The following is a 142,841-nucleotide window of genomic DNA, read 5'->3' on the forward strand; positions in this document are numbered from 1 at the left end:
GGGTAGGCAAGTAAGGAGAGATTAAGGACAGCCACCTTTCTGAAGTCATGTATGTGCATTTGTCTGGAGTATCTTTTTTACTTCTTTTAGAAGAGATATATGAGGGCAGGTCTTCCATCTGCTTCCTGCTCACTGAAACACATAGCCAAAAAGCAGAATTGACTATAGAGATGGGATGATTTGATGTCCAAATTTGTCTTATCCTTTCACATCATTCAAGTTCCTTGAGGCCCCCTTTTTTCCCTTAAACTATTGATTTCTTGTATGTTTTTTTCTGGTATATAGATGCTGAAAAGTCTCTGCTGGCTTCTAATGTTCTGATTTCATTCAGTGAGGGTTTCATGTGTGTCACCTTATCTCAAGAAAGTATATTTCTATTTCTGCTCACTTGCAATGGGAAAACCTTTGGTTTGCAAAACATTTAAATCCATGAAAAAAGAATGGCAGCTTTTTCTACAGATGCTGTTACAAAGGACCTAAATTACACGTGTGTGCGTGTTTAAGATGATCTTTTTTAATTAAGTGTTTTGCCCTCCGAGCACTACTTAGCAAAGAAGAGGCCAGTTCTAGTCCTGAACTCATCCTTAAAGAGCTAAGCTTAATTACTTTATAATTGTGTGGGAAAACCCAAGCAGAGTTTATCGTTTCCTCTTGCAGAAACAGCAGGGTGATGCTAAGTCTCTGCAGGGTGCATTGCAGATCACAAATTTTCTTCAAATTGTTCAGCAAATTGTGGTAAGAGAAAGAGAGACAGACAACTATACTGTGCACTGGAGTTAAAAATGTTTTTATTTTACTTGTTTTTATACATATGCATTGTCTTCTTTTAAATTTTCTTGGGCATTTTAATAGAAATGTTAGAGCAATACAGCAAAAGACCTTAGGACTTTAGAGGTATTTGTCTCTGGGCAAAATCCCCAGGAGCTACAAGATATTGGCTTTCTCATGTAATTTGGATTTTAAAACATGGTTTATAGGGAAACTCACTAAGACAAAACATCTCATTAACAGGGCATCCAATGAGACTGAATTATGGTTTCCTATTATAGATATGAATACAGATTGATTCAATTGCCAATTTGAAGATTCATGGTATTATTATTTCTGCTGTTAAATTTAACTTGGCTCAATTAGGTCCCAAAAGTTGTATCCCAAAGAATATAAGTACAGTCAGCTATGAAACCCATATTTTTAATTCTATTTAGAAAAATATTTTATTTTTTTAATAATAAATTTATTTTTTATTGGTGTTCAATTTGCCAACATACAGAATAACACCCAGTGCTCATCCCGTCAAGTGCCCCCCTCAGTGCCCGTCACCCATTCACCCCTACTCCCCCCCTCCCCTTCCACCACCCCTAGTTCGTTTCCCAGAGTTAGGAGTCTTCATGTTCTGTCTCCCTTTCTGATATTTCCTACCCATTTCTTCTCCCTTCCCTTCTATTCCCTTTCACTATTATTTATATTCCCCAAATGAATGAGACCATATATTTTATAAAACTTTCCTATGTGCAGGAATCTGGATGTGTTCTATCAGTGGTACACATTATTTTCCCTTTCACTTATTTTAATTTATACCATCCATTACATCCCCTTGTTATCTACATCCACCTTCCATTTCTCAACCATTAATATTCAAGCAATATTTATTGAGTACATAATAAATACTAACATTTGAAGACATTCGTTTACTCACTTAATAATGACCAAGAAGCAACAAGTAATATTATCCTCATTTTATTTTATTTTTTAAAGATTAATTTATTTATTTTAGAGAGAGTGCATGGGGGGGATGAGACGGACAGAGGAAGAGGGAGAAAGAAACTCTAAGCAAACTCCATGCTGAGTGTGGAGCCCCACACAGGGCTTGATCTCACAACCCTGAGATCACAATCTGAGGCGAACCAAGAGTTGGATGCTTAACCGACTTCATCACCCTGGCGCCCTTATCCCTATTTTAAAAATGAGAACATGAGACTCAAACGCTTAAGAATATAGGATCCAAAGTAGGAAGAGGAGGGAGGCATTCTTTTTCCCAAAAATCTTCCGGTTGTCTCATATGCTCAGCTCCCTAACATTCCTCCTTAAATTGAACCATATATCTTTCTGACAAAGAATTCTTTCTCAGGTACCTTCTCCCAACACCTGAAATCTGGTTATTATTTTTAAAATTTGCCTTATCCTATCTCATTCTTTTTATATCCCTACCCATAAGGCAAAATTAAATCTATCATATTGATCCACTCAGGCACACTCTATTTTTTGTTTTTTTCTGAAGTGCATAACATTTGGGGTAGCTCTCATTAAGAAAATGTTTTATTCTTCCACAATATGTGCCATGGGGTTTACTGTGTGCATGTGTGTGTGTGTGTGTGTGCACGTGTATAATAAAGATTGCAATTTCTGTGGAAATAATATGTGGAACAGGTATATTTAATGTGAAAACAAGTTTATATTTTACATATCCCAGCAATTTCTTCTGTTGCTGTTTTCGTCTAGGTCTTCATAATACAGTACCCAGGTTACTGAAATAGTGTTCTGATTGATTCTATCACCTCCAGTGCTTCTCACTTCCAAGGCAGACCACTTGAGACTAGTTGATTAATTTTCCTGAAATACAACTCTAGTATCATACCTCTCCAGTTCAGATACTTTTTGAAGGCTCCAAACTGGTTACTGGATAAATTTCTAAATCAATATCTTGTCTTTCAATAACCTATACATTTAGGCTCCAACTTTCTTTTTAAGCCTCATTTTGTACCACTTTTCTTGATATACTATATGCTTCAATCACATTCATCTAGTTGATTTTTCCATAAGTGCAAAATAATAGTAAGCATGTTGGGGCATCTGGATGGCTCAGTCTCCTAAGCATCTACCTTTGGCTCAGGTCATGATTCCAGGGTTCTGGGATCGAGTGTCACTCACATCAGGCTCTCTCTTCTCCCTCTCCCCCTGCTTGTGAGGTTTCTCTCTCTCTCTCTCTTTCTCTCTCTCTCTCTTTCAAATAAATAAATGAAATCTTAAAAATAATATTAAAAATACTAAGTATGTTAATACCATCACATTTTAGAAATATCCTGAACACTCAGCCCTTGATAAATTTCTCACATCTTGACCACACTCATCCAGTTAAAGGAGTAAATTGTGGGTGAAGTCTACTATTCCTATCTAGAAAAGACCTTTCCCACCCTCAATATTCACAGCATGGTCTGCACCACTTATATAAAATTTGCAACTTTCTGTTCTGTGTTGTTGATATCTTATTTCCATATTACAAATAGAAGGAAAAATGCAGGTCTGAATTTTTTTTACTCCAAAGATTCTAGTAAAGTTCCATATTCTTTAATATCTATTTCCCTAAAAATTGCCATATGCAATAGGGCATTTGCCCCCTTAGATAAACAAAACAATACTGAAATTCCCAAATTATGAAATCTTTGAGGAAAGGAACTATAATCTTTTACATATACACATTCCTTGTGACAAATAATAGATGTTTGCATAACACTCTGATTCTTCTCTATACTATATCACTTATTACACTGTAATGTAATTAGTTTAATGTGTTTGTGTTTCTCCTTTTCGTTATCCCTATGAATTCTCAAAAGTAGAAACTATATATTATTTAGTTTTATATCTCCATATTCAAAAGAGAGACAGCTCCTATTTTCTGCTTAAATAAGCATTTGGATTAGAAAGTTAATAAAGAAATTATTAAAGGCACTTTGATCAAATGCAACTAGATATTCAGAAGTCATCATAAAACATTAAAACTAATTATTAATTAAAATCTCAGAGAAATTAGCTTAATCATAATGCTTAGCTTTATAAAATGTTCTCAAAAACACATCTGAAAATAACCAAAATATCAATTTTAACCTTTCCAGGCAAGTACTTATCCTAAAAATAAGATAGAGAATCAGTTTAGTGAAAAGTCATTATTTTACAGAATGCAGCAGGATATTTTCCCAGTAGAATAACCCCAATTATTACCAAAAGATTTCAAGAGCTGAAATCAGAATAGAATACTCTTGGAAAAGTGTGATACCATTTTAGGAACTAGAACAGGAGCCCTGAATTTAGAGCCAGGAGGTCTGGATTGGAGATTTCCTCTTGCAGTAGCAAGCTCTTTAGTCTTAAAAAGCCACTTCTCTTTTCTGAGACTGTTTTCTTGTCTATAAAATGAGGCAATTTACTTATGTCATATTTTTGAGTTATGCATTTCTATTATTTCAGATATCACTGTCACAATCTCTACTTTAGAAATTATATATTAACTTTCAAGTAGAGAGCTACTATAAGATGATTCTTGGAGCCAATTGACTTATTCATGAAATATCTCCTGAGGGTTAATAATTTATTCTGTTTTCTTTCATCGATTGACTATTTTTTCCCCACTCTCTATTCTGTTGGGTTTTGTGTGCTTTGTTATTTGTTTGGAATAAATATAAATGTGTATAAATAGAACAATGTAAAACTCCCTCCTGCATTTTGAGGCCCTAGTATACTTTGCATCTGAAACTATGAAAAATACATAGAAAGAAGGGAAGATTTTTGTTGCCAACCCAAGCTATTGAATTTCCTGTTTAGCAATAGCAGGTTTGATTTGTTTCTGAATAGGCAATAAACAGGTCTAACCCAATAGGCAGCTTTGGAGCAAAAAAATTGCCCATTATAAGAGTCAACTATTGAGCAAAAATTTCAAGCCCTAGTCCTCTCACTTGATTCAATCATTTACTGGGAACTCCCCAAAAGAATGTGTCCTTGACTTGAATGGTGACCATGGCTGTGGTTGAAAGCTCTACATTCAGAGGTTCAGACTCACAACTGACAACAAATTCTGTCTTTGGGGGAGATCTGGGCCATGAGCCACTAGCATTCCATAGCTGCCAAGTCAATAAGCAGAAAGGAAGGAAGCTCTCTACCCATCTGTGGGGCAAATTCAACTAGCAGAGAGAGCTCTAGCATTAGGCAAATCAGAGTACACATACTTCTAGCATACAGTTGCTGCATTATATCAGGTATGTTGCCTAGTATTTCTGAGTATTATTTTCCGTATATATAATGTGAAAATAATAGTAATTTCCTTATAATTATCTGTTAAATAAATGAGTAAGACTGTTGTATAGATTAAATGAGATAATGTCTGGAAAGGGCTTAATAGAGTGTTTTAGTATATAATGAACGTTCAGTAGACACATTGAAGTAACAAATTGCCCTAATTTTTGATTTGCAAGAGTTAAGAGACTCTAGTCTCTAGTTTTGATAGAATATCTTAAGGAATTCCTTTTTTCCTGGATATTTTATACACAAAAATGGGACCATAACAACACACATTACCCTTTCTATTTGGAAAAACTCAATTTCCTTCTTTGTAAGGAAATTGTAAGATCTATCCATTGTGATGTGTTAAATAACCAGCATAGTAAGTTGTGATGGAAAGTTCTGGCATCTTAATTCTAAGTGTACCCTTTGACCACAAGCCAATATCTTGATATTATTAGTATATCTGGAACCATTTGTATTTCTTTCTGAATAATTTCCTTGGTTAAGCGATTCTGCTGAAATCCTACTTGAATCGGCTCTCTTTTCTGGAAATTTGCCATCTAAGTACTCACTCACAATGTTTGGCAGACTCTCCTTTTTCACTGATTTACCGTTACAAAGCCATTTTGGTTCATTATTATAATTTTCATTTCAACTAAAATTGATCCTTTAGTTTAAAGCCATTAAATTCACTACAGCAATTATTTTTCATTCTTGGCACCTATTGTTCTATACTATTACTAATACTCAAAGCTATGATGATGATAATGATAACAAATTTATCATAGTTCTATATCATATATCCATATGATACTCCATATCACTTTAGTTTGGGACATATTCGTTGTTAATAACTAAGTGACTAAAGTAATCTTGAGATGTTCTTTATTTTGAATAACAAATATTTGTTGTTCTTTATTTTTTAATTATTTCTTTGGAAGTTATTCCCAGATTGAGAGTGCTGGGTCAGAAAATAACATATTCAAGGGATCCCTGGGTTGCTCAGCAGTTTAGCACCTGCCTTTGGCCCAGGGCGTGATCCTGGAGTCCCGGGATGGAGTCCCACATCAGGCTCCTTGTATGGAGCCTGCTTCTCTCTCTCTGTCTCTCATGAATAAATAAATAAAATCTTTAAAAATAAAGAAAACATATTCAAGACTGGGCATTTATTGCCAAATTAGTTTCCAAATATATTATTTTAACTGACAGTGCAAATAGCAATGAATACATGTATTTATTCCCCTGAAGTGCTGCCAATATTCTAAGGTATGGAAAGGTAAGCAGCAGCATAGCTACTGGCACCCATGTTTCTTGATTTTGTCATGTACTGTTTTCAGCACAGTGTAGCATATAAGCAAAAAGTATATATTAATAGAGTAGATACACCTGCATATTTTACCATGTGATCTAACTTCCAATAATCCTCACCCCCACACACATATATACATACAATTCGCTAGTACAAATTAGAAGTTGAATATTGATTTTCTCTTAATTTTCAGACATATATTTACATAAAATCAGTTTTGGTCCATGGTGGTTAACTGAGCATAGGCTCAGGACCTTACTCCCAGGTCTCCCATTTACTAGATGTGTGACAACACACAGATCATTTAATATCTCTCTGTGTTTCTGTTCTGAAAAAATGAAAATGACAATGATATCTACTTAATAGTATTATAAAATTTAAATGAGTTAATGTAAGAAAAATCATAGCTCCTAATATATAGTCAACTATCAACACATGTTAGCTCTATCTTTAAAGTTTAATACCTATTGTGCAGGTACATACTTAAGAGGGTTTGTCTAAAATGATTATGCCATTTATGTTTATTTTTAACAGATGTTTTACATTAGGAAGATCAGGGAAAGCAAATAGGTCTCATCAATGTGAATTGATTGGTAATAGCTTGCTGGAACATTGGGCTAAAAAGAATTTTGTGTCCATGCCTGTGACTAGATAGAAAGAGGGTCGTTCTTGATTAGTGGTGTCTGCCGAGGTACAGAAAAGACAACTGGAAGTGTTCATGTCAGATATTTGATGTATTTGCTACAGACAAAACATAAATAATCAAATATTTATATCTAAGTCATTTTATTGGTTCTGTGTAGACACAGAATGAAAATCATTTTATTGGCTCTGTATATACATAAACTATAATAATTTAGCATCTCTCAGTTATTAGAGAGAGGATCTGAAGCAGAAATTGAATTTACAGTGAAGGACCCCATCTTTCAATAAATCACTTTGATTACATAAGTTTTCTTTTAAGGAAAGGCATGTTTTCTACTATTTGCATTCAACTATAGAGAAGCAAAAAAAAAAAAGATATTCTAGTTCTCAAAGATTTAAGCTCAAAATAATGCATATGTGGCTTCTTAATAATAAATCTTTGTTTCCTACCTACTACACTATGTTATTATAGGAAGAGAAAACAGTTCCTACTGTGCTGCCATCTGTCTCCCCAGCTAGTCTAAGAGGAGTTCATACAGAAGAATCAAATCTTATTCATTTGTGTGTCTAATACTTGGTCTAGAGTCAATGTTCAGTCAATGTTTGTTGAATAAATGAGTATCTTCTAGGTCTCAGGCACATTGGTAGTAGGATTCAAGATGAATGAGAGGACCCCTGGGTGATGGCAGATGCTTCCATTGCCAGAACACAGTAGTACTCTCAGTGGTTATCATAGCTGATGGGAATTTCTCAAGCTCCACAAGCAGAAGGACATAGAAGCATAATGGTTAGACACTGCCTTAGCCCCTTTGCAAAAGTCATCTCTGGCACCTATAACCCGTGGCAAGAATTTTAAGGCAAGTTTTTTCAGAACTCATCAGTGAAATTCTTGAAATGTTCTTGCTAAGAGTTCCAAATTATTTTCAAATTTCTAATTCCAATAAGTGGTCTCTTTTCATTTATTTTTATACTCTGAGATATCCGACAGTAATCATCACTTCCTGTTATTGGAAATACTTTCTTTACTAGATTTCCATCACATCATGCTATCATAATTTTTTCTCTCTCTTTTTGCTTCTTTTCAATCTATTCCATTTATCTTTCAACTTGTTGCTATTCCCTGGGAGGTGTACTATTGGCTCTTTTCTCTTTTCCATGTATACTCTTATTTCAAATCACCTACTTATCTAAACTCAGCTATAATCTTTATGTTGGTTATTGTTTGAAGTGACATTTTATGCTCTAATTCTTGAAATTTGGACTTAAATTTGAACTCCCCTCTGGACATCTTTCTCTAGATTATCTCCAGGGCCCTCAACTTTAACCTATCTAAAACCATAATTACGATTTCCCCTGCCAAAAGTTTTCTTACCCACTTATTTCTTATGTAAAAAAAAATGATTATAAGTTTTGGTGAGTTACAAGTTCTATGAGAACGCCTATGACAAAGCTTTTCTCTTCCTCAGTCAACATATCTAATTATTTGTTAAGTTCTTTTGAGTCCAACTTTTCCAGTGTATTGTCAACCCTGTCCTTTCTATTCCCACTATCCTCGTCCTGGATGAAGTCTCCATTGTCCTCTATATTACTATAATAGCGCCCTTATTTATTTCCCTGAGTATAAAGTCTCCTCTCTATCTATACTGATACTAGAGTCGTGTGTCTTTAAAAATAAGTCAGTAACTATCATCCTCCATTCCATTTACTTTAGAGAAAAATCCACTGCCTTTGCATGGAATTTTCCAATCCCAATAATGTCTTTTGCAATATTCCAAATATATCAATGCTTTTATGGAGCAGAAATGGACTAAATGCTCCACTTAAAATAACAAAGACTGCCAAACTGAATGAAAATGCAAAACCTAGACACAAAAGGCACATCTAAAATGCAAAAATACAAAATGATTAAAAGTACAAGAAAGAAAAAGAAATACCAAACCAAACAAGACAGAACAAAAAACCAAAGAAGTTTATATTAGTGCCTGGTAAGTTGTATGAGCTCCATAAATATCGATTTTATTGAGAAACCTATCCAATGTTCTATAATGATGACAGGAACAGGATTATAACCCTGGCAACCCAAAGTCCATATGCTCTTAACTATTACACAGAGCAGCACAGGCACAGAATAAACGTTGTTAACAAGAAAGGGAATAGAAAAGAAATACAGCAAAATGCAAAATTCCTACCTATCAAAGGTACCATAAAGAAAATTAAAGGAAAGCTATACTTACAAAGAAATTATACTTTAATCTGATCTAGTCTCTAGATAGAACTATTAGTTTACAGGTATTATAAACTCAGAACATGTTCAGTGATGCCAGAGATGCAATCAGCAAAATACAAAGCTGTGGGTTTTTGGAATCCATCTCTGCCTTTACTGTAAGGCCATGATAGCCATGGGCTGTTCTCCATAAATTACTATGATAGACTTCTTCCTAGAGGAATTCTTTTATCTGTAGATTTTGTGCTAGGTATCCCCAAAAGACTTGAGGCTGATTGTCAGTCTAAGATGCTTCCACCCGATTTAGATCATGATCTAAAAGTTCTCAGTTTTCCTTCCTACTTATTTTCTCCCAATCCCCCAATTAAACACTGTTTTGGCATCTGCTTCTTGGAGGATACAGACTAACACATCTTACTTAGAAGGCCCTGTACAGCATGGCCTCTTCATCTCCACCTTGCACAACACCTCCTCCGATACTCTCTTCTTCAACACTAGTCTTCTCCTGAAATTAATTCTCTCCTATCTTTTCCTACTTAATCTACTGGTCCTTCAGCTCTCAGTTTAAGAATACCATTTGCAGGGGTGCTTTCAACATATTACATGTTATAAAAGCCTCTTGATGATAAAGCACTATTGCATTTCAAATTTTTAAAAATATTTTATTTATTTATTCATGAGAGACACACAGAGAGAGGCAGAGACACAGGCAGAGGGAGAAGCAGGCTCCATGCAGGGAGCCCAATCTGAGACTTGATCCCAGGACCCCGGGATCACATCCTGAGCCAAAGGCAGACGTTCAACCACTGAGCCACCCAGGCGCCCCTGCATTTCAAATTTTATATTTATTTTGTGACCATTATGTTCATTATTCTCTGCCTTGCAAGACTACAAGCTAAGTAAATAAATGGTTGCATGAGCAAACTATTCACTCATCACTGTATTCCCATCATATTGTAAAGTGCCTGGCATATAATAAGTGCTCAATAAATCTATGCCAAATAAAACAATGAAAATTAGCTGTATAGAAATCCCCCCTTTTATTGACAGCAAATCACACTAGAGTCCAGCAAAATATTTGGCTGCTTATATCTCGTCTTTTCCCTCACCTGCCTGGGGCTAACCTTATTTATTCTTCTGATCTCAGCACAGTTATCTTCTCCTCAGAAGAGCCTTCAATGAAGATTGCCACCACCAGATAGAAGACTCTACATTATATCCTCTAATGGTCCAGATAGTCTTCCTTCACATATTTTATCACATCTTTTAAATTTTTACATTAGTTTATATAGTTATTTAATTGCATAAAGATAAATTGATTAAATAATCTACCTTCAGTAGATTCTAAGTTCTATAAGGATATAAATATCCACAATATATATGGATATTACATATATTACATATGTACACATATTACATATACCCATATGTATTACATATATCCATATATATCCAGAAATATATGTAATATGTATATAATATATACATATTACAGTTAAATGAATTAAGAAGATTTCTCTTTGGTTAAGAAGGCAGCTTTAGGTGCTCGCTTCGGCAGCACATATACTAAAATTGGAATGATACAGAGAAGATTAGCATGGCCCCTGCGCAAGGATGACACGCAAATTCGTGAAGCGTTCCATATTTAAAAAAAAAAAAAAAGAAGGCAGCTTTAGGAAGGAATATTTGGACCAGTTTAGAATAAAGGGGACAACTGTTACCTAAGCAAATCATCTAAGCCAGTCCTGGGATAAAAATGGGGTGACAGATATGTTACACAGATCACTATTATATTCATAAAGATGAAAAGAAATAGGGACACCTAGGTGGCTCAGTCTGTTGTGTCTGTCTTTGGCTCAGGTCATGATCCCAGGGTCCTGGGATCAAGCCCCGGATCTGAGCTCCCTGCTCTATGGGGAGTCTGCTTCTTTCTCTCTCTCGCTCTGCACCTCCCCCTTGCTCATGCATTCTCTCTCTTTCTATCTCAATCAATCAATCAATCAATCAGTCAATCAATCACTTTAGAAAACAAGATGAAAAGAGAATAAAGCACATACAAAGAAATAAGTCTTGGCCAACTGATGTATAAAATGTTTGCCAGGGACACGTGGGTGGCTCAGCATTGAGCATCTACTTTTGACTCAGGTATGATCCCAGGTCCAGGGACTGAGTTCTGCATTGGGCTTCCTGTGGGGGGCCTGCTTTTCCCTCTGCCTATGTCTCTGCTTCTCTCTCTGTTTCTCTCTCTGTCTCTCATGAATAAATAAATAAAATATTTTAAAAGCAAATAAATAAAATATTTTCCAGAATTACAATGCAAATACTAGCCAAGCCCAGGAAAATAAATTTTTACATATTAGATCCATTTTATGTTAAACAGCCAGCAAAAACAAGTCCTGTTCCAGCATTTTATAGAAGACTGATTTTTGAGCATTAGAGTCTTAAGTGTGAGTTCACCTTGTTTATATATTTCTCTATTACAATATCTTAAGGAGTTATCATTTAAATTATTTACCCCAAATTATAAATAACATATACTGAATGAAACATTAATGCTGATAATAATCACCACCACTTATGGAGGACCTACCATATGTTGGAGTCCATAAAATAGGGAATTTGGATGTTCATTCACCCTTTCCCCCAAAGCTGGTACTTCCCTCACCTTTATCCAAAGGAGAGGGCCTTCATCACCTCCTGAGCTTGTGGGTATATACAGTTGCAGGGTGAGCACATAGCTTAAGTTGGAAGAAAACCAGACAAAGTCTCAGGACATAGTCAAGCATTGAATAAGTTCTGGGAGGTCTTTAGTCTAGATTCGAACTGCTAGTGAATACAAATCCACATAAAAAATTGACAGAGACAGCATCATAGACCCCGGATATAGTTTCAGCAAAGGTTGCATGGTCAGCTGTGGCAAGTTACAATTAAAGAGGGCATTTGTGATGAGCACCTGGTGTTGTATGTAAGTGATGAATCACTGAATTTTACTCCAGAAACCAATATTGCACTGTTAACTAACAAAATTTAAATTAAAAAAATAAATAAAATATTCAACAGCTATAAACTATTAGGAGCTGAAGCAATTCTGTTTCATTCCTTCTCTACCTCTATAACCATAAATATGAATCAAAATTTGTTCATTATATAGCATATAATGAAGTGCCTTACCAAAAATTATCATTAACATCTAATTTTCACCTATACCATAACACTGGAGATTATTATATAATGTATAATGCAATTTCTCTGTTTAGCAAGGCTTTATCTCACATATATCTATAAACTCTTATTCTTTGTTCACTTTAGTATGTTGTTTTTCTTCTGAACTATTATTTATAATGCTTTTCTTGTCCCTTATCATTTAAGAGGCTTTCATAGACTAAAAGCTGTACTTTGGGTACCCTTCTGAGTGAGCTGTATTGGCATTTTATAGAGGAGTACAATCCCAGAGTGAGAATACATAAAACAGATCAGAAGTCTTTGTTTATGATTCAAAGAATTAAATGATCCATCGGAGAAAGTATATAACACACACAAAAATAATTGATTGGATTTGATGGTATTTTTGTCACTTTTGCAAAATGGGACAATCTAGGTAGCCATGGGAGATATAGCTTACTACATATCCTAATGATTATTTATGGTTATTCTTGTAGAAAAAGACTGAAATTTAAGCAGAGAAAAACTGATTCAAATCCAAACTCTATCATATCTTTTTAAAGATTTTATATATTTATTTTAGAGAGACAGCAAGCATGAGTGAACATGAGCAGAGCGAGAGGCAAAGGGATAGAGAGGGAACCTCAAGCAGACTCCTCACTAAGCATGGAGCCCAATGCTGGGCTGGCCCATGACCCTGAGACCACAACCTGAGCCAAAATCATGAGTTGGGTCTCCACCAATTGATCTACCCGGGCACCTCTAAACTCTAACATTTTTAAATTTCTGAAATACATAAAATTTGGATTGACATTTTAGATATTTTTCTTCAATCATTTCTTTGGAGTATAAAATGGAATTGGAGTAAACTGGGATCCCTGGGTGGCGCAGTGGTTTGGCGCCTGCCTTTGGCCCAGGGCGCCATCCCGGAGACCCGGAATCGAGTCCCGCGTCGGGCTCCCGGTGCATGGAGCCTGCTTCTCTCTCTGCCTCTCTTCTTATCTCTTTGTGTGACTATAATAAATTAAAAAAAAAAAAAAAAGAAATTAAAACAAAGCAAAAAAAAGAATTGGAGTAAACTGCAGAAGCTTAAGTTCAGTTCAAAGAAGTAAACATTTCCCCAAAACTTGGGTATAATAAACTCTTGAATATTTCATAATTCCTCTTTAATTACCTACTGATTCCTACAACATATCACATCTCATAGTAAGTAATTATGCTGCTCTAAAGAAAGTCTGAAACAAAAAAGTTTGGGTTTTCTTTCTATAATACTATCAGATATCTGACATTTTTTGGTGGTAATTTTAAGCTTTTGATCATTGTTAACTAGTATAAGGTAAATTCCAGATGCATTTGGCCAGTCCTGGCATCCTGGCATATAATATCCTGCTTAAGTAATGCATGCCTTCACTTAATAACATCCAATAATCACATGCACAAATAAAAAAGTTTAAGCTGTGTAGATCATATTTAGCAAATAGAACAAAAATAAAATGCACTTTCAAAGAGAATAACATTTCATTCTATCTCATAATACCTCATATAAAGGGAGGCTGCCACTCATCCTCCATTCCTAAACTAAAACAGAATGCCCACTGACTCTAGATGATTGTCTCCTTGGATGAGTGAATGCATTAGTGAGAAGCCTTCCAACCAGCAGAACAAATGAGTAGAAGACTAGCCCAAGTAAATTCAAAATTCTCCAATCTATAATCACAAACTACTTCTTCCATTTTAGGCCTTCCCAGGATTAAGTTAAGGTTTCCAAAGCCATAAAAAGCTAAAAATACCATTTTTTTGTAGTCTGTATCAAAATGAATACAACAACTATAAACCACAGACTAAGAACCTTTCCACTATACAATTAATGAAATTAAAAAAAAACAATTAATGAAATTACCTGATTAGATTTCAAAATACTGGTTGCATTGGGAATGCAATCCATTAGTGAATAAGCCTTTAAATCTTTGAGAGGATGTTATTAGAAAAAAATTCAAAGTTCATTGTTGAGTCACCGATTTCTTCAACTAGTTCTTTCTGTATTGTAATTGATAATTGAAATTTATTTGATCTTTGTAGCAAAAGGACTAGTTTTCATGAATGGTTAAGCACAGAATTAAGTATGGCCGTTGAACAGTCAATAATGTACTTGCCTATCCTCAATCAAGTAAGCACTTGATCAGCAAGAGAAACTGTTATTCACCCAAGGGTAAGTATGGTGAAAACAAATTGCAGTACCTATTGGAATAGTCATCACTTAACTTATCTGGAAGAACATGTTTTTTTGTTTTGTTTTGTTTTGTTTTTTTTGTTTTTTTCATTTTGTAGACATTTGGGTGAGACTGCCTAGACTTTCTCCTTAATCACTCCACAAACTTAATAAATCACTAAGCCCTATATATTTTACCTTCTAGAATCTCTCAGAATCATACCTTTTTCTCCATCCCCACAGCCACAATCTCTGGGCCATTACCATCTATTACCAGAACTATTAAAACTGTCTTTCAACTATTTTTCTGCCAATTTCTCCTTGTCCCAGTGTATGTCTACAGTTTGTCCAAGTCTACTTTGACTATGTGACTTCTCTAATCAAAAGTCCCTATTTGTACACTGTAATCTGGATCAAGTTCAAACCTCTTTACGTGCCACACGGGGCTAAACATTATCTGGCCTCTGTCTTCTAATCTTACCTTCCTCCAATAACGAGAGGGGCAGAGATCTATGCCAATCAAAGGGTTTACTTTGCCCTGAGTATCTGTTTCATGGTGATTCTTCCTTCACAATACTCTCTCTATCCAGAATGTTCTCCCACCCCTGAAAATAGTACTCATTACTCTTTCTTGAGTCATCTCAGACAGAGATAACTTTTTTAAAAAAAGATTTTTTTTATTTATTCATGAGAGACACAGAGAGAGAGTCAAAGACATAGGCAGAGAGAGAAGCAGACTCCCTGAGGGGACCCCAATGTGGGACTCAATCCCAGGACCCCAGGATCACAACCTGAGCCAAAGGCAGACACTCAACCACTGAGTCACCCAGGCGTCCCCAGAGATAACTTCTTGAGGAAAAACTGTCCTGATGACTGCAGAAAGAACAGCTAATGAGAATATTTCCTATTATTGCCAGCATGTATAATTCATTTAGTAGCTATAATAACCCTAGGAAGGTCTATTGTTATTTTCGTTTTTCAGGTGAGAAAATGGAAATTCATAGGGATTAGAATTTTGCCCTATGTCACACAGGTAGGTAGTGAGTGTTAGTGCTAAGATAAAAACTCTGGCAGTCTGAATCCAAAACATCCACATACTTTATTGTCACACCATATCACTTTCTGATCTTCATCATAATACATAGAACAGCCTTGGAACACTACAGCTTATGAGTCTATCCCTACCAGACTCTGAATCCTTCAGGGCAGGCTAAATATCTATATTATCCTCCCTGAGCTCTCAACATCCAGTCCCCTCCCCCAAGACAGTAGATCCTTGAATAAATGAGAAAAAAAAAGACTCATGAATTGACTTTTTTCTTTTCCTCACTTTCTTTTTGTTCATTAATTGCCCTGTAAGTGTGGCCACCTAAAAGACAAGCTAAAGAATTGAATATATATGAGCTTCAATTCAGTGTTTCATGTTCTGTTAGATACAGTGTTGGGAAAAATGAAAATAACTGATTTAAGTGAAGTATCTGCATGTATTCTTGGAAGCCTCCTATTTTGTTATCAAGTATATATTTAAATTTGGCCTGTGTGTGTTTTGTCTTTCAAATTAGATCAGAAAATCCTGAGAGGAGAGACTGTGTCTATGTTCCTCTGTACCTCTTCCATTACTTAGTAATATATGCTGTGCACATGAAATGCTCAGTAAACATGTGTTGAATAAATGAGCCAATTATTTAATTACCTACAATTTGATAATACAGTGGCATGATTCTGTTAAGGTATTTATAGTATTTGAATCAGAAACTGTATTTGTGCAATTGAAATAATTGCAAGAGAAGGACTCTGGAGATATTTGTTCCTTAAATTTTAGAGATCACTCTGATGCTATAAGGGAAAAGATGATGCACCATCGACTTATCAACTTCTCTGAATTTGCTGACCTCAATTTCAACCCACTTGTGTTCCTCATTGAAAAAATCCTAGTGTCGGGGAAGGCCAGGGCACATTTACCATTGATGAACATCTCTTAATATCACCTCCAGAGACTCACACGATGGAGATCTGAAGCAATGAATGAACCACCCCACGAAAAGACCATGGAAGGGCATCAAGGCAAGGAGGAGAGCAAATATGTATACAATGGAATATTCCTCAGCCATTAGAAACGACAAATACCCACCATTTGCTTCAACGTGGATGGAACTGGAGGGTATTATGCTGAGTGAAATAAGTCAATCGGAGAAGGACAAACATTATATGGTCTCATTCATTTGGGGAATATAAAAAATAGTGAAAGGTAATAAAGGGGAAAGGAGAAAAAATAAGTGGGAAATATCAGAAAGGGAGACAGAACATGAAAGACTCCTAACTCTGGGAAGTGAACTAGGGGTGGTGGAAGGGGAGGTGGGCGGGGGGTGGGGGTGACTAGGTGGCGGGCACTGAGGTGGGCACTTGAGGGGATGAGCACTGGGTGTTATTCTGTATGTTAACAAATTGAACACCAATAAAAAATAAATTTATTTAAAAAAAAAACAAAGCTGAAAGGAAGTTGGAGTGTTTGCAGAGACTTTGGGCTGTATAGAGTCTGCATTTATTCTAAAAGCAAGGGAAAGTCCTTTGGGATTTTAAGCAAGGCAGAGATCTAATTAATAATTTTAAAATCTGGGGCACCTGGCTGGCTCAGGTGGCAGCAAATGTGATTCTTGATCTCAGAGTTTATGAGTTCAAGCCCCACTTGGGCATAGGGATTACTTTAAAAAATAAATAAATTATTAAAAAATCTTTCTACTTGTAGTGGATATGGCTATCAAACATTATTACAGATGAGAAATGAGATGGCTATCTTGCAGAAATGACCTAGTAGATATTTTTGCTTCATCCTCAACCTCCAAGTATAGTCCTGTTAACACCACTCGCGTCTGTTTTTTCAAAGCTACCTCCTTGTACTCAACCCTGCTGCCTTGTTTTCAAGTCCCGCTGGTTTGGTCCAGTGTCTCGGAATCTGTCTCATTGGTTATTCTAATAGGGTCCAAACTGGTTTACCTCCAGGGGTAAACCTATCGCTTCTTAAAGCCCTTCGTTGAATCTCTAATACTTAAAGTAACCACAAATCCGGGTTTGCCCATTCTCAGTTTATAACTTTTGTCTCAGGGTAATTAATAACACCTACTGTCACTCTCAAAAGTCTCCTAGTTTGAATAATAACTTACATAGTGACTCTAATACTTTTAGTTTTAAATCCACACTCTTGAATGGAGGGATTCATATGACCTACATTCCTCTACACTCTATCCTATATTTTCCTGCCAAGCCTAGAAATCTGCAGTATTTTTAAGCATAATGTGCTCTGCCCTCAGTGTCTCTGCCTGTGCCCTATGAACCTCTCCCACTTCTTCCCACAGCTAGCTTCTGCATGATCTTCAAATTTCAGAACATTTTCCATATCTTTCAAGAACGCTTTTTGAACTTGGCTGAGGTTATGTGCTTCTACCTATAACACCATAACTGTTTGTATTCCCAGCAACTACCACAAAGCCAGGAAATGCCTGTTGAAAGCAGCAAAAGACGAAACTAAGAGAGCAAACAGGCAGACAGGAAAGAAAGGAGAAAAAGAAAGAGGGAAGGAAAAAAAGATCACAGAAAGGAAAAATACCATGTCTCACACATCAGAAGTGTTTAATAACCTCTGGCTATCATCAACTTAAAAATTTTCCTCTAACCAAATTATCATTTCCATTATAAAAATGTTTATCAGTTTCTAGTCTAAAAAATATATTTTATGACTGCTATTTTGTCTTATTCTTAGAATCCTGTAATATAGATGAGATTGCTTCCATTAATTTTACAGATAAAGAAACTGAGACTCTCTCCCAAAGAGAGTCTAATTGCTTTTAGCAGCATTTTTTCATCATTACTGGATTAAAACCAAGGTGTACCTATAGTATGTAGCTATGGATTTATTTTTTTAATATGGATGGATGACAACTGATTACAAGCTATGGTTTCTCAATTTGCATGATCACAGATATTTCACTCATATGCTTTTAGTCGAATCTCATTTCCCAAGGATAGATTAATTTAATTCATCGGTTTGCACATTTCAAGTTAAAGGGTGGATATCTGATATTAGAGAAGAGCTACTGACTTGTAGTATGTCAAAGAGTAACTGAAATGAAAAATGGTCAAAATGAGGCTAAAGTTTTCTAGGACACTGCTGATTATTTTTCATTTCCCCTATGCTTCTCCAAGATTAATTCTCTGTCTTTCTCTGCCCTGCACTTTCCCTAGGAGGCAGACATAAATGGACTCCACCTAGTAGGCTCCACTGCCAAAAGTTTTCCAGTTGGATTTGGATACTGGAACAGAGGCAGGCGATCTGAAGGCAGGAAGACAAAAACTGCAGTATTTCTTCACTTCTTTTCTATTTCCTTGCCATGTTCCTGGTGTAGCTGTGACCCTCTGTGTCAATAAGTTTTACCACCAGGCCTTCCTCCATAGTTTTAGCTTTCAATGGGATGAGATAACTAAATTCATTTTCCTTGTCTATTCAATTTTAAGAATAACATTCAATTTTTAGAGTGATAATTGTCTATTTGATTTTCAGAGTGGTAATCATTTAATAGTGATAATTCAGAGTTATTGGGAATATAAACTGCTTCTGGTCTCTGGGTGCCATTTTTTATTTTTATTTTTTTAGCCCTATTCAGTATATGTTCACTCTTTTTGTTAAAGTCTCTTCATTTGTAACATTTGAGTTCATTTCTGTTTCCTGCTGGGACTCTGTCTGAAACAGACACAGTATCTTCATTCATGCTAATAATTAAAATTTAAAAATTGAGATTTATGAAATCTCTAACATAGAAAATATATTACACTGGATTCTATCTGACAACAAGGAATAAAACACTTGGTTTAAAAGGCTTAAATGAATTAGGGTTTATTATTTTCACGTAACAAGAAGTCTGGATGTAGATGGCTAGTGGTATTAATTCTGGACTCCACAATACAGGTTCTGACATCCTTGATTCACTTAGCTTTTATTTAAAGATCATATGAAGTCTATTGTAGCTCCATCTGTCACATATTTATTCAATTAGAAAAAAAAGGGAGAAGAGGAGAGGTAAGAGCAGCTATGTCCTTCTTAGGACTTAGTTTACTGGACACTTCTCTCAGTGGTCTTATGCTTAGCATTTGTTATGGGCCAAATTATATTCCTCAAAATTGATGTTGAAGTCCTAACCCCCAGTACTTCATAATGAGACTATATTGGAAATATAACCATTAAAGGGGCTATTAAGGTTAAATGAAATCATATAGATGGACCTAGTCTAATCCACATATGATTGGTGTCCCTATAAAGAGAGAAAGAAACACCAGGAATATGTATGCCGAGAGGAAAGACTACATGAGGACACAGTGATGTCCTTTTCACCACTCCTTTCAATATCAGTGGAAGTTCCTAGCTAATGAACTAGATAAGAAATGGAAAACTATGGGGATCCCTGGGTGGCTCAGCGGTTTAGCGCCTGCCTTCAGTCCAGGGTGTAATCCTGGAGTCCTGGGATCAAGTCCCACGTCAGGCTCCCTGCATGGAGCCTGCTTCTCCCTCTGCCTGTGTCTCTGCCTCTCTCTCTCATGAATGAATGAATAAATAAATAAATAAATAAATAAATAAATAAATAAATAAATAAAATATTTTTTAAAAGGAAACTAAAATTATACATATTGGAATGTAAGAATAAAAGTAGTTTTTTGCGGGGGGGGGGGTGTTGGTAGATTGTTTTGTTTGTTTTTGGCAAATGACATGGTGTCTATGTAGAAAATCTCAAAGAATCAACAACAAAAATCCTATAACTAATAAGCAATTATAATAAAGATGTAACATATAAGATTATATCAACAATGGAAAATTGGAATTTAAAACACAGTACAATGGCCAAAATCCAGACAACACCAAATGCTGGTGAGGATATGAAGCAAGAAGAACTCTTATTCATTACCAGTGGGAATGAAAAATGGTACAGCCACTCTGGAAGCAAACTGGTAGTTTCCTACACAACAAAACATACTCTAACAAATGACTCAGCAATCATGCTCCTTGATATTTTACCTAAGGAGTTGAAAACTTATGTTTACGTAAAAGACTGCACAAAGATGTTTATACTAGCTTGTTCATGACTGTCAAAATTAAAAGCAATGAAAATGTCCTTCAGAAAGAGAATAAATGAACTTTGATACAACCAATTAAATACTATTTGGTTCTAAAAAGAAATAAGCCATAAAAAAGCATGGAGTAAACTTAAACAAATATTATGAAGTAAAAAAAAAAAAGCCCATATGAAAAAGCTATACACAGTATGATTCCAACCATATGACATTCTCAAAAACACAAAACTTTGGAGACAGCAAAAATATCAGGGGTTGGTTGCCAGGTGTTGGTTGGTAGAGATGAATGGGCAGAGCACAGAGGATTTTTAGGGAAGTAAAACTACTCTACATGATAGTATAATAGTGGATACATGTCTTTGTGTAAACCTACAGCAGATACAACACCAGAGTGAAACTTAATGTAAACTATTGACTCTGGGTGATAATGATGTGTCAACATAGGTTCAACAACTGCAACAAATGTACCATTCTGCTACAGAATGTTGATAATGAGGAAGGTTCTGCATGTGTGAGGGTAGAGTGTATATGGGAAATCTCTGTACTTTCTGTTCAATTTTGCTGTGAACATCGAAATGCTCTAAAAAATGAATCCCATTTATATTAGCATCAAAATGAAGTACTTGGGAATGAATCTAATACATATAGGATCTATATGTGAAAGACCCAGAAGAGCCAACACAATACTGAAGTAGAAGAATAAAGTGGGAGAATTAGCACTACAGAACAGCAAGACTTACTATAAAGCCACAATGATCAAAACAGTGTGGTTTTGGTGAAAGAATAAACAAAGAGAGTGATAGAACAGCCTAAAGAGCCAGAAACAGACCCACAGAAACATAGCTAACTGATCTCTGAAAATGGAAAAAAGCTAATTAATGGATAAAGGATAGTCTTTTCAACAAATTGTGCTAGAACAAAGGGATACCCACATGCGAAAAAAAAAAATCTAAACACAATAATGAGTTTTGATGAAGCTAGAAAAAAACAATAAGTCTTTTTAATAGTGCACACAAATACTAACCTTGTGTATGAACATAGCTCCTATTTATATTATCATTATCAGCTTCAGAACTAAAGTAGATTCAGGTCTTAGAAAAATGATACGACGTACTGTAATGAAGTAGGGATTTGTGATATATTCATTGTCATTTATTAAATCTTTGGCACTGGAAAAATGATTGAATATCCCTGAGTAAGGTTTCCTTACCTATAAAATGGAAACAAAGATATTGCCTTCCCTTCCTAACATGGTTACAGAGATATTATTAAATAATGAAATAATTTAACAATATTGCAATAATGAAATAATCTCTGGAAGAGATCGTATTGGAGAGAAGCATCTTCCAGAGCTGAAAGTTAATCACAGGGTTATCAAGTCTTTATCAAACCACACCAAGTTCAAGTACCATGAGGAGAGGCAGCCACAGAGCAGCCACTTGAGAGTAAGATTGAGCATGAGAGAGAGAGAGAGAGAGAGAGAGAGAGAGAGACGAGGTCCAGAGTAACTGCTGGAAAGAATCTAATGGCAGCCACAGCTCACGTTACTATAGGCAGGTGTATATGGGTCCTGCCTGGCTTTCAGCATGGACTGGCCTTTAGCATGAAAGTATGTATATATCGACATGCTCCAAATCCATTTTATGTATTCTCTATAGATGACTCTGGCCTTGAGCCTATTTCAACCTTGATGCTGAAATGTCTCCACCCACTTTGTTTTAATTTGGGTTTCTTCTAATACACACACACACACACACACACACACACAACCATTTACTCTTACATCCTCTCTATTCCTGGGATAGTAGTCTGTGTAGTTCCTTCATAGAAGTATTTACAGCTTTGCACAAAAACTATTACATAGTTCTGAGCAAATGAGCCAGGGAAAACTAGGATTATTTTTAATATTCAAGAGCATGGAACTTTCCAAATATAGTATGAGGTTCCTAACCTCCTCTTACATTTACTTTTTACTAGTTCAATCCTTCACTGGAGTAGTTCACCAGCAAACCATTCACAGCTTCCAAAACTGTAGTTTGAACTTCCTAATTATGTTCTTTAAATTCAATGCTTTTGATAACTATTTCTATAATCTGCATACTAGTCTCCATCTTCTGATGACCTGTATATTATGAAATAAAATGTTTTCTATTTATTTTTCCATCTATCTCATTTCTGTTGTTTCAGACCCTTCTAGTTGAAAGGGAAAGAAGACTGAACCTGCAGTAAAAACATCTGAATATAGTAATTAGCTCTGCTATTATATATTTATGTGACCTTGGGAAATAACTTGAATGCTTCAATGCCTTCATTTCAGTCTCCTCGTCTCCAAAAATAAGAATATGAACATGCACCTAGCTCACAGAATTGTTGTGAAATTAAATTAGATAATATAAGTAAAAGTTCCGGGCATTGGGTACTCAATAAATATCTGTTACCACTCAGTTATGAGCTCTCATTGCCCTTGACGTTGCTTCCAAAATGTTTAGAGCCATTATGATGGTAAAATACTTACTCAGACAAGGCTGAACTAAGCTATAAATTCACTGAGGCGTTCATATTTTCTCAAGGAACAAATTCAAAACTCCTCTTCAAAACTGTAACTATCCATGTACCCATGATAACTGCTTAGGATAATGGTGAAAGTTAGACAAAATTCTTCCAAAGGACAAGTTTATTCTTACAAGGTAAAGGCAAAAGGAAAGCCCCCCCGCCCGAAAGTCATCCATCTCTCTGCTCTCTGTTCACACTTCTTCCCCATCATTCTCTCTCGTCCTCTTATCCTATTTTTTTCTATATCTGTAGCCCCTGAATTCCTATGTAGAACCCTATGAATTTTAGAATCCAACTTCTCAGCAAGTAGTACAGCATATCCTTTAGTCCCTTCCTACTCCAAGGTCCGCCCACCAATGACCAGCATTATGATCACGGTGAAGCTTGTTAGATGTGCTATCACAGACCTTACCTCAGATGTATGGAAACTTATTTGCATTTTAACAGGATTACCAGCTGATTCTTATACACCTTAAAGTTTGAGAAGCACTGGTGTAGCCAATAGTTCTCAACTCTGGCTGCACAGTAGAACTACTCGGAGAATGTTAAAAAATGTATGTGTCCAATCCCTGCCCTCAAAAAACATTCTGATATAGTTGGTGTGAGGTAGTGCCTGAGCATTACTATTTTTAAATTGTCCCAGATGATTCTAATGTATTGCCATGTTTGAGAGTCTTTTTCCTGTCTCAGTCAGGTTTTAGTACAATAATACTTTTAAAATCAGTATTTACAAACTTAAACAGCTTTAGCTACCCATTTAGCAACACTAAAAACCTATACAATGAGACATACTCAAAAACACTGTTATTAAAAAAAAAAACACTGTTATTTCTTGCAATATGATGAGAACATACAATGTCTTAAAAATTTAAACATTTAAATTAAAAAATTTTAAATAGACATACACATTTTGTTTTGTGGGCTTAACCTCAGTCCACATATCTCCTGCTGACACTTATAAAAAATAAATAAAGTTGCATTATAGGACACAGAGGATTCCAAGTGAAAAGTGAAAACTGCTCTTCTCCAATCAATCTATCTTCCCAAAGGTAGTAACTATTAGTATTTACTTTTATCATCTAGAAAAAAAAATTTAATACCACATAGATAGATAGATTTGCTTTTATTCTCACACACCAGAATCACACTATATGTTGTGCTCTTTATTGCCTTTTTTCATTTAATATATCTTAGAAATCCTTCCTTTTGTGTATACCTTATTCTTTTCAATAGCAAGTTTTTTAGTTCTCTGTTTTGATTGAAGCCCTGGTTGTATCCAGTTCTTTTTTGATGTCTTTTTATTTCTTTGTGGTTTGATTATTTTTCTATATCACAGCATTAAATGAATATCCTTATACTTGTATCCTGGCACAATCCGGTAAGGGTATCTATGAGATATATTTTAGTGGTATAATTCCTGGAACAAAAGGTACGGGCAGTTTTAATTTATATGTGTTACCAAATTGACACTAATGAGGTATATGTCTACTGTCTCTCAGCACCAGTATATGCTTCTGCATAATTTTATCCCCACCAGCTCAAGATATTATCAAATCTTATAATTTTTGTCAACATGATATATAAAAAATGAGATTTTATAGTTGTTTAATGTTGCATTTCTTTATATATGAAAAGGTCAAACATCTTCTCAGATGTTTACTGGTTGTCTTCTCTTTTTTCAACTATGTCTCTTTCTGACTTTTATATTCAGCCCGGACCAATTAAGTTCAGAAATCAGATGTTTAGGAGTGATACTTCTTTTCCTTTGCTGCTGTATTGGAAAAAAAACACTGAAAAGAACCAAAGCAGAGAAAGAGGCCATTACCTGGTATCATCCTAACATGTATGAGGAATATAGAGGATTCTATGGTTCACAAAGATAGTTCTTTTCAGCTTTCTGATAATTGGTTGATTACGAGTAGAGTCTGAAGCTGAAACTAGAGTAAGTCAGCTAGAGAAGGAAGACCCCCTTTGAACCATTGGTCTTTGATTTCCTACACCACACCAGATACCAGATAGCCTCCCATAGAAATAGGGGTCATCTTGCCTGAGAAAATGTCAAGCATGCCTAAGAAAAAGTTTGGGGGTAGAAAAGGCCTAGTTATAGGTTGAGATTCCCAAGGCAAAGCCAAAGAAATATGGCTAGCAGCAAAACTCACTTACATAGGTCTAGACTGGGAATCTTATTCATACTTCTTTATCAGTGGTTGGCAAATGGCTATCTTCATCTCTAAACAGCCTACCTGAGAAGACACATGGTGACTCTATGTGATGAACACTGGGTTTTATATGCAACTGATGAATAACTGAACTCTACATATGAACACTAATGGTGTACTGTATGCTGGTTAATTGAATTAACCTAAAAATTTTTAAAAATATTTCCATCCCATCCTCCATCCAGAACAATTACTGGATATTAGTAAGGACTCTTCAAAGAATTATAAGGACTTACTAAAGAAAAAGTAAGCAGGAAGTCTCAGTTTAAACTGAATACTATAGGGGATCCCTGGGTGGCGCAGCGGTTTGGCGCCTGCCTTTGGCTCAGGGCGTGATCCTAGAGACCTGGGATCGAATCCCACATCGGGCTCCCGGTGCATGGAGCCTGCTTCTCCCTCTGCCTGTGTCTCTGCCTCTCTCTCTCTCTCTCTCTCTCTCTCTCTCTCTCACTGTGTGCCTATCATAAATAAATAAAAATTTAAAAAATATAAAAAAATAAAAATAAACTGAATACTATACTTTATTAAAAGTATATATGCTCAGAGCAATAATTAGAAAGATAGAAAAAGCCAGGTGCAGGCAGGTTGGCTTAATAACAAAGCCATAGTCATTGAAGATATTTCAAATATAACATGTTGCCAATTCTAAATGTATTTTCTAGACCAGTTCCCACTGTACATACATCTAAATCCCATTAGAGAGCAAAAAACAAATGATGAAGGAGCTAGTTCATAAGAATCCCTGTAAAGGACTATGACATATATAGCACTATTTTATGGACCTGAAAATGTAATTTTAAGAAAGGAAAGAAAGCTTTGCTTCTGAAAAGAGAACTTCCTCGCTTACTTTTTTTTTTCTTGGCTGCAGAGTATCCAAAGCTGCTTCATCACCCAGACCTCACCACAGTAATAGAGGCCCCCAGGAAAGACCCATGGTGCAGAAGGCGGAAGAGGCACCTCCAGAAGAGGTGATATACAGTGGAAGTGACTTCATAGCCAGGAAAATGTAACCAAAAAAATAAGGTAGTACTCCTCCATCTGAGAGGAGGGAGATGATCTCCAGAGGAGAGTGAGACAAGGCAAAGTAGTATGGCTTAGTAAGCAGAGGCACTACCCCTAACCCCTGGAGTCGAGGTGAGCAAGGGAGTAAGGAAGATGCAATGTGACCAGACTTGGTCTAAGCACACCTGATATATATCCAGGAGGCTACAGAAATGATGAGGAAACAAAAAGAAAGTGGAATTATGCATTAGCAGGTGGATCATGAACCAGTGAAATAAAACCTATTACTTATTACTGTATTACCTGGGTGTGCTAAGGAAATACATGTACAGGTATTTATTTATGTATAACCAGAAAGGGTAACAATATTTTTAAAAATATGGCTCGTATGATAAAATACCATGCAGCCATTTTAAATGCTCTGCATCACTGGCCATCAGGGAAATACAAATCAAAACCACAATGAGATACCACCTCACACCAGAAAGAATCGGGAAAATTAACAGGAACCACAAATGTTGGAGAGGATGCGGAGAAAGGGGAACCCTCCTGCACTGTTGGTGGGAATGTGAACTGGTGCAGCCACTCTGGAAAACTCTGTGGAGGTTCCTCAAAGAGTTAAAAATAGACCTGCCCTATGACCCAGCAACTGCACTGCTGGGGATTTACCCCAAAGATACAGATGCAGTGAAACGCCGGGACACCTGCACCCCGATGTTTCTAGCAGCAATGGCCACAATAGCCAAACTGTGGAAGGAGCCTCGGTGTCCATCGAAAGATAAATGGATAAAGAAGATGTGGTCTATGTATACAATGGAATATTCCTCAGCCATTAGAAACGACAAATACCCACCATTTGCTTAGACGTGGATGGAACTGGAGGGTATTATGCTGAGTGAAGTAAGTCAATCGGAGAAGGACAAACATTATATGGTCTCATTCATTTGGGGAATATAAAAATTAGTGAAAGGAAATAAAGGGAAAGGAGAGAAAATGAGTGAAAATATCAGTGAGGGTGACAAAACATGAGAGACACCTAACTCTGGGAAATGAACAAGGGGTAGTGGAAGGGGAAATGGGTGGGGGGATGAGGTGACTGGGTGATGGGCACTGAGGGGGCACTTGGCGGAATGAGCACTGGGTGTTATGCTATATGTTGGCAAATTGAACTCCAATAAAAAAATAAAATATAAATAAATAAATAAAAAATAATAAATAAATAAATGTTTTAAAATAAATATTTAAAGAGTTACGGGTAAAGTTATACCATAAGAAGGAAAAAAAAGAAAATTAAATTGTATATATAATATGACCCAAATATTTATTAAAGAAAAACATAGGTAGAGATTAGAAAAAAATATCAAAATATCAATGCTTACTATTTTATCATAGTAGAATTATGTTGTTTTCTATCATGTTTATCATTTTTAAATAGTATAGTGAAACTAAAAGCCTACATGTAGAAGTCTAGACAGGTAGGCGTAAACAGTGCTGTGATTAATATCTCACACATTCCTTGTTGCTCATTGGTTCATAATTACTTTATGTAAAATGATACAAAGTTAAAGCAAAAAACAGCGGCAGAGCTATATGATACATACTTTAAAAGCGACTTGAATTTTATTAAGAAAGGTGCTAATATTTTTTTAAGATTTTATTTATTTATTTGAGATAGAGAGAGAGAAGACCAGCATGGGGAGGGGGCAGAGGGAGAAGAAGAATGAGAAGCGACTCCCCATTGAGCAGGGAACCTGACTCAATCCCAAGACCCTGAGATCATAACCTGAGCCAAAGACAGATGTTTAACCAACTGAGCTACCCAGGCATCCCTCAGAAAGCTGTTAATTAAGCTTATCTCCAGATGAAAGTATTACAGGAAATTAAAAATTTTCTCTAATTTTTCTTTTCTTCTTTCTTTCTCTTCCTCTTCTTCCTTCTCCATTTTCCCTTCCTCCTCCACCTCTTCCTTCTCCTCTTTTTTCTCTTCCTCCCTTTTCTCTAATTAATCAGGAAAATACATGTTATTAATCTCTTCAAATGTATCGTTTACTTCATGGATTTTTCTGCCTGCTGTCTTTCTTTGGTATTTTGGAAAGCAAAAATACCATATTTTTGAAAGCAAATTTGAATCTTATGCGTTCCATAAAGTGTCCCAGGTGACTACTCTTTCCTCCACCTCACACAAGACCCTGGGAAGGATTTCATATGTAGAACATGTTGTGTAGTATCCTACACTGACACTAGCACATTAGCCCTGAGAAGGCAAAGTTCTTCACTCAATGTCCTCAATTTATGGAATATAATAGCTGTCTTCTATTAGATAGGCAATTAATATTATTGGATGCTTAATAGCTTTGGTAACCCCAGGTTAACCATTTTAATACCAGATTAATTAATTAAGAGACAATCATACATTTTCCTCCCATTGATTCAAGCTTAGTATTTTTTGAAACTTATCACATTATTTTTCAATTAGAAAATATTAAGAAGACAATAAACAAGACTTGTGCCTATCAAATTCCAAGGACTCCTTCTCCAAATCCCACATGCTTACAGCTCATATTAAATCTGCAAGTTGACTCTGAGTAAATAAATGCACACAAAATCAATACTTGATCTACAGAAATACTTCACTGCCAAATGTTTGAATAAAATATCCATTCCCTGTAAGCATGCAGGATTTGGAAAGAAAACTAAGGTGGATGTGACTGATGTTCTTGGAATCCAGAAATACTTCCCTCTCCTCCGAGGCACAAACATGGCAAGAACCATGGAGAAGGGGTCCTTGGAATTTGATATGCACAAGTCCATGGTTCTCATTGTTGTTAGCCCAAATTGTCATAAAAGTTTGTCAGATCTCAATTACATTACTACATCTTTGACTAAATGTCATAATGTGATCAGGATGGCAAAAGGGTTTTCAAATATGCAAATCTGTTCTCTTCACTTTGATCCTCTAAAATTCTTCAGTACTTTGTTCACAGAGTAAAACTTAAACTTATTTTACCAAATAAGACTTTCTCTTTTTCCCAAAATTGTATTTAAATTCTGGTTAGTTAACATATAGTGCAATATTGGTTTCAGGAGGAGAATTCAGTGATTCATCACGTACATACAACACCCAGTGCTCATCATAACAAGTACCCATACCCCATCTAGCCCATCTCTCATCCACCTCCCTCTATCACCCCTCAATTTGTTCTCGATCCCTAAGAGTCTCTTATGGTTTGTTTCCCTCTCTACTTTTTTCCTCCTTTTTCCTCCCTTCCCATGTGTTCATCTGTTTTGTTTCTTAAATTCCACATATGAGTGAAGTCATATGGTATTTGTATTTTTCTGACTTATTTTGCTTAGCATTATATATTGTAGCTCCAACTCTGTCATTGCAAAAGACATCTTTTGATGGCTGAGTAATATTCCAGTGTGTGTGTGTGTGTGTGTGTGTGTGTGTGTGTGTATCACCTCTTTTTTATGCATTCATCAGTTGATGGGCATTTGGACTTTTTCCATAGTTTAACTATTATTGATAATTCTGCTATAAACATCAAGGTGCATATACCCCTTCAAATCTATATTTTGGTATCCTTTGGGTAAATACCTAGTAGTGCAATTGCTGGGTTGTAGGGTAGTTCCATTTTTAACTTTTTTGAGGAACTTCCATACTGTTTTCCACATTGGCTGCACCAGGTTGCATTCTCACCAACAGCACAAGAGGGTTTCCCTTTCCCCATATCCTTGCCAACACTTATTTTCCTGTGTTAATTTTAGCTATTCTGAGAGGTATGAGGTGGTATCTATCATGGTTTTGATTTGTTTTTGTATTTAATTTGTATTTTCCTGATGATGAATGATTTTTCCATGTTCTGTTAGCCATCTGAATGTCTTCCTTGGAAAAGTGTCTATTCATGCCCTCTGCCCATTTCTTAACTGGATTATTTTTTTTTTGGGGTGTTGAGTTTGAGAATTTTTTTGTAGGTTTTGGATACTAACCCTTCATCAGATATGTCATTTGCAAATATCTTCTCCCTTTCTTTTTTTTTTTTTAATTTTTATTTATTTATGATAGTCACACAGAGAGAGAGAGAGGCAGAGACACAGGCAGAGGGAGAAGCAGGCTCCATGCACTGGGAGCCTGATGTGGGATTCGATCCCGGGTCTCCAGAATCGCGCCCTGGGCCAAAGGCGGGCGCCAAACCGCTGTGCCACCCAGGGATCCCATCTTCTCCCTTTCTATATGCAGCCTTTGAGTTTTGTTGATTGTATCCTCTGCTGTACAGAAGCTTTTTATCTTGATGAAGTCCCAATAGTTCTTTTTTGCTTTTATTTACCTTGCCTCTGGTGATATGTACAGTAAGAAGTTGCAGCCAAGGTCAAAGAGGTTGCTACCTGGGTTCTCCTCTAGGATTTTGGTTTCCTGTTTCATGTTGAGGTCTTTCATCCATTTTGAATTTACTTTTGTGTATGTGTAAGAAAATGATCCAGTTTCATTCTTCTGCATGTTGCTGTCCAGTTTTCCCAATACCATTGTTAAAGAGACTATTTTCCATTGAATACTCTTTCCTACTTTGTCAAAGATTAGTTGACCATATAGTTGTGGGTCCATTTCTGGGTTTTCTATTTTGTTCCATTGGTCTGTGTCTATTTTTGTGTCAGTACCATATGATTTTGATGACTACAGCTTTGTAATATAGCTTAAAGTCTGGAATTGTGATGTCTCCAGCTTTGCTTTTCTTTTTCAGGTTTGTTTTGGGTATTCAAGGTATTCTGTGGTTACACACAAATTTTAGGATTGTTTGTTCTAGCTCTGTGAAAAACACTGGTGGTATTTTGATAGAGATTACTTTAAATGTGTAGATTTCTTTGGGTAGTATAGACATTTTAACAATATTTGTTCTTCCAATCCATGAGCATGGAATGTCTTTCCATTTCTTTGAGTCCTCTTCAATCTTTTTCATGAGTGTTCTATGGTTAGGAACAAGACAGAATGTCCACTCTCACCACTACTATCTGCTATTTAACATAGTACTGGAGGTCTTAGCCTCAGAAATCAGATGACAGAAAAAAAAATAAAGGGCATCCAAATAGGCAATGAAGAAGTCAAACTTTCCCTATTTGCAGATGACATGATACTTTATGTAGAAAACCCAAAAGACTCCACAAAAATATTGGTAGAACTAATATATGAATTGAGCAAAGTTGCAGGATTTAAAATCAAGATACAGAAATCTGTTACTGATAATGAATCAAGAGAAGAAGAAATCAAGGAATTGAACCCATTTACAATTGCACCAAAACCACAGGATATCTAGGAATAAACCTAGCCAAAGAGATAAAAGATCTGTACTGAAAACTACAAAGAAGACTTTTACAATCTTTCCCTTTCCACCTTTTGCATCCTTTCACATGACTGTTCCTCTGGGTATACTTAATTACTCTATATGGTATTCATTTAATATATCCAGAAATATTTAAAGTGATATATTTAAGTACTTTTGGTTGTCCCAGTTTCATGACCTTGAACCTTTTTACTTGCTCACTTCTGATTAAAATATGCTCTTACAGACGTTCCCAAGTTAATGTAGCTATATAGTCATTTTTTACAACTTAGCCTAAGCATAATTTGCTATAAGAAGTTCTTTACTTCAATTTGAGTTAAAGCTCCCAATTCCTACTGTCACCTTCTACCTGTGCATGTCTCTATCTTAAGGCCCTCTATTGTATTTTCCTCATTGCTTGTGCATCTCTACAATTCAAATGCAAGTAAATTAAAGACAATTACAATTGTTTGATTCATCCTTTTATTGCCAACAGGAATTACTTAGTGGATTATCCTTAGTAGGGTCTTTAAAAAGGATTTACTGAATTAACACACACGTAACCAATATCGAAGTATTAAAAAAAAAACCTCATTGCTAGATGTTCTAATAAAATGTCCATTTTCTATAGTTCATACAGGAGAAAGGAAAACTGAAGTGATGCCATACTCTTAAAATCCAGAGCCTTATCACTATAGCCTGGCACATCAGGTGACAAAAACTATGGACTACCTATTCTTAGACTTCGATTTGTATCAGAACCATCTAGTTTCTCCCTAAGAAAGTCTGATTCATTAGGGTTAGCATCTAGTTTGAGCACCTGCATTTTAAAAGATGATCCTGATTCACATAGAAATCTGAGAACTAGAGATATGGAGGGTGCCTTGAATATTTTCTATTTGTTTTACAATGTTTAAGAGGTCTTAAAGAAAAATAAAATGCTCCATTTTTACTAGGACATTTATTCTATCCTTTGGGACTATCATCTTGTCTACTTTATTTGTCTTTGAAATCAATAAATTCTTGCTTGATGCTCTTAAAAATCTCCCGCCTTAATATCTTCCTCCATCCATCTTAATTAAAGCACAGATCCATAGCTGGGGGCATCACAATGCCAGATTTCAGGTTGTACTACAAAGCTGTGGTCATCAAGACAGTGTGGTACTGGCACAAAAACAGACACATAGATCAATGGAACAGAATAGAGAATCCAGAAGTGGACCCTCAACTTTATGGCCAACTAATATTCAACAAAGGAGGAAAGATTATCCACTGGAAGAAAGACAGTCTCTTCGATAAATGGTGCTGGGAAAATTGGACATCCACGTGCAGAAGAATGAAACTAGACCACTCTCTTGCACCAGACACAAAGATAAACTCAAAATGGATGAAAGATCTAAATGTGAGACAAGATTCCATCAAAATCCTAGAGGAGAACACAGGCAACACCCTTTTTGAATTCGGCCACAGTAACTTCTTGCAAGATACATCCACGAAGGCAAAAGAAACAAAAGCAAAAATGAATTATTGGGACTTCATCAAGATAAGGAGCTTTTGCACAGCAAAGGATACAGTCAACAAAACTCAAAGACAACCTACAGAATGGGAGAAGATATTTGCAAATGACGTATCAGATAAACGGCTAGTTTCCAAGATCTATAAAGAACTTATTAAACTCAACACCAAAGAAACAAACAATCCAATCATGAAATGGGCAGAAGACATGAAGAGAAATCTCACAGAGGAAGACATAGACATGGCCAACAAGCACATGAGAAGATGCTCCACATCACTTGCCATCAGGGAAATACAAATCAAAACCACAATGAGATACCACCTCACACCAGTGAGAATGGGGAAAATTAACAAGGGAGGAAACCACAAATGTTGGAGAGGATGCGGAGAAAAGGGAACCCTCTTGCACTGTTGGTGGGAATGTGAACTGGTGCAGCCACTCTGGAAAACTCTGTGGAGGTTCCTCAAAGAGTTAAAAACAGACCTGCCCTACGACCCAGCAATTGCACTGCTGGGGATTTACCCCAAAGATACAGATGCAATGAAACGCCGGGACACCTGCACCCCGATGTTTCTAGCAGCAATGGCCACAATAACCAAACTGTGGAAGGAGCCTCGGTGTCCATCGAAAGATGAATGGATAAAGAAGATGTGGTCTATACATACAATGGAATATTCCTCAGCCATTAGAAATGACAAATACTCACCATTTGCTTTGACATGGATGGAACTGGAGGGTATTATGCTGAGTGAAATAAGTCAATTGGAGAAGGACAAACATTATATGGTCTCATTCATTTGGGGAATATAAATAATAGTGAAAGGGAATAGCGGGGAAGGGAGAAGAAATGGGTAGGAAATATCAGAAAGGGAGACAGAACATGAAGACTCCTAACTCTGGAAAATGAACTAAGGGTGGTGGAAGGGGAGGAGGGCGGGGGGTGGGAGTGACTGGGTGGCGGGCACTGAGGGGGCACTTGACGGGATGAGCACTGGGTGTTATTCTGTATGTTGACAAATTGAACACCAATAAAAAATAAATTTATTATTAAAAAAATAAAAATAAAGCACAGATCCTAGGTCTTTGAAGACTGCTCATGTCTTATATTAGACTGAGCCATCCCTGCAGTGACATCAGCTATGGATCAAAACATCTCTCAGTTACCCTCTGGGGCTCTGCTGTTTACTCGCAGAGACAACAGCATATATGGCATTCTTCAAGCAGCTTTCAAAATAACTTGAGGGTTTAAAGAATTTAAATGGAAAATAACCTATGAATTTTGGAGGTTTTCTGTCCAATATACAATATATTAAATGGCATGTTTCCCCCCAAGCAAGATCTTCATTAAGTTATAAAATTCACACACTGTAATAAAAAGGAGTTCTTGGTCTGATACAACAACATAGTGCCCTAAGGGTAAGTACTACAGAAATAAAAATCAACAGTATTATAATTTGACTATCTTTGTAGACTTAAAAGATGATTAAAAGAAACTTCAATAGGTTTTTGTAGTTTAACTTTTGTGACAGTGAATGATTTGGAATTTTACTAACACTCTTATTACAGTCCTTCAGAATACTTACAAATCTGTTATGCAGAAAAGTAGTTCTCATGTTTCACTCAGAAGCAGTGATGCTTTTTCTTTACCACAGGAGGGAAAAAATGGATGGGGAAAAAGGAATGAAAAGTTAACTACTCTTATCGTCAAGAAACATTCAAATGAGATCCATATTTTGCTATGAATTTGTGCACTGTGTGTTTGTTAATATACAAATGCCAAGTATTAGTACCAATTATTAACCATAATACAGATGGTTTCTTAAAGCCAATAATAGTTCATATCATATTTGCATTAACATGAACTTCAGATTGAAGTCTACATGATACTTTATAAGAAAAAGGAAACCTGTAATCCAGCCTGAACAAGATTAAGAAGACTGTCTGCTTTCTGATAATTCTGTGATAAATGAGAAAAGATTTGTGTTTGAAAAACATCATTCCCTTGATGAGAACAGTAGATACCTTTTCTCCTCAGATAGCTACCTAGTATCCTTCAGTATTCTGTTATTTTATTTAGATGAACCACTGAAGGGGAGCAATAGGAACTGTTGTGAAAATCTGATACAATAATATGTGTAAAAGATAAATTATAGTTCCTGTACACAGAAGGTATTTGGTAAATTCCACTGTATGCCACACTAATGCTTCGTTATTTAACTATAGAGAAAAAGCTAAAACTGATGGTTAACAGAGGGGAAGTGGGGGGAGATAAGGAAATAGAGGATGGAGAATAAAGAGTACACATAATGAAAAAGATAAAATGAAATGAAAAAAAATTACAAAAAAAAGGAGGGGGTACAACATATACCAGCCCTGCGACAGATGCTGGGGATATATCTGAAAACAAAAGTAACACAGTTCTTCCACTCTCGGAGCTCACATTCTACTGGAGAGGAGAGATAATAGGCAATTAAGTAAGTGTTTATAAAATATCAAATTGTAAGATATTCTATTTAAAAATAGAGCTAATAGGGAACCATAAAAGTGAAAAAAAAAAAAAAACATTCTAGCCTCTTGGAATCCCTTCCCTCTCTTAGATTTAGCCCTTTCCCCAATCTGTCGCTTTAGACCAGGACCTTTACCTATACCTCTGCTCCTTCTCCTCAAGCTGTCTCTCTCTGTCTCCTAAAAGCTTCCAAAAACATGCCTTATATTAATTCACTCAGTTGATTTTAATAGAATTGAAGTCATTTTCAAGAAATTAAACACTATCATCTTGGCAACAATTCACAAAAGACAGGAATTTGATTTGTGAAACATCGCGGTACAATCACTGGACCTCCAAGCTTGTAATGCTCTAAAAATTCACATGCACAATTCCATCTGGATAGAGAACCATCAGCCAAACAGGGCCAGATTCACACACTCTTTTTAGAACTGATACTGAAGAAGTCATTTCAAACATTTAAACTTAGCATTACTTTTTAAAACTTGAAGAAGTGGGCAAGTATAATTGAAGTGCACTAATGACTCTAGTGTAGTTTTAACCTACATTAATCAGAAGTGTTCTCATTGTTTGCAGATGGACTTTATAGAAATGGCTTTGCAAGGTTTTGCTTACCCATTCTGGCAGTTGGAAGCAGCATAATTTATTTGCAAAGCATCCTTTATGCAAACTATATCCATTCCCCAAATGTTCCCCTGAATTAAATAAGGCAAGAGTGTAGACAGAATAAATTAAAGAAAATCATAGCATGCAAATATTATAGAAGGAATTAATTAAAACCCACATGGCGTTTGGCCAGAAAAAAAAGAGGAGAAACTAATAAGTATATTCAAGTACAGGAAAATAACTTTAGATGATATTTGGAGGAAATGGAATGTTGAAAGTGATAGAGAAAAGCTGACACTGGCATTATTATAAAGAGTGCAAGAGACTCTTTTACCAAAACAGGAATAAACAGAATTTCAAATTATATGTGACTTCAATATTAGATAAGTCTACAATTAAATATAGGAAGAGGATTTTCTTCTAAGAAACTACTACAAATTGCATTCAACTAAGATGCAGTTGTATTATATCTTCCAGGAATAATTTTAATAAAGTATGTTTTAGTTATCCTATGATATATTCAATTTCATTTCAGAAGTGTAATCACAATAATGAAATAAGAAAATTAAAAAAAAATAATTCGCTGTATTTACTTGAAGAATTCTACCTCAACATTTCTGGATAAAGTCAAATGGTTATGTATTCTTCTAAAATAATGTCACAATTTCTACTGCTAGGATAACTAACGAATTGGGTCTATGGAATTATTAGATCTTCTGGTTAACCAGGTTTGAGATAATCCTTTACACATCAAGCCTATGTCAAAATTCCTTTTGAATGTAAGTACCAAATAAATTCATGATCTGGTGGTGGAGATGTTCAAATAAATAGCTAATTATAGTACAATGTGATAAGACATACAAAAGAGTTTTGCAAGTTGTTGGAGAGCAGAGGAGGAATTACCAACCTAGGCTGGGAGGAATCAGGGAAGATTGCACAGCTGGTATGATACTTGCAATGGGTCTTAAAACCAAGAATATAAAGTTGACAAGTACATTTTAGACCTAAGTAAAGAGAGAGCATGTCCAAAGACACAGAGGTGTGAAGGTCTCTGCCCAACTGTTTCCCAATACTTGGCAATGTCTGTGGTGAATTGCGGAAAGAGCAAAAATGAAACTGGAAGGTGTGTAGTGGCCAGATGTGGAGTGGCGTTGGTTCAGGGAGACAGGACAAGTTCTATGGGCCAATCAAGAGCTTAGGGTGAAGCAGGCTGGGTGGGGTCTATGGTAAACTGGATAGCATGGATTCTTTCCCAAAGGAGGCATCCCCTAACTAGCTCCAGATGTATACTGCTTTGTGTGAATAATATTTTGTATAAAATATTGCTGTGTTTAAATGAGGAAGTTAATTTGAACTTATAGAAATTAGAGTATAGGTCAAAACAAACACTTCCATGGACAAATTCCAGTGGAGTAGGCTTCCACTTTATAGCCACTGCTATAATATATATAAGCATAATATATACATTTAATTAATCCTAAACCATATTGTATACAATCTTCTAGATCTAGAAGCTGGACTGTAATTCTATATACATGTTATCAATATATTGTCTTAGAATTTCTCTTTTCTTAAAGAAATGTTTGGGTTATATGAGAGTTCTAATTAATCATTGTAACTATTTTTTTTAAATTGTATCCTATAGGACAAGGCTACCCACATTTATATATCTACAGACTATGGTACAATGTGACCACAAAGTGATGTGATTACAAACTAATCAGAATCTTGCAAAATGTTAAACATTTAGATTGCTGGCACTGACTCAAACCAATAATATCAGAATCCCAGGACCCAGGAATCCGCCTTTCAGGAAGCAATCTAGATGTTTCTGATATAATGGCCTCATGACCACACATGGACAATCCCTATGTAGAGAATGCTCAGTGCAAGTAAAAAGATCCATTCTTATTCCACTGCAAATATGGAACATGACCTGAAGCAGAAGTTAATCAAAGTCTAGGAAGCTGAGATCATCAGACTAAAATGATAACCTACTTGATGGAGGACCTAATTCTGTCTCACTGAGTCTCCTTCTTTAGACTGGAAGTCACTCACTGAGAGGAAACTGATAAGCAAAAGGGCCGCAGAGCTTCCCTCAGAGCCTGGTAAACTTACAGAACCAGGAGATTGGTCCTTGATGTTTTTGTCCCTTTAGAAAAAAAAAAAAACAGCTTTATTGAGATATAACTGATATACAAGAGACTGTACATATTCAAAGTATACAACTTGATGGGCTTTGACATACATATATATCCATGGAACTATCACCACAATCCAGACAACAACTATATCTGTCACCTCCAAAGGTTTCATCCCTTTCAGTACCAAAAATTTAAATTTGTAAGTGTGCCAAGGGTTACCTGTTAAGGACTGGTTCATAACAACCAAATTCTCAAGAGATAGATGGTAAAGCAGACACTAACAGATTTGTTAATTTATTATAGAAGTCTAAATGCTTCCAACAAACTGAGAGTGCACTTTCTCCAGTATGAGGAACAAGATATATTCGTAGTTTGGAAACAGTACGTCATCAGAAGTTTGTTCAGTAACAAAGAATGAGAGCAAAGGAATTAGATGCTCTTGAGGGATATTTCTACAAAGATATAAAAAAGCGAATGGTCTCTCTCTGTTCCCCAATTCTCTTCACTTTTCTACTGGTCAGACTCTGTGCCTTTTAGGTTAAAGTGTTTCTATTTCTGACAAAAGTTCGCCTTTTCTAGACTCAAGCAGATAAAACCTCTCCTTTGTCTATAGGGATGTGCATACTGCAGATGATTCAGTGACAACTTTCTTTTGTTGCAGCTTTGTCACTAAGACACTGTCCATAATACAGCCATTTATCTTTGCACTTGTTTGTAAACTCAATGGTTATGTCTGCATAGGATTAAACTCCAGGATATTGTGTGCTGAGCCCTATGAGATATGCTCACAGAGGATGATTTTATCAACCTATGCACATTGAAGTCATCTTGCCATGGCTCCTATGGAAATGGCAACACCAATACTTACTGGGCCACTAAGACGCTAAAACATTTTCATTTTACACTGCAACAGGACTAGCAACCTTGATCTGTGATATGACTTCATAGTGAATGCTGCAGTCATTTCTCAAGGATATGTGATGTTATGGGTAGCCTTCTCTTCACTTTTGGTAGATGATTTACAGAAATATTTAAATGTGTTTCAGCAGTTAAACATGTCAGCACATGTCAAAACACTTAAATTATAATGAGAATCTATGACCTTACCACAAACATGATGTCAATATCAAAAGACCTCTTGCTGTAATGAATGTCCTCCATGAATTGAGTCTCTTTGAAATGACTTTTTACCAAGCTCTTAAGTTAACTACTGCACATATTTCCTAATTGAAATATTCCTAGTATGAATTTTTATGGAAACAAAAAATTTTAAAGGCTAGAAACTACTTGATCATTTTCATAGTGGGAAGAATTTTGTTTCTAATAAGAACTTAATGAAAAGATCTCTTTGTCTCTTTTAACAGATAACTAAATAGAGAATTTAATTTTTCTATCAACATGGTAAGAAAAATTATTATTTTTGAATACTGAATCAGTTCAGAGAAGAAAGTTGCATCATAAGTCTGGATATTTGGTACATAGTAGTAACTCAAGTAATAGTAACTGAGAGCTTTAACATCATGTGTAAAGTTTTGATTATAAAATAATTTTTATGGTTTTTGACTTGAGATTACTTTTTGGACATTTACCCTTCAATTTCAAACTAATAAATGGTTATTAAGCACTGTTTAAGGAAGTAAACACCATGCATTAATCAGGAGCACTGTAGTAGGCATCATGTTAAACTAATAAGAAGTGAGAGTGACAGCGCATTTCAAACTATTCCAGAATATACAATCTTCCACACTTGTTGATTTACAAATTTGAAAATTTAATTTGATTTGATTTTGTAGACCATACTTCAATTATGTTTGTCAATTTCTAAATTATTTACTCTTGAAAATAATAAAATAAATAATAAAAAATATCTGGTCTTGTGGTCTCCTGTGACTTGCCTAAAGATAATTTGTCAAATAAATTGTTGATCTTTTAAACAGTATTTAACAGAACCTCCAATTCCAAAACTATTGGGTTAACTGTGTTTAGTCAGTTTTGTCATATAGTCAGTGAATGTGTATTTATGCTGCACTCAATGCTGAGAACAGTATAAGCAAAACAAAAGAGCTGCCATTTTGATTCTGTGTGATTCCTCCAAGGCTTGGGTTCTATCTTGTATTAGTATGTGGACCTCCATTTTTGGCTGGGTCCTACTACGAGAGCCCCTATTACTATTTTTAGGGATAGAATTTGCCTAGCATTTCTCCACCCAGCTCTTCCTTTGTGTCCTCTTACGACATGGGTGTCACACTAACTCTATTGACAGAACGCCTAAAATATATGGTGTTCTCTGCAGAAGCATAATTGATCTGGCATACAAATTGGGAAGAATTTTTCTGCAGAAATAGGATTCTATTTCATGAATAAATTATATAATTATAATCAGGAATACATTGTTTCATATATTAAAAAGATATTCAATAAAGCAAAATTGAGAGCTTTAAAAATAGGCTTAAGCCAGTGAAGGAAGAGTTAAGTGTTTAAATAATGTTATTTGAGAATGCTGATGAATTGGAGAATTAATGAGTATATTAAGGTTAATAGAGGACATTTAAGAGTTGTCCTTTATTTGAGAAGAGGACACTAATCATGATAATCACACTCAGCAGATATGAGGTGTTCTCCAGGTGTTCTGGCCACACTTACTTGCTTGACCCAAAAACATGACCAACAGAATGGTCAAAGAGGATTTAAAAAAGAGACGGTGGCAAGAGTACAATTTCCCCCACAAGCTGGCATGACATCCCCATCAACCACATGCAGAGTTTCTGACACTTGTCCTGGATTTGGCACTGGTCTAACTATGGCTACTTAGGTTGTTTTTCACACTGCTATAATACACATATGTGTGTTCAAGTTGTTGAGTTCAATTATAAGGGATGATTCTTTTGAAGACAGAGGTCATGCCTTATCCAGCTCAAAGCTCTGTGTGCTCAAAACTGAGTCTTCACATGGAAAGTATTCTTCAAAAATTTGTTGAATGTATGAATGAACAAAATGTTTTTCTAACTATACATAATGTAAATAATGCATTTTGTGAAGACAAATCTAATTCAACACCAAAAGTCCAGTTACAATACAACCATGGTTAGACTCGGGTGCTCACTAGAGCAAAGTCACTCACTAACATCCTGCTTTGTTTTGTTTTGTTTAAAGATTTTATTCATTTATTTGAGAGAGAGAAAGAGCAAAGCAGGGGAAGCAGCAGGCAGAGGGAGAAGCAGACTCTCCACTGAGCAGGATGCAGGGCTGGATCCCAGGACCCTGGGATCATGACCTGAGCAAAGGCAGACACGCAATGGACTGAGCCACCCAGGGACCCTCACATCCTGTTATTGAGTGTTCTTCCTCATGGTCAGTTTGCCTGCTATAGGCCACATAATAGGCCACATAATAGGCCTTAATGGGCTTCACCTTGAAGAGCAAACAAATACAGAATAGCATTACACATCTCCTATGAAGTAAGCAAAGGTCTTAGAATATCTGCTATAGAAACTTGGCTATTACAACTTAAAGAGGTACTGTGTTGTCATTTTTTATTTAAAACATGAAATATGGGAATGGCTGGGTGGCTCAGTGGTTGAACGCCTGCCTTTGGTCCAGTGCATGATCCTGGAGACCTGGGATCGAGTCTCACATCAGGTTCCCTGCATGGAGCCTGCTTCTCTCTCTGCCTGTTTCTCTGCCTCTCTCTCTCTCTCTCTGTCTCTCATGAGTAAATAAATACAATCTTTTAAAAAAAACATGAAATATGAGTGCTAATATTTTGATAAATTACAAGCTTCTCCTATTTTTTCCTACTTCCATGCTCTCCTATTTTTCACTGATTCACATTTGCCAGTCATGTATGAGATCAAAGCTCAACATCACTGTGTGAAAAAATAATAATGAAGAAGAGAGGACAGAAGAAAGGAAGAAGGGGAACAGGAAATTTATCATTGCTTTGTAGCAATCTAAAAATAGATACTATGGTACATTTTATACATTCTATAGAGGGGTCATGTAGGCCATCTCATGAAATTTAACAGCCCCCTCCTTCAAAGTAAATCAACCAGAAAATACCTATAACATCCTCTTGGGAAATAGTTTTAAACTCTTCTGTTGTTAACTGAATTGCGTTCCCTAAATATTCATGTGTTGAAGTCCTAACCTCCTGGTCCTCAGAATGGGACCTTATTTGGAAATAGGGTCATTACAGATGTAATTAGTTAAGATAAGGTCATACAGGAGCAGGGTGCGTCCCTAATGCAATATGACTGATGTCCTTATAAAAAGGGAAAATCTGATGGGATTCACCTGCAGCAGAAATAGATTGGAATGTCCAGAATGCATTTGCTCAAATGTCTGGTTCTTTCCACTCGGAGGCTCCAGCAGAACAGTCAGACCTCTTCCATAGTGGTTAAGGGCTCCAACAGCAAGTTTCCAAGAGCAGGGAAGTGGAAGCTGATATGTTTTTTAAAGGCCTGGGCTCAAAAACTGGCATAGTACCACATCTTTAATATTTTATCAGTCAGAGCAAGCACATAACCTGCCCAGAACTCAAAGGGAAACAATGCTTCGACGAGAGAAGTGTCTAAGAATCTTCAGCCTAACTTAATATACTACATGCCTCTTATCAGATATCATTTCCAGGGACACCTGGGTGGCTCAGTCAGTTAAGCATCTGCCTTCAGCTCAGGTCACAATCCTAGGGTCCTGAGATTGAGCCCTGCATAGGGCTCCTTGCTCACCAGAGCATCTGTTTCTTCCCCTCCCCCCCCACCGCCCCTTCCCAACTCGTGCTTGCTCGTTCTCTCTCAAATATATAAAAGTCTTTTAAAAAATCATTTCCATATGTACTTTGAAAGATCATTGCATTAATTACAATTAACTAATCATTTTGATTTTTCAAAATCTTTTTTTTCCAGGCAAGGATTCATTACTTAAGAAATTCAACATCTTTCAGGGCCCTTGCCTTGTCCCCTTCAGTGAGCATTTTTGTGTCCCTTTATATCCAATGTGTGTATTTATTTTTTATGATTATATTCATAAATGAATTCATAATGCCTCAAAAATCCTTAAAGCACCTTGTCTTCTACATCTTTTATAATTTCTCTCAGAGAGGAAAAAAAAAGGGAAAACTTGGATACAGAAATGGACACAGGAAGGAGGCCATGCTAAAATCAAGGCAGAGATTGAGGTGATGCTTCTACAGGCCAAGGAATGTCAAAGATTGCCACAAACCATCAGAAGGTAGGTAAGAGATTCTCTTACAGCCCTCACAAGGAATCAAGCCTGCCAATACCTCAGTCTTAGCCTTGCAGCCTCCAGAACTGTGAGATAATACATTTCTGTTGTTTAAGCCACCCAGTTTGTGATACTTTGTTATAGCAGCCCTAGCAAACATCCTCTTTAAAGTCATTGATTAGAAACAATAGTGTCTGTCTTGTCAAGACAGGCCATTACCACACTCCCACCCTCAATGAAACCATACTCTATAGGACAGTAGAACCTTGTGTGCTACTTTGGCTGAAGCTTGAAAAATCACTTAACTTTGAAACCAACACTGTATCTTGCTCCCTTGTGGTTACACAAAGCAAAAGCAGGAGTAGCAGTAGAGCACAGGTGCTCCTCATAGAGCTTTCCTATTGTTTACCCTAAGCAATGGTGAGGCAAGAGAGCTGTTGACTGATACACTACATAGATTAATGTAAGAGATATTAATGAGTTCAAGGGCGGGAATGAATCGTTTTCCTTATTTCTATTCCCCATAGCCTCTAGCTCAATGCTGAGCACAGAACTATTATTTAGTACTTAATCTTTGATAAATGATACTATCAACTCTCCTCAACAGTTTATTTTTATTTTGAAACCTTATGAATAAAAAATATAAGTAAAACAACTTGTTTTCACTGCATGTAGATATCAATAAGTACAAAAAATAGTGAATTTGTTTTGTTTTGGAGAGATTTTCAGTAGGGTGGTCTCAAAGACAGACAAGCTAGTCTCTGTCGCCATCTAGGGAAAATAGAGGATAATAACATAAAGAGCTGAAATTTAAACTTCCTTCTGAAAGAATAGTTAAAACTATACTTGAAGATTTTGTTTTTCAGCCCTCTGATAGGCCAAACATGTCAGATGGATTTATAAATATGCTATGATAGGCTCAGAATGAATCATTTATTGGCTGCCTCCTCATTTGTGACAACTCAAGTGCTATGCTTTTAGGAACTGCTTTTTTTTCTTGCAGATTTTTTTCTTCCCCAGTGGTTTCATGTTAGTATTTTTTTCTATTCCAATACTTGTCTAAAATAATCATAATCTACTAATATTTATAAGTAAGCAACACAAATCAAACTATTTTATACCTTAAAGACTTATATGAATCTTTAAATTCAAGGAAATGGACATAATCTGCACATGTTAACCTTTTCAAAATCAGTTTTATATATCAAGGTAAATTATAGTAAGACAAGCATAAGGGTTTCACTTATTTGAACAATGAAGTGAAAGTAGTTACTCCTACACATCAATTATTAGTAGACAATTATTGTGGACAAAATGTTCTATCTCTATTGCTTTACATGCTTGTCACATCCCAAAATGTTATACTCTAAGGCCTTACATTGCTTCTTGATTATAGAATTCAACCCCTTGGGTAATATACAATGGTTTGCCTAGAATATCAAGATAAACAAGGTGATTCTTCCTGGATATTGATTTACAGAATAATAAATATTATTTTATGCTAAACAACAACAACAACAAAACTATACTTGAAGAAATGCTGGAATATAGAGTTCACACATAGAGCTGCTTCCTGCATCTATGTTGGGTAGGCTAGTGTATACTTTCACTCTTTGTTACTTTGTGCCAGTTTGCAGGAATATGCACCTCTGTGATTAACTCTTTCTTCATTTAACAAATCTCTATATAGACTATTATAGTATATAATATTATATATAATAGTCTATTATAGACTATTATATTCTAATATTATAGACTATTACATATAATAGTCTATTATAGACTATTATATTCCAAGCACTGTAATGATAATCAAAAGTGGTATAGAACACCTTACTCACAAAATAGTCCATCATGTGATATAAGGGAGTCTGACCTAAATTTCTGTTTCAATTAATCCATTTTGCCCTTGCTATGCTATCCAAAATTCTAAAAATCCCACCTATTTGTGGTTACTCTGTTGACTCATAGTCCTCTCTCTCCCTCCATTCAGATCCATTATTGCTTGCTTTCATCACCCTGGGCTTCCTAACCACTTGGCTTTGCCCCCATGTTCCTGGTTCAGGCTGAAAGCTACCTTTTGCTTGAGGATTTTTTTTTTTTGCCTCATTTTTTTTACTTTGCTCCTCAGAAATTTTTATTTTTTCTTTAATATTTTAGTTACTGATTTAAAGAGAGAGAGAGAAAGATAAAAGGAGTGCATAAGTAGGGTGAGGGGCAGAGGGAGAAGGAGAGAGAGAATCTTAAGCAGACTCCATGCCGAGCAGGGAGCTCAATCTCACAACCCTAAGATCATGACCTCAGCCAAAATCAAGAATCAGATACTTAACTGACTGAGCCACCAGGTGCCCCTCAGAGATTTTACTTAAATATTATTTTTTTTAATTCTAGCTTCTATGCCAGCCTTAGAGAATCTTACTGAACCAAAAATTATACTGGGAAGCAAAAATGGCACCCATCAAAAGCCTTGGGCCTTGAGGACATTATCTACATTACATAGATTAATGCCTTCTTTACTCTTGGTTTAGGAAATGCAGTACAAACCAATGTGCACCCAGCTGTTAACAGTGACCCCTATACCTGCCTGAAGTATCTACTTTGCTGGAGTCCCACTTCAAGAAAGGTGCCAGACAGCTATCAGGTAGGTGTGCTCCCTGACACCAAAAAAGAAAACTCACCACTACTTGGAGCAGATCAGTATGGATTTTGGTGGGCAGTTTACTTCAAAGGACCCCAGATATTCCCTGAATCCATGCACAAGCTTTAATAGGCCCTGAATATATTCCTGAAGAATTGTAAAATTGCCAGGTGCCAAGCAACCATTCATTTTGTTATGGACTGAATTATGCCTTCCCAAATTGTTAGGCTGATGTCCTAACCTCCAGTACCTCAGAATGGGACCATATTTGGAGATAGGGTTTTTTTTTAAAAAGTTTTTATTTATTTATTTATGAGAGACACACAGAGAGAGGCAGAGACACAGGCAGAGAGAGAAGCAGGCTTCCTGCATGGAGCCCAATGCAGGACTAGATACCGAGACTGGGATCACACCCTGAGCTGAAGGCAGATGCTCAATCACTGAGCCACCCTGGTGTCCCATGGAGATAGGATTCTTAAAGAGATAATCAAATTAAAGTGAGTTCATTAAGGTGAGCTCTGATCCAGTATAACTACTGTCCTTATAAAGAGAAGAAGTTTGGACACACAGAGAGACACTGGACATGTGCATTCAGAGAGTCAACCACATGAACACACACAAGGGAAAGGAAAGCCATCTGCAAACCAAGGAGAAAGGCCTCAGGGGAGGCCTCCTCAGGGTAGAAACCAATTCTACCAACACCTTGATCTTGGACTTGCAGTCTCTGGCACTGGGAAAGAGTAAATTTCTGTTGGTTAAGCCACCAGGTCTTGTGATATTTTGTTATGGAAGCATACCAAATTAATTCATTCTCCTATGCAATAACCCCAATCTTGGTTCACTGCTCTCTCCTCTCCAGAAAATTTGGCTCCATAGAGCCTTCAACTTGAGTAACTGCTCTACTCTTAGAAGATGAGGTTATCTTTCCCTTGATCTTAACCCTTCTTTGGGGAGGCATAAAGATTTTTCAGTCAGACTTAGGTCCAGTCAGGAATAAATGATTGCTTTCTTTAGGAAAGATCAGTAAAGTATCAAAGAAATTCCCTCAGCCCCAAATATTTGTCACATCATAATTTAACCATGCACACAGGTCCTCCTGAGATCACAGAAAGAGGCTAACCAGTCCTCCCAGTGCCCTTTATTAACACATCTTTCTTGTTGCTCCAGGAACTTTTAGAATAAGTCAAAATAAGACTTTTATTAAGCACCTGTAAGGACACATTACGACCTCAGCTGAGAGCTCATGTTACCCTTCTCTCAATTTTCTCAAATTATGTTCAACTATGATGTTCTAACTCCCTGAATCAAGATATTCTGTAAAGTGAACACCAGATGATGTTATATTTCAGGACTCAAACTTGTCTCACTCATTTTCATTGTCAGACCTTTAGTTTATTTCAGCTTTGTTTCAAATTCCTTCTCCCCAATATCACCAAAGTGATTTTTTTAAATTAAAGACATATTCTCTATTTTTAATTTATTTTTATTTTTTAAAGGTTTTTTATTTATTCATGAGAGACACAGAGAGAGAGAGAGAGAGAGAGGCAGAGATATAGACAGAGGGAGAAGCAGTCTCCCTGTGGGGAGCCTAATGTGGGACTCAATCCCAGGACCCCGAGATCGAGACCTTAGCGAAAGGCAGATGTTCAACCACTGAGCCACCCAGGAGCCCTAAAGACATATTCTTATTGCTTTTCTCCCAGTAAAAAAAATCTTTCTGCAGTACCTAAAACATGGACTATGAAGCTCCTAAATTAGTATGGACTACCTCTTGTGACAATTCCAATTTTATCCCCCGCAACTCCTTTTGCATTTAATGATCAAATCACACCAATTTACTTACCTTTTCCTGAAGGCAAAATGACATTGTACAAGTCCAAGTTCAAATATATGTCATTCTCCTTGCCTGGAAGGCCTTTCTCTCACAAATGCATCTGGCCACCCGTAATAAGCATCCAAATTCAGCTCTAGTATCAACTCTTCCAGTAAGTCCTTTGTAAACCATTCCCAGACCACAGCAAAGGTTACTCACTCACTCCTATACCTCACAATTACTCTATCCTTATATTCCATTTCCCTAATTAGACTGAGGAGATGCTAAGAGAAGGACTTAGTCCTTTATGATCTTCTGATCATCAGCACCTAACACAGTAATTAAAAATCGGTGTTAATTACATGATTTATTCAAGATCAAAACAGAGCAGGAGAAAAGCATGCTCTATAGGTGTTTGCTTGTTTGCTTGCTTGTTTTTTGAGGGGGAGGGTAGTTAGATATGGGAGTAATAAAAATACTGTTTTTGCAATACCTGGATCATCTAGGTAGCAGGAGCTTCTCAGTCCATACTCTCGCATCCAAGTGTTGGGGAGGATGCAGAGAAGTTGGAACCCTTGTACACTATTGGTGAGAATGTAAAATGGTGCAGCCATTAAGGAAAATATTATGAAGATTCCTCAAAAATTAAAATAGAACTATGATATGATCCAGCAATCCCACTGCTGGGTATAGATCTAAAAGAATTTAAAGCAGGATCTCAAAGCAATATCTGAATATTCATGTTTCACACAGCACTATTCACAACAGCCAGGAGAAGGAAACAACCCAAATATTCATCAACTGAAAGTATAAAGGACAGTGGTATATACATACAAGGGAATATTATACAGCATTAAAAGAAAAGGAATTTCTGTCACATGCCACAACATTAATGAACCTCAAGGATATTATGCTAAGTGAAATAAGCCAGTCACAAAAAAGACAAATACTGTATGATTTTCATTTATATGAAGAAGGCAAAATCATAAAAATAGAACATAGTTGGTTGCTAAGGGGTGGTGGTGGTAAGGGGGATTAGTGTATAATCAGTACAGAGTTCCAGTTTTACAAAATGAAAAAGTTCCAAGGATCTAGTACATGATAATGTGAATATACATAACACAACTGAACTATAGCTTAAAATGGTCAAGATGATAAATTTAACCAATTTTTTCCATGATTAAAAATAAAAAGATGATCTACATCAATCCTCTCCACCTAGAGACAAGAAAAAAAAAGAGGCTGAATATGGGGGATATATCTGAGGCAAAACAGCAGTATAAAATCAGTTAAAAGATTGAATGTTCTCCTGAGATCAAGATCAAGGTAAGAATGTCCACTACCATCACTTCCATATAACATTGTATTGGGTGTCATGGGCAGTGTAACGAGGCAAGAAAAATAAATAAAAGACCTTATAAATAGGAAGAAGGAAACTGCCTTTATTCAGAGATTGTGTATGTAAACAGCTACAAAAAAAAAAAATCCAAGGAATCCACAAACTAACCAATAAAATACTATGAGAATTTACCTAAGCTATCAGAATGTGTCAGATTACACAAACTAGTTGCATTTCTATTTACTAATAATTAACAGCTGGAAAATACATTTTAAACATAATCTGTAATAGATTAAAAATAAAAATAACAGAAAATTAATAGAAGATGTATAAGACTTTTACACTGAAAGCTACAAAGCACTGAGAAACAGATTAAGGAAGACCTATTATAGAGATACTTTTGTCATGAATTAAAAGAGTCAATATTCAGTTACCAGCTCTACCCAAATTGATTTATGGATTAATGCCATTCTATTCAAAATTTAGGCAGAGATTTTAGAGAAATTGTCAAGATGATTCTAAAACTGATATGGAAGTGAAAAGACCTAGAATAGCTCAAATTTTTAAAAGAATAAAGTTGGAAGATTATACTACCTTCTTATTAAATCTATAATAATCAAGTCACTTGGTATTGACATAAAGTAAGACAAATCAATGGAACAGGACAGAGGTCTACAGAAAGAAACCCACATATACATGATCAACGGATTTTCAACAAAGTTGCTGAGATAATTCAATGGAGGAAAGAATAGTTTTTCCACAAATAATGCTCCACATCTCACACCATATACAATAATGGATTTGAAATAGATCATAGACCTAAAGATAAACATTCAGTCTATAAAACTGCCCAAGAGACACAGAATATCATTTTTACCACGGAGAAGGAAAAGGTTTATTAGATAGAATCCAAAAATATCACCATCTAAAAGAAACATTCAAACTCTTCTTTGATTATGTTTGATGTTAGCTGAAGTCTTCTACAGATGTCCTTTATTATGTTTTGAAAGTACCCTATTATTGTTGTTGTTAGGTGCTATTTTTAATTTTTTCCCAGCTTTATATAGGTACAATTGACAAGTAAAATGTATGTATTTATGGTGTACAATGTAATGTTTTGAAATGCATATACATTGTGAAATGATTACCACAATCATGCTAATTAACATATCCAACACCTCATTTAGTTACTTTCTGGGTACCTATGCAGAGTGAACATTTAAGATCAACTCTCTTAGCCAATTTCAAGTATAAAATATGGTATTATTAACTATCCTCACCATACTGTACATTAGATCTCTAGAACTTACTCTAGAGATAACTATTTATCTGAATATCTGAAACTGCATAACTGGAACTTTGAACCATTTGGCCAACATTTCCTTATCTTCTCTAACCTGGAGCCCCTGCTTGGCACTATTCCATTCTATGATTCCATGAATTCAACTTTTTTAGATTCCACATATAAGTGAGACAATCTAGTATTTGACTTTCTGTGCCTGGCTTATTTCACTTTCACTTAGTATAATGTCCTTGAGATTCCCCCTAATTGTAGCACTTGACAAGGTTTCTTTTTCTTTTAAAGCTGAATAATGTTCAATTGTATGAATATACCATAATTTCTTTATCTATTCATCTGTTGATAGACACTTAGGTGGATTACATATCTTTACTATTTTCAATAATGCTATAAATAACATGGGAGTGGAGCTATCTCTTTGAGATACTGATTTTATTTCCTTTGGATATATATCCAGGAGTGGGATTGCTGGATCATAAGGTGGTACTATTTTTAGTTTTTTGAGGAACCTCCATACTATTTTCCATAATGGCTGTATTAATTTGCATTCCCACTAACAGTGCCTAGCATTCTTTTTCTGCACATCCTCACCAATACTTATCTTTTATCTTTTTTTATAATAGCCATTCTAACAGATAAAGGTGATAGCTTAATGTAGGTTTCTAAAAGTTTTTATTTAGGGGTGCCTGGATGACTCAGCTGGTTAAGCATCTGCCTTCAGCTCAGATCATGATCCCAGGGTCCTGGGATTGAGACCCACACAGGGCTCGCTGCTCAGTGGGAAGTCTGCTTCTCCCTCTTCCTCTGCTTTCCTCCCCTGCTTGTGCTTGTGCATGCTCATGCACTCTCTCTTTATGTCAAATAAATAAATAAAATCTTTGTTAAAAATAAAGTAAAAGTTTTTAGTTAAATTCCAGTTATTTAACATATGTTGTAATATTAGTTTCAGTTGTACAATTTAGTGATCCAACACTTCCATACAATACCTGGTGCTCATCACTACAAGTGCATTCCTTAATCCCCATCACTTATTTAACTTACCCCCACCACTTGCCTCCCCTCTGGTAGCCGTAAGTTTGTTCTCTATAATAACGGTATACATTTGTGAGCATTTTGTCATATACATGTTGGCTATTTGTATGTCTTCCTTGGAAAATATGTTTATTCGGTCCTTTGCCCATTTTTAAAATTGGGTATTTGTTTCCTGAGTTGTTGTAGTCCCTAGTATATTTTGAAAATTAACTCCTTGTTATTTGTATGGTTTGCAAATATTTTCTCCCATTCCATAGGTTGACTCTTCACTCTCTTGATCGTTCTTTACTATGCAGAAACTTTTAGTTTGATGCAATCCTATTTTTCCATTTTGCTTTTGTTGCTGGTGCTTTCGGAGTCATAATCAAAAGACCAATCTTAAAAAGCTTTCTCCCTATGTTTCCTACAAATAGTTTTACCATTTCAAGTCTTTTATTTAAGTCTTTAATCCCTTTTGAGGTGATTTAAGTATACAGTCTGAGGTACGAGTCCAATTGCATTCTTCTACATATGGAGATCCAATTTTCTGAACACCTTTTATTGAAGAGACTATCCCTTCCCCATTGTATAATCTTGGCACCTTTTTAAAGATCAATTAACTCTAAGTGCATGAATTTCTGGTTTCTCTATTCTGTTCCCAGTGAGCTATAGGTCTGCTTTTATGCCAGTACTATGCTGTTTTAATTGCTACAGCTTTGTAGTATATTTTGAATTTAGGAAATGTGATGCTTCCAGCTTTGTTCTTTCTCAAGATTGGTTTGGCTATTTAAGATCGTTGTGGTTCCATAGAAATTATAGGATTTTTTTTTCTATTTTTGTGAAAATGCCATTGGAATTTTAATAGGGATTTCATTGAATCTGTAGATTGCTTTGGGTGGTATGGACATTTTAACGATATTAATTCTTCCAATCCATGAGTGTGGGTATCTTTCCATTTATTTGCATCTTTTTCAATTTCTCTAATCAATCTCTTTAATTTTTAGTGTACATATATTTCACCTCCTTGGTTAAATTTGTTACTAAGTATTTTATTATTTTTAATGCTATTACAAATGGGATTGTTTTCTTAATATCTCTTTCTGATTAGTTTATTGTTATGTATAGAAATGCAACAGATTTTTGTACATTGATTTTATATCCTGCAACTTTACTGAATGTGTTTATTAGTTCTGTTTTTTGGTGGAGTCTTAAGGGTTTTCTATATATGAGAAGATGTCATCTGCAAGCACAGACAATTTTCATTCTTCCTTTCCAGATGCCTTTTTCTTATCTAATTGGTCTTGCTATGACCTGCAGTACTATACTGAATAGAAATGGCAGGAGTGGGCACCTTTGTCTTGTTCCTGGTCAGAGAGGAAAAGCTTTTAGCTTTTCACTATTGAATATGAAGTTAGCTGTGACTTGTCACATATGGCCTTTATTGTATTGACGTACATTCTTTATAATTTATTGAGATTTTTATCATGAACAGTGTTGAATTTTATCACATATTTTTTCTGCATCTATTGTGATAATCAGCAGGGCTGCAGCTGCCTGCCTGACACTGGGGTAGACATGGAAGGGAGGTCCAAAGGGCAGGCATCCTGCCTGGGGCCTCGGGTCTTGACCTAGCACAATGGTGGCCAGGACTCTTGTTCTGGGGGAGTGAGCTTGGAGCCTGAGAACACAAGTGCCAGCCTGGGTGCCCAGATTCACTGGTGTGGGCCCTGTGCTGGTGTTCACAGTAAAGTTGGATACTGCTTCACCCTTCCTCTTCCTAGGTATATTGATGCATTTCACTGCTCAGGCTTGAGGAAAGGATAACATGGGTAACGTAAACGTGTTGTTCTTACCTTCTTCAATGTATCTTTTCTTATTTCTGTGCTGGGTTTCAGTAGAGATCTGGAAGTATTTACCAATCCATAATCTCTCACCTAAAATCCTTAGCTCTTGTAAAGATATTTTCATTTGTGGACAGCTATTCAAACTTATGTTTCTGTGAGAGTACAAACTCTGAAACTACTATTCCACCATTTTGCTGATGTCTCTGTGGAAGTATCCTTTATTGCTAGTTTGCTGAGAATATTTTATTGTATCATAAATAGGGTTTGAATTTTTCCATGGAGGTTCAGAATATCTCTTCTTTTCAGTGTGTTGTGAGGTGTCTCCAAAGCAGGACTGTGGTTTGGTGCTATATACATAGTGGGGGAGTCAGATCAGCAAGCTTCCTCAGTCTTAGTCACTACTTCCATCTAAATCTGTGTGAGGAAGCCCTAAAATACAGTTCTCTTCTAGGCACAATGAGCCCAGCCTGAATTATTTACTTTATAAGCTATGGCCTACAGAAATCGAACAAGTAAGTTGGGAATGGTATTGGATAAAGGAATTCAAAGGGAAATGGGACTCTGGGGCCTCTTTTGCTTCAACCATTTGTATTACGGCTGCAGTGAATCTTGTCTAAATGGGGGGGGGAGGCAAGAATATTGCTGTAGTCAAACGAGAGGAAACAGTGAGAAGAGGAAGTAAATACAAGAAAGGAAGAGGATGCAAGAAACAAACAATACTGTAGAAGAGAAAAAAATCTAAAATCTGTAGGTACTTACTATATATAAGGTACTATATAAGTTGCTTTACATAAAATATCTCTACTCCTCCAAACAACCCTGATAAAGAAATATTATCATTGCTCTTTTATAAATAAGCTGAATCTCCAACTTGCCTTAGGTGGCAAAATGGAAGTGGCAAAGTGGGAAGTATTTGTAGCACCAAAGCCTAAGCCTTTCCTGTGCACCAAGCTGTCCTTTAGTTAAAGAAGTGAATCATCCCAGGACTTTGAAGGTTATATCCCTATGGGAGGAGAGTAAATAGAAGACCTCAAGGCTACATTCTATTTGTAATAAACCAAACGGTGAGGAGGGGATTTCTGGTTTTCTGGTTGTTGGTTTTGTTTGTTTTTTTTTTTTTAATCTTGGCAATAGTTCAAATTTATAATCTTTTCTGAGAATGAGAACATATTCAATGTGATATAAATAATTTAGTAATAGCAATGATTACAATCTGTTACTAAAAAACAAGGCAACTAATCAGAGTTGCACAGTGATGAAAATGACAGCATGTTTTCTCCAAACCACCATGCACTATTCACCATTAGTCTCTCACTTGGAAAACAGAAAATTGTGAATAGAGCTTATAAAAATAACAAATAAATAGAGCACTCATTGGATTTCTGAAGGGTCAAGATGTTTATATGGTGATCTTATCTTCTTAAAATGGTTCTACCTTGAAATAAGTGTTCTTTAAGCAAATTGGCCTTTTGTGTCCCATGAAGAATATTTACTTTCATCTTACCTTTGAGCTATGATGAGCAATGGAAGAGTTACTTAAGCTCTCTTTCTTCCATGTTTGGTGGGCTCCACATTAAGTATAACTTCTTGTCGTACATAATATGAAATCTTCTTTAAATCTACAGGAAAATCTGCCAACATTATTCATTCCTCTTAACTTTATTTAAATTAGCCAGTTTGACTGATTTTATAACACAAGCAGAAGTAGAGCAAAGTTCCACTTCCCAAAGACAGTGTAGACAGGAACATATTTATTTCTTGTTTGAATAACACTGCAATTAGAACAGACAAGCTACTGACTATAATTGGATCTATGGGACATTATCCCTGGAGTTTCAGGATTTTAATACTGCACAAATAGATTTCTAACTTTAATTTGCTGTATGAATTGGAAACTTCTCATGAGCAACAAAAAAACCTAAATTGCCTTATAGTGCCAATAGCTGATCCTTTGGAGGATGTTTCTGGAGCCAGATGCCATGGCAACTCTGGCTATATGAAAGAAATTTCTCTATATGTCTACTACTGTGAAAATATCTGTCATCGTCTTCCAGGGTTTGAGATGGAAAGTGTGGATCTATGTTGAAATGTTCAAGGCTTTCAGTTAATTAATCTGTGACTGCAGAAATTTAGAACTGGTTTGTTTCTCACTGAATCTCCAAAATTATTTTGGACAGAACTGTAGGAGTGACAGAAGAAATGATGAGCTTGGAAAGCAGAACAATTCCTAAGGAAGAAGACTATTACCAAACTAGGGGAAGAAAATCATTCCAATGGTTCAGGTAAATGGGTGACTTATCCATAGATCAGTTACAAATGCAGTTTCAGGAAAAGAAAGAATGCATAAGATTATTTCTTTCCTCAATCTCTCATGATGTTTATGAAATAAGCTTTCCCCTCACCAACATTGCCAAAAAAAAATCTTGAATCAAAAATAACAGCTTGAAGATTTATCTGTTGGCTTCCTGCTTGAAATTTTCCTAATTAATAACAAATTCCCTCAAACATATATTACTAATACTATCACCAAGCTAGAGAAGCAATTAACTACATAGACTACAAGTCTATAGCATAGACTACAAGTTCATATGAAGAAAAAAATACCAGAATATATAAAGGGAGACGATCTTATGTTTTATATACAATATGTGATATTAATCCGTCTATGCATATATACAAATGAATATGACATAATAAAATGTTCCAGGCAAATTTGACATATGTAACACATTTTTTCCTCCTGGGGTTTTCCCACTACCCCAAAGTTGAGGTCATCGTATTTGTGCTGTGCTTGCTGATGTATCTGATCACCCTGCTGGGTAATATAATTCTGATCTCCATCACCATCCTGGATTCCCACCTACACAAACCCATGTACTTCTTCCTCAGCAACCTCTCCTTTTTAGACATCTGGTACACCTCTTCTGCTTTCACTCCAATGCTGGCAAATTTTGTTTCAGGGGAATACACCATCTCATTCTTAGGGTGTGCTGCTCAGATGTACTTTTCTCTTGCCATGGGTTCCACTGAGTGTGTGCTCCTGTCCATGATGGCATATGACCGGTATGTGGCCATATGCAACCCCTTGAGATACCCCATCATCATGAACAAGAGGGTTTGTGTGCAGATTGCAGCTGGCTCCTGGGTGACAGGCTGCCTCACCACCCTGGTGGAAACAGTATATGTGCTGCAGCTCTCTCTGTGTGGTAATAATACAATCAATCATTTTGCTTGTGAAATTCTGGCTGTCTTGAAACTGGTTTGTGTGGACACCTCCATGGTGGAATTAATCATGCTGGTGATCACCATATTTCTCCTCCCTATGCCAATGCTTCTAATTTGTATATCTTATGCGTTCATTCTCTCCAACATCCTAAGAATCAGCTCTGTGGATGGTCGAAGCAAAGCCTTTTCAACATGTGCAGCCCACCTGACTGTGGTGGTTTTGTTCTATGGGACAGCTCTCTCCATGTACCTGAAGCCCTCAGCTGTAGATTCACAGGAAATAGATAAATTTATAGCTTTGGTATATGGTGGATTAACCCCTATGTTGAATCCTATCATCTATAGTCTACGAAACAAAGAGGTGAAAGCAGCCGTGAAAAAATTGCTGATTAGAAATCCTTTTGGTACTGTGTTAATTTCTGCCCTCAATAATATTGGAGCAAGCACACTCCCCTGAATAATCTCAAACATTATCCAGAAAGCTGCAAAATAGTTGGTATAAAACAAACCCTGGAAAATACTCAATTTTGATAGTCCAACATTAAGTTCAATATCTTGATTTATCTTGTAAATAAATAAAACTCCTGAAATTAATGAATTATTCAGATAGAATGAATTATTTCCAGAAAAGTATTTAACACTTATTGAATATTAATATAACTTTAAAAAATACACAATTTCTTATTGTTTCCTATTGACTTGCTACATATCTAAGAGTCAACTCTAGCATCACCCTGGCAATAACTAATACACCAAGAGTGTAAAATTTTAAGCTTAGTAAATTTTTTTAAGCCTAGAAAATTTTGAAATAATTTCTCCTTATATGATTTGCAATTATATCTGAATATATAAATAAATAGGTATTTTTACATAAGTGTCAATATAATCCAAGGTATAATATGTCATAATTCATAAACCAAGACACTATCAATTTTAGAACTTTTCCTAGTTTCTAAATGCTAAAATATGGAAAATATGGTTTTAGATTTGATGAACTATGGCATGAGTGATTTTGTTTATTCGGGATGTGTATGTGGGGGATGAATAAATATCTATGTTTGTTCAAAGATACCATAACAAGGAATTGTAATCTTGCATTGCATATGAAATTGAGTAAAGAAATATATGAAATGCATATGAAATTGAGTAAAGAAATATCTTTTGGGACATCTTGAAATATCTATGGTAATAAGGTCAGAATACTCTCATTAAACTTTGAATGTCTTATCAACACATACACATACCATGTTACTATTTAAAGCATGCTAAATTGACCCTTTCAGGCTGAGAAAGAAAAGATTCCTACTCTGTAGAGATTACATTGCAAAAGAAATGATTTATGAATGTACACACATATTGCAGGAAACCATTCATGGATATGTTAAATATATGTGAACAAAATCGCATAAATATAATTTTATTAATATTACATATTGATGAGCTTTTCTTTGTCTTTTCCACCTTCGCTAGAGCTGGGGAATAATGAAGCCAACCTGTACACATAACTTCCTTTCCTCTATCAGTGAGGTATTTTTGGATATGCATGGCTATGACTTTATTATATGGAACAAGTGACTCTTGCTAGCATAGATATAAATCTTCCTGAGTTTTAGATTTAAAGAAGGTGGAACAATTATAGGTACTTATTGCAGAAGGCCCCACTCTGAACAAGTCAGAGTTTGCAAGGAATTATTCAGTTTAGGTCATGTGAATGGGTTGATGAGAGAAACTTGAGGAAAAAAATTCAGAGCAGCAACTGTGCTAGTGTCCCTAATCCAAGTACCCTTAGTATATATGAGTCTACGTAACTTCTTTCTCAGATAACAGATGTCTAGTCCTATTAATTCAGAAAATCTTCAAAGGTAGGAACTGGGAATTTGTATCATAAATAAAAGCAACATAGTTATTCCGATTTTCATCCTTACTTAAGCATTTCACTACCAGACAATGACTACCATGTGATGCTGTTATTTGGTAGAAGAGGAGGAAGGAATGTTAACCCTATTACCTACCCAATCTCTATAATCATTTACAACAAAAACTGATTTCAAGTAATCATGAACATTGAGCCTATACATATTCATCTTCTTCATTTATATGGGTGAAGAGAAAAATCTATAAATAAGGTATTGAAATTAAAGTCCTCTGCCTCATTAGTTCCAGGAGTATATATCTTCTTCCGTAACTTTTGTCTGATGCTCTTTCTGAGGATGTGGATGAGCTAATTACTGCCTGTGAAGTAAGCCAACCAGCTGTCTATATGCAATACAATACCCAATAAAATTGTCTTATCCCACCTGCTTGGATCACCGTAGGCCTAGGGAAGTTCCTCAGAGGTCAGGACCTTTTCCAAGAGTCATCTTATCTAAACAACTAGATCCAAGATTGAGTAAACTTCTGCATGGTTCAGTATGTTTTGTTTGTTGCCTTTCAAAACTGGAACTATATATGTTTTTTGTTTTGTTTTGTTTTTTTGGTTTTTTTTTCAGATACCTATTTTAACTTTTTTTTTTAAATAATAAATTTATTGTTTATTGGTGTTCAATTTGCCAACATACAGAATAACACCCAGTGCTCATCCCGTCAAGTGCTATATATGTAATCTTGAATTGTATTTTAATTACTTCTTCATTACTCCATATTCCGTGATGAGCAGTCTCCACTGCTACAACATTCTTCGTCAAGAGGGAAAGAGTTCATTAGAATGAAGCTTACAAATTGCATCATATTCCCGTCCTGCTTCTCTGAGGTAACATGCAGTTCACACTTTGCAGTATTCATATTCAGTGTTCTTGGATGTTTCACTCACAGAGGTGCTTAATTTCAATGGATGAGTAACTTCAGCTCTTTGTGGAAAATTTACTGTTTCAACTTTCAGAGAGCGACCTTGATTCCAAGTTCTTAGGAGCATCTCACTGTGACCCACACCCAAGTACTACTTTTAAATATATTCATGTGAGCTCAGAGGAAACACTTGCCTTTGCAATCATCCAGTAAATGGGAACTTACCCATGACACTAGATTTCTAAATGTCTGTCTGATCAAAGGTTTTGTTTTTTTATTTTCAGGTTAATAAGATTTTACATGATTTCTAATGTGGTCTTTTATTTTTCAATTCAGTAATTTCCCACAACCAAAGAACATACTAATACCTGTGCTACTTTACTTGTTTTAAATTATCCTGAAGCTTAAATATCAAGATCATCTGGAATGTTTGCCTAAAATATCATGTTCATGCTCAATCTAGAATTTCTAGGGGATATATCTCTATAAGAGACTCCTAACTATAGAGAACAAACTGAGGATGGCTGGAGGAGAGGTGGGTAAGGGGATGGGCTAAAGAGGTTATGGGCATTAAGGAGGGCACTTGTAATGAGTACTGGGTGTTAAATGCAAGTGATGAATTACTAAGTTCTACCCCTGAAACTAATATTACACTACATGTTAACTAGCTTGAATTTAAATAAACTCTGGTAAGAAAAAAAGAAAAAGAAAAGCATTTCCAGGGGAGAGATCTGCCAATCTGTATGTTTTATTAGACTCAGTCATTCTTATTATGTGAGAATGATGAGAATTCTGATTCAGAGCAATGAAATGGAAGAGATTGAACCTTATTATTCAATGCTTTTAGAATCGGGCAGGGAGGGGAGAGATGTGTTAAGTGCTGAGGACATAGAATATCCCATATTGGAACTGATCAGAATTTAGGGAAAATGTCCTTTGTCTGCCAGAGCTCAGAGCTTCATTGTAAACTACCAAGGAAGAATCCATTTAGTGATGTGAAAAGCTTGAGTGCAAAACCCTTGGAACTCTGTTCAAAGAAAAGCTGTTTAAATGCAAGGTTCATTCTGTTTTGTTTACTGCAGCTTTCATTTATATGGAGAAAAAAGTAAAAAACAAATTCATCAATTAAATTTGAAAAATATACTCTTTTTTTTTAAGATTTTATTTTAAAGTAATCTTATACCCAACATGGGGCTCAAACTTACACCACCAAGATCAAGAGTTGCATGCTCTACTGACTGAACCAGCCAGGCACCCCTGAAGAATATATTCTAAATATAGTAGAGGGATGAAATATTTTAAAGGCTATTAAAATATGTTTACTTAAAAAAAAAACAAAACATTATCACTTTAGCAAGACTTCACATCAGCAATGGACAATCCATCACAGCAGAATGATCCTAGAAGGTCATCAGAAAAGTGGAGTTTGTTTGAGACAGTTCTCTCCTTTAAGATGTGAATCATGTTCATATACCACAGTATTATTAAAAGTTCTCTTAAAATGTCATCTGCATGTTGTGATAAGATCAGTCTGTAGGGGATAATTTTAAAGTCAGGAAGAGTTTGGAAACCAGGGATCCCTGGGTGGCTCAGCGGTTTAGTGCCTGCCTTTGGCCCAGGGCGTGATCCTGGAGTCTCAGGATCGAGTCCCACATCAGGTTCCCTGCATGGAGGCTGCTTCTCCCTCTGCCTGTGTCTCTGCCTCTCTCTATCTCTTTCTCTCTCCCTCTCTCTCTCTCTCTCTCTCATGAATAAATAAATAAAATCTTTAAAAAAGGAAGAATTTGGAAACCTAGTGTAGTAATTTTGGCCCAGGCCAGAATGACAGTTATAGAGAAAAGGAGCGATAGTCAGATTCTGGATACATTGAGAAGGCAGAGCCAACAGGTTTTCCTGAAGGATTATATATGGGTGACAGAAGAGAAGCAACAAAGATGACTGCAAGGTTTTCAGACTGAAAGTGGAAAAGGATAGAGGTGGAACTCACTGAAAGAAGAAAGGCTGTAGTTGGAGTGGACCTGCAGCAGAATACCAGGCATTCATTGTAGACAGTAGGTTCAAAGTGTCTTAAATATGACAACAATGCTGAAGAATGAATGTACAAGCCTTGTGTTTAGAGCAGAAGTGTGGGATAGGAATATCAATATGGGAGTCATCAGCATATGAATGGTACTTAAAATCAAGAGACTGGATAAGATCACCGAGGTAGTGAGTATAGATAATAAGACAAGAGGTTGAGCCCTGGGGCATCATATCAGCAACAGTCTGTATTGAAGATCTTTACCTGTCATCATGCAGGGCTGACAGATGATAATGTGACCTCTCCACTCTCTGTGTCTAATTCTAAATCTGGCCCACAACTGTATACCCCGTCACACAGTTGTCACTGTGTATCTAATTATCATTTTATAGCTATATATTTATTCATATGAATTAAAAATATATATCCTAATCATTCCTCTATTCAAGAGTGTTTCTAATCAGTGTCTATAATCACTAATGCTGAAATAAATACCTTCCTATGTTTGATTTTCCCTTCTTTTTGATTATATCTTAGAGTAAATTCCCAGGAGTGGCTTTACTTCATCAAAGGCAATGAACAATTTTATTGCTCTCAATAGCAAAGTTTTATAATTTTTTATATATATCCCCAAATTACTTTCAAAAGGGGCTATGCCAGTTTACTTTACATGCTACAACTCTATTAAAATAGGTAATATAACTAAATGAAACTGCAACACTAATTTAACCAAAATCAAATTGTCTAAAACTACTTTTTCATAATATAATCTGTCTACAACTGTTTTGTTTTTTGTTTCACTTCTCACAATTAATATATGTCTTCATTTTTCTTATTAAATGATATCTTGTGTAATGGTGGTAGTGGGCATTCAGATGGAGTGAATTTGAGAATTCAAATGCAGAGGAATCTGGGAAAAATTGGGCCTACCTTCAGAACTTGAAAATATGTATATATAGGACATAGAATAATAGCTACAGGTTTAGTGACTCATATGCCTGACTTAAAACTCACAGTTTGTGCACTTTGGCTACCTCACAAAGCTGTATGTTGGCATCTGTCCATATGGAGTATGTCAGCAGTAATATTTTGAGAAGCTGAGGCCTTAGAAGTAGGATAATTCTGGTTAATGATGAAATATGAGGATTGGCCATGAAAGTCAACTTCTAATATGGAGTCAAAGGAAAGGTCATTGAAGCTGACAAGATTAAGGTCTGGAAACTAGATGACAACAAAGGAAGATTTTCCAGCTAGATCCAAAACAGGGTATCTCTTAGCACTCCAGGATTGGATAGTTCCACTCCTCTATTTAGGAAGAGTCATTATGTGTGATAAACAGAAAATTATCTCTTGTGGGTTCAGTTTTTTTTTATTTATTTATCTCATCTATCCTATTTATCCATTTAAAGTTCTAAAACCCAACAAGGTCAAAATTTCCTTTGACCTTAGTGAAAACAATTTTATGGGCCCTGCAAACCTTATGTTTGATCTTGTCTCCATCTCTTAATTTACCTGTAGGATGCTCAAGAAAAGATTGTGACAAATTTTCTGAATATGTGAAAGAATTTGTTATACATGTTGGTTTTCAAACTTTACACTACTAATTTACTTTCACCTCAACTTTTAAATATATTTTGTCCTATTATACAGGCTGCATGTATGTTAGGTATTATTTCTTCTATGCACTGATGTATTTGAATGAATTTAAAAATAAAATTAAAAGTGCTATTAGTTTCAGAGACACCTAAGTGGCTGTCTGTTAAGTGTCTGACTCTTGATTTCAGCTCAGATTGTGATCTCAGGGCTCTGAGATCAAGCCTGCATGGTATAAAGTCCTTTCCCTGATCAGTGGAAAGTCTGTTTGAGGTTTCTCTCCCTCTGCCCCTCCCCCTGCTTTATCTCTCTCTCTCTCTCCCCCCATCTCTTCCCCAAATAAATAAATAAATCTTTTTTTTTAAGTGCTATTAGTTTCTCTTTCCTGGTCTTGTTTTTATTGTCAAGGAGAGTTTGGACTCAAGTGGGCTCATATTACTTGTGTTTTTATCATGTTGGTTTCCATTGTAGGTGGCCCAGTAGATGGTCAACTGCTCATGAGGTAACAGCTTTTCTGGACAATATCTAAAGTAAGATCTTCATTTTGAGTGAAAAGTTAAGGATAGTGATTTCAGATTTGCTGAAAACAGAGGCAATCCTGAAGGAAGGGCACATGCATGTCACTGGTGTAGACAGTGTCGATCTTCTTTTTAAAAAACATTTATTTATTTGTTTGTTTGTTTATTTATTTATTTGAGGAGTGGAGGGGCAAAGAGGGAGGGAGAGAGAAACCCAAGCCGACTCTAAGGTGAGTGCAGAGCCTGATGTGGGGCTTGATCTCAACACCGTGAGATCATGACCTGAGCTGAAACCAAGAGTAGGACACCCAACTGACTGGGCCATCCAGGCACCCTGTGTTTTCATCTTCCAAAATAGTCTTTCTGGGTGCTCCATAATTTCCCTATTCAGCCGAACACAAAGGAGGATAGGCACAAAAATTAGTACACCTGAACCTAATAACTGAAATTTATGTACACCGTTCTACTTGTGTAGTGTCTGTGTAAATGATGAGCAAAATGAGTCCTACTAAGTAAATTTACTGGGGTACAAGCTGTGGAAGACTGTCATAAGCTGGCTTCCCAGGAAACAGAGTCTGAGACAGAGATTTGCCACTGGAGTTTTACTGGGGCATGTCCTCAGAAACAATATCTGTAAGAGGTGAGAGAAGAGGACTGTGCAGAAGGGAAGTTAATTGCAACCCAGCATTATCAGAAGCCTCAGCCAATCCTACAGTGCTCTCTAAAACTGAGATGGTCCTTTAGAGAAATCCCAAAATGAGGCTAAGATCTAGGGCATTTGTACACTTACATGGAACAGTCATTGAATAAAATTTGCTCCTGGGAAGGAGTAAAAACCATGGGCAAAGCAGTTCTCTCCAGACAAAAGAAATTGCCAAAGAGGGACACAGCTGTGTACTTTTGCTGCCAAAAATCCCAGCAGGGTGGTACATCACAGAAAAACAACTGCCATAGTGAAGATGAACACTTTAATTTGTCTAATGATAGGATGGAACAAGGTGGAAGGGAGAGAGAAAAGACAAAATCAGAAGAAAGATCGTGGCAATATTAAGCTCAAAACTCATTGTGAGTTTAATAAAAACAAAAATCACACAAAAACTAGTCAGCCTCTGGCCTTGATCCCTTCATACTCTTTTAAGAGAAATCAAAAATTAGTCTTGATGAGAGAATCTCCCAAGTTAAGCAACCAGAGCTTACCCTGTAATTAAGGTATAGTCTCCAGGCTAATTAGGGAAGATAAGAAGTAGAGAGAAAATTAAATACAAAGTTAAGGGCAGACAAAACTAATACTCTGCAGTATTTTCATTGTGTTTTGCCAGGCACTATACTTGGTACTTAATAGATATTATTTAATTGAATTCTATCAATAAATATAAGAAGTAGGTATTATTCCCATCTTATGGATGGGAAGCTAAAACTCATAGATTAAATGGCCAAGTTCATACAACTTGCAAGGAGTTCACATGTGAACCCATGTCATGGTAAATCATATTAAATTGATGTTTTATAGAGGTTATAAATTATATCGTACTTTTTTATTCATCATCTATTATTTAATGATAGGTTATTTTATGTCAATAAAGATACTGAAGTCCAAAGAAATGAAACATCCCACCCTAGAATTCCACCTAGGTGGTAGCACAATGACTCCTATGAAGGAGTCCTCTTCTTATCCTTCTTATCATTCCACAGTATCAGCTGTTTGGAAAATTAAGGCCCTTGACAAAACCTTTCTTATTTTTTTTAAGATTATATCTATTTATTCATGAGAGATACAGAAAGAGATAGAGGCAGAGACACAGGCAGAGGGAGAAGCAGGCTCCATGCAGGGAGCCCGATGTGGGACTTGATCCCAGGACTCCAGGATCACGTCCTGGGCCAAAGGCAGGCACTAAACCACTGAGCCACCCAGGAATCCCATGACAAAATTTTTCTATCCATCTCTTTCACAACAGACTAAATGCTAATGAGCCAACAAGTGACTCTAACTTTTTAAAATCAGTAGGTTCCAAAGGGGGCCAAATAACATAGCATCAATCTAAATAAGGAGGTAAACTGAGGCAAGCTTGAATTATTAGAAAGAGTGTAATGAGGAATAGAAGATAAACTACAATTTAGGAAATTCAAACTATGGCAAACCACAGATGAGTCTATTGAAGGTTTGAGTTAGGCTGCATCTATGAACAAGAAATGCAAGGAATCGGGAAAGTCCAGCTGGAGTCCAAATAGGAATTTCATTTGCTTGAGGATGGGGAGAGATTCTTGCCAAATGCTCATTGTCAAGAGAAAATTCCAGTTTTCTGTAAATCAGGCATTTACCAAGAATCAGTCTCTTGGTTCTAGCATTTTATTCCTGAGGGCACATACATGACATTCTCTATTTCACATCCTCTGGTTTCATTTTAGATGGAAACCCTTTCACACTAGGAAACTGTTGACTTTCTATTTGTTAGTACATATATTGGTACTGGCAGATCTCTTCCCAAGGAAATGAGGCCACATACTAATATCAAATGTTTTACTGGAAACTATATCTTGTTTATTTCTAAGCTCCCTTAACAGTGTGAGTCTGGGCAAGAACTGTTTTGTGAGTCTAAAATAAATTAGGAATCTGCCTCAGTCTGGCTTTGCAACTTGTTTCTTTCCAAAAACCATGACTTTGTTTTCAAAGATAAGATCAGAGCCTGCACAAGGAAGATGGAAGGGATTGACGATTCCTCTGTGCTTTCAGGATGAAAGTAGACCTGACTACCTAACCAGCTCCAACACGCTGTCAACTAACACAGAAGACAGTCAGTGCAGAGTGGCTTCTGCATCACCACAGAAAGATGGCCTCTCCATAAATGATTGTGTCATGATGAGAAAGAGAATTATTGGATTGGAAAAATTAACTAAACAGGGATGAAAGGCTATACTCTGAATGTCAGAGAAATAAGGGCTAGCAAAAGCTTCCAAGAAAGAATGACTTACATACAAGGTGTTACGGTATCAGCATCATAAAAAATGAATAAAAACTCTCATGGAAGAGGATTCCTGGCTGTAGCAGTAATATTAAAAGTAATAGTAATAAGTAATAGTAATTCAGAACATTCATTGAGTTATTACTGTGTTCCAAACATGTTCCTAAATTCCTTACATGTAGTAATTTAATACAAACAATAATGAATTGGTATTCATAGTAAATTATTCCGTCTCTCCAGCTACATTTCTTCCTCTACTTTCCAAACAAGCAACCTTAGTAAAGAGATTAAGTGATTTATGTTGCTTACAAATCAAGAGCTGGGATCAAAGCAGTTTGACTCTAGAACGAGTCACATAACAATTATGCTATTCTTCCTTTCACAATAAACTGAGCAATAAACTTGAATTCATGTTTCCCTCTTATCATCACTAACAGACAGTTATGCTGGAAAAACTTTGAAGTCCAGGTTCTTCAAAAGGTTTTAGATTGGGTTAAATTCCTCAATCCTTATATTTAGCCTCTTTGGGGAGTACAGGAGCACCACCATAGTTCACTTAAAAGACAAGGCAAAATTTAGGGTCAACTCAAAGTGAACACAAATCATAATGAACACTTCCATGCTCACCCCTGTCTTGAAGATCATCAGTCACCATAAAGATCATCATAAATTATCACCTATATATTCTCTTAATAGAGATGGAGAAAAGCTGAGGAATGAGCCTGGGTGGTAATATTATATTTTTCCCTTTCCTAGCATCTTCAAGAATAATATCCCAGATGCAATGAAATTGAACTTGAAGGTATTTCTTTCTTGAACCAGTAGTTTTAAATAGGTTAATTATTTAAAGGTATAAAAACAAAGAAGCTAATTCTTTTTTTTAATATACAAAACAAAAACAAGGAAAACAGAAGAAATTAGTAACAGCAAATGTTTCTATCTAAATGACATTTAATTCAAGATAGTTTTAGTACTTGATTCAGTTTTATTTTTTCATAAAACTAACATATATATAATGATATTAGTTATTTATTTAGTTATTGTGTGTTTCAACCTGTAAACTGTAAGTCTCATGAGAACTTTTCAATCTTATACTACATCCCCATCTCCTTCAATAATGTTGAAACCATATAGGCACTTTATTTTTCTTAGAGATTTTATTTATTTATTTATTTGACAGAGAGAGAGAGCACATGCACAAGCAGGGAGAGCAACAGGCAGAGGGAGAAGGAGAAGTAGGTCCCCCACTGAGCAGAGAGCCTGACGTAGGGCTTTATCCCAAGACTCCAGGATCATGACCTGAACCGAAGGCAGATGCTTAACCAACTGAGCCACCCAGATACCCTGATACATAAGCACTTTATTTTTTTAAAGATTTTATTTATTTATTCATGATAAACACAGAATGAGAAAGAGAGTCAGAGACACAGGCAGAGGGAGGAGCAGGCTCCATGCAGGGAGTCTGACATGGGACTCGATCCTGGGACTCCAGGATCATGCCCTGGGCAGAAGTCAGGTGCTTAAACCGCTGAGCCACCCAGGCTGACCGTATATAAGCACTTTAAATATATATTTATCAAATGAACCAAAAGCAGGTATTAAGAAAATAAAAATTAACTCAGTAGAATCCATGCAAAATTAGCAGTAAGTAAATAAATCATTAGTTAGCTCATTTAGAAAAAGAGAATAATAGAAATGCATTAAATTGTGAAGAACAGAAGCAGTAAAATCACATATACAGAGCTATTTTTAAAAGAGAAAATGTTATGGATATATAAATTAATTTGAAAATCCTCTTGCAATGATTTTTGAATGATAAATATCTTTTAAAATCAGTAGGCCAGAGTTGCAAAATTTATATTAGACAAAATATACTTTTTTTAAAGATTTCACTTATTTATCTGAGAAAGAGAGAGGAAGAGCATGAGGTGGGGAGGGGCAGAGGTAGAGTCAGACTCCCTGCTGAGTAGGAAACCTGATGTGCTGCTGGATACCAGGACCCTCAGATCATGACCTGAACTTAAGGCAGATGCTTAACTGACTGAGCCACCCAGGCACCCCCAAAATAGACTTTAAAACAAAGACTGTAACAAGAGACAAAGAAAGACACTATAAAAAGGGGATAATCCAACAAGAAGATATAACAATTATATTTATGCACCAACATAGGAGCATCTAAATACATAAAACAATTAATAACAAACACAAAAGAACTAATCACAATAATACAATAAGAGGGGACTTTAACACCCCACTTACATCAATGGACAGATCACCTAACCAGAAAATCAATAAAGAAACAATGACTTTGAAGGACACACTGGAATAGATGAATTTAACAGATATATCTATACATTCCATCCTAAAACAGAATATACATCTTTCCAAGTGCACTTGGAACATTCTCCAGAATAGATCACATGTTAGGACACAAAACAAGCCTCAATAAATTCAAGAAAATCAAAGTCATATCAAGCATCTTTTGTGACCACAATATTCTGAAACTAGATGTCAACCACAAGAAAAAAATCTGGAAACACCACAAATATATAGAGGTTAAATAACATGCTACTAAAAAATGAATGTGTCAACCACAAAATAAAGAAAGAACTAAAAAACTATGTGGAAACAAATGGAAATGAAAACACAACAGTCCAAGTCTTTGAGATTCTAAGAGGGAAGTGTATAGCATTGCAGGCTTACCTCAAAAAATAAGAAAAAAATCTCAAATAAACAAGTTAACCTTACACCTAAAGGAGCTAGAAAAAAGAACAACAAACAAAACCTAAAACCAGCAGAAGGAAGAAAATAATAAAGATTAAAGCAGAAATAAATAATATAGAAACTAAAAAAAAAAAAAAAAGTAGAACAGATTAATGAAACCAGGAGCTGTTTCCTAGAAAAAGAAAATCAATAATGATGAATCACCAGTCAGACTCATCAAGGAAAAGTGATAAAGGACTCAAATAAATAAAATTACAAAGGAGAGAGGAGAAATAACAACCAACACCATAGAAATACAAACAATTGTAAGAGATTATTATGAAGAACTATAAGGCAACAAATTGGACAACCTGGAAGAAATAGGTAATTCCTAGAAACATTTATACTACCAAAACTAAATAAAACAGGAAGAAACAGAAAATCTGAACAGATAGCTAGCAAAGAAATTGAATTAGTAACCAAAACACTCCCAAAAAAACAAAAGTCCAGGACCAGATGGCTTCACAGGCAAATTCTATCATTCAAAGTAGAGTTAATACCTATTCTTCTCAAACTACTAAAAAAAAAAAAAAAAAAGTAAGAGGAAAGCTTCCAAATTCATTCATTCTGGGGCCAACATTATGTTAACACCCATACAAGATAAACACACCATTAAAAAAGTGAACTACAATATCCCTGGTGAACATAGATGAAAAAATGTCAGCAAAATATTAGCAAAGCAAATCTAAAAATACATTTAAAAAAATCATTCACTGCAATCAAGTGGGATTTATTCTTGGGTTACAATGATATGTAAGTATTCACAAATCAATCAATATGATACATTACATTAATAAGAGAAAGGATAGGAATCATATGATCATTGAAATACACACAGAAAAAGCATTTGACAAAGTACAACATCCACTCATGATAAAAGCCCTCAGCAAAGCAGGTTTAGAGGGAACACACCTCAACATAATAAAGTCCACTTACGAGAAACCCTCAGCTAATACAATCTTCAATGGGGGAAAAAAAATGAGAGCTTTTCCCTTCAGTTAAGGAAGAAGACAAGAATATCCACTCTTACCAGTTATTTAACATAGTACTGGAAGTCCTAGCCATAGCAATCAGACAACAAAAAGAAATAAAAGACATCCAAATCAGTAGAAAAAGAAGTAAAACTTTCATTATTTACAGGTGACATGATAACATATATAGAAAAATGGAAAGGCTCCACCAAAAAAACTACTAGAACTGATAAATGAATTCAGTAAAGCTGCAGGATACCAAATCAACATACAGAAATCTTGCATTTCTATACATCAATAATGAAGCAGCAGAAAGAGAAATTAAGGAATCAATCCCATTCACAACTGCACCAAAAGTAATAAGATATCTAGGAATAAACTTAACCAAAGAGGTGAAAGGCCTGTATCCTGAAATCTATAAAACACTGATGAAAGAAATTGAAGATAATACCAACATATGGAAAGATGTTCCATGTTCATGAATTGGAAGAACATGTATTGTTAAAATGCCTATAGTAGCCAAAGCAATCCACATATTTAATGCCATCTAGCAAAATATCAATAGCGCTGTTCACAGAACAAACTAGAACAAACTATCCTAAAATTTGTATGGAACCACAAATGACTTCAAATAGTCAAAGCAAACTTGAAAAAGAAAAGTAATTTGGAGGCATCACAATTCCATACTTCAAGTTATATTACAAAGCTGTAGCATGGTACTGGCACAAAAATAGACACATAGATTAATGGAACACAACAGAAAACTCAGAAATAAACCCACAATTATATGGTCAATTAATCTTTGATAAACAGGGAAAGAACATCCAATGGGAAAAAGGCAGTGTCTTCAACAAGTGGTGGGAAAGCTGGACAACAACATGCAAAAGAAAGAAATTGAAACTCTTTTTTTCCACTGTACATAAAAATAAATTCAAAATGGATGAAAGACATAAGTGAAACCTGAAATCCTAAAAAGCCTTAAAGAGGGTCAGCCCTGGTAGCTCAGTGGTTTAGCGCCGCCTTCAGCCCAGGATGTGATCCTGGAGACCTGAGATCAAGTCCCACGTCAGGATCTCTGCATGGAGCCTGCTTCTCCCTCTGCCTGTGTCTCTGCCTCTCTCTCTCTCTCTCTCTCTGTCTCTCATGATTAAATAAATAAAATCTAAAAAAGAAAAAACCCTTGAAGAGAACACAGGCAGTAACTTTTTTGACACTGGCTAAAGCAACTTCTTTCTAGATATTTCCTGAGGCAAGGGAAACATAAGCAAAAATAAACCATTGGAACTACATCAAAATAAAAATCTTATGCACAGCAAAGGAAACAATCAACAAAATTCAATGGCAACCTACAGAATAGAAGAAGATGCTGCAAATGACATAGCTGATAAAGATTTAGTATCCAAAGTATATAAAGAACTGATACAACTCAACACCCAAAAATCAGATAATCCAATTAAAAAATGGACAGAAGACATGCACAGACATCTCTCTAAAAAAGACACCCAGATGGCCAACAGACACATAAAAGATGTTCATCATCATTTACTATCAAGGAAATACAAATCAAAACTACAAAGAGATATCACCTCACACCAGTCAGAATGGCTACAATAAAAAACACAAGAACCAAGAGGAAGATGTGGAAAAAAAGGAACTCTGTGCACTGTTGGTGGACATGCAAGCTGGTGCAACCACTGTAGAAAACAGTATGGAGTTTCCTTAAAGAGATAAAATAGAACTACCCTATGATCTAGCAATGCAAGACTCGGTATTTATCCAAAGAATACAAAAAAATACTAATTCAAAGGGATACATGCACCTTTTTGTTTATAGCAACATTATTTATAATAACCAAATTATGGAAGCTCCCCAAGTGCCCATTGATTGATGAATAGATAAAGAAGATATGGTAATGGAATATCAATCAGCCATAAAAAAAATAATGAAATCTTGCCATTTGCATTGACATGGATGAGGCTGGAGAATATAATACCAAGTGTATAAGTCAGTCAGAGAAAGAAAAATACTATGATTCACTCATATGTGAAATTTAAGAACCAAAATAGCAAAGGAGGAAAAAAAAAAAAGAGATAGAGAGAGAAAGCAAGAAATAGATTCAACTATAAATGGTTACCAGAGGGGAGGTAGGTGGACTGATGTGTGGAAAAGGTGATGGGGATTAAGGAGTGCACTTGTGATGAGTGAGTACTGGGTACTGCATGAAGTGTTTAATCACTATATTGTATACCTGAAACTAATATAGCACTTATGTTAACTAACTGGAATCAAAATTAAACTTATAAAACAGCTTCTTGGGATCCCTGGGTGGCGCAGCGGTTTGGCGCCTGCCTTTGGCCCAGGGCGCGACCCTGGAGACCCGGGATCGAATCCCACATCGGGCTCCCAGTGATGGAGCCTGCTTCTCCCTCTGCCTGTGTCTCTGCCTCTCTCTCTCTCTGTGACTATCATAAATAAATAAATTTTAAAAAAAAACAGCTTCTTTACAATAATAATTGCTAGAAGTTATGGAAAATATTCAAATTACATAATAAATACAAAATGTTAAAAGTATATTAAAGATATTGAAATATCAAAAAATACAATATATATGTAGTGATAATAAACTTGATATATAAAGAATTCTTACAAAAAAGAGGAATTTCCAATTCATTTATTTTGCCCAATTTTCAATTGAAACCCAAATAGAAAATGGATAATCAAAAAATAAAGAAAAATCACAAAGACATAGAATAGAAAATGAAAATATGCTCAATTTTACTGTTATGTAAATAAACACTACATTGAGTAATAAAATGTTATTTTTAAGTGATTAAAAAATGTATACAGACTTAGGGGTTAGTGATGATAACAGCAGCTACTTAAATTGCTATATCCCTACATATTCTCTAAAAACAATACAGAACAATGGAAGAACAAATAAAACTATCCAAACTCACAGTCTAGACATAACTAGAAAATACTCAAACTTCAAGTTACTTATAAGAAGGAAATTTAATATCCAAACCCCAGCATCTCTCATGCTCCCACTGAATGTTATCACAGAGCAAAAAACTTGCATAGAAAAGAGAAGTTGGGAACTAGTAGCAAATTTAAGATTGACCTAAAACCAAGACAGAGCCCTGAATATAGGTGGTACACAAAAGTATATATGAGTTGAGGTGATTTTCTTTCAAAGTTTTAGGTTTGAGAGGAAAAGTAAGTTAAAAGGAAGGGAGAAGGACTTTTGGAAGTTTTAGAAGTGAAAGAGTGAAGAAGCAAAAAAGAACTTGGATCATGCTAATCAAAAAAATTCTGAAATACTAGAAGGCATACAACTCCTCCCTACTTAGTCAAACAAGATAAAGGGGAAAGATAAGCGGAGGGTCAGAGAGCTCTCAGGACTAAGGGTTGAAGTGGCTTTAATATGGTAATGGTGGTATAAATTTCTATTTCTGCAGCAGCAGAAGGGGAAGGGAGGAAGAAGCCAGAGCAATCATTTAAGGAAGTTCTACTTCACAGTACAGACAGATGAGGGCACTCTTGACCTACAAATCTTATAAACTAGTCCAAATCCAGAAACGAATGATGGAAACAAATTATATTCAAAACAACTATAAAATGAAATAGAAAATGAGAATCAAAATGCCTCTGCCCTCATTCTCTAAAAAAAAAAAAAAAGGCCAATTAAAACTACCACACTACAAATTGATGCCAATATCCTCAGTCATTTGAAGAGTCAGAAACTATTTGGAATCAGAAATTCCAAAATTAAAAAGGAATTGACCTTTTTTAAAATTTAATATATTTGCTGCTGACAAAAAACATGTTATAAGTCAGTCAAGAAAAGATAAAATACCTTGTGATTTCACTCATATGTGGAATTTTTTTTTAAAGATTTATTCATGAGAGACACAGAAAGAGAGAGGGAGAGAGGCAGAGACACAGGCAGAGGGAGAAGCAGGATCCATACAGGGAGCCCGACATGGGACTCGATTCCAGGTCTCCAGGATCAGGCCCTGGGCTGAAGGCAGGTGCTAAACCGCTGAGCCACCAGGGCTGCCCTCATATATGGATTTTAAGAAACAAAACAAATGAGCAAAAGAGAGATAGGCAAACCAAGAAACAGATTCTTAACTATAGAGAACAAAGTAATGGTCAACCAGAGGGGAGATCGGTGATGGATAAAATAAGTGATGAGGATTAAGAAAGGCACTTGGGGTACGCACTGGGTGATGCATAGAATTGCTAAGTTACAATATTGTACACCTGAAACCAATATAACATTGCATGTTAACTCTACTAAAATTAAAATAAAAACTTTTTTAAAAAGAGAAAAAAAGAAATTTGTATCAGGAAGACATAAAAAAAATTGAATGAACTCAGGAAATAATAAGCAAAAGACAAAACTATCTTGGAAATGAAGACTAAAATAAAGGTAGCCAAGGTAAAATGAATTAAAATACAACTTAATTAAGGTCATTGAATAAAGGCAGGGAAGCAATCAACAAAATGAAAATAAGATAAAGAAAAAAGTGCATCCAAAAGTTGTTAAAATGAATAGGCAAAGAAGAAATACTATTTCTTTAACAAGTAAATAAAATTTGAGACTCTAAAAAAGAAACAAACCAATGAAATAGAATTAATATTTAAAACATAAGTCCAGAAAAACTTTTCATAAATAACAAACTGAAAATGTCCAAGAGATACCTGGAAAAATAAGTTCAGCATAATCAACTCTGACACTATTTCAGTAAAACTACTGGAGTTTAAAGATTAATACAAAATCTTCAAATCTTCAAAACAAAATGCTAATATCTTATAACAGCAAAAGAATCAGTCCAACATGATTATTCTGAAAAAAATCATACAATGGAGTTGCATTTTCAAAGCACTCAAGAAAATAAATATGTATTTAGAAATCTATATTCAGTCAAGCTGTCTTTCAAATATTAATGCTTTTGAAAAATAGTTTTAAACATACAAGATCCAAGGAATGTTGTACTCATAATCTCCTTTTAGAGTTGATGAGAGAATAATCTTTATTCAAATAAAAGATGTATGGGGAAATAGGCAAAAGAATAAGTTGCAAGCATTTCATACATTTAATTATATATCCAAGAATAAAATATAGGTGAGAATGAGGATGTTAGAATAATATATGAGTATTATATGTTCTGGAGAAGTAAAAATTATACGACCAGAAAAGCTAAGAAGGAACACGCTTTCCAATCCTACCGTAAAGTATTAGAAAACTGGACAAAATATATGAAATAACACTTTTCAGATACTGAACAAGCAAGGCAAGACTGTGATCCCTGGGGAAAAAAAAGATTAAAATTAAAGGAAACATAAGATTACTTTTTAGATTTTGGTTCATGGAGGAGGATCCCAAACAGATCATAGTGGTCTCACTAATTTAAGAAGAGTCAAAAAGAGTTCAAGGGGCTGGAACAGCTTCTTTACAGGGCAGAATTCTGGAGGTGAAAAATCTAGCAAAGAAAAAGCTCCAGATATCAGGAGGATTCCATTACGTCTGTTGCTGAATGTTAAGCATATACACAGAAATGTTGAAACTCCAGGAGTCCAAGCAAAGAATGATCAATGGTGAGTTATAAGCCCAACCATTCCCAAAGGTTTGGGAGATATTTGCGTTTCAAGCAATTAGGGTGGAAAATCTTCATTGAATATCCAGACCATTTATTACAGACCCATGAATTGTCAGCTAGCAGTAGGGCTAACCTAGTTCTAAGACAGGGATTCTCAACTAGAGCACTCTTGACACTTTGGGCTGAAAAATTCTTTGTTGTGTTATTATGTCCTGTGTATTGTAGGATGTTTAATAACATCCCTGATTTCTACCTAATAAATTTTAGTAGCAGCATACCCACTCCCTTAGTAATATAACAAAAAATGGACACAGACATTGCCTAATGTTCCCTGGGAGGAAAACCACTCACAATTCTAAAGTAAATTACATTCATTGAGCCAGAATAAATGCAACTCTAGATCTACCCTCATAAAAACTTGAGCCAAAGGGGTCAAGGTAACTGCAGGTAACTGCCTGTTAGAATATATCCAACACATTTTAAAGGGAAACTCCAAAATCCAGTATTCAATGACATAAAGGTCAAAATGACTAGCATACAACTCAAAATTATTTTTAAAAAAATGCTAAAAGGCAGTATAACCTGTCCCATAACCAGAAAAATAAAAGCCATTTAATAGAAAGTTTAGGATAATGAAACTAGCAGGTTAGCTATTACAAATTACCCACGATTTAAAGAAAACCAAGAACATAATGAATATAAATGTTATTGTTTAAAAATGACATCCGGAAATGGAATACACAATTTGGAAAATGAAAATTCTACTATATGGGGTTAATGGCATATTAGAGAGTACAGATGAAAATATAATTGAACTTGAAGACACAGCAATAAAAATATTCAAAATGAAGTATTTCTTTTTTTTAAGATTTTATTTATTCATGAGAGAGAGAGAGAGGCAGAGACAAAGGCAGAGGGAGAAGCAGGCTCCACACAGGGATCCTGATGTGGGACTCGATCCCGAGTCTCCAGGATCAGGCTCTGGCTGAAGGCGGCTCTAGACCACTGAGCCAACCGGGCTGCCCCCAAATGAAGTATTTCAGTGCTAGAGATGAAAAATATAAATATTAAAAAAAGGAACGAATGAAACTTGTAGGGTTGAACTGAATTTTAATGTGTCAGTATGAACCAGTGGTTTTATATAGCGATAGATAGATAGATAGGATAGATAGATAGATAGATAGATAGATAGATAGATGATAGATAATAGATAGATATTAAAATAGATATACATGTAGGTATTTACATGCATATATTTCATAGCTTTAATTATTGAAAGGGCCTAGAAAGAATGCTACCCTACTAACAATGAGTTTTGGTTTCTAAGTATACTCTCTTAATATTAAAAGAAACTAGAACTCTTAAAGAAATGAGTTTCCTGGAACTGGGATTGGAAAGCACAAGATGAGGTTTAACATCTTGTTTTTCTGGGGGGTTTTGTTTTTAAGAAACAAAATAGATGAACATAGGGGAAGGAAAGGAAATATAAAAGAAGATAAAGACAGAGAGGGAGGTAAACTATAAAAGACTTTTAAATATAAGGAACAAACTGAGGGTTGCTGGAGGGGAGGTAAGTGGGGGGAAGGGGTAACTGGGTGATGGGCATTAAGGAGGGCACTTGATGTAATGAGCACTGGATATTACAGCAACTGATGAATCACTAAATTCTATCCTTGAAACTAATACTACACTATATGCAAACTAACTTAATTTAAATAGTCTTGAAAGAAAAAAAAATCTTGTTTTACCAGAAAGTAAGAGAAAGTAAGGAAGTGCTCAGAGAATTGTGGACACATTTCAAAAGAATACAGGAACCAGCTTAAAGGGAAGGCATTGCAAAATTCAGGCCAAATTGAGCTTTAAAATTAATAATAATAATCATGGTTTGTAACCCAAAGAAAAAAAGTAAGAAGGCGTGAGTTCAAATGGATTTAAATAAATCAATGGATAAATAAATACTTGAGTTATCTTATTTGTAAAGCTGTTCCTTTGAGTAGAATGACAATGGATAAATTAGAAGAAAATTATAGTGTTATAAAATCACCAGGTGACAACCACAATAATAAGGATTGATGTAGGCGGGCACCCGGGTGGCACAGTTGGTTAAGCGACCAGCTCTTGGTTTCAGTTCAGGTCATGATCTCAGAGTAGTGAGATGGAGCCCCCTGTCAGGCTCTGTACTCTGCAAGGAGGAGTCTGCTTGCGTTTCTCTCTCCCTCTCCCTTTGCCCTTCCCTCTCCTCTCACCCTCCTCCCTCCCCATCAAAAATAAATGAATAAATCTTAAAAAAAAAAAAAAAGAATTGATTTAGGGAAGAATTATCAATTGATGCTAAACCTGGCGGTATAAGTTGGTCAAGGAGTAGGATATTCATATAATATCAATGTATCTTCTTACAAGAACTTCACAATGAAAAAAGAGAAAATAGTGATTTTACACAGGAGATATCCAAAATATACCACCTTAACCAGTAATCAATGTTAACGTTTCCCATAATGAATCAAATCAATATCAAGTGTCCTGATATAAGATGCTGAGAACAACAACAACAAAAAATGTGTTATTCTCACCAAAAATTGCATAACTTGAAATTTATCATGAAAAAATAAGTTTAAATTCAAAGGGAATCCTAAAATACCTGGCCTCTAATTATCTTTAGGTCATGAAAAACAAAGATAGGCTATGAACCATTACAAATTAGAGATTAAGGAGATGTGACCACAAAATATAGCACTTTATTCTAAATCGAATCTTTGACTTGAAAAATTTTTTTTCTATAGAGAGACTGGAAATTATTGAGACTTTAGACTAGGTTTATCAATTAGATCAGCAGTCAATGACCTTTTTTTTTGTTTGTTTCGATTGTGATAGTGGTTATAAGAAACTGTACGTAGGCTAAAATTGCATAGAACCACACACACATACACATATAATATATGGAAAAATCATAAAAACTGAGTAAGTTCTGTTATGTAATTAATAATATTGAACCAATGTCATTTTTGTGGTTTTGTTATTGTACTACCACCACTGGGAGAAATGAGGTGAATAGCACACGATATTCTATATACTATTTTTAAAATTTTCTATATGTCTATATTATCTTCACATAAAGTCTTTTTTTAAACTTCATGGACACTCAAGTTTGATATTCATATGATTTTCATGTACCATGGAGTGTTAATATTACTATCATTTTTTCAGCAGTTTAAAAAGATAAACATCATTCTTAGCTCACGGACCACACAAAAACAGCTGGCAGGCTAGATTTGGCCAGGTTTATTGTTTGCTGACAGGTAAACTAAATAGAATTATTTCTCCATGTCAATAGTCATATTCTGGTTAAGGTAAAACAATGTCACAGTGATTTTTGAGGATGACATAGTATCTGCACCTCTTTCTCAAACAGCTCTTTCTATATACACATATACAATACACATACATACACATATATAAAGAGAAACTTATATAAAGCAAATATGGTAGGATGTTATTACCTGAAGATCTGGGGTAAAGGCCTAAAGAAAATTCCTTGTGTGCTTCTTGCAACTTTTCTAGAAGTTTGAAATTGTTCCAAAATACAAATTATTTACACACACATATATATCCAATATTTGCTTAGAAATCCAGAGAAAGGGGATAAGTGGGTATAGATAATGAAACAATGAACTGGTAATCATTTAAACTGAGTGATTGTTACATGACGTTTCCAATTTATGAGTATTTGAAGATTTCCAAAGTGAGAAGTTTATGTATGTAAACCCACACAGACTAGAGCTGCAAAAGTTTGTAGAAACCCTTACAGTGTCACTGACAGCAGATAATACAATCTTGGAGTGGGAGTATAATTTTAGCAAGAGAATTTAAAAAAAAAATTGTTATCAACTGACCCAGGGTTTTATTTTCCAGAATTTATTCTGTGAAACCTGGATACATGTACACACATTTTTCAAACTTATAACCACTTCGAGTGTACATGGTGAATCAAAAGAAATAAACATAAAGAGATTAATTTTATGACTCCAAATTAGTAAGACAAATAATATAAATGTTAACAGTGATCACCTATAGGAGGTAGCACCAGGGTGGCTCAGTGGTTGAGTGTCTGCCTTTGGCTCAGGTTGTGATCCTGGGGTCCTGGGATCGAGTCCTGCATCAGGCTTCACACAGGGAGCCTGCTCCTCCCTCTGCCTATGTCTCGGCCTCTCTCTGTGTGTCCCCGTGAATAAATAAATAAAATCTTAAAAAAAAAAAAAGCTATACTCACAGGGTTTGGCATGTACCTGTCTAAATAGAACCCAAAGCAGCACCCATTGTGATCTAAGCCAGAGAAGGACCAGCAGCTAGAGGTTTACGACAGTGACAACATGCCAACCAGGAAACAGATAGGCAGCAACATTTTAGTGACCAGATTACTCAGGTCAAAATCAAGATTTATCCCTAGGATAGAGTTTGGCAGGGAGTACAGCCCTCAGCTAGGAGACTTGGGGCTATATTATGGCTCTGAAATCAACAGGAAAGAGAAAATTTGGATGGGAAAATAAGACTGAAACCAGCTGTCATGATGGCTGGTGATATGGGCCAACGATATGCTGTGCTCAGCCATGGCAGAAAAATCTACAAAAAGTGGGGGGAAACCTGTAATAGGTTTACTAAGGAGTTTCAACTACTTAAATGTAAATGAAATGGTTTTCTCTTCCCAGACACTAATTTCAGCCCTCCTCCAGTGCCCAAAAATCACTTCAGGCAAACTAAAAAATTCTGATTATTTTCAGCCCTAAGATACTCATCATCCTCCAAGCCTTTTGTAGACTAGTTTATCAGTTGAGTTTATGGCCTAGAAAAAAAAAAAGGTCATTAAGCCAAAAATCAGCTCTCCTTTGCAGCCACCCAAAACCTCAAGAGGCTCTTTTGTATCCCCTTTACTTGGCTTGGATTGAAACAGTCTTCCTAGTCTTTCACAGGGACAATAGAGAAATGCCTCTCATGATTCAATGAGCTTTCCTTGTGATATAAAAGTCCCCTGATTCTATCTTTCCCTTTCTTGATTTTTCTTTATACAGGTATGTGGGGAAGAAGGTGCAAGGAGGAGTGGTGATTGATATTATTAAGAAGACTTAAGGGAGGAATGACCGACCCTAATAATTAGTAGTTTAAAAAAAAGAGATGCTAGCTAGTGTCTTTTGTCTTCAATTTGTAATCTTCAATTCCTACTTTCTAAATCAATAGGAAAAGTCAAATTTAACATCATCTACAAAGAGAACTACTATGAACTTAGTACTTAAATCTTTAAAGAAAAAAAAAAGAACTTCTTACTTGCCAGGTGCTTTGTGCAACTTACTGAATTTTTATAATAAGTGTTTAATTACTACCTTTTTGCAAATAAGGAAACTGCAATTTGGAAAGAATAAATAACTTTTCCAATATTAAGTAGTTTTTGATACAGCAGAATTTATACTTCTTCTCTATTCCTAAAGCTTATGTATGATGTTTTCCACTGTGTTGCCACACAAGATGCCAGAAACATTCATTTCAGATATCATCACCCTGGATGAGATTCTAATGGAATTCATTAACTTTCCGAGATATGAATCAGAACCTATTACAATCTGAGTTTATGGCAGACTATTGTTTAGTAATTATAGCTAAACTGGGCCAGCGAAGGCAAAGAATAAAAATCTCTCTTTATAAATTTTACTTTCCCCAAAGAAGGTTCTCAATGGTTGCCCAATGATGCCATATCTATTCTTTATATACTGAAGACTCACATCTCCCTTTGGTCTTACTGCTTAACAGCTTTCCAATTCAGCACATATTTCACAGCCGCTTTTACATCCTTATTTCTCAAGCTATAGATTATAGGATTTAGCATAGGGGTCACTACCCCATAAAACATGGAAATAAGCCCTTCCGTAGCTTGCAAATTGTCATTCCCTAGGTGGTCTTGAGACTTGGGCTTGGCATACATGAAGAAGATGGTACCATAAAATATGATCACCACGGTCAGATATGCTGAGCAGGTGGAAAAGGCTTTGCGTCTCCCTGTAGCTGAGTTCATTCTCAAGATGGTGTAGAGGATAAACATATAGGAGAAAAAAATGACCAGCAGTGGAAGAACCAGGAATGCCATATTTGACACTGCTAGGGTAAAAATATTGAGGGATATATCAGCGCAGGCTAGCTTTAAGACAGCTAGTATCTCACATAAGAAATGATTGATAATATTATTCCCACAGAAAGGCAGTCGCATAGCAAGAGATGTTTGTACAATTGAGTTGATTCCACCAGAGAGCCATGACACAGAAGCCATTAGTACATACACCATCTTGTTCATGATGACAGGGTATCTCAGAGGGTTACAGATAGCTACGTAGCGATCAAAAGCCATCATGCCAAGGAGGAAACACTCTGTTGACCCCATTGCAAACCCAAAGAACATCTGCACTGCACACCCAGAGAAGGAAATGTTCCTTTTCTTTGAAATTAAGCTCACCAAAGTTGAGGGAACAGAGGAGGATGTATAGCAGATGTCCAGGAAAGAGAGGTTACCCAGGAAGAAGTACATGGGGGTGTGAAGATGGGAATCGAAGATGCTTGCTATAATCAGAAGACCATTGCCAATTAGAATCACTAGATACATTACTAGAATCAGAGAAAAAAACATGATCTCAAGTGTTGGGTAACCGGAGAGTCCCAGAAGAATGAATTCTTTCACAAATGTCTTGTTTATACTATCCATATCCCAGCTTTCAGGATTTCAAAGGAAAATCTAATATAAAATATTTTCACTGCCAAGCAACAAATGTAACAAATACTTTGCATAAGCATTCTTCTAGGGTGAAATAGAATATTTTCATCAAAGCTCTGTCATCTGCTTCTGTCATCTGTTGTTACTCTCAACCATATTTATTCCTAGAATACATTAGGATATTGAGAGTTTCTATGCACTGTGTCTAATATGTGAATATCTACGTAGGATCAAAAGCAAGTTCAGAAGCAACATTCCCTCCTGCTTAAGACACTCTGAGTTTTCTAAAAGCCCTAGAATATTTCAGACAACAAACTGGATTTCTTCATTTCAATCATGTCCAATGAGAGAGTGATAGGGAAGAGGCAAGAGACATCTCAGCACAGACTGGAATTCCGATTCAGTGTTTAACACAAACATTCAAAAGTGTAAAGCAAATTTCATTTTTATGTATATTTGTCAGCCTCACATTCTTTTCAGTCAAATTGTGTGTTTCTGTGGGGCAGACTTTTGATCATAGTAAATTGAATCATGTACACAGCAATTTAACATCTGCTCAAAGGCAAAGTTAGTTGAACTCACAGTCACCGCCCACTCTTACTATTTTGTTTTTTTTTTTTTCCTATTAAGACCAGTGTACAGACCAGCTGTGCATGAATCTGATGGAGCATCTTTGAAGAATAATAATCTCTCTTCATTTGTTTTATTCTCTGGCTTCAGAGTTATTCTTCATAATTTATTTACTTAAGTGAACCTGAGAAAACAGTAATAATGCTTAAATATACTTGTGTATACACATCTAGCAGTTTGTACTTTATTTTTAAAAAACAAATTAATCTTCTGATTATCCCTATTTATTTTTTCAAATGTGAATGACGGAATGTGGCCAAAGCTATCCAGCCTATAAATAAAAAGTAGAGCTTGAAACTCAGATCTTTGCCAACAAACTGCAGCTGCTCGGGCTACAACATCACAAGTTAGTATACCTTATTTCCACCTGACTAGTGTCAGAAATTTTGGCCGTGGTGGAATAATACAAAACCAGCTATTTCAGTCTTCCAAACTTTTCATATGCATATAAATTACCTGGGGAATCTTATTAAAATGCAGGTACTCTTTTAGTTGGTCTGAGGCAAAGCTTGTGATTCTGCATTTCTTCTTTTTTTTTTTTTTAAGATTTTATTTTTAAGTAATCTCTACATCTAACACAGGGCTCAAATCTACAACACTGAGATCCAGAGTCGCACGCTCTACCTACTGAGCCAGCCAGGTGCTCCTGTGATTCTGCATTTCTAATAAGCTTCAAGTGTAGGTCAAAGAAGCTGGCATGGGGCCATATTTTGAGTAGCAAGGCTTTAGTTTATCTATAGTGAGTTGGCAGGCTATCCAGATGTTTCTGATCCAAATAGATTTTTTTTGGTTGTATTATATGGATTAGCTTAACAACCTAGAAAATGACTAGAAGGACACAATCCTTTGTGTTTTCCAGTGAACAAATTCCAGAGCCATATCTCACTGTTCAGTACAATTCAGAGAATGATACTACCGAAAGAAAAATTTCATAAGAGAAATATAAATTTTTGCTGGACTACTATGTGTAGGATATTTCTGAGAGCCTAACCTGAACTCATTTCTGCTCCAAGCTGAGTAAGGATAGGAAAAATATAACAAGTATCTGTAATCAAAAAACTCACAACTCAGGGAAACAGTAGAACTACATATAGAACAATTAGATACAGATTATAATTACACTGTGCGACCAGAGTGTTCACAGGAGGAGGCTAGTAAGAAATAAAGTCAAAGGAGAGTTCTAGAAGAATTTCAAACAGGTTGGATCTATAAACATAGAAGAGTCAAGGCAGGTTTGGGAGACAATAGAGGGAAGGGGTATCTGAGAAGGGAGAACAGGTTGAGCAATGTTGTTTTGTTTTGTTTTGTTTTGTTTTTAACTTTACAGGTTGAGCAATGTTTAGTAGTAAGCATATTGGCAGTACCTCTTTTTCAGACAAGGGGGTTTCTGTGGAGGAATGATGAGAAGCACATTTGAAAGGGTAAATGAAGCAAGCACACAGAAAGTTCCAAAAATAAGGCAGATAAATTGACACTTATTTTTGTGGGTAAGGGGCCCATCATTTGAAGCACCAAGCACAAGGTGAGTGCTTAGATTTTAGCTACCCTCCAAACTTAACATCACACAGTTTGACTTTATCAGATGTTTGAGCAGATATGTGATATTGGAATTAAAATGTTTAGATTAGGGACACCTGGGTGGCTCAGGGGTTGAACGTCTGCCTTCGGCTCAGGGCGTGATCCTGGGGTCCGGGATCAAGTCCCATATCGGGCTTCTTGCAAAAAGCCTGCTTCTCCCTCTGCCTATGTCTCTGCCTCTCTCTCTCTCTCTCTCATTCTCTCTCTCTCCCTCTCATGAATAAATAAATTAAAAATCTTAAAAAATAAATAAAATAAAATGTTTAGATTATTTAGGTTATCATTAATTATGGACTGGTACACACACACAATTATCTTTTCATAATCATTACCAGTTTTCAGAGTAACCAGAATCTCAAGCTAAGGCCTCACATAAACTAACAGTTTTGAGAACGTCACCATAAGCTCACTACCCTACTCTAACACTGCCGTGTGATAATAGGTGAGAAGATTGCTCTACAGTGTATAATGTCAGTCAAAAGCCAAACTCAACAGAGTATTGAGGTATCAATATCAGAGGTAGTCTCACTTCAGAAAAAAAAAATCAGTTACAGAATACAAAATAGAAGCTTTCAACTTGAATGAGAGGTGCAAACGAGAGAATATTAGATCTCCAAATTAGAGATGAGAAAATTGAACCTCAAAGCAAGTTTTGTCTATTTATTCAGTTAACTGTCAGAAGTACCTAAAAGAAAAAAACACCTATAATTTATTTAAACTTAAAATTTTTTAAGTTTTTTAAGTTTAAAAAATTTAAAATTTTTACCCAGGGGCACTTGGTGGCTCCGTCAATAGTTCAATAGTTGGTTGAGCGGCCAACTATTGATTTCAGCTCAGGTCATGATTTCAGGGTCCTGGGATCCAGCCTGCACCAGGCTCCACTTTCAGGAGGGAGCCTGCTTGAGTATTCTCTCCCCCTCCTTCTGCCCCTCCCCTTGCTCATGCACTCTCTCTCTCCCTAAAAATAAATAAATGAATCTCTTTTAAAAATCTGTATAGGGGATCCCTGGGTGGCGCAGCGGTTTAGCGCCTGCCTTTGGCCCAGGGCGCGATCCTGGAGACCCGGGATCGAATCCCACTTCGGGCTCCCTGGTGCATGGAGCCTGCTTCTCCCTCTGCCTATGTCTCTGCCTCTCTCTCTCTCTCTCTCTCTCTCTCTCTCTCTCTCTGTGTGTGTGACTATCATAAATAAATAAAATTTAAAAAAAATCTGTATAGAAAACATATGTCAACAACAGAAACTGGGCAGCAAAAAAAATGGTGAGTATCTGTGAATATATTGAAGTCATAGAAGCAAAACTTGACTGTATGCAGTTAATAATATACAAGGAAAATTGCTCAGTCTTGAGAATTTAGTAATTCTTATCATGAAGGAAGAAGGTTCAGGACTATGGGATTGAATCATATGCCCAGATGGTCTATTTCTCTGAAATGATTCTAAACTCATGGTATGCTACTTCTTAGGATATATCAAAGTTCTCCCAAAGTGGGGCTTGGAAATTAGCCAAGGAGTACTTTTTTTTAAGATTTTATTTATTTATTCATGAGACACAGAGAGAGAGAGAAAGGCAGATACATAGAGGGAGAAGCAGGCTTCCTGCAAGGAGCCTGATGTGGGACTCCATCCTGGACTCTGGGATCACACCCTGAGCCGAAGGCAGATGCTCAACTGCTGAGCCACCCAGGTGTCCCAGGAGTACTTTAGATAAGGGACAAAAGCTGTCTCATTGGCCTAGAAATGAACACAAAAGGAAGAAGATATTAATAAATTCGCTTACCAGGAAATGTAAAATGTTCCAGATCCAGCCCATTTGGGGTCCAGGCCTGGTACAGCCTATTGGCTTCTCTTAAAAAAAAAAAAAATGTAGTGACAATATATCTTAAACCACTTCTGTGACATACTTTAAGCCTTCTCCTCCTAGACGTAAATTCCCTCACCAATTCAAATTCACCTTGAGCCAGACTTGTCTTGCTACCTTTATTCTTCTCCCAGAAATCTAATAAGATAGCAAGAGACATAAGGAAGGAGCTTGTCTGTCTTGCTCATCACTACTCCTGTAAGGTCTAACAAAGGGGTTGCACATTATGAATGGATTTTGACTGAACAGGTAAAGGTTTACTTTCTAGACTCTTAAGAAATGTCTCCTATGTAGTATTTGTGGACTCATATTCAAAGAAACTTTCATATACCCAAATTGCTCACTCGCAGCAGGCTCTAAGTTTCAAAAAAACATGTATCTTTTAGTCAATACTAAGAGGTCATCTTATATAGAAATTTACCAATTTATGTAATGAAAGTAGAGCAGGATCACATACTACTCACTTGAATGGATACAGCACGGGACTATCCCAAGTGAAAAAGTGCTTGGAATTAAGAATCAAAAGCTCTAGTTTGAGGTTCTTTTCTTTTAATATACAGTCTCAGTTTTCACATTTGTGAAATAGTGATCATTGTCTTATTTTCTCTCACAGGTATCCTGAGGCATATGGAAACTGCTTTATGGATTGAAAGGCATTATACAAACAATAACAATAATAATAAATCATAGCTATTTGGTAATAATAAATTAGTACCCGTATGGTCTCATGCCATTCACATTTTAAATCTATATTTAATAATAGTTTTAATGATAGATTGAAAGGGTATGGTGTCATGGTAGTCAAGACTCACCTGGACACTGATAAATTATTTCCACCTCCTAGAAGACCCAGTTACTTTTTCCTAGTGTTCATGTCTGCATTCTGAATTAAAGTCAGGAGTGCTCGCTTCAAGCAGCACATATACTAAAATTGAATTAAGGTCAGGTTCAACAAACAATGCCAGATTCCACAGATGTGGAAGACTAAGTATTTGTTATGCCACAGTTGCTGTCACTGTTCCCCAATTCCCAAAACAATTTAAAGTTGGAATGAGAGATCTGTGGAACGGAGAAACTTCTGGTGCATTAGGGACAGTGTCCCACAGACCCAATTAAGAGCGGTGCTGGGAATAAATGGTGATTGAACCACAGCTCAAAACTGAAATGACATTCTCCTACTCTTGTAACTTTTGGAAACAGGGGCAGATGTTCACCAAAGAGACTTTCTGAAATATGAGAGCTTTTCAGTTTAAAAGAGCAAAGTTAATTCAAAGTAAGATCTTGATTCAAGTGATAATTACCAAAATGAATTGGTAGAATTGAAAAATGATCTACGGGGATCCCTGGGTGGCTCAGGGGTTTGGTGCCTGCCTTCAGCCCAGAGTGTGATCCTGGAGTCTCAGGATCGAGTCTCTCATCGGGCTCCTTGCATAGAGCCTGCTTCTCCCTCTGCCTGTGTCTCTGCCTCTTTCTCTCTCTCTCTCTCTCTCTCTCTCTGTGTCTCTCATGAATAAATAAATAAAAATTTTAAAAAATGATCTAGATATTGTAAGTGACATAAAACATATTTGCAGATATTCAATACATTTGAATTAAATGTATTGTCATTATTTGGGGGGATGAAAAAATACAGATAAGCAATAAAATTATTAAATTTATAGGACAAAGTTTAATTCATATGTTTAAGGCCAAAAAAAGTTTTCAAAATCCCAGAATGGATAGTTTGGAGCATGAGTTCAGATAAGTAGATAGCACATTATTGAATCAAAGTATTTCAGAAAATCTATTGAGCTATATTATAGATGTTAACACTTAGATTCTATAATTTTCCAATAGGTGTTATATTTCACTGTAAAATATCTAAATTCTGGAGAGCCATTTTGAGAAGGCAAGCCCATGCCCGAGTAGGAAACTCAGTGACCAATCACAGACTGTGGTCCCAGCTACTGACTGGGAAATAGCCCTGTCACCTTGTTACTTGGCTACAGCTCTGTTTGGCCTTGATCCTGCCAGCAACACCATCTGCCAAGGGACCTGACAGGAATCATGCCACCCCGTGTCCCAGGGAACAAGCTCACTGACCTCAATCCCAGCAGTGGACCCTGAGGTGGTCCATGACCAAGCTCCTGCCATTCCCAGCCAATAGTGCTGATTGTCTAGACACCAGACAGGTGACACACCCAAGACAGGCCCTCCAACTTCTGTCTGACTACAGATCTTGAATAGGTCCTGTAACTCTGTTCCAGTCTGTGCAGTTCAGGCTGGGAACACCCTGCCTGCCCAGGGATCCACCTAGAGTCACACTTGTCTGAGCTCCTGGAGGTAGACTTGCTTGCTGACCTCAGTCTGACTGTAGATCTTATAGCAGCCCCACTACTGGCTCCAGTCCTTCAGAGCTACATCAGAGAGCAGTCCTGCCCACCAAGAGACCTACCAAGAGACACATGTGTCTGGTCTCTCAAGGTAGGCAGTTGACCTCAGCCAACTGCAGATCTTGAAAGGCTCCAGCTCCTCACACCATAATATGAGTGGTCCTGCCCTCCCAGAGACAAGCCCAGGGACCTGTTGGGAGCCCCTGAACCATCACCACCCCCACAGACCTGGAGAGAGCTATGCACATCTCTGTACCTGATAATAGGCCACCACCTGCAAACCCTGAAAGAGACCCTTGTCCCAGCACCAGAAACTGATATTGACCAAGGTCTTGGAGACAGGCCCACTCACCCTGGGACATGAAAATATATGAAATATAAATTTCACTGCTAAAGATAAATATGAATACAAATAGACTATTGTATACTATAATGATGGCATGTAAATCACTTTTAATACTAGCACATAAATTAAAAGACAAAAGTAGTAAGAATAACACCACAGAAATGTGTTGATAGTGGGGACCTGGGGGCTCAGTCGGTTAAGCTTCTGCCTTTGGCTCAGGTCGTGATCCCAGGATCCTAGGATGGAGCCTCACATCAGGCTCCCTGCTCAACAAGGAGCCTGCTTCTCCCTTTACCCCCTGCTTGTTCTCTCTCTTACTATCCCTCTGTCTCTCTCTCTCAAACAAATAAATAAAATCTTTTTTAAAACTGTACACAAATCCTTTCTTTTTTAAAAGAAATGTTTTAATATAAACAATATAGACAGAAGTAAAATCTGACATGAACTACATAAGGGGGTGGGGAGTAAAGGGTAAAATTTCTGTATTTGGCTGTATTAAATTAATGTGAACAGACCAATAATGAATAAGGAGATCAAAGCAATAATCAAAAACTTCCCAACAGAGTCCCAGACCAGAGAGCTTCAATAGTCAATTCTACCAACCACTTAAAAAAAAAAAAAATCAATGCCAGCTCATCTCAAACTTTTTCCAAAAATTGAAGAAGAAATACTTCCAACTCATTTTAAGAGGATAGTACTACCCTGATACCAAAACCAGATAAGGATACTACAAAAAAATAAAACTGTAGACAAATATTCCTGATGATTATAGATGCAAAAAATCTCAACCACAATTTAAGCAAACCAATTCAAAAGCACATTAATAGGCTCATAGACAATGACCAAGTGGGATTTATTACTAAGATACAAAGATGGGTCAATATACACAAATCAATAAATGTGAAACACCCCTTTAACAGAATAAAGATTTAAAGGGAGAAGAAATGGGTAGGAAATATTAGAAAGGGAGACAGAACATAAAGACTCCTAACTCTGGGAAACGAATTAGGGGTGGTGGAAGGGGAGGAGAGCGGGGGGTGGGGGTGAATAGGTGACGGGCACTGAGGGGGGCACTTGACGGGATGAGTGTTATTCTGTATGTTGGTAAATTGAACACCAATAAAAAATTTATTATTTATAAAAAAGATTTAAAACCATATGATGGACTCAATACATGTAGAAGCATTTGACAAAATTCAATTCATGATAAAAACTCTCAACAAATTAGGTATAAAAAATGTATGTCAACTTCATAAAGGTTATATGTGACAAGCCCACAGCTAACATTATACTTAATAGTAGAAAGTGAAAGCTTTTTCTCTAAGACCAGGAAGAAGACAAGAGTGCTCTTTCTTACTCCTGTATTCAACATAGAATAGGAAGTCCTATACAGAGCAATTAGGCAAGAAAAAGAAATAAAAGCATTCATTGGAAAAGAAGAAGTTAAATTATTCCTGTTTGCAGACAACATGATCTTATATCTGAAAATCTTAAAAACACCATCCAAAAAACCTGCTAGAACTAATCAACTAATTGAGAAAAGTTCCAGTTTTCATTTAAGAAAATGAAAGATTTGTACACTGGAAACAAGAAGACAATGAAAAAAATGAAAAAGCCACAAATAAGTGAAAAGATATCCTGTATTTATGGATTAGAAGAAATAATATTGTTAAATATCCATACCATCCAAAGCAATCTATAGATTCAATGCAGTGTCTATAAAAATTCATATTTTTTCACAGTAATAGGAAAAACAACCCAAAATTCATAGGAACCCCAAAGGATCCCAAATAGCCAAAGCAATCGTCAGGGAAAAAATAAAGCTAGAGGTAACACACTCCCTGATTTCAAACAATATTATAAAGCTTTAATAATCAAAACTGTATTATACTAGCATAAAAACAGACACGAAGACAATGAAACAGAATAAGTAGCTCAGAAATAAACCCAAGTATATATAGTCAACTAATCTTTGACAGGGGTAATAAGAATATTCAATGAGGAAAGGATAAACTCTTTAATAAATGGTGTTGGGGAAACTGAATAACTCCCTGCAAAAAATGAAATAGATCCATATGCACCATATAAAAAATTAATTTAAAATGGATTAACAATGTATCTATAATACCTGAAACCATAAAACTCCTAAAACTTAGGGGAAAAGCTACTGGACATTGACCTTTGCAATGATTTTTTTTGTACATGACACCAAAAGCATAAGAAACAAAAGCAAAATAAAAGCAAATAAATAAGTGGGTCTATATCAAACTAAAAAACTTCTGCATAGCAAAAAATCCATCAACAAAGTGAAAAGGCAACCTATGGAAAGAGAAAATATTAATAATATTAATATTCAAATTCATACAACTCTGTAGAAATAAATAAATAAATAAATAAACAAATAAACAAACAAACAAACAAGCAATCAAGCAAAGGAACTAAATAGCCATCCCAAGGAAAACATTAAAATGCCCAACAGGTGTAGGAAAGGTGCTCAACATCACCAATCATCAGGGAAATGAAAATCAAAACCGCAATGAGATAATTCCTCATATCTTTTAGGATGGCTATGATCAAAAAACAAATGATCACAAATGCTGGTGAGGGTATGGAGTAAAGCGAAGTCTTGAACACTTAGGTAGGAATGTAAATCGATACAGCCATTATGGAAAACAATATGCATGTTCCTCAGAAAATTACAAATAACTTATGATTCAGCAAACTCACTTCTGAGTATACATCCAAAAGAAATTAAATCAGTATCTCAAAGAGATACTCCCATGTTCATTGCAGCATTATTCACAATGGGAAAGATATGGAAACCTAAGCGTCTGTTGATGGATGAAAAAAATGTGATTTATACCCACACACAAACACACACACATAATGGAATATTGTGCAGCCATAAAAAAGAAGGAAATCTTGCCATTTGTGACAATATGGATGAAACTGGAGGATATTATGGTAAGTGAAATAGGTCAGACACAGAAAGACAAATATGGTATGATTTCACCTACAAGTGAAATAAAAGTAAAGAAACTGACAGGACCAGGGATTAGAATGGTGGTTGCCAGGGGTTTGGATAGAGGGAGAAATGGAAAGATATTGGTCAAAGGGTACAAACTTTCAGTTATAGATCTGGAGATCTAATGCAGGATGGCAATTACAGGTAATTACGCTCTATTGTATACTTGAAATTTGCTGAGAGTAGATTCTAAGTGTTTTCCCCACACACATAACAAGGGTAACTTTGTGACGTGATGGATATGTAAATTAACAAGACTGTGGTAATCATTTCACGATTTTTAACATATATTAAGTCATCATGTTATATACCATAAAAACCACATTGAAGAACCTAAATATATATAATTTGCACCTGACAATCATACTTCAATAAAGTCAAAAAAATGTTTAAAATATGTGCATTCTGAGAAATAAAAATTTACTTAAGAAAGATTGGTATTTAAGCATGCACATACACACAAACACGCACACACACACCCACTCATACCACAAACCATACCATGTGGTATACTGAAATTCAAATGGAAATATGTCCAAGTTGCTTTTACATTATTAGATCATAGAAGTTTAGAGCTGGAGAGCTCTGTGAAAATCATTTAGTGAGATTTCCCCCTCTATAAACAAGTGAACTAGAGTAAAAGTGATGAAATAATATTCCAATTTCACAAAGTCACTGTTACTATATAATTAGGAAGAAATAAAAGCAGTCTTGCTCATGTGTTAGTGGAATCAGACAATAATAAAAATGATATGGTATGATTCTCAGACAGTAGCTAATGGTACAGTCTGAAAATATAGATCAATTGCTGACTACACATGAAAATATAGGCCTTATATGACTGAAAGATAAAGGACTCCTATAGAGGGTAGTACATTATAGGGCACTTTATGGATTGAAGGATTACCAAAGTGGGGAATACCTATGTTTATCATAACATTTTCCATATGAATTCATAAAAGGACAAATGGAAGCCTTTATTCTCTTTTTGTAAGTAGCCCCTTGAGGACATGAGATGAGAGTACATAAAGGCTTTCAAGCAATGCAACAATGTGTGCAAAAAATATGCATCCTACTATCTCCCTCAGGATCTGGAAATGTACTTAACAATTTTTATGCTTGTAAGCAGAAAAGTCTGGAACTAAAAGCGGTTATGGGTTCCCTACTAAAACGATCCAGGAGGAGGCAAATCTGGCAAATGGATTACATTGGTCCATTACCCTTGTTTCTGGGTAAATAACAATGAGACTTGATCGAGAGAGGCATTCACTCTGGATTTGATTTGTATAACTTGGCAAATGAAGCAGAAACTCCTGCCACTGTTTAAGGCCTAGAGCAAGAGTATTATTTTAAGTTGAATATTGGTTATTTAAAGTGAAATTCAATAAGTTACAAAGCATTAAACATATACATTCTCATCCGCAAGATGTGGACTAAAGAAAATTGGAATAGACAACTGAAATCCTTGCTTACAATATTGGAGGCTGATAAGATATTAAAAGGTTGGCTTTCAGGACTGAATGAATGTGTGTTAACACTTAATGTATGTAGGATTAAAAGATCATCATTGACTATATTGTTGAGATATCCAGGGAGAATATATGGAGAAAATAGAATGAAAGAAACACTCATAGAAACTTCTATATTTCTAAAAATTTTCTTTTTCTTTGGTTGACCCTATATTCCCGTGACATGGATTGCATTAATGAGTTCTGGAGGAAGGATCAATTGTTGAACACGACACATGACAATACATCTAAATATTACTGCCCATGTTCCTAAATATAGGTCATTCCTTCTTTTATTTTTTTTTAATTTTTTTTTCATTTATTTATGATAGTCACACACAGAGAGAGAGAGAGAGGCAGAGACACAGGCAGAGGGAGAAGCAGGCTCCATGCACCGGGAGCCCGACATGGGACTCGATCCCGGGTCTCCAGGATCGCGCCCTGGGCCAAAGGCAGGCGCCAAACCGCTGCGCCACCCAGGGATCCCCTTTTATTTTTTTTTAAATGGAATTAATGGGCAAATACTAACGCAATTGCTGGACTGTAGTATAGTTCTATTTTTAACTTTCTGAGGAACCTCTATAGTGCTTCCCACAGTGGCTGCACGAGTTTCCACTCCCACGAACAGTGTAAGAGGGTTGCTCTTTCTTCACATCCTCCCCAAACCTGTTGCTTCTTGTGTTGATTTTAGCCATTCTGACAGGTGTGAGGTGATAGCTCATTGTAGTTTTGATTTGTATTTCCCTAATGAGCAGTGATGTTGAACATCCTTTTATGTATCTAGTGGCCATCTGTATGTCTTCCTTGGAAAAGTGTCTACTTATGAGGGAGATAGTAGGATGCATATTTTTTGCACACATTGTTGCATTGCTTGAAAGCCTTTATGTACTCTTATCTCATGTCCTTAAGGGGCTACTTACAAAAAGAGAATAAAGGCTCCCATTTGTCCTTTTATGAATTCATATGGAAAATGTTATGATAACCCATAGTTGGGTTTTTGGGGGGTATTAAGTTTTATAAGTTCTTTATATATTTTGAATACTGACCCTTTACCATATATGTCATTGGCAAATATCTTCTATTCCATAGGTTGCCTTTTAGTTTTATTGTTTCTTTCTATGAGCAGGAGCTTTTTATTTTGATGTAGTCCCAATAGTTTATTTTTGCTTTTGTATCCCTGTCCTCAGAAGACATATCTAGAAAGAAGTTGCTATAGCTAATGTCAAAGGTTACTGCCTGTGTTCTCCTCTAGGGTGTTTATGGTTTCAGACCTCACATTTAGCTCTTTCATCCCTTTTGAATTTATTTTTGTTTATGGTATAAGAAAGTGATCCAGTTTCATTTTTTTGCATGTTGCTGTCCAGTTTTCCCAACACTATTTGTTGTCTTTCCCATTGGATACTCTTTATTAATGGTTTTTTTCTGTCTCTTACCTAGTCAACAAGCAAACCTATATGCTTCTACTTACCCAGCCTTACTCTATATAACAGACTAGAAAAAGGGGAATCACTGGCCATATCTAAATTGCTGCTAGCTTTATGGGTTGGTCCTCTAGCTGAACCTAACATCCCTACCCCAGGGAAGATAACCTGCATAAAAATTAACAAAAAGTGAGAAATCAAAGTAAAAACATATGTATGACATCCTGATGACTAGGAGAAATACCGAAAATGACATCTTTGGGAGATGGCTATATAGACAACATTTCTAAAATATTTTTTAAAGATTTATTTTGTTTATTTTAGAAAGAGAGATCACGCACACATGTACACAATCAACGAGGTGGGGGCAGTGGGAGAGGAAGAAGGAGAGTAGCCAACTCCCTGCTAAGCGCAGAATCTGACCTGGCGCTCAATCTCACAACCCTGAGATCCAATGCTGAAATTAAGAGTCCAGTGCTTAATCAACTAAGCCACCCAGCCGTACATTTAAACATTTTAAAATAATTTTTAATTTTAAAAATATTTATTAATCAAAAAATAATACACCTAACAATCTCTTAGAAATTTTCTGATTTTCCAGGGAGGGAAGCTTTATCATCAAATCTATTAATTTTCTGATCATTGATTAACATAATCATTCTTGTTTTATCAAAGCCCTACTGAACCCACTTTTACGTACCTATGGGATATTTTATCAGGTGAAAGTTTATTAGGTTCAACTTGATATAAGCCTATATAGAAGTTGCTAACATTTTTTATACTGTGTGGGAAATAATTTAAAAATTAAGATCTAAGGAGTTGGTTTAAACAATAGACAGCATTTCTACATGCCTAAAACCTTGTTGTCACATATATGAAATTAAAGAGAATTAAACAAGGATCAGATACAAACACAGGGTCTCTAGTGGGGAGGAAGGAGGAGAAGTGCCAGAAATTCAAAAGCCATCACCTGCAGGGTCTATCTAGGGCATGCCTTTCTGAATAGAACCAAAAACAACACTGATGTGATCCAACCCAGAAGACAGAGCAGCAGCTGAGGGTTTTCTGCAGTGACAATACTTCATTCCTGTTGGGGTAGTGGTAGATCAGAAGAATTCAGTAACCAGATCACTTAGGTAGAAACTTAGGTCAACCGACAGAGGATTGGCAAAGAGTGAAGCCTCTGAGTAGGAGATAGGGAGTAACATTGTAGCTCCAAAACAAAATAAGAAAGGGGAATATTAAGTAGGAAATAAAGTCAAAGCCCAGCTATCACAGTGGGCTAAGAGATGACAGAAAAGATAGATGGCATCGCCCAAAGATATCCTACACTCAGCAATGGCCTTCTAGACAAGGAATCAATAGAAAAAGGAGAAAAAAAAACTAATAGACTTACTGAGGAGTTTGAACGCACTGGAAAATGAAATAACTGGTTTTATATTCCTAGTCATTGTTTTTACCACCCCTTCAGGCAGGTTTGAAATGTTTCTGCTTTATTTGGCTGAGAATACTCACCTTCCTCCCCCTTCTAGACTAGCTCCTCTGCTAGCCTGCAGCCTAGAGAACTCTGTAGGCCTCCACTCATCAAGCCAGAAGCCAGACTCTCTTTGTAGGAACCCAAAACTTTTGCAGCACCCCTCACTTGACTTGAGTTGGAAAAAACAATTTTCCATTCTTCTGCAGGGACTATAGTGAAACATCTCCCACCACCCACTGTGGAATCCCCATAAGGTAGAAAAATCCCTTGATTGTTCCTTCCCTGGGCCTGAGCTTCTCTTTATATAGATATAGAAGGAAAGACAAAGACAGTATGCTTTATATTAACAGAGTGACTTTTAGGAGAAGATTTTAGTTCTCATAATTATTAGCTTACAGTAAAAGAGGTGCTCAATAGTAACTTTTAGTCCTCAATTTGAAGTTTTAGCTTCAATTCTGAAATTCTAGGACATGGTGAAGTAGTGCTATGCTAGGTGCTTTCTCCAATTTATTGAAGCTCTAAGTGACAGTGAAACCTGGTTTTATTTATTTCCTTGTTACAAGGTAAGGTAACTATGGCTTACAAAGAACAGTCTATCCAAAGTCATTGAGGTAGTTTGTAAAATAAATTTTATACTCTTGCCTATTTCCAAAGCTATGTGTGAATGTTTTCTATTATGTTTTCATACAGGACACCACAAACAATCATTTCAGATATCACCAGGGATGAGATTCTAATGGAACTCACCATGCTTGTGAGCTCTAGATCAGGACATTTTGGAAACTGAATTTAAAGGGAACTACATTTCTCAGTAATTCTACCTGAGTAGGGCTGGGGAAGGGAAAGAATAAAAATATCTCTCCTTAACTATATAGTTTCTCCAAATAAGGTTTTTACTAATTGACCTATGAGTCCACCTTCATGCCTATTAATCAAAGACCTATATTTTCTGTATAGGAAATACTTACCGAATAGGTTTTCGGTTCAGCAGATATTTTACAGCAGTTTTTACATCCTTATTCCTCAAGCTATAGATTATAGGATTTAGCATAGGGGTCACTACCCCATAAAACAGGGAAATGAGCTTGTCTGAAGTTTGAAACTTGTCTTCTCCAGGCAATTCTTGGGACTTGGGCTTGGCATACATGAAGAAGATGGTACCATAAAATATGATCACCACAGTCAGATGTGCTGAGCAGGTGGAAAAGGCCTTGTGTCTCCCTGTAGCTGAGTTCATTCTCAAGATGGTGTAGAGGATGAACATATAGGAGAAAAAAATGACGAGCAGTGGAAGAACCAGGAATGCCATATTTGATATCACCATGGTGACAATATTGAGGGATATATCAGCACAAGCTAGCTTAAGGACAGCTAATATTTCACACGTGAAATGATTGATAATATTATTCCCACAGAAAGGCAGTCGCATGGCAAGAAATGTTTGTACAATTGAGTTGATTCCACCAGAGAGCCATGACACAGAAGCCATTAGTACATACACCACCTTGTTCATGATGATGAGGTATCTCAGAGGGTTACAGATAGCTACGTAGCGATCAAAAGCCATCATGCCAAGGAGGAAACACTCTGTTGATCCCATTGCAAACCCAAGGAACATCTGCACTGCACACCCAGAGAAGGAAATGTTCCTTTTCTTTGAAATTAAGCTCACCAATGTTGAGGGAACAGAGGAAGATGTATAGCAGATGTCCAGGAAAGAGAGGTTACCCAGGAAGAAGTACATGGGGGTGTGAAGATGAGAATCGAAGATGCTTGCTATAATCAGAAGACCATTGCCAATTAGAATCACTAGATACATTACTAGAATTAGAACGAAGTAAATGATCTCAAGTGTTGGGTAACCAGCGAGTCCCAGAAGAAGAAATTCTGATGCAGATGTCTGATTAATTTCATCCATGTCATCTGCTTTTCAGGATGTCAAAGGAAAATATAACATAAAATATTTTCACTGCCAAGAAACAACTGTTACAAATTACCTGAACAATTCATTTTTTAGATGGTGTTATAAGGAGTGTTTGCTTGAAGCTCTGATATCCAATCATCTTCAACAATGCGTGTGACAAGGAATCAATGAAATTGGGAATGACGGAAGTGCCGATGTCCACTGCTAATATGCGAAGATCTACCTACGATTAGACAGACAAACAGAAGTAACCTTTCCTGCTGTTGACATGTTCCTGGATTAAGGTTTCTAAATTTCCTAATTACCAACTATGAGCCTGACTTTATAAGCCCCAGAAAGCAGGCAGTGGAGATGGCAAAGTCCACTCAACAAGGACCAGAAATGTGATTCAGCAACTATATCATGGTCACAATTTCACAGCAACTTTGATATTTATGGTATATATCTCTTTCCATGCCTGACACTTTATACCTTACATTAGTCAGTTTAAAAATTGTATATTTTATAGATATTTAATAAGAATATATTGAATAGCATAAAATTTAATGTCTGTTTAAACATAGTTAGCTGTTGATCTCATATTCCAGCCCCCTCTTAGCATCTTATGTGACTGTTCCTAGGACAAGACCACTGCATAGATCAGCTCCACATGAATGGTAACAGTCTTTGGAGAAAATTACATAGTTTCTAACTTATTCTGTAGCTTCACAGAGTATCTCTTGACTTGTTTAAGTCAAGAAAAGTCTTAAACAAGTCAAAAAACTTTGACTTAAGTCTAAGAAAATAGTAATAAGGTTTAAATATTTTATATTATTATGTATATGTGTGTATATGCATCACTTTATGCTTTACAAAATACAATCATTCTTTATATTAGCCCCATTTTTTTCCCAATATAAAAGATGGAACTTGTCCAAGGTTAACCAGGCAGTAAATAATAAAGTGGAGCTCAAAGTTCAGATCAAGTCTTGTTCACAGAGGTGCCGGGCTGGTTTAGTAGGTAGAGCATGTGACTTTTGATCTCAGGGTCTTGAGTTTAAACCCCATGTTGGGCTAGATATTCTTTAAAAAAAAAGTCTAGGTCATAGCTTCACTGGTTTTCATATATATATGTATCACCAGTGTATCTTGAAAAACTTTAGATTCTGTTTTAGAGTTCAGGGAAGCTTCTGAGACTCTCCATTTCTCATAAGTGGTTAGGTGGTACTTACGCAAAGGTCTTGAAAGCACTTGCTACTCAAGTTTAATCTACACTGAATTGACAGAGTATCCAGATTTTTCTGATCTAACCTGATTTTCTTTTGCCTTATTATGGATTGGCATGCCAACCTGGAAAATAAGAACATACTTTTGTCTTTTATAGAAAGCTCCAAATTCTTATCATGTTGTTATACACTTCTTTAAAAAAATATTATTAAAAGACATATTTTTTAAAAAGCAGTTTTAACTTGTGCCAGGCTACTATAATAGATTTAGGATATTCCTGACAGCCTACCTTGAGCCTAGCCATATTCCAAGCATAGTAAGGATAAAGTAAAGAACAATGTAAAGTGTCTACTATTACAAACTCACAATTCAGTTAGGGATATAGGAAAAGTGCACGTGAAAACATAAATCCAATTACATAATGTAGCTTGAGTTAAAATTATTGATTTTCCTAGAATGAAGAAGTTTATGAGAAATAAGAAATAGTGAAAGGGAAAAGAGGGGAACTTAGTGGAAAAATTAGAGAGGGAGAGAAACCATGAGAGACTCTTAACTCTGGGAAACAAACAAAGGGTTGCGGAAGGGGAGGCGGGTGGGGGAATGGGGTAACTTGGTGATGGGCACTGGGGAGGGCACTTGATGGGATGAGCACTGGATGTTATACTATTTGTTGGCAAATTGAATTTAAATTTTAAAAAAAGAAAGAAATCAGACGACGGAGAACTTAGAAAGTGTTTCAGTCTTGGGCAAGATCAGGAAGCATGGGAAGAATTAGACAGGTTTGGAAGAAAAGTGGAGAAGTAGGTTAGCCCAAAAGTGAGAATTTGAGCCAAAGATAGGAATAAACAGAGCACATCCTTTTTGAACAAGAGAATTTCTGTGGAGAGGTGGTGGCAAGCACATCTGAAAAGAAAAGCACAATAGGTGCACAGAGTGTCTCTAAGGTTGGGCAGTGAATTTGGCCTTTCTTTTGGTAAAGAAGGGGTCTATCATTACAAAGCACAGAGCATGGGTTGAGTGCTTAGACCCTGTGGTATTAGTCCTCTCCAAAAATTGCCATCATGCTATGTTTTATGAGATTTTTTTATCAGAAATATAACACAAGGAATTAAGGTATGTAGATTAATGGGATTGTCAGCAATTATTGACTAGATGTGAAAACTGATCTTTCCAAAATCACCACCAGATTTGACATTGGTCAAAATCACAAATTTAGGCTTCATGTGGGCCAGTAGTTTTGAGAATTCCAGCAAAGCCACTTTTCCCCCACTCTACCACTTGGTTTGTCTTGAGACACTAGTTGGGAAAATTACTGTAAAACAGGTTATTACAGGCTGCCCCCGTGGCTCAGCGGTTTAGCGCCGCCTTCAGCCCAGGGCCTGATCCTGGAGACCCCGGATCCAGTCCCATGTCAGGCTCCCTGCATAGAGCCTGCTTCTCCCTCTGCCTGTGTCTCTGTCTCTCTCTCTCTCTCATGAATAAATAAATAAAATCTTAAAAAAAAAAAAAACAAGTTATTACTTAGAGTCAGAAGTCCAACTCGACAAAAGGATTCTCAGTACAGGAAAATTTCAGTTAAGAATACACAAAAGAAATATTTCAACTCTGAAGATAAAGACAAGGGAATCAAAAAAATCTCAATTTTGAGCTGAAAAAAATAACCAAGAAGAGATTGTTTTTTTTTTTCAGCTTAAGTCCAGAATTTTCTTTGAAGGAGAGGGAGGAGACAGGAAGGGAAAGATAGAGGGAGAGAGATGGAAAAGGGAAGAGAGAGAGAGAGAGAGAAAGATCTTCAACTCATTTATGTAGCCAACTCTTATTTCAAAATCCTTTGTGCCTTGAAATTGGTTCAGTTGGAATAATGAGCAGAGGAAAGATCCAAAGCCCATTATCTTTACATTACTACTATGTCTAACTGATATCATTAACATTGTATAGAAATTATCAACAGACAGGAATGCTCAGCAAGAACTGTAGAAATATTAGGGTCACAAAGACAAATTGACTACATTCATTAAACAGTGCCCAGAGGAAATGGGCAATTATTCTATAATTATTCTACACTACTTATAATAAATCAAAATTCTCCTCAGCTCAGAAATTGGTCAGAGGATGCATTGGATAAGGGACATGAGCACTCTAATCAACCTAGTCACTAATGCAAAGAGAAGAACGCAGCAAGATGTTGACTTACTAGGTAGGATACATGGAGATGGTCCAGGTAGGTCCAAAGGTCCTGAAAAGCCTGTTGGCTCCCTGTTGCAGACAACTTCTAGGCAATGCTTCGAAGCTACCTAAACTGCTTCTCCCTGCCACCGGCTCCCAGTATTTCCCTCCTAGGCAGGAAACCCCTTACTAATTCAAACTCTTCTTGAGCCAGGCTTCTCTTGCTAATTCTGCTCCCAGCTCTTTAAACTGGTTATCTGGTTACATTGTGAGATAACAAGAGACACCGGAGAGGGAGCTTGCCTGTTTTGCTTATCCCTTTAACATTTAAGCCTAATACAGTGGCTGTATATAATAAACAGGGAATTTGAATAAATAAAGGCTGACTTTCTAAACTCTTAAGAAATTACCCTACATAATATTTGTGGCTTAATGAGAAGGAAAACTTTAATGTGTCATATTTATTTTGCAGCAGATTTTAATTTTTTTTAGATATCTTTCAGCTTGTATTAGCAAGCTGCCATCTTATACAGATAATTAACAATTTATACACTGTCAAAATAGAGGATCATCTAATATTCATTGGAATATATATGATGTGGGTTTAGTATGGGGGATAAATGTCTCAGACTAAAATGATTTGAGGTTCTACGCTTCTAATTTATAGCCTCAGTCTTCTCATTTGTAAAACAATGATAAAAATACCTGCTCTACTTCCCTTGCAAGGATATTGTCAGGAAATGAGATAGCATAAGGAAATTGCTTTAAAGATTAATAACATTATACAAATAATAACAAAATACTATCAATAATAATGATTCACAGCTATATTTTGATGATAATAAATTGGTATCTGTATTGCACCAGATTATTAACATTACAAATTCATATTAATAATAGCTTTAACTATAGATTTAAAAGCTAGAGTTTCATGGTATTCCAGACTCACCTGGACATTGATAAATTATTTTAACCTCCTAGAAGACCCAGTTACTTTCTTCCTAGTGTTCATGTCTGCATTCTGAATTAAGGTCAGGTTCAACAAACAATGCCAGATACCACAGATGTGGAAGACTAAATATTTATTATGCAACAGTTGTTGTAACTGTTCCCCAATTCCCAAAACAATTTAAAGATGGAATGAGAGATCTGTGGAATGTAGAAACTTCTTGGTGTGTTAGGGACAGTGTCCCACAAACCCAATTAAGAGTGGTGCTGGGAATAAATTGTGATGGAAACAGCTCAAAAATGAAATGACATTCTCCTACATGCATAACTTTTGGAAACAGTGGCAAATGTTCACAAAACTAACTTTCTGAAATGTGAGAGTTTTTTAGTTCAAAATATGCTTACCAAAATAGATTTAATTCAATGTAAGAAATTAGTAATTCAAATGATAGTTACCAAATGAAATACTAGAGCTGAAAAGTCATCTAAATATTATAAATGAAATAAAGCATATTTTCCATGAATTAAGAGCACTATCATTTAACTTTTTTGCTTACTTTATATGCATTCTTTTGGATCAGCTAATTTTATGCAGGATGCCATTGCCCAATGTTTTTGGAATTAAAAGAAAGACAAAAATACAAATAAATGCACAGGACAAAAAAATGAATTCATTTTTAAGGCCACAAAGTAAAAGTTAAAGTCTAGAATGGATAATTTGGGGCATGAATTCTGATAGGTAGACAACACATTAATGAACTAAAATGTTTTAGGAAAATCTATTGAGCTATATTGTGGATGTTAATATTGATGTTCAGTAAAGTTATCCATCAGAAATGAAGGAGAAATAATGGCTTTCCTAGACAAACAAAAACTGAGGGAGTTCATCACCACTAGACCCACCTTACAAAAAATGCTGAAAGGAGTTCTTCAAGCCAAAATAAAAGAACACTAATTAGTAACATGAAAACATATAAAAATATACAACACACTGGTAAGCACAAATATATAGTCAGACTCATAAGTCTCTAATTCTGTAACAGGATGACATGTTCACCACTTTACTATAGTATAGAAGTTAAAGCAAAAGAGTATTAAAAATAACCATAGCTATAGTTATATCAAACTATAAATTAACTGTAATTTGTTACAACTACAAAATATAGAGAAAAATTGTCACATTAAAAACATAAAAGGGAAGGAGTAAAATAGTAGTTTTTGTATGCAACTGAAGTTAAGTTGCTATCAGTGTAAAATAGACGGTTATATGTATAAGATGTTTTATGTAAGCTGCATGCAAAAACCTATAGTAGATTTACAAAAGATAAAGAGAAGAAAATCAAAACATATCACCAGGGAAAATCACCAATCCACAAAGGTAAGCATCAAGAGAGAAAAAACGTAATAATGGAACTACACAACAGCCATAAAGCCATTAATAAGATGGCATTAGTAAATATTTACATATTAAAAAGTACTCTAAACATAAATGGATTGAACTCTCCAATCAAAAAGCACAAAGTGGCTGGATGGATTAAAAAACAAGACCCAACTGTGTTCTGTCTACAAGAGACTAATATCAGGCTTTAATGATACTAGGCTTAAAGTGAAGGGGATGAAAAAAGATATTCCATGCAAGTGTAAATCAAAAGACAATGAGAGTAACAATATTTATATCAGACATAATAGACTTTTAGACAATACTTGTCATGGAGACCAAGAAGGTCATCATACCATGAAAAAAGAAAAAAAGTCAACTTATGGGAGAGAGGTAAGATGGCAGAGGAGTCCTGGACCCTAATTACATCTGGTCCCTGGAATTCAGATAGATAGCTCTCAAATCGTTCTGAATATCTGTGAACTCAACTGGAGATTTAAGAAGCGAATTGCTGTAATTCTAGAAATAGGAAGGCAACCACTTTTTGCAAGATAGAAGGTTCAGAGAAGTGAATCTGAAGAGATATATCTGAGGGGGGAGGGAGCTTCGTAAGCCAGTACCGAAAAGTGATATAAGCAGTGAAGCACAAAATCAGAACTTTTAGAAGTTTGCTTCAGTGAGGGACATCCCTGCCTGAAAGGCATTCAGGTGGTAAGTGGAGGTGGAATCCTAGGTGGGGCAGTTGTCTCAGGATCCTCGGGGTGACAGAAAGAATGGGGTTGCCTGAGTGCAGCAGAGTTCCAAGCACTGGAGCAAAACTCTTCATGGTGTAGGGACAGAGGGAACATACCTCAATATCATAAAAGCTATATATGAAAACTACACAATGAATATCATCCTCAGTGTGTGGAAAAAAGCTAAGAGCTTTTTTCCTAAGGTCAGGAACATGACAGGGATGTCCACTCTCACCACCATTGTTCAACATACTAGAAGTCCAACTAGAAGTCCATACTTCAAGTCCATACTAGAAGTTCAACTGTACTAGAAGTCCTAGCCTCAGCAATCAGATAACAAAACAAAACAAAACAAAACAAAAGACATCCATATTAGCAAAGAAGAAGTCAAATTCTCACTCTTCACAGATGACATGATACTCTATAAGGAAAACCCAAAAGACTCCACCCCCAAATTGCTAGAACTCATACAGGAATTCAGCAAAGTAGCTAGATATAAAATCAATGCACAGAAACCAGTTGTATTTCTATACACTGAGACAGAAGAAATTAAGGAACCGATCCCATTTACAATTGCACCAAAAACCATAAGATACCTAGGAATAAACTTAACCAAAGAGTTAAAGGATCTGTACTCTAGAAACTATGGAACACGTATGAAAGATATTGAAGAAGACACAAAGACAAGGAAAAATATTCCATGCTCATGGATTGCAAAAACAAATATTGTTAATATGTCTATGCTACCCAGAGCAATCTAAACATTCAATACAACCCCTATCAAAATGCCTTTGATATTTTTCACAGAGTTGAAACAAATAATCCTAAAATTTGTATGGAACTACAAATTCCATGACCCTGACCCTGAATTGCCAGAGGAATATTGAAAAAGAAAACCAAATCTGGTGGCATCACCATTCTGGACTTTAAACTACATTACAAAGCTGTAATCATCCTGACAGTGTGGAACCGACTGGCACAAAAGCAGCCACATAGATCAATGGAACAGAATAAAGAACCCAGAAATGGACCCTCACCTCTATGGCCAACTAATTTTCAACAAAGCAGGAAAGAATATGCAATGGAAAAAAGACAGTCTCTTCAAAAATGATGTTGGGAAAATTGGACAGCCACATGTAGGATAATGAGACTGGACGATTTTCTTACACCATTCACACAAAAAAAGACTGAAAATGGATGAAAGACCTAAATATGAGATAGGAATCCATCAAAATCCTAGAGGAGAATACAGGCAGCAACTTCTGTGATCTTGGCCACAGCACTTCTAGCTAGACACATCCCCAAAGGCAAAGAAACAAAGGCAAAAATGGACTATTGGGACTTCATCAAGATAAAAAGCTTTTTCACGGCAAAGGAAACAGTTGACAAAACCAAAAGACAACCTACAGAATGGGAGAAGATATTTGCAATCATCTTATCAAATAAAGGGCTAATATCCAAAAATTGAGTCAATAAGTTTTATCAACTCAACATCCAAAAAAAAAAAAATTCAGTCAAGAAATGGGCAGAAGACATGAAGAGACATTTCTTCAAAGACACAAACTGTCAACAGACACATGAAAAAAATGCTCAACATCACTTGGCATCAGGGAAGTAGAAATCAAAACTACAATGAGATACCACTTCACAGCAGTCAGAATGGCTAAAATTAACAAGTCAGGAAACAGCAAATGTTGGTAAGGATGCAGAGAAAGGAGACACTTCTTACACTGCTGGTGAGAATGCAGCTGGTATAGCCACTCTGTAAAACAGTATGGAGATTTCTCAAAAAGTTAAAAATAGAGCTGCCCTACAACCCAGCAATTGCACTAGTAGGATTTACCCACAAGATAAAATGTAATGACCCGAAGGGGCACCCGCACCCCAATCTTTATAGCAGCAATGTCCACAATAGCCAAAATATGGAAAGGGCCCAGATGTCCATCAATAGATGAATGGGTAAAGAAGATGTGGTGTATATACATACAATGGAATATTACTCACCCATCAAAAAACTATATCTCATCATTTGCAATGACATGGATGGAACTAGAAAGTATTATGCTAAGCAAAATAAGTCAGTCATAGAAAGACAATCATCATGATTTCACTCATATGTGGAATTTAAGAAACAATTGTAAATGGGATTGACTCCTTAATTTCTCTTTCTTCAGTCTCATTAAAAAACAAAACAGAAGATCATAGATGAAAGGAGGGAAAAATAAAGCAAGATGAAATCAGAGAGGGAGAAAAACCATAGGAGACTCTTAACTATAAGAAGCAAATTGAAGGGTGCTGGAGGGGTGAGGTGGGGAGGATAAGGTAATTGGGTGATGAGCATTAAGGAGGGCATATGATGTAATGAGCACTGGGTATTATACACAACTGATGAATCACTGAACTCTATCTCTGAAATGAATAGGTTAACTGAATTTAAATAAAATATTTTTTAAAAAGGTCAACTCACCAAGCAAATATAACAATTGCAACCATATATGCATCCAACATCAGAGCACCTAGATATATTATTTAAATACTAATATATCTTAAGGGAGAAATAAATAACACATAGTAAGGGACTTCAGTACCCCACGTTCAGCAATGGACAGATCACCCAGACAGGAACTCAACAAAGATTCACTGGACTTGAGCCATACGTTTGACCAAATGGACCTAATAGACATATATAGAACATTCCATCCAAGAGCAACAAGATACACATACTTTTCAAGTGCACACAGAATATTCTCTAGGAAAAATCATATGAGAGGCCACAAAACAAATCTTAGCATATTTAAGAGGACTGAAGTTATACCAAGTATCCTTTCTGAGCACAATGGTATAAAACTAGAAATCAACTAGAGGAAAGCTAGACAATTTACAGATGTGGAAACTGAACACACTCATGAGCAACAAAATGCTCAAAGAAAAAATTTTTTAAAATATATCTTTAGACAAATGAAAATGGAAAATACCACACACCAAAATCTATGGGATGCTAAAAAAAAATTAAAAAGAAGTTTATAGTGATAAGGCAGACATTGAGAAAAAAGAAAAGGGTGCCTGGATGGCTCAGTTGGTAAAGCATCTAACTTTTGATTTTGGCTCAAGTCATGATCTAGGGGTCATGAGATAAAGCCCCATATCAGGCTCCGCACTGAGCATGAGAATCTGCTTCAGATTGTTTCCGTCCCTCTTCCTCAGCTTGTGCTCTCTCTCTCTCAAATAAATACATAAAAAATTTTAAAAAGAGAAAAGAAAGATATCAAATAACCTAACTTTACATCTCAACAAACTAGAAAAAGAAGAACACACTAAGCCCATAGTTAGCAGTAGGAAGATAATAACAAAGATCAAAGAGTAAATAAATTAAATAGAGATCAGAAAAAAAAATAGAAAAGACCAATGAAATCATAAAACTCCTGGAAGAAACATAAGAGAAAAGTTTCTTGACATTGATCTAGGCAACTATTTTTTGGACATGATACCAAAAGCACAAGCAACAGAAGTAAAAATCAACAAGTGGGATTATATCAAACTAAAAAGCTTCCACAGCAAAAGAAATAGTCAACAAAATGAAAAGGCAACCTATGGATTGTGAGAAAATATGTTTGAACCACATATGAGATAAGGATATCCAAAATATATGAAGAAGTCATATAACTCAATAACAAAAAAAAATCTGATTTTAAAATGGGCAGCAGAACTGAAGAGACATTTTTCCAAAGTAGACATACAGGTGGCTCACAGGAATGTGAAAAGATGCTCGATATCATTAGTTATCAGGGAAATGCAAATCAAAATCACAGTAAGTCATCATCTGATACCTATTAGAATGGCTACCCTCAAAAAGATGAGATAAAAAGTATTGGTGAGAATGTGGAGCAAAAGGAAACTTTATGCACCATTGTTAGGAATGTAAATTGCTTCCACCACAAGGAAAACAATATGGAGTTTCCTCAATATATAACACTACCATATGATCCAGCTATTCCACTTCTGGATATATATCCAAAGGAAATAAAAACAAGATACCAAAAAAGATATCTGAACTACCATGTTCATTACAGTATTATTCAGAACAGCCAAGATATGGAGTTAAGTGAATATCAAACCAATAAATGGATAAGGAAGATGTGGTATATAGAATAAAATATTACTCGGTCATGAAAAAGTAAGAAATCCTGCCATTTGAGACAACATGGATAGGCCTTAGGGGCATTATGGTAAGTGAACTATGTCACACAAAGAAAAACAAATACTGTATGTTATCACTTATATTGGAATTTATAAAGGCCAAATTCATAGAAACAGAAATGGAATGGTGGTTACCAGCAGCTTAGGGTGGGAGAATTAGGGAAATATTGGTCAAGAAGTCCACACTTGCAGGTAGAGGATGAATAAGCTCTGGGGATCTAATGCACAGCATCGTGATCATAGTTAACAATACTATATTATATACTTAAAAGTTGCCAAGACACTAGATGTTTTTAAGATTTTATTTATTTATTTGAGAGAGAGAAAGTGAACAGGAGAGAGAGGGAGAGAGAATCTGAATCAGACCCCACATTGACTCCAGAGCTCTACTCAGGGCTGCATCACAAAACTGAGAGATCATGACATGAGCCAAAACCAAGAATTGGATGCTTAACCAACCGACTGAGCCACCCAGGCACCCCAAAAGACTAGATCTTAAATATTTTCACCACACACAAAAAGATACTAATCATATGCTGTAATGGAAGTGTTAGCTTCATGGTAGTATTCATAGTATAGCATAAAAGTGTATCAGATCAACTCAATATATTATCTTAAGCTCACACATTATATGTCAATTATCTGTCATAAAAAAAAGTAGCACATAAAACACAGATTTCAAGTTTTTAAGGCTGAAGGGACAAAGAAAGAGGTTAGGGAAAAAGGATTCAAGTTCTGCCTCCTTTCAGAATCCTTTGTCTCTTCATTAGTTCTTCAATGGAAAGTACCACTCCAGTATTAAAGTGACATAATGTCATAGTGTACAAAATATAGAGCATCATTTGAGGGACTATACAACAAAATTGCCCATGTATCTACAAGTATGTTATTGCTGCACTACCATGCTGAAGATACATCTTGAGATGGTGCTATGATATGGAAAAATAAAATAGAAAATTTTCTGCCATTAAGTAGTTTTTAATCCCTTTAGGGAAACTGTTGCATACACATATCATAGGCAATGAATAATAACTTCTCATTCCTCAGTTACTCAATCTTTAAGATGAAGATAATAGTATATATCTCATGAGATTATAATAAGGATTAAATAAATTAAATACATGTAAAGTGCAGGGGAAATGCCCCTCCCACCTCTCAGTTGGTATTAGCATGATCTCGCAGTAAATGTCAGATGCCTGAACAGCATAACTTACAGCATTTAGAGTGAACTAAGGAAGAAATATGTAAAGGAGAAATTGCCATCTTGAGAAAATAGGCTTGTCTAAAAAAGCGTTTGCAGAAAAATATTGAGAAAGGAAGATTCATTTCTGGGACAAAAGTTGAGTTGAAATGCAAACATTAGTTATTAAAGTCAAAGAGGAATTGTTTTTAATAAAAGGTTACATTCTGTTCCATATGCTTCAAGTCTAACTTGAATCTAGAGAGAAAATAAAGCTTATTAAAAATAAGCTTTATTGACATTTAACTATCAGTTTAAATTGTTTAGATTCTTCTAACCTAAACTTTCTGCACACAGTGCAGAGTGGAAATGCAAATTTCTAATTCATAATAGTATCCCGAGAAGCACATTAGATATTTGAAAATATATACAAATGAAGGCTCTTTATGCTATTATTATGGGAAGTTTTCAAATAATATCAGAAAAGAAAAAAACAATACTTGTTAAAGACTATTTCTCTGTTTGAGTCTTGAAATCATCAAATACTGTGGTAATGTAGGTGGTGACATACATTTCTTATTTGAGTTGCAAAACAACAAATATATGCCAATTATATGATATAATTGGATCCAACTACATTTTCCCTGGAGTTTTAGAAAGTTTTTAATCCTTCATGTTTACATTCCTAACATTAGTTTGTTGCAAATATTGGATCCTTCTGTGACTTGCCCCAAAACAAATTTAAATTGCTGTGCTGGGCTAATGGCTGGTCTTTTGGAAGATGCCCCCAGAGCTCAAAATGTAAAGACATACTTAGATAAGCACAAAGTCCTTAAGAATCTATGGGTCATCTCACGTATTTTTTTTTCTGATATTGAACTAGAAACTGAGACTGATAGAATATTTTAAATATGATGCATCTATCAGTTTTATCAGAGGAGTAAACTACTGATAAATTGAAACTTGAAGAAAATAACTACAAACATCTTCATTGCTATCTAAATCTCACTAACATCCCCTCACTTTATCCTGAAAATTATTATGTAAACTAGAGAGCACTACTTGAGGCTATAAAGCAAAGAACCTGTTAAGGAAGAAGACTGTACTCAAATCAAGGAAAGGAAACCATTCCTCAAGATCAAAGGTACATAAATGACATTATATTTCATCTTCTCCTCTTGTAAATATTTTTTTTTCAAATTATGGGTAAGATATCAATTTTATATGCTCTAACCAGATATATCTAATTTTTCCATCTGTCAAACTTTCATCATTTAGTGTCATAAGGCTTTGCATTAAATTTTAGACCGTTGCTGAGTAGTTTTCACAACAAAACTCTTAGGTAGGAACTGGCCTCATTTAAAGAAGGAAAAAAAGAGGTTCCAAATAGTTTAGTTTAGTTTCAAAGCTAGGCACTCTAAAATAAAATTCAGTGTTCTTTTGCCACACCTGACTCTTCAAAAACATTCATCCTGCTTTTCTTCCTTCCCCACAGCAGATAGAATGAGAACATTAGATTCCTCCATTTGGTGTTTTTAAAGACAGAATTGCACAACAGGTGCATTGCAGCCAAGCAATTTGAACACTATTATTACTGGACCTATAATTTGCTAAATAATTAATTCTCTGTCCCAAATGTGTGAAATTGCAATGTAGTTATCTGACCATCTTCCATAGTTACTATGACCATCATCTTTTTTAAAAAATATTTTAAAATAGTTGAGATATCATATCACCTGTATTTCAAAATAATTAAGACAAAAATATAATTCCTATATCTAACTCTATAAACACAAATAAATGTACACCACCTCTTCCGTTAACCTTTCTGAAAGCTCCTTGGATCAGGATCACTGTAATCAGTGTCTCTTTACCCCAATGTCCCTCAGTTCCAGAGTGAGCTTTGACTAGAGAATAAATTGTGTGGGAGGAAAAATTCACCACAGGCCCCTTAGCTCTGTCTTATTTTGATTACTACTGACTTGGATTTAGCTGGGCTAACAATAATCTTACAGAAAAAAATCTGAGTACCTTCTCTATTTCTACATAGTAGTAAGTGCTTTAATTTGTAGCAGAAATTCGGTTTATGGATCAACACTGTGGTTGTCATATTCTCAAATGTCTGTCATTCTGCTTGGATTCCAAGTTGACTTAAGTTAGCCTCTCTCCAATTATCACTAAAACCAGTAAGATTAACATTGAACACATTTTCCTGTCTGAGATAATACAGTGTTTCAGAGTATGAGCTTTATAGCCAGACAGTGCTTGCTTCCTACCATTGTTAATTAGGTATAGAACACTAATTAAGTCTTGTACCTTCTCTCAGCATTGCTTTCCTTGTTTCTAAAAGGAAAAGGCAGTAACTAGGAGGACAATTCCTTTGCAGCTTCAAAATCATAAAGGAAAAATTAAGTTGTTTAACAAATACTGAAATATTTTTTATAAAGAACTATCCTCTGGTCTTGAGAAAAACAGATGTTATAATGACTTCATTGGCTCACCACCATGCCGTCACCACCAACCCTAGTTACACTGTCTAGCACACACAAGGCTACTGCTATATACATGTTGAATGAATTAGTGGATAAGCATTTGGATACTACATTGAGCTTGCCAAGTGCTTTCACGGTATCATATCATTGGATTCTTTCATTAAATGTCTGAAGAAGCAATTGGTAACTTTACAGATAAAGAAACCTACAATCTGAAAAGTAGTGTAGTCCTCACTTACCTAGCATGTGAATTGGGTATATTGAGTCTCATTCTCTTTTAATTGCAACTAATTACGACCCAAGAAAGAATCAAATGTGTTTTAAATTCCTACTCTATATCATAAACTTAGCATGTGTCACAGTTAAACTCAGACAATGCTGCTCCCAATATATAAGTGAGCACACAGTTGCTAAGGGAAGCTAGAAAATTAGCATCATGTCACAGAGCTCAGAAGAGATGCAGCCAAGATTTCTTTCAGCTCATGAACATTTGACTACTATTGCTTACAATGTCCAACATATCCTGGGACCACTAAGGGTAAAGTGTAGACAAAATTTCACCCAGTGAGTAATACCTTAATAAACTCACTTTTTCTGGAAGAGAAATTTTCTAGGGGTGGAAATTTTTCTAAGGGAGGAAAGGCTCTTTAAAAAAAAAAAAAAGTGTGAATAGCAGAAGGGTTGGGTTCCTATGACCCCCCAGGAATCAATCTTTTAATTTATTAACTGGGATGTTTTACTTTTCCTCTGGGTATCTATTGAAGTGCCCTTCATACTCAGAAATGAAAAAGAAAACTGAAAAACCCAGGTAGAACCAGCCAGTTTATTACCTTGGTTAGTTTAATAACTAAAGCAATCAGTTAAGACCTGGCTGTGAAAGATCCAACAGAGTATTGGTCTCACCTCAAAGTGAAGCTAGATACATTTAATTTTCACAGACTATTACAGGACCAAGCTAAAAACCCAGAGGAGATGGGAGGATTGCATCTTTGCCAAGGGAAATAAAATTTTATGATACCAATTTGACCTAAAATGAACCATTATGTTTCTAATTCCAAAAGAAGATTAAATTTGATTCAGGTTGACTACAAGCTTGAGGAGGAGACAATCAATGATCGCCCTGAAAAACAATGACTACAGACCTACCAAGTACACAGGTCACAGTTCAATATTAGTGAGAAAAGTACATGATCCTGAAGAATACCTCTACATTAAACTTTTTTCTGTGTTTTCATCCTTTCACCCTTTGAAAATTCCAAAGGTTCCCGAGTGCCTAGAAAATAAATTTTAATCCCTTCATGCTACATTTAATATATCTCACAAAATGGCAAGTCTTCCTTCTTTTTTCTCCATCTTTTCTTGACTACTGCACCCCTACACACTTTTCTTGCTTAGAAGCTCCACTGACACATTTTGCCTCATCCTATTACCAAAGACTTTTCCCCCTCAGTTCATCAAAGCTAAATTCAATTGACAAGATATAAAATCTTTTCATGGCTCTTTTTCAGATGATCTCCTCTTTGAAGTCTGTTTGTACTTTTTGTAGTTTGAATAAAACATATATAATGATTAAGGCTTCTCCCAGGGGAAGCTTCTGGGTTTCTACCCACAGACCTTGCTACTGTGGTGGTGTGGTGTGCTGTGGTTTTATCAAGGTCCACATTCTGTTCTTTGACCCACTGACTCAAAATTGATTGGTTAAAACAAGAAGAGGCTGGATCTCATTCACAGGGTTTGATTCAAACCCACTCACATACCATTATGAAGCAGAGTTCTATGCTTTACAATGAGAAGCAAAATGGCCAATAGAGAGCAGCCACTTGACTCCTCTGCTCAATCCATTCTTTCTTTCTATACAAGTGACCTAGATGCCCAGCTTCTCATTCTCATTAGAAGGGGAACTCAAGGGAGTTATTTATATGAATAGTATACTTAGTGGTATCAGGCTAATAGGAATTCCAGACTCATCTCTCTCTCTACATTAAGGATAACTTTTCCAATGGGACAAGACTTGAAATCTGTTGGGTGAATATCGCTTCTCACTGATCCTAGGGACTTCCTTTCATTCTCCACTACTGACCAACTATTTTATGCCTGACTTTTCTTTAGCTAGATTTAGATTTTTATTTTGTAAAATGTCTGATCTAACTAAACTTTAACCCATTTCTTTTAAGTGCCTTAATTTTTTCCTCCAATCCATTGTGTATTGTTTTTATGGAGTCAGAAGTCAATTTTACTTTATTTTTACATTTGTGATAGTCTCCTCTATTAAAACTACATACTTTTAATCAGAGCTCTTTCATTGGCATGTGCTCTATATTACTCTCTATGATTTTTATGTATTTTATTTGTTTTCTTTAAAGTGTAGGCTTTAATCACACTCCCCTGTATTTTATTTTATATTCTTCTATACATTATTTTCCTCAGTCTTTACAAAGCCTTCTATTTTTCCCATAATTGCTGATTCCACAAAACACTAGGTGTTTGATTTATCCCTAAAATGCATGTACCTTGTAAAATAGGTATTTTAAATTTATAGGTAAATTTTATTGTGCCTTACTTAAATCACAATATTGCTTACTTTTTTAAAAAAAGATTTGTTTGTTTGTTTGTTTATTTATTTATTTATTTATTGGGGCAGGGGGGTGTTGCTGAGAGAGAGGGAGAGAGAAACCCAAGCAGACTCTGTGCTGACCATGGAGCCCAACTCCAGGCTCAATCTCTTTTTTTTTTATAATAAATTTATTTTTTATTACTGTTCAATTTGCCAACATACAGAATAACACTCAGGGCTCATCCTGTCAAGTGCCCCCCTCAGTGCCCGTCACCCATTCACCCCCACCACCCACCCTCCTCCCCTTCCACCACCCCTAGTTCGTTTCCCAGAGTTAGGAGTCTTCATGTTCTGTCTCCCTTTCTGATATTTCCTACCCATTTCTTCTCCCTTCCCCTCTATTCCCTTTCACTATTATTTATATTCCCCAAATGAATGAGAACATATAATGTTTGTCCTTCTCCGATTGACTTATTTCACTCAGCATAATACCCCCCAGTTCCATCCACGTTGAAGCAAATGGTAGGTATTTGTCATTTCTAATGGCTGAGTAATATTCCATTGTATACAAAAACCACATCTTCTTTATCCATTCATCTTTCGATGGACACCGAGGTTCCTTCCACAGTTTGGCTATTGTGGCCATTGCTGCTATAAACATCGGGGTGCAGGTGTCCCGGCGTTTCATTGCATGTGCATCCTTGGGGTAAATCCCCAGCAGTGCAATTGCTGGGTCGTAGGGCAGGTCACTCTCATGAGATCATGACCTGAGCTGAAACCAACAGCTGGATGCTTAACAGACTGTGCCACCCAAGTGGCCTTATTGCTTACTTTTAAACACTTCTTCAGGGATCTATTTATGTTTCTGTCTGGACATCTAGTTCATTTGCTTCTCTTCTGCAAAGTGTTCCATAATGCGTGCTTACACGTGATAAAACCATTACTCTGGTGATGGGCATTCAGGTTGTCCCTGACCTCCTTTTGTCACAAATGAGGCAATGATGAGCATCCTCGTGCTTGTCTTCTTTATAGTCTCGGGCAAGAACTTTTCTGGGACATATTCCCAGGACTAGAATCACTGGTTCCTACCCAATTTTAATACAATTAGAAAGTTTTCTCGTCTACTAATGTACACTCCCAACAGAATATACCTCCCCACATACTTACCAACTTTTAGTATCATTTACTTTTCTAGTGAACATGAATGATATCTCATGGCTGTTTTAATGACCATTTTTCTGATTTTCAAAGTGTGAGAATCTCTGTATATTTGTCACCATTAAGGAAATCATTTCCATGAATCACTAATTCACATCATGTGACCAATTACCTATTGGTTTAAAGCTTTATCTTTTGGGTTAGCAAGAGAGTTTTTGTGGGGTTTTTTTGTGGTTTTTGTTTCTTTTGTATATTCCATCAAAAGGGTTACTTGTCAGTTTTAGATACTGTAACTCTCTTTTACGGTCTGTTAACTTTATCGCTGATGTCCTTCAATGAATTAAGTCCACCACATTTTGCTTCCTAGTTTATGCCATTTAGATTTTGTTTTAAAAATTTTTTCCTCCACTATAAGTTCACAAAGATTTCCTATATTGTCTTTTATTAATTTTGTAATTTTTTTCACCTTTCAAATTGTTAATTCTTCTGGTTTCCACTATATATGGTAACCCAAGGATCTCATTTTATCTTTTTTCTATACATAAAGACATTTTCCTAACATGATCTACTAAGCTGTCACTTCTTCATTGCTTTGAGATGACAGTATTATGATTTATCAAATTCCCATATACACGTGTCTATATCTGAGATCTCTTTTCTTTTCCAATGGACTATTTAAAAGTCCTTGAGCCATTATCAGAATGTTTTTATTACTGTAGCTCTGCAGTGTGTTTTAGATATGGATGTTCTCCTTATTTTTCCTTTATAAAATTAACTGTCCAAGTTGTATACCTTTATTTTTCCATATAAATTTTGGGATGAGTACTCATATTCCTCAAAAAATTTAAACTAAACCTTTTTAATATATTGAAGTAAATGTATAGACTAATTTGGGAGGAAATGGCAACCTTATATTTTTATCTCATATATTAACATTCTATACTTTTTCAATTACTCATATTCTGCTATGCTATCTATTATACTTTTTAAATGATTTCTGTAAAGGTTTTATGCATACTTTATTAGGTTAAAACCCAGATGCTTTATATTTTTTGTTAATTTTATTATATTTATTTCTATGACATTTGCTAATCATTTGTTATTACCATAGAGAGGACTACTTATTTTTTAGTTGATCTTACTTCCAGAAGTCTGATTTTTGTCATTTGTTCTTATAAATTTTTTAGTATCTTTTTGTTGCAACTTCTGTCTTTTTCTTGTCTTACAATTTTGACCAGAACTACGAAGTCTATATAAGATTGGGCATCTGTATCTCATTACAGATAATAATAATGTATAAACTGTCTCAATTATTAGTGAATAATAATTTTTATAGGTTTTTGGCATATCATTTTCTTCCAAGATTAAGACATTATCTCATGTTTGTGAAACTTCAGCTATTGAGATGAAAATTATAAGTTGACCTCCATCAAATTCATTTCCTGCACCTCTTGAAATATTTCCATTTAATTGTCTTTAGTCTATTTATATCATGATTTACTTATGATGTTTATCAAATATTTAAGGAAGGATAATTTACATATCACACAATAATAATCCCTGCTTCATTGGATTTTTATGAAAAAGCATTTAGATATGAATCTGGCATTGAGTATCAATACATACAATACATTGAGTAATCAATACATACATAATGATAATACTAAAATCAATACTATTTTAGTATTATCATTTCTAGTAAAACTATTAAAATACAGATTATTAATATTATTTCTAACTCATTACATTAGTGGTTTTCAATTTATGCCCCTCAGAATCCTCTTAAACAAACTGAGAGAGGAAGAGTAAATAGGGTATGAAAGGAAGAGTACTCTGTCTTCTCCAGCAAATCAGTGTAATATCAACCAGAGAAAATTTTTTGTTTTACATATTATGCTTCTTTATAAATTTGGTTTGCTAAAATATAATGACTGCATATCACTGGTTTAGTTAAATGTGTACATTTTGAAAGAAAGCACTATTATTATAGTTGACCCAAAAGTGATTGGCCTTGCATGAGGTGAAAATAAACAAATTAAGTGAAGCCTACAATGCATAATATTATGTCTTTCTATTTGTGATAAAATTGGCTTTGTAAGTAATTTCAATTCATTTCTATTAAAAAACACTTATTTGAACACATAAAAAAGTTATTTGAACACATACTCCATCACTATATTGAAGTATTTACTAGAATAACATAAAGATATATCCCTCTCTTCATTGAGGCCACTGTCCTCAATGAGGCCACATGCAGATATGTTATGACTACTTATACAACCAGCAAACCAAAATGAGCTCTAAAGAGAGATTTGATTATACTGGACTGCATTATGATGTTGATGAGCCCTGCACACTTTTGCCTTCATGGGCCCTCTCTTCCATGAAATAATATTAGACATTATGCTTTACATCTCCTTTGATATAAAGATTAATATATTAATATTATAACTAATATAATTATTGTATTATATAATATATTAATATTAAGGTCAAATTTTGTTGTTTTATTCAGATTTTAAAAGAAATAAAAACATTTTCATAGGCTTCTAACAGTATGGGAGGCCTGTGCCTACTGGTAAGTTGACCCTGCAGCTGTGCATCAAAAATTCAAATACATATATGATCCCATCAGGCATTATAAATAATTGAAATCAACTGAGAATAACATGCTAATTGGCAACTAATATTCACCTCCAGTGACAAGCAGTAAGAAAGAGAGGAGGATCATCTGGTGGAATGGAGAACATGCCTCAAATCCAATGAGTAAGTTGTAATTGAGCTCCATGATGGAAATAGGTCTAATGATTTTAAATATTTCAATTTATTTGAAGACAAGCTGAAAATACATATTTTTATACCATACCTCTTGCTTGTAAAATGTTGACATCTAATTCAAATGTAAAACATAGTGTACAAAAGACTTTCAAACAAAACACATCTCTCTGTTGCATCCTGACTACAGACCACTGATTTGCAGTCAATACGTTAAAAGGCAGAACTAGTAGGGATGGAAATAAACTGGTTTGGGGATTAATTTTTTTATAATTAAATGTATTTTCCTTAACCTTGAGACAATCAGATTAGGATTCCTACTCTAAAGGCCTGGGTTTACAGTAAGAAACCTGCCCCAGAGTTATATTGTTACATCCAAATATAGAACTGCAGTAACACAGAATATTATTCTTAAAAGAGATAGCTCTTGCAGATACTGTATTAACAAATTTCTGTTCTATCTTCTACAGAGTGCTGTTGGAGAAAGGGTAAATGTAATATGGAAAGGACCAATGATTCCATGTTGACAGAATTTGTCCTTGTTGGGCTTTCTGCCCACCCAAAGCTCCAGACAGTTTTCTTTGTGCTAGTTTTGTGGATGTACCTGATGATCCTTCTAGGAAATGGAGTCCTTATTTCAGTAATCATCTATGATTCTCACTTGCACACCCCCATGTATTTCTTCCTCTGTAATCTTTCGTTCCTGGACATTTGTTATACAAGTTCCTCTGTGCCACTAATTCTTGACAACTTTCTGAGAGTAAGGAAAAGGGTTTCCTTCTCTGGGTGCATGGTGCAAATGTTTCTCTCCTTTGCCATGGGGGCCACAGAGTGTGTGCTTCTAGGCATGATGGCACTTGACCGCTATATAGCCATCTGCTACCCACTGAGATACCCTGTCATCATGAGCAAAAATACCTATATGCCCATGGCAGTTGGATCCTGGGTCACTGGGCTTATTGACTCAGTGGTGCAGACATCTCTCGCGATGCAGTTGCCATTCTGTGCTAATAATGTCATTAACCATTTTGTCTGTGAAATTCTGGCTATCCTAAAACTGGCCTGTGCTGATATTTCAATCAATGTGATCAGTATGGCAGGGTCAAATCTGATGGTTCTGGTTATTCCACTGCTAGTAATTTCTATCTCTTACATTTTTATTCTCACCACTATTCTGAAGATCCCTTCCACTGAAGGAAAACGTAAGGCCTTCTCCACTTGCTCAGCCCACCTAACAGTAGTGATTATATTCTATGGAACCATCTTCTTCATGTACGCAAAGCCCAAATCTAAAAGCTCTGTTGGTGCCAATAATCAAGACATCACTGAGGTCCTCATCTCTCTCTTCTATGGAGTAATGACTCCCATGCTCAATCCTCTCATCTATAGTCTGAGGAACAAGGATGTAAAGGCTGCTGTGAAGAACATGTTGGGGAGAAGAAACTCTGATGGAATATGAGTACTGATTTACACTACATGGCTGAGCAGCCAAAGCTGCTATAGATACTAAATTCAAAAAGAAAAAATTACCATGTGAAAACAAATTCACCACATGGCATTCAAAATCATCTGAGAGAACTATTTTGGTGGCTGTTGTTACTATTAGTTTTTTTGTTTTAACGGCAGAAATAAAACATGCTTGTGGTTTTAAAAAATAGTTATGGGGGATCCCTGGGTGGCGCAGTGGTTTAGCGCCTGCCTTTGGCCCAGGGCGCGATCCTGGAGACCCGGGATGGAATCCCACGTCGGGCTCCCGGTGCATGGAGCCTGCTTCTCCCTCTGCCTATGTCTCAGCCTCTCTCTCTCTGTGACTATCATAAATAAATAAAAATTTAAAAAAAATTTAAAAAATAGTTATGGAAATGCAAATTGTTGAAAATCTCTTAAGAAGCCCCAGCAAAATATAGTCGCTCTTAAACCTTTAGAAAATGATACAGGCAAAGGTATACTAAAACCACCTGAAACTAATATAACACTGTACATTAACTATTTGGAATTAAAATAAAAACTTTTTAAAAAACACAATAATATTGAAACAGAAATTTATAATATGGAAGAAGTAAATGTTCAGTAAAAAAATAAAGTGTACTAGATATTCTCCAAAACCTAAAATAAGTATATTTTTAAACTAATTATGCAAAATAATATTAATTGCCACATTGCTTATTATATATTCATTTTTAATTTATTCATTTATTTACTGTTTGTGTCTACCATATAAGCTCTCTGAGCATAAGAATTTGTCTATTTATTACCCTACCTGATCCCAAAGACCCAGAATAGATCCTGGCACATAATAGAGCCTCAGTAAACATAAATATTTATTTTAATAAATAAATGAACCGTACTTTGTTTAAGAGTAGGAATGTATGTCACATCCAAGGCAACAAAAGTTATTCAAAAAGAAAGCTGATTCAATGTAGTATTTTCAAAATAAAATATATTGGCAGTGAAATATGAACTCCCCTAATAGTTTAAATATTACCTTTTATTTTCTATGTGATGTGTATTATAATGTAGAGGAAAAGGTTTTGTTAACTAGCTACCATAACTTACCTGGATTTGGTTTATAATGAGACTTACAAGGTAACTAAAAGGGACCCCGGTAGTGCATCCTAAGTTTTAACGTAGTAAAATAGAAGTGACATGGTAGCACAGTCCCTCTTGGACTTTGACAAGACAGAGGTTGTAATGAGAACTATTTTCCTACTTTGCATTGGACCACATAGTCCCTAAGCAGTAACAGAACTAGATAGAACTGGTAATTGACAAAAATTGCAATAAAAGGATAAGAAGCAGCCAAAGAAAGAGTCAAGTCGCTTAATAAACTAAAGAGTTATAGGATTTTGGTGTTGGCAATAAGACAAAAAAATGGCCCCAAATTGAGGTGACTTAATCTCGAATGATTAAAGAGTGCAACCATATGGAGCAGTGCCAGTATGAGGATGGAAGCCCCATTTCTGTGGAAGCAACTGAGTCACATATACCAATAGAAGAAAGCATTCTTTTTATCTAGCCCTTTGAAGAGTCTATGGAATTTGAAATATAGAATACAAATCTAAAGTATGACTATAACTACTTCTAAATTCTAAGAGTAAGCCCATAATATCTTCCTTTTTTGTTGATGGGTAATTAATGTTACTATAAGATTAATACATGCATAGTACTAAATAGTGCCTGGAAATATTGGTTGTTTTATTAGAACGAGTGTTGAGTGAACTTTAATAGCTCAGAAAGCTTTGAGCAGGCACAAGATTTTCATCCTTATTTTATATGGGTAATTTTAATGCTATTAACCTACTGCCTCTCAATTCAAATCCACTTTTCTATGCTCCATTTTGTGTAGGATTGGGTCACTGAAAACCCATTTCCCCTTTGCTAGTTAGCTTCGGTTAAATTCTTCCCAAAGAGTTACTGGAGAATGGAAAGCTGGTTGATGATAAGAGCTTTGAGCTTCCCTACTTGTTGCTTGTTCCTTAAGCATCACTCCAGCTATGGTTCTTCACTCTGACAATGGAAGTTCCTTAGTTTCTTCCAGTATTGGTTTCAATTTTCATTTTTTCTCTATAACCTAGAATCAGTAGTGCCATCTCCTTAGATGTTTGAATGTGTCACTCAGCTTTTACTTCTGGAAAATGAATATTCATATCAAGTGCTTAGTCTGTCTTAAGGTATCTTTTAAAAGCATTAAAATAGGCAATTCTCTGCTTGAGAAATGTAGTGAATCAGATAGAGCATAAATAATATATTTGCTCAGACTATGATTTCCATACACAAATAAATAACAGAAGGTACTGGGCAAGACATTTGTGTTTCTTCTACAGTTGGTTTCTTGTTTCCCAAATGTAGATTGTGAAAGTCTCTTTAGTATACTCTAAAACAACATAGCAATAGTTATGTACTCTATGAAAGGAGAACATTGAGTGGCTCACCAACCCTTTGTGAGGAAGGATAAACTTAGGACTTTGAGAAAAAGAAATGTAAGTATAACGCTTTTCTTTTTTCTCACCCCTGCATACCTAGCATCCACTTAAGTTTTATGCCTGGCACACAGTACACTATTTCTATAAATGTGTTAAATTAATGCATAAGTAAGTAAATACAGGAATGAAGAAAAACAACTTCAAGAGGATATAGTTTCCAAATAATTTATCAAGATATTATTGGATCCTTAGGATAATTCTTCAAGGAGCTAATATTTCTCCAACTTTATAGAAGAGAGATACTAGATCCAGAAATGTAGAAAATCTGCAGCCACACTTGGGATATGAGAAGTCTTGTTTGTTTGAACAAAACAATTAACAAGCTTAACAAGCCAACTATAATGGCATACACAGTCTTCTAAAGCACATATAGAACATGTACAAAAACTGATATTTTTGTTAGGCCAAAAGCAAAAATTACCAAATTTCAAATAAGTTATATTGAACAGTCCATATTCTTTCAATTAAATAAAAAGTGATTAATTTAAAAGTTCCATAACTTGGCATAATTAAAATATAAACTAATAGCAATATATTTAAGATATTTAACAACTTTTCTGGCCAGTGCTCCAATAAATCAGATTGAATACCTGACATAAAAAAAAAAAATAGTGCGGCTATTGTAATGCATGCCAGCTAATTATCAACTCTGCTTATAGATAAGAAAAAAAAATTACAACAAAAATATTAAAACCTCATAAAGCCAGAACTGAACTTGCATCCACTGGTACAGCCATATTGGTTGTCCATATCTAGTGTTCATTCTGATTGGTTGGTAGCTGTGCCATAGCCTTTATAAAATTTCAATACCAGTGTGCAGCCCTGACTTGGCACCGCTGCACTCCCCTGAACTTGTAGCACCAGCGAATACATGGGATCCTTCAGCAACCCCGGCAATCCGCCCTCAAATCTGCCCTGGCAGCCTGGCCTCCGCGAGCAGGGCAGAGACAACTGGAAGGATCATTAGCACTGAGTACGAGTCCCCCCCAGTAAAAACTGCCAGGAGCAGGACCCTGCCCCTCTCCGCCACGTCCCTTCGGGCTCCTGGTCCTGCTGTACTGGTCCCGGGGGGCATCAGGCCAGGCGACAAATGCTACTTCTCTTTCTTGTGAATTCGTCATACTTCAGCCCAGTGCTGGATGACCATGGTGTGAGGTTCGAGGCTACATCCTGTTTCTTTTCCTACAACTGTCAGAGCAAGGAGATCACACTTGTTGGTCCTATGAGGATGAGGATGAATGATAACAGGGTTTAGGGAGACACAGAAGGAAACTCTGAACGACCTGATGGAAGAGCTCCAAAAGAAAGTGCGTGACATCGAAGCAGAGATTTACCCTAAGAATGGTTCTCTCGACCTGTAGGGTGAGATGAAGTGTGTTTGTGGGGCCAGCAGATACCCCAGTGCATCCTGGAAGTTTGCATCCAATGGGCAGATAACCCACCTCTTTGACTCAGAGAATGGAGAGTGGACAGTGGTTCAACCTGCAGGCCGACAGTTTCAGGGCACATTGGACAGTGACAGAGATGTGACCAACTTCCTCACAAAGGTCTCCAATGGAGATTGTAAGAGCTGGATGGAACATGTAATGAACCACTGGGATGAGAAGCTGGAGACAACAGTGCCACAAAGCAGACCTCAAGACACGGCCCGATCCGGGGCCTCCGGCAGCACACCCAGCACCTGGATCTTCCTCCTGTTCCTCTGCTGTGCCATCCTCCTTGGCATCCATGTCGGGGTCCTTTAGAGGGACAGGCTGGCGAAGCTACCAAGGAGCCCAGGAGAGTAGGGTCCAGCTGCACAACCCTGCCTTTGCGCAGGCTGCCTTTGGATGAGCTGCTGTTCAATTTTAGACCACTAGAACTTGTGGCCTTACATTCCAGAGACCTCCAACCAGACCACATGGTGCAGCACTTGGACATTCTGTGTCCCTTCCTACATTCAGTGCCTCTCCTGTTCAGCACTCTGCCTTGGCAAATTCCTGCCATTTTTCTTGATGCTAAGTTATAGAATCTTTGAATGGAAATGTTTAAAGGCATTATCAAGAAATCTCAACAAAGAGAATGTTCTTCATCTTGTCCTTTGCTTGTGCAATATCAGAATCTCCTCTGTATGATGACATTGTTCTTGAACATAGTATTTTTTTTTAAGGGGAAGAAATAAAATCCACATTTTATTGAACCAAAATAAAATTTCAATACCAACCCTGCTAAAAAATGAAATATAATTGAACACTAAAAATTAAAATTTACCAGATATAATATAATATAGAGTTTCCTCAAAAAATTAAAAATAGAACTACCCTATAATCCAGTAATCACACTACTGGGTATTTACCCAAAAAGTACAAAAACACTATTTCAAAGCGACACATGCATCCCTTTGAAAAAGGGCATTATTTACAATAGCCAAATTATGGAAGCAGCCCATGGATAAAGAAGGTGTGGCATCTATATCTATATTTATATCTGTATGAAATCTATCTATCCATCTATCTACACACTGGAATATTACTCAGCCACAAAAAAGAATGAAATCTTGCCATTTGCAATGACATGGACAGAGCTAGAGAGCATTATGTTAACTGAAATAAATCAGAGAAAGACAAATACCATATGATTTAATTTACATGTGGAATTTAAGAAACAAAACAAATGAGCAAAGAGTGGAAAAAAAGAGAGAGATAGAAGCAAACCAAGAAACAGACTCTTAACTATAGAGAACAAACTGATGGTTACCAGAGGGGAGGTGGATGGGGGGGATGGGTTAAATAGATGACTGGCATTAGCAGTTCATTTGTGATGAGCATTGGATGATGTAATGATATGCTGAATCACTATATTGTACACCTGAAACTAATATAACATTGTATGCTAACTATATTGGGATTAAAAATTTTTAAAAGAGAAAACAAACTGAACCAAATGCTAATAATAAGAATAGTAAAGTAAAATTTATCAACTGTAGAAAAAACAGGGCATCCCCGGTGGCGCAGCGGTTTAGCGCCGCCTGCAGCCTGGGGTGTGATCCTGGAGACCCGGAATCGAGTCCCACGTCGGGCTCCCTGGATGGAGCCTGCTTCTGCCTTCTTCTCCCTCTGCCTGTGTCTCTGCCTCTCTCTCTGTCTCTGAATAAATAAATAAATCTTTTTTAAAAAATTATATAATAAACAGTTTTTTGAAGGAAATGCTTACACTTAAATTCCTTTTGGGAAACTTGGCTAGAGAAAAAAGGAAAAAAGTAAAGAAAGAGGGCAGCCCAGGTGGCTCAGCGGTTTAGCGCCGCCTTCAGCCCAGGTCCTGATCCTGGAGACCCCGGATCGGGTCCCATGTCGGGCTCCCTGCATGGAGCCTGCTTCTCCCTCTGCCTGTGTCTCTGCCTCTCTCTCTCTCTCTCTCTCTCTCTCTCTCTCTCTCTCTCTCTCTCTCATAAATAAATAAAATCTTTAAAAAGAAAAAGTAAAGAGAGATAAGGATATGGAACTATCCAAACATTTTGAATGCAAAGCTAATATGCAAGGCATTCGTTATATATTCTCATGTTATTATTTCTCACTAAATCTTCACAATCATCTTAGGAGATGATTTGCTCTTAATTTATAGATGAAGAGACTAAGACACATAGAAGTTAAGATCATACAGATTCTAACTGGGAAAGCTAGTTTTCAAACCACAGTCTTGACTTAAAACCATGTATTTTCTTTACTGCCTACTAGTCAGAAGGGAAATATCTTGAAGTCCAAGTGAATCTGAATTAGGAAAATTAATCCAAAGATATTATAGGATAAAATAGTTGAGATATCCTAATTGGATTTAACTTTGGAATTTCTCCAAAGCTGTTACCTATCTGTCTATCTATCTATCATCTATCTATAGGTGAATTCAGGTGAATCTATATGATGATCAAGTCTTCAATGACTGTAGCAAAAGCCATGAATAAGAGTGGATAATATTTTGACTTTGTCTTGAGCCCAGTATTTCAACTTCTTCTTTAGAAACTCATTGATCCCTATACTTACAGGTAACAGGTGATATCACCAGGAATCAATTGTTTTAACTAATCGGAAAATTGCTGAATAAATCTAGGGTCATAAGTTTTCAGGGTGATGCACTTTAGAGAAGATGAAGTTTTAGGGTACAAGAATTTTTAATTTGTCAATAGAAGCAGAAAATATTAATGGAGAAGATACTGAATATGCAAACTGAATATAGGGTAAGATATAGGGAATCTTACCCTATATCTACCTTACTAATCTATTAGCCAATTCAAGTAGTTTAACTTCTCTAAACTTCAGTTTTGTCATTTGTTGTAAAGATTTTTTTTATGGCAGTGATTTTATTTTATTTTATTTATTTATGATAGTCACGGGGTGGGGGGGCAGAGACAGAGGCAGAGGGAGAAGCAGGCTCCATGCACTGGGAGCCCCATGTGGGATTCGATCCCGGGTCTCCAGGATCGTGCCCTGGGCCAAAGGCAGGCGCCAAACCGCTGCGCCACCCAGGGATCCCTGTTGTAAAGATTAAATGTTCCAGCTTATTCATCCACATTTTACAGGACTTCTCTCACTCCAGAAAAAGAATCTTAGTTTGAAAAATCAAGAAGCCAGAGGAATAGGGAGAGCTTGACTATAACCAGGTTTGCTTGTGGTGATTATGGATCACCAGACTGATGGCACCTAGCCAGTATATGAAGCAAATTTAAACACTAGTGATGAACATTCAGTTTGATGCTGTAGATGGTGTGATGCTCGACACAAATATTACAGGTTTATCTCATAATATTATGAGAGAAAGCTGGACAGCCATTACTAACTACATCCCAAATTTTAGGGAAGAAAGAAGTAAAACTACTGAAAGGAAGACAAGTAGCCCGCCCAAGAGTTAGAAAGAAAGGAGATCACAAAAGAGAGAGTCTCAAGAAGTCTAAAAGGGAACATCACAACTCCAAGAAAATAAAATGGAAATGTAGACATTGGCAATGTCAGAGATATTAATAATGCAGGAAGAGGGACTATGACCCACTTGGTTCGGGAACGGTTTCTGTAGAGCAAACTGGAGGTCACCAGGGATACATCCAAACTTGTGATAGGATCAGTAGGACTCTAAACAAAGATGAAAGAATAATACTTTCATTGAGCCAAGATAGAAAATTCTTAAGAATTATCCCTGGACAACTTCCATGAAGTTTCTAAAAAACTGGGAAAGGAAGAGACCTCTTTCCTGTTGCAGATTAGTTAAAAATGAAGAAGCCACCTCAGTGATTGATGAGGGACAAGAATATATTAAATATCATTTATGTTGCATACATACTTACTCTTCATAAAACCTGAAAATACACATGATCTTTTACAATCAGAAATGTGTAGTCCAAAAAAAATGCCTTAGGAAGTGGCACAGTGGGGACTGGAGTACAACTAAATAGACTGAAAATTTCATACACTTCTCATCACCCCATCATGTATCTCAATGTTTCTGGCTGCTGGAAGGCCTTCCAGTCTCTTTAGCAAATACACAAAGGACGATTTCCAGCACGATATGACCTCTAATTATGTAAAACATGTAGGTTCCAAAGAGGCCAATTGACCTAAGAAGACATTGCTTCTTTTTTACTTGTTATCTCACAGCCTGGTAATCTCTTCCCACAGGAATATAAAACACAATCTTATATTTACACCTGAGCAGGAAACTACATCTCAAAGGACATCATTAAAAGTTGACTGACCTACTTCTATCTGATACCAAGGTACAAATAGGTTACATAGGGATGGGATCCAGCGTGCTTGCAACAGTCTAAAGTCAAGCTTGTTAAAGTAAGCTTGTAACTTTTTAGCAACACTCTTCCCTCCACAAGTTTTCTGGAAGGAATCTGGGACTGTTCCTAGGAGATTCATTTCTCCCCCCTTAGTTACAACTAAACAGTAAAGAAAAAGTGTATGATATCATCATGTGGAAAATTCTAAAAGTGGAATCATTTTATTCTGTGAAGAAAAAGCATCCCTCCATGCTTTGCCATCACCAAGTCATTAATAAAATATAATTAGACAAGGTAAAGAATACATATTGCAATAAAAACATTGAGTTAGGATCAGAAGTAATACACCTCTAATGGAAATAGGATATTATAGCACATGTATTTGTTTAGTTACCTAAAATTAAAGAGATTTGCCACAGTCCTCATTCCTCCATAATGCTTTAGACTCAGTTTGCTTTATTCAAGTATAATTATGGCATAGCAATGAAGACATTTGGGTTTGTGACTCCCAAGAGACATGAGACCATTCAGACAGTCCATTTTCATCCTGAGAAAGTAACTGAAGGCCCATATAATTAATGTTATGATTTTTTTAAAAATCATTAGAATTGTTTGAAAATAGAATTATCTAACTTTTGAAATAGAGTATCTTTTCTCCAATAGTCACATAAATCCAGGACAACCATAGGGCAGGACATTATAATGGAGAATCCTAAATCACCTAGAATAGGATTCAATAAATATTAAGATTTTTTTCAAACTCAGAATTTACATAATCTATAATGACATTTAAATATGGCATAAATTGAGTGCTCAGCTCAGGACCGTAAGATGATAAATGGCAAATAAACAAAGAATGGTAAATTAAAAAAACCATACTAATCAGCACACCTTTGTAACAGAACTATTTATCACATCAATTCAGAATCACTGAGGAATAATCATGACCATCCCCAAAGAGCAACCAGTTCTAGGATACTTTTGGGGGATACACATGAACAAACTGCATGTTCATCTGCAACTAGGTATTTGAGCATCTATTATAGAAATTTTAATATGCAGAATGTCCAAAGTTTTTAAGAGTAGTTATATGACAGATATTCATGAGACCATCAACTGAGAGAATATTTGTATGGAATATAATACAAATGTATTAATATTACCTAGAACCTAACAAATAAAAATATCAGTATCTGTCCCTTTGGTATCTGATAGTACTGGACACAGGAATCTGCAGTGAGAAGAGAATTGGGGCCATGCTCACTTGCCTACTCCTGTGTTCCTGTCATACTCTGCCCTCACCCACTCCCACTCTATAAAAAGCTCCAGGAGGAATAAGATGTGCTACCTGGCTGCAAATGAAACACTCACATATGAGCATGGCAATGACAGCCCTGACCCTGGAAAGTATGAACCCTACTTCTTCCAAATGTACATTTGCTTTTATAGGAAACTGCTGCATGTGAAAGTTAAGAACATGTAGTCAGATGGCAATATCTTCTCTCATTTTGAGGAAAATTTCACTGTCTATGAAGTAGCCCTCACAAGATATCAAGTTGTGGCCATTTCCTAGTTTGACTATGAATGTAAAAGTAAGCCCTGACAAGAGATGATACTCAAAAAATATTTAATAAGGCATAGGCAACAACAAATCAGAACACAAATCCAGCTGGAGTACATATTAGGCTATAAGCAGAGTGATAGTGTGCTCTGTATCACATTTTAAGACCCACCATGCTATCTGGAGAATATATTGAAGGAAGGTGGAGTAAAAGATGACAGGCCAGTTAGGAACTGTGGCAGAAATGCCATTTTAATCAGGAACTCATGACTTGTCTGAGTCATGTATTACTAATCTTTGGGTCTCCCATGGCTTTTTGGTCTTCCAAAGTACTTGTTGAGTTAAACCTACTTGATACCCAAGAAACAAACAACCCAATCATGAAATGGGCAAAAGGTATGAACAGAAATCTCACAGAGGAAGACACAGACATGGCCAACAAGCACATGAGAAAATGCTCCGCATCACTAGCCATCAGAGAAATACAAACCCAAACCACAATGAGATACCACCTCACACCACTGAGAATGGGGAATTGGGCCCCAAGACAGGAAACAACAAATTTTGGAGAGGATGTGGAGAAAGGGGAACGCTCTTGCACTGTTGGTAGGAATGTGAACTGGTGCAGCCACTCTGAAAAACTGTGTGGAGGCTCCTCAAAGAGTTAAAAATAGAGCTACCCTATGACCCAGCAACTACACTACTGGGGATTTACCCCAAGATACAGATTCAGTGAAAGACCGAGACACCCACACCCCAATCTTTATAGCAGCAATGTCCACAATAGCCAAACTATGGAAGGAGCCTTGGTGTCTATCAAAAGATGAATGGATAAAGAAAATGTGATATATATATATATATATCATATATATCATATATCATATATATCATATATATGATACATAAATACATATATATCATATATCATATATATCATATATATGATACATATATACATATATATCATATATCATATATATCATATATGTGATACATATATACATATATATCATATATATATATTGTGTCATACATACACAATGAAATATTACTCAGCCATTAGAAACGATGAATACCCACCATTTGCTTCAACGTGGTTGGAACTGGAGGGTATTATGCTGAGTGAAGTAAGTCAGTCGGAGAAGGACAATCATTATATGCTTTCACTCATATAGGGAATATAAAAAATAGTGAAAAGGATTATAGGGGAAAGGAGAGAAAAATGCATGGGAAAATTAGAGAGGATGACAAAACATGAGAGACTAACTAACTCTGGGAAACAAACAAGGGGTAGTGGAAGGGGAGGTGGGCAGGGGATGGGGTAATGGGCACTGAGGGGGACACTTGACGCAATGAGCGTGTTATACTATATGTTGGCAAATAGAACTCCAATAAAAATATATTTAGAAAATTACTTGAATACACTTATCAAGAAACATAAGTCTCCTCTAATTTAGATGGAGTTACTTTAAATCTCTTGTCAAGATTTTGTGTAATCAAATTCAGTAATTTTGTCTCACCAAGCAATCTATATTTTCCACAACTCATCAAAAAATAGATTCCATTCTTTGGTGGTGGTGATTCATGTGGATGCTCTTTCTAATAATTTTTATAGCTTCTTATTGAAGCAGGATGATTATGTATGTTTTACTTATCAAAACCAACTGAGAGAGATTATTTGTAGCATCAACATTAGGCAAACTATTCTCAGATTCCCTAACTCATAATCAAATACAATAATGTTAGCTGTCTTCTATGGAGAGTCTATTAAATACCAAAAACCATGAGAAGTACTTTTTAACAGCCTTACAAGGTAGTTCTAATACTCACTTTACAACTCAAGTAGCTTACTCAAGGCCAACTAGCTACAAGTCAGGAAACTGAGGTCCTAACACATGTATATCCAACTTCAAAGCAAAACACTTGCTATAATAACAAAATGCATATTTAAAATCACCAATATAAGGGATCCCTGGGTGGCTCAGCAGTTTGGCGCCTGCCTTTGGCCCAGGGCGCGATCCTGGAGACCCAGGATCGAATCCCACATCGGGCTCCCGGTGCATGGAGCCTGCTTCTCCCTCTGCCTATGTCTCTGCCTCTCTCCCTCTCTCTCTCTCTCTCTGTGTGTGTGACTATCATAAATAAATAAAAAATTTTTAAAAAATAAAAAATAAATAAAATCACCAATATAGGGGCATCTGGGTGTCTGAGTCTTTGAGCGTCTGTCTTTGGCTCAGGTCATGATCCTGGGGTCCTGGGATTGAGTCCCACATTAGGCTCCCCTGATTCTCCCTCTGCCTATGTCTCTGCCTTTCTCTGTGTGTCTCTCATGAACAAATAAAGTCTAAAATAAAATAAAATCGCCAATATAATTAAAATAGCAAGCACTTTTACTGAGTACCTAGTATGCATCCATGACTATATGAAGTTCTTCAAATGCACTGCCTCATTAATTCTCAGAATAAGAGTCTCAGGTAGGAATTTTTAAGTTCCTCACTTTACAGACATGTAACCTAGGGTTAGAGAGCTCACTGAGTTCATGGAGGTAGTGCTTGACAAAACTGGACTGTCTAACTCCAGAATCCAATGTTCTCAACTACCTTACTCTCTGCCGTCTAAATGATAGACATCACTTTGCTCCTGTAGAGTCAGGCAAAACCAGTAACTGGAATATAAACTACATAGGAGAGGTCCTTATTTATCACACACAAAGAACCTCATAATCTAAAATATTCTCTTCAGTAATATATGTTCTTAACTATTTTAGCCAAACTCATGGGGAATGGCTGAAAGAACAAAGAAGTATAGCCTGGTTCAAGAAAGACTCTAAGTGAAGCAGCTCAAAAGACCTGAAAACTGCTGAATAGCTCCTCCACAAACAAAAGATAAAGGGCCACACAGAGATAGGAGAGGCAGAGATGTGGTCTACCAAATATCTCACCACCACTCCACCCATGTGTTATGATCCCCAACCAGGAGGGATATTGCAAATACAAAGTTTCTCTCTGAGAAGCAAGGGGTTTGTGCCCCACATGAGGCATCTTAATTAACTCTTGGGACTTGCAATGGAGAAATGAGTTCCCAAAACATCTGGCTTTGAAAACCAATGGGGCTTACATCCAAGAGAACCATAGACTTATAGGGCACTGATACTGCTCATAAAGGGCTTATGCAGAGACTCACTTGCCCCAGGTCCCAGCACAAAGGCAGCAGTTTGAAAAGCACCAAGACAATATATGAAGGAGATTCATTTACTAATATTAAAGTGTCTGCCAGGGGCAGAAGCCTATTAGGACTCGCTCAGGAACAAAGGCACTGGTGGGCCCCAATTTTGCATTGTCCCTCTACCTTGCTAGCACTAGTGCTTACATTGCAATTTTTACACTCTTCCACTAACCAGCTAGTCCTGTGAGTGGGCCCTGTCCCTGTGACAAGCGCCCCCTTCCCAGGCCTCCCTCACAACCCCTATAAAACCAGTGGGTATGCATAGCTCACACAGCCCACCTTTATATGCCTAGCTTTGGTGGCCAGAGAGGATTGCATTTCTGAGCCCCAAGAGTCTGAAACAATTGAAGAGATAGTTCTTGGCAGCTACCACTTCCAGGGTACTCCACTAACTGCAGACCAAAGCACATTCCCAATCTTCCTGAGAAAAAGGACTATTTACTTATCTGGGAGCTCAAACCTAAGAGGTAGGTTTCAGGATGACCACACATCTAGAAGCTACAGAAGTACTCTCAAGAAACATAGGCCAGAGAATGCCATCTTTGCATTCTCTCTTGGCCTTGCTACAGCTTGCCAGTACATCCCACAAAAGAGCTCATACACTTGTCTGGAGTCCTTGTTTTTGCAACTGTCTCCAATGAAACACCTCCAGATCACCTGATCTGAAGGCCAGCAGAGTTTATAATTGCTCTTCCATAGGACGGTGTATATTTGTGTAATTTAAAAGTGCTACCTGAAGGTGTAGATTCCAGTCAGCCTGAAACTAGGTGCTGACTGAGATTCCTTCCTCTGGAACACTCAGAGGACTTGGCTCTCCCTCAACACCTGGTATCTATCAAGAATAAATCAGGTTGCTTAGAAACTCACAAAAGTTTGAAAGACAACCAAAATATAAGACAAAGTTAAACAATAAAGTCCATCTCTCAACACAAGGCCAGGAGAGGCAATTATTTCACTTAATCCATACAAACAAACATAGAGAGTCAAGCAAAATGAGGAGACAGAACAATATGTTCCAAATGAAAGAACAAGCTAAAGCTTTGGAAATATACTGTAATGAAATGGAAATAAGTAATTTACTTGATAAAGAATTCAAAATAACAGTCATAAAGATGCTCACCAAACTCAAGAAAAAAATGGATGAATGTGATGAGAACTTCAACAAAGAGACAAAAATATAAGAAAGTACCAAACAGAAGTCACAGAGCTAAAGAATGCAAAAATTGAACTGAAAAGTATACTAGAGAGATTCAACAGCAAACTAGATAAAGCAGAAGGAATTGGTTATCTGGAAGACAACACAGTGGAATCCCCTCAACAGAGCAGCAAAAAGAAAAAGAATTCTAAGAAGTGAATATGGGTTAAGGGACCTATAGTTCATTATTGAACAGAATAACATTCTCATTGCAGAGTTACCAAAAGGAGAAGGGGGCAAAGAAAATGTATTTGAAGAAATAATGCTGAAAACTTTCCTAACCTGGGGGATGAAACAGACATCCAGATCCAGGAAGCCCAGAAAGTTCCAAAGAGTAAAACTCAAAGATATCCACAATACACATAATTAAATGTCAAGATTTAAATATAAAAAGAGAATCTTAAAAGCAGCAAGAAAAAAACAATGTGTTACATATAAAGGAATTTCCATTACCTTATCAGCATATTTCACAGCAGAAACTTTGCAGGCCAGGAGAGAGTGGCATAATATATTCAAAGTGCTGAAAATAAAACATATGAAAATAAAATCCTCACTAGTAAAGATAAATATATAGTAAAAGTATAGGATTAATCACTTGTATATATGAAGGTTAAAAGGCAAAAGGAATAAAAAGTAACTATAATAAGGGATACACAAAATAAAAGATGCAAAATGTGACATCAAAAACATAAAAAGGGGAAAGAAGAAAGTAAAAATGTAGTTTTAGAATGTATTCAAACTTAACTTGCTGTCAACATAAAATAAACTATTATATATATGCTATTATATGTGAATAAACTATTATAATTATATGTATGTGCTATTATATGTGAGCTGCATGGTAACCACAAAGCAAAAAGCACTAGTAGATAGATACACAAAAGATAATGAGGACTCTAAGCATCACACTACAGAAAGTCATCAAGCCAAAAGGGAAGAAAGCAAGAGAAAGAAACAGAGAGGAACTACAAAACAACCAGAAAATGTTAACAAAATGGCAAGATGTGAATACCTATTATAATTAAATGTGAATAATTTAAATGTAAATTTAAATTCTCCAATTAAAGCATAGTCCTGCTGAATGGTTAAATAAACAAGACCCATCTATATGCTGCCTATAAGAGATTCATTTCAGATATAATAACACACACACAGACTGCAAGTGAAGGGATCGAAAGAAATTTTTCATTAAAATGGAAACCAACAGAAAGCTGGGCTAGCTATGCTTATATTAGAGGAGATAGACTCTTAATACAAAGACTATAATAAAAGACAAAGATAGGCATTACATAATGATAATGATGTCAACCCAACAAGAAGATATAAGACTTCTAAATATTTATATACCCCGCATACAAGCACCTAAATTTATAAAGCAAATATTAACAGACCTAAAGGGAGAAATTGATAGCAATAGCAAAAACAATACTAAAATTTATATGGAACCATAAAATATTCTGAATAGCCAAAGCAATCTTAAGAAAGAACAAAGGCATCATGCTCCCTAATTTCAAACTACTACAAAACTATAGTGATCAAAACTTTATGGTACTGACATAAAAACAGTCACAGAGATCAATGGAACAAGAATAGAAAGCCAAGAAATAAGTCCATGAATATATGGCCAATTAGTTCACAACAAAGGAGGCATGAACATACAATGGGGAAAAGATAGTCCTTTTAATAAACGGTGTTGGGAAAATTAGAAAGCTAAATGCAAAAAAATAAAACTAGACCACTATCTTACACCATACACAAAAATTAATTTAAAATGTAAAGATCCCAATGAAAAGTTATAAACCATGAAACTCCTAGAAGTAAACATAAGCTCCTTGCCATTGATCTTGGTGATATTTTTTTAAATCTTATTCCAAAGGCAATGGCAACAAAAGTAAAATGAAACACTTGGGACTACATCAAAGTAAAAGGCTTCTGCACAGTGAAGGAAACCATCAACAAAATAAAAAGGCAACCTACTGAATGGGAGAAGATATTTGCAAATGATAGACATATCCCATAAGGGGTTATTTTCTAAAATATATTTATTATATTTATATATATTTATAAATATATTTAATATATTTATACAACTCAATATCAAAATAACAATCTAATAAAAAGTGGCAGAGGACTTGAATAGACATTTTTCCAAAGAAGACATACAGATGGCAAACAGGTACATGAAAAATGCTCAACATCACTCACCATGAGAGAAATGTAAGTCAAAACCATAATGAGATATTTATTATCTTACATCTGTCAGAATGGCGATCAACAAAAAGGACAAGAAATGATAAGTGTTAGCAAGGATGTGGAGAGAATGAAACCCTTGTGCACTGTCGGTATAGCCACCATGTAGAACAGTATGGAGGTTCCACAAAAAATATTAATAGAATCTTTTAGAATTAGTTGACAGAATCATATATATGATTCAGCTATTCCACTTCTGGGTATTTATCCAAAGGAAACAAAAACTCTAATTCACAAAAGTATAGGCAATTGGTTCAGGGCAACTTCATTTACAATAGCGAGCCTACTACATCAATGGAAGAATGGCCAATCACACACACACACACACACACACACACACACACACACAGACTGGAATATTACTTAGTCAAAAAAATGAAATTTTTCCATTTGTGATAGCATGAACAGACCTTTGAGGGTATTGTGCTAAGTGAAATAAATCAGACAATGAAAGAAAAATCCTGCAGAATTTCATTTATATGTGGAATACAAAAAAAAAACAACAGAACAAATGAACAAACAAACCCAAACTCAGATACAGACAACACTCACGGGTGGGCTCTTAGGGCAGAAAGCTGACCATTGTGATGTGGTGACATCTGGAGTACTTTAAGCGGTTGGGCTTTCTGGGCATAATTCTGTTTGCTTGTAGAGAATAATTGAAGGAGTCGGAACAGCTTTCAAAGCTTAGTTGGGAAGACAAAGAGCTGGTTTATGTAACTGCCCCATATGCAGTCACACGGAAGGCCATCAAGTGGCTTTCTCAAGAAGCAGATTGGCTCCACCTGATTCTTACAAATATAAAAACATCAAGTCTTCAAGTCACAGTAATTCCAGGGAGCACAGGCCATTCTCCCCAGGGAATCTGGACGCCCCCAGGACGGCCCTGGCTTCCGTCCTACTCTGCAGAGGTGGGAGGAGGCCAGGTGGGGCTCTCAAAATGGTGTGTGGGAGACGTTGGGGTTAAGTTCAAGGGGATCTGTGAATGGCTTTGGGGTCCTGGCTAAGGTGCAAATAAGGCAGGGACTGGTCAGGATGCAGTTGTCACCACGGGTTTACTCTCCTTCATATTCCTAAGTCACACCATGAACAGCACTGGCGGCAAATAAGGTGAGAGGGGTGAATGGCTTTTTACATGTAAAGAGCTCCTACGAATCAAGAAAATCATGAAGCCAGGATGCAAAGCGTCATATCCCAATATAAGTGACCAGCACAGATGGGAAGCAAAGTGAGCCGAGAACTGTAAACTGGAGCCCCCAGGAGATGCCTTTTTGTCATCTGTACTGGAAGCAGCAAAGGCCCACATGCCTTCACTTTCATTCCTCTGGGGATGGCACCACCTCGCCCCCGGATGCACAGCAAAGAGAACACACACACACAGCAAAGAGGGAAGGAAAGGTGTGCCCAGGCGAGCGGGTGACCTGAGGCGAGCTGATGGGCCGTGTGCGCAGGAACAGAGCCAGGCGAGTCACAGCAGGAGCAGCTGGAGGTCTGCACCGGGGCACGGAGGTCAAGGTGCCCAAGTTCAACGCTGGTGATTCAAACCAGAAGAGACCTCCACACCTGTTTGGAGGAGAAACCTGGTATTTCCTTCATGGGAAGCAAGCGCCAAAGGGAAAAGAGTTTTGCCTTCAGCTTTGACAGACGTGCATCCTGCCCCGTGGCTCGTCCAGCCCCAGCCCCAAGACATTCTGGGAGCCCCGAGAACTGCACGGGGCCCGTTGGTGCAGAAACACCACTCCTCATCCCTGCCCGCCCCCCCCCATCCCTCCTGCATGTGGACAGGCTCCCGTCACCCTGGCTCCAGTTCCCATCAGGCCTGGAAAGTCACCTGGACGCTCATGAAGCTCCACACACGTTCACACAGTTTGATTTGATTTAAATTAGTTCAGTATTTATCATCCACCAAGAAAAAGCTGATCAAACTGTCTGAGCTCTGCAGGAGTGAGTCTGAGCTGTGTCCACTTGCAGGTAGAAGCCCAGCTGCAGAAAGCAAAAAACTCAGCGTGTCTTGCTGGGCGGCCACCGTGGACCACACCCCCTGGGGTCTGCCCAGGTTGCCCAGGTTGCCCAGGTGTCCCCCGGCACAGCGAGGACTGGGAGGGAGCCGGGAGCCAAGCTGCGCTTGGCCTGGTTCATCACACTGGGATTTGATGGGGAAGGATGCAGGCAGGGAGCAGGGACACGGGCCAGCATGGGGGACCAGGGAGGGCAGGAGAGTGATGGGGCCACGGGATGCCCTCGGGGACCCTGCAAGGAGACGGGCAGGGAGGGTGACGCAGGAGCTCCCCCTGGGTGGGCGGTGAGGGATTTAATGAGCACCAGCCTAGGCCCTCGCTGCCTGGAGAAGCCAGGTTTTCCTGCCATGGTGTGGAGGAAGATTCTAGAAGACAAACGCTGTGAGGGAAGCGATGTTTGGTGCTTAACCAGTCTGTGCCCCTAGGGTGGGCAATAGTAGGCATCCAAGAAAGGTCTGTTGAACGTATTAAAAAAAAAAAAAAAAAACTCAGATACAGAAAACTGATGGTTGCCAGAGGGCTGGGGTAAAGGAAATAAGTGAAGAAGATCAAGAGATACAAAATTCCAGTTATAAAACAAACAAGTTCATAAGAATACAGCATGATGACTATGATAATACATAGCAACTTAGATTTATTGTGGTGACCATTTTGCCTAGTATGCAAATGTCAAATCATTATGTTGTATATCTGAAGCTAATGTTGTATGTCAATTAACTTCAATAAAGAGAAAAAGATTCAGAAACAGCATCTGGAAAAATGTGAAAAACTGTCATAAAAAAAGGAGTATATACTTTTTGTTGTTCCACAGGGAAAGATGAAAGATGTATACAGAGAGCTATATATACAGTTAAATGTGAAGAACTTTCGAAAAATGAGAATTGTCCAAAAATAATCTGTGTGGCCTTATAAAGTGCTCTAATCATCACTGGGTGTGGGGGCATAAGTAAGAAGAACACCAACCACACTGTAGGAGTGTTTCTGTCATTTTATATGGTTTAGAATTAAATTAATGGAAAGATAATTCCCAGTCCTAAGATCCAATTCTAAATGAATTTTACTGTTTCAGTAGAATGACTGTATTAGAGTAAGCATTTAATTATCTTTATCTCCCCATTCATAATTCATTATTCATAATTCACTATGAAAGTTACTGAGATTATTTCCAAAAAATAAACATAAGCACTCCTTTTAAAGAATAAGTTATAATTGCAGCATTGTTTATAATAGTAAAAAAAATGAAAGCAAGACAAATGCCCATTATTTAAGAATAGATTAGAGACATAAATATAATAGACTACTATGTCGCCCTTATAAACATGTGTTACCCAAGTATTTGATGACATGTGAAAAACTGCTTATGATATAATGTTAAGCATAAGAGGATGTAAATTACAGATAAAGACCGAAATTTTATGATTTTTGAGCCTATCTTTTTCTATCAGCTATATCCAAGTTTATCTCAATGTTGCCATAGTGCCAGGTCCATGACAGGTCTTCAGTAAGTACTCGATGAATGAATAAAGAGGGGAAAGGTGTGACACATTTTTAATAAAGTATTTTGGAAAAATTAGTTAATATTTTTAAAATTTGTCCCAATCCTTAGACATAAAATAATATAGTTATCATATGGATGAGACAGAAAAAAAATCAATTAATAGAAGAAAATTCCATGTTTTTTCAGGGATAGTATGAAAATCTTACCTCAATGAAAATTAAAATAACCAGTCAAAAATAAGAAGAACCACAGCTGGAAAAGTATTTGCAAAAAATTTTAAGAACAAAGTGTCAATCTAATTAAGAGTTCATATAATCAAGACATAAACTATCAAAATACCAAGAGATAGCTAAGCAAAGGAAGTGGATGGACAAAAAAAGAGAAAATATAAGCAACAAATAAACATGGAGGAAATGTTCACTCTAACAATCAGAAATGAAAAGCTAAAAGTGAGGTTTTATACAGGCAGAAAAGAATAAATGCCTTCTCTAGTTCTAGAAAATACACATAAAACTGTGCAAATATTTCAGTAGCAGTGTAATGTTTTGGATTGGAAAAATAATTTTGCCTATGCACTGAGAATTATCTCAATTCATGCATTCATTCTATAGTCTTAATCTCTAGAGATTTACCATAAATTCTGAATTTTCAGTAAAATGGATAACCTGATACATAGATATCAATAGCTATTGTATCAAAATCTCAAAAAATTGGAGACAAATTAAAATATCCAATATTAAAATTATAGGAGAGATTAAAGTAATTCCACTTAATGAAATAGTCTTCAAATGTTAAAAGGAATATTAAAGACTTATGAAAATCACAAAAAAACATTGCTATAAAGTAGCAAATACTAATTAAAATTTATACTGCAATTATACCAGTATAAAGAAAAATTGTGTGATGTGTGGTCTAGAATTAACAAAAATATTATAGATAAAAAGAGTTTTAAAAAGGTGAAATGACTATTTAGGACTCTATTAGGACTGACCTAGTATTATTTCTAGAATAAAAAGAAAAACAAATTCTCAAAGAAAGGTTCCCTTTTCTGAGAACTTTTGGACATATTCTGATTCCAGCCACAACTTACGTAGAGGCCATCAAATACAGCCATATTTAATGAATACTCCAAGAAATGTATAGCTGGGAAGATTCTCTCCAAGTGAAGATAATTGGGTTTTTAGAATGTGCAGAAGTTAGGGACTTTATCTCTAGAGAATCCCAAATTTCTGACTCATAACCTTAGGGATTGAAGAAGTTTATAAAAATAAGTGCTAAATTGACTTCCAAAAGGAGCTGAATCTCTTGAGTAAATATCAACTTCAGGACAAATCATGAGAAGCTAGAGTTGCATCATGCAACTTTATTGTTAATGTATTTTATTTCCTTGATATCTTCTTATGAAAATTCACATACAGACTAATTGCCTGATTGCAGTTATTCTTTCTCACATTTCTTTGTAGGAAGGAGAACAACTGTCTTTCAAAGTGAAAATCTTCTGG

The 142,841-nt window shown here is 36.1% G+C and overlaps 4 protein-coding genes, 1 long non-coding RNA gene and 1 other non-coding gene across 6 annotated transcripts; 3 read left to right on the forward strand and 3 right to left on the reverse strand.

Annotated features, from left to right (window-relative positions):
* The first annotated feature begins 10,769 nt into the window (after positions 1-10,769).
* LOC140642079 (U6 spliceosomal RNA) lies at positions 10,770-10,876 on the forward strand. Its single transcript, XR_012038646.1, has one exon. It is a non-coding gene; the product is annotated as a U6 spliceosomal RNA (small nuclear RNA).
* A 2,103-nt stretch (positions 10,877-12,979) lies between these two features.
* LOC140641797 (uncharacterized) lies at positions 12,980-102,648 on the reverse strand. Its single transcript, XR_012038382.1, has 3 exons — positions 102,473-102,648; positions 99,146-99,295; positions 12,980-13,403 (listed from the first exon to the last, which is right to left on the reverse strand). It is a non-coding gene; the product is annotated as an uncharacterized lncRNA (long non-coding RNA).
* On the forward strand, positions 56,443-57,426 carry LOC140641999 (olfactory receptor 13F1-like). Its single transcript, XM_072842611.1, has one exon. The coding sequence runs from the start codon at positions 56,443-56,445 to the stop codon at positions 57,424-57,426; it is 984 nt and encodes a 327-aa protein (XP_072698712.1).
* On the reverse strand, positions 81,967-82,923 carry LOC140640985 (olfactory receptor 13C4). The gene has a single exon (XM_072840320.1). The coding sequence runs from the start codon at positions 82,921-82,923 to the stop codon at positions 81,967-81,969; it is 957 nt and encodes a 318-aa protein (XP_072696421.1).
* On the reverse strand, positions 98,113-99,066 carry LOC140642000 (olfactory receptor 13C3). Its single transcript, XM_072842612.1, has one exon. It carries the CDS (start codon positions 99,064-99,066, stop codon positions 98,113-98,115), a length of 954 nt encoding a protein of 317 aa, XP_072698713.1.
* A 17,711-nt stretch (positions 102,649-120,359) lies between the features above and the next one.
* LOC140640986 (olfactory receptor 13C8) lies at positions 120,360-131,205 on the forward strand. Its single transcript, XM_072840321.1, has 2 exons — positions 120,360-121,288; positions 131,190-131,205. Exons 1-2 carry the CDS (start codon positions 120,360-120,362, stop codon positions 131,203-131,205), a joined length of 945 nt encoding a protein of 314 aa, XP_072696422.1.
* The last annotated feature ends 11,636 nt before the right edge of the window (positions 131,206-142,841 follow it).

The sequence above is a fragment of the Canis lupus genome, chromosome 10 (assembly GCF_048164855.1).
Source record: "Canis lupus baileyi chromosome 10, mCanLup2.hap1, whole genome shotgun sequence".
Classification (NCBI taxonomy): Eukaryota; Metazoa; Chordata; class Mammalia; order Carnivora; family Canidae; genus Canis; species Canis lupus.

Excerpts from the sequence above, each read along its gene's own strand:
- LOC140641999 (XM_072842611.1), top strand. The coding sequence starts at position 56,443 with ATGTTCCAGGCAAATTTGACATATGTAACACATTTTTTCCTCCTGGGG.
- LOC140640985 (XM_072840320.1), bottom strand. The coding sequence starts at position 82,923 with ATGGATAGTATAAACAAGACATTTGTGAAAGAATTCATTCTTCTGGGA.
- LOC140642000 (XM_072842612.1), bottom strand. The coding sequence starts at position 99,066 with ATGGATGAAATTAATCAGACATCTGCATCAGAATTTCTTCTTCTGGGA.
- LOC140640986 (XM_072840321.1), top strand. The coding sequence starts at position 120,360 with ATGGAAAGGACCAATGATTCCATGTTGACAGAATTTGTCCTTGTTGGG.